Genomic DNA, 144,179 nt, shown 5'->3' with positions numbered 1-144,179 from the left:
AATAATTCAAACCCATTAAGCCGCCTCGTACGATCACGCAGGGCTAATTGGTGGCTGTAATTCTGATGCCTCAACCCGTAAAGGCAAGAAGGGGAAGTTACAAGTTAAAATAAAGTGGAGTATGTTATACTAATTGAGCAATGTGAGGGATATGATAAGTAGGGAATGATAACATCATATTTTGACATTGCAGGTACAGAATTTACTACTGATTCAGATGTATCTTCAATTTCAAGCAAACAATCTTCTGAGGTGCCAAGCAAAGGTAAGTGCACTAGTTCCAAAATGCGACACTTCTCAAAATTCGTGTTTAATTGTATAAAGTCAAGTATATAATTATAAAGTCCAGATGAATTTATAAGACCATATAGTTATAATATACTGACAATGTTTTGTATCAATATCAAAAACAAATTTAAGATGGTATTTTGTTTACCACTTTTTCTCAATTTCTTTAAGTATTCTTATTTTCGTTCTACAACTTTCAACATGTTTTTTTTTAATTCACCTTTCTTAGAAATACAATGAAAATGTGCACATAAGCAATTATAAATGACATTTATTTTTTGATATTGTTGATGGATTATTTTTCTTTAGACAATAAACCAACTGCTATTGAAATGATATTTGAGAGATAAATTAAAGCATGGAAGCAACTGAACAATGGAAACGAAACGCAATCGCATTATTGTCATAATTGAATAACACTATCCTCTTCCTTAAAAAAATATGAGCGTGTTATTTTAAAAAAGTTCAAACAAGATGTCGAAACATAAATATTCACGCCAAATACTTAAGTCAAATAGTTATTTCTTTCTTTTCGTAGGTACAAAACTTACTACTGATTCCAAATTTACATCAACATTTATTTCACCGTCTTCTAAACCACCAAGTACTGGTAAGATTTAGACTCGAACAATAATTGTTTTTCTTCTCGTTTCTATGTAACTCTAACATTTCGACTCACATTTAGAAACAAAATCTAAACAGTTCCTAGTTTATTATGCTAAAAGTTTGTTTTCCTGAATCCAAATGTTCTCTCTTTATCTGTGTTAACAATTCTAACATTTATTAAATGCATGCTGTATTACCTTTAATCTAATACAGTTTATTTAATTTTAACACTTTGCATATGCTAACTGATTTAAATAATTTATTCCAGCTCTTTTGGAATCAAACAATTTCCATTTTCCCGTTAGAAATAAAGTTTCTTCTCAAGTCTTTCAGCTAATACATTTTCTTTGGACACAACGGGTACCAGTTTTTTACTAAGTGTGCCCGTTTGAACTGAAATTCTAACGTCGAGTAACACACATTTATTTTCAGAAAAGTCGACAATGATAATATCAACTTTAAGTACTACTATCAGAAGATTTTCTTCTGAGCTATCTTCTGTAACGAGTATTTCACAAAGTTCAACACTACTTGAATCATCAACACCGTACATTGTTTCAACAGAATTGTCATCAAAAACTAGTAGAGTAGAAACATCAACTTCTACTCCGACAGAATTTTCAAGCTCATTGTTTTCTAGTACACTTGTTTCAACATTGTTTGTGTCGAACATTACTTCTCAAAGTACACACTTTTTATCTGAAACAACAGGTTCATCTATAAGAACTTCGACTTTTGTTTTACCAACAACCGTTTTAGGTTCAACGCAGACAAACATTTCAATTTCATCAACATTAGTGACAGATTTAACTTCAGGAGGAACGAACGTTTCAACTATGACTACAGCAGGTTCGTCTGCTAGAACATCGACCGTTTTTTCACTAACAACTTATCCCAGTTCGTCTTTCTTAAGTACCGACATTTCAACTGTATCCGTGTCGATTGTAACTTCACCAAAAACAAGCATTTTAACTGTGACCACCGACGATTCGACTTCAACATTTAGTTCATCAATATTATATTCAAGTTCACCTGTACCAAGTTCTTTGATTTCAACTATAACATTGTCAAATTCAACTTCACATAGACCAGTTACATCTACTCCTTTCAGTTCGAAACAACCAAGTACTGTGATTTCAACATTATCTTATTCTATTTCTCAAAGTAGTAACGTTCCGTCAGAGTCAACAAACGTTCGATTAAGTACAACATTAATTTCAAGTTCAAGCATGTTAAGTACAGATATTTCGACATTTACTGTTTCGAATTTAACATCAGCCGTAACCAAAACAACTGGGATAAGTTCAATCAGTTCCATTCCTAGTGTTGTAACAAGTAGTAAGTATATTTTAATCTTTATAAAATAATATGTTTAATAATATCTAAGATCGTACCAATCTAGGTATTGTGTAAACGATTAGTATAAAATTTAACCAAGAGGGAAAACACATAAACTGACATCTGTTAGCAAACTGACGTTGTATAGATATCAAATAAAACATTGGGGTTTTTTGTGCATTCATTTTAATTGATAATGCACTGATTACCATTACATGTAATAATTCTATGTATGAAATGATTATGGCATACCTGTAACAATCTATATGGTAACGATAACTGACATACTTGAAATGCTTACGCTCAAACAAAATTTCCACATGTTTTTATTGTCAACATACATGCGTATAGCATCATTATTTATAATACATGTTTGCTCACTATTACACACAGATAGCGCATCATCAATACCAACGAATACTACTTCATCATTACCAATGGACATCACATCATTGTCAACTGATGTACCTTCTTCATTTCCTACAGATGCTTCATCGTCAGAATTAACATCATTACCAACAGGAGTTACATCGTCATTACCAACAGACGTAACATCGTCATTACCAACGGACGTAACATCATCTTTATTTACAAATTTAACATCATTGCCTACCGGAATTTCTTCTTCCCTACCAACTGACGTAGCGTCATCAGTACCAACAGATATAACAACATCTTTACCAACAGATGAAACATCATTACCAACGGGGATGTCTTCGTCCTTACCAACAGACGTAACATCATCATTACCAACAGATGCTTCTTCATTATTACCAACAGATGAAACATCATTGTCATCAGGGTCGACTTCGTCATTGCCAACAGACGTAACATTAACATTACCAACAAAAGCAACATCAATACCAACAGATGAAACATCATTGCCATCAAGGGTTACTTCGTCATTACCGACAGACGTAACATCTTTGCCAACAGGGGTTTCTTCTTCAATACCAACGGATTTAACATCATCATTACAAACAGACGTAACATCATCTTTATTAACAGACTTAACATCATTGCCTACCGGAGTTTCTTCGTCCGTACCAACAAGCGTAACATCAACATTACCAACAGATTCTTCTTCACCATTACCAACAGATGAAACATCATTGCCATCAGGGATTACTTCGTCATTACCAACAGACGTAACATCAACATTACCAACAGATACCTCTTCATCATTTCCAACAGATGAAACATCATTGCCATCAGGGATTACTTCACCATTACCAACAGATGAAACATCATTGTCATCAGGGATTACTTCGTCCGTACCAACTGGCGTAACATCAACATTACCAACAGATTCTTCTTCATCATTTCCAACAGATGAAACATCATTGCCATCAGGGATTACTTCATCATTACCAACTGATGAAACATCCAAAGTTACTTCATTTTTATCAACAAACAAAACACCAATATCAACAATTGTAACATCATCGTTACCCACAGATGTAACATCATTTGAAAGAGTGGTGACTTCGACAATACAAACAGAGGTATCGTCAATATTTCCAACAAATGTTACGTCAACATTACCAACAGAGGTAACCTCATTGTTAACAAGGTTTTCTTCGTCCTTAACAACAAATGTTACATCATCTTTACCAACGGATGTTACATCACCATTACCAACAGAGGTAACATCGTTGCCAACAGGGGTTATATCGTCATTATCAACAAACGTACCATCATCATTACCAACAGACTTAACATCATTATCTGTTATTTCATCGTCATCTTCAACAGATATTACATCATCTTTATCAAGAGATGTAACATCTACATTATCCACAGTTGGTACATCTTTAACAACAAATATAACACTAGCATTTACTACAGTTGCTACATCATTATTACCAACTGATACTACGTCATCGATAGCAACAGATATCTCATCATTATTGACAGAAATAACATCTTTTTTGACAACTAATTTAACATCATCATTATCAACATTGTATACTGGATCAAGTATTCAAGTAGCAAGTTCAACGTCACGGGAAAGCTCATCAACAATAATTCATAACAGTACAATTCAATTAAGTACAGGTGAGAATATATGACTAGTTTTTTTTATCGGCGTCTTTGTCGTTAATAATACATCACCTTTGAGTCAATTTTCAATTCGGTAACAATTCAATAATGAAATTGTATTTGATTCGTTATTGTTAACAATCGAGCAGTTAAAAAATCAAAATACATAATGTATAATCTAATAATTACTAAAATTTGTTTAAGCTTTATAACATTCTAAGAGTTGTTGTTTTAGGCACATTCTTTATGTAATGTAAGTAAATACATCTTCTTCTATATGTCAAAATATTAGCCTTGAACAAAAGATTTCTGATTTTAAATTAAATGATATTTTTGCTTCAGACGTACCAAATACAACTGTTAGAAGTCAAAGTAGTGTAATGTCAACATACACTTCTGGCACAACAACTATCCTTTTTGAAGTGTCGACTACAAACATAATATATTCCACAAGAAGTGACATTGGTATTAAAAGGATTTATTTGCTCGAGACACAAATATTTCGTGCTTAATTTAAACCTATTTCACAGTTTTCTATCTTTTCTTCGGGACCAAGGCTTTTTTTCCTTTTTGGTTAGGAGTTTTTCCATTCTGTTTTATTTTCTACTTACCTGCACGTCTTCATTACTTCCTTTGATAAATTCTACCCCTTCCTTACATATCCCTATTCGGTTTAAGGATTTTTATGTGATTAAATTATTAGGCATACAAATGATAGAATTATGCCCTTTTCCTCGTTTGACGATACTTTTTTATTCGAAAATTACATAATGAGGTTGATTCACGATAAACAGTACTAGCTAATATATACATAAAAATATACAATGATATCACTTTTTGGTAATAATATCACATATACAACACCAGATAAATTCAATATATTGCAAATACTTTTATTCAAGTCAAACTCAAATGAATTGCATAAAAATGTACAATTAAATGTATGCATACTTTAAATATTGTCCATTACAATTTGTAGACGTTTGTGTACGTTTTCAGGTGTCTTGACATTACTAACAAGAAGCATAAATCAAATAATTATATCCTGTAGTTGAAATTTAATTTGAATTAGGTAAAACGTCGACTATTAAAGATGTGTCAAATTTTTATTTTTCAGTGACAAGGACCAGTGGTTTCAGTTCCATATCAAGTTCTTTAAAAGACATATCAACCATTACTTCATTAGAGAACTCGACTACAACAATGCAGCCATTATTGTCATCATCACAATTGTTTAGAAAAGGGTCACCTATATATAAATCTACGTTTGGTCCTGAAGTAACACAATCAATCGCATCCTCTACATACACTAAAATAATAGCCAGTACCTACAGATCGACACAGTTTAGCTCTGAGAAAAGCACAACTTTCAAGTCAACAATTCTTCCAATTTCAACAACAGGATTTGAAATATCATCGACTGGTGTCATATCAACAACTCCTAAAAGTATGCAATCCTCAGCATCCATTCCAAGAAGTTTCAGTTCTCAAGTGACAACTTCCTTCGAATCGACACCATTTGAAACTTCCTCAGTAAATTATACGACACAATCTACAAAATATATTTCTATGACGACACTTTCAGAAACGTCAATACCAACCATTTCCAGTTCACAATTCACTAGCTCTTTGAAATCTACGCAGTTTGAATCTTCTACAATGACCGAATTTGATTCATCATCAAAGAGTAGCTTTATACCGACGCACATGAGTACTTTGAATTCTACTTTATCTAGCTACGGATCAACTGAATTTGAATCTACGATAATGTCTATATCAACAGATGTGACTACAGGCGAAAAAGGAACACCTATTAGCAAGTCAACTCGTCTCCCCATTTCAACCACAGAGATTGAAATGTCATCGACCGATTTAAGATCATCGACTCCGGAAATAACATCATTCACATCTGTACCAACAAGTTACAGTTCTCGAATGATTTCAACCTTTGAGTCGACGCTATTTGAATCTTCAACAACAACTGATATTATACAATCAACTGAATATACTTCGTTGACGACACTTTCAGAATCTTCCATACCAACTATCTCCAGCTCACAATTTACTAGTTCTTTAAAATCTACACAGTTTGAATCTTCTACAATTACTGAATTTGTTCCATCATCAAAAAGCAGTTTTATACCGACCCAAATAAGCACTTTGAAATCTAGTTTATCTAGCTACGGATCCACTGGATTTGAATCTACGATAATGTCTATATCAACAGATGTGACTACAGGCGAAAAAGGAACACCTATTAGCAAGTCAACTCGTCTCCCCATTTCAACCACAGAGATTGAAATGTCATCGACCGATTTAAGATCATCAACTCCGGAAATAACATCATTTACATCTGTACCAACAAGTTACAGTTCTCAAATGATTTCAACCTTTGAGTCGACGCTATTTGAATCTTCAACAACAACTGATATTATGCAATCAACTGAATATACTTCGTTGACGACATTTTCAGAATCTTCAATACCAACTATCTCCAGTTCACAATTAACTAGTTCTTTAAAATCTACGCTGTTTGAATCTTCTACAATAACTGAAATTGTGCCATCAACAGAAAGCAGTTTTATACCGACCCAAATAAGCACTTTAAAATCTAGTTTGTCTAGCTACGGATCCACTGGAATTGAATCTACGATAATATCTATATCAACAGATGTGACTACAGGCGAGAAAGGAACACCTATTAGCAAGTCAACTCGTCTCCCCATTTCAACCACAGAGATTGAAATGTCATCGACCGATTTAAGATCATCGACTCCTGACATAACATCATTCACATCTGTACCAACAAGTTACAGTTCTCGAATGATTTCAACCTATGAGTCGACGCTATTTGAATCTTCAACAACAACTGATATTATACAATCAACTGAATATACTTCGTTGACGACACTTTCAGAATCTTCAATTCCAACTATCTCCAGTTCACAATTTACTAGTACTTTAAAATCTACTCAGTTTGAATCTTCTACAATAACTGAATTTGTTCCATCATCAAAAAGCAGTTTTATACCGACCCAAATCAGCACTTTGAAATCTAGTTTGTCTAGCTACGGATCTACTGAATTTGAATCTACGATAATGTCTATATCAACAGATGTTACTACAGGCGAGAAAGGAACATCTATTAGCGAGTCAACACGTCTTCCCATTTCAACCACAGAGATTGAAAAGTCCTCGACCGATTTAAGATCATCGACTCCGGAAATAACATCATTCACATCTGTTCCAACAAGTTACAGTTCTCGAATGATTTCAACCTTTGTGTCGACGCTATTTGAATCTTCAACAACAACTGATATTATACAATCAACTGAATATACTTCGTTGACGACACTTTCAGAATCTACCATACCAACTATCTCCAGCTCACAATTTACTAGTTCTTTAAAATCTACACAGTTTGAATCTTCTACAATTACTGAATTTGTTCCATCATCAAAAAGCAGTTTTATACCGACCCAAATAAGCACTTTGAAATCTAGTTTATCTAGCTACGGATCCACTGAATTTGAATCTACGATAATGTCTATATCAACAGATGTTACTACAGGCGAAAAAGGAACACCTGTTAGCAAGTCAACTCGCCTCCCCATTTCAACCACAGAGATTGAAATGTCATCGACCGATTTAAGATCATCAACTCCGGAAATAACATCATTCACATCTGTACCAACAAGTTACAGTTCTCAAAGGATTTCAACATTTGAGTCGACGCTATTTGAATCTTCAACAACAACTGATATTATACAATCAACTGAATATACTTCGTTGACGACATTTTCAGAATCTTCAATACCAACTATCTCCAGTTCACAATTAACTAGTTCTTTAAAATCTACGCTGTTTGAATCTTCTACAATAACTGAATTTGTGCCATCGTCAGGAAGCAGTTTTATACCGACCCAAATAAGCACTTTGAAACCTAGTTCGTCTAGCTATGGATCCACTGAATTTGAATCTACGATAATGTCTATATCAACAGATGGTACTACAGGCGAGAAAGGAACAATTATTAGCAAGTCAACTCGTCTCCCCATTTCAACCACAGAGATTAAAAAGTCATCGACCGATTTAAGATCATCGACTCCGGAAATAACATCATTCACATCTGTACCAACAAGTTACAGTTCTCGAATGATTTCAACCTTTGAGTCGACGCTATTTAAATCTTCAACAACAACTGATATTATACAATCAACTGAATATACTTCGTTGACGACATTTTCAGAATCTTCAATACCAACTATCTCCAGTTCACAATTAACTAGTTCTTTAAAATCTACGCTGTTTGAATCTTCTACAATAACTGAATTTGTGCCATCGTCAGGAAGCAGTTTTATACCGACCCAAATAAGCACTTTGAAACCTAGTTCGTCTAGCTACGGATCCACTGGATTTGAATCTACGATAATATCTATATCAACAGGTGTTACTACAGGCGAAAAAGGAACACCTATTAGCAAGTCAACTCGTCTCCCCATTTCAACCACAGAGATTGAAATGTCATCGACCGATTTAAGATCTTCGACTATGGAAATAACATCATTCACATCTTTACCAACAAGTTACAGTTCTCGAATGATTTCAACCTTTGAGACGACGCTATTTGAATCTTCAACAACAACAACTGATATTATACAATCAACTGAATATACTTCGTTGACGACACTTTCAGAATCTTCAATACCAACTATCTCCAGTTCAAAATTTACTAGTTCTTTAAAATCTACACAGTTTGAATCTTCTACAATTACTCCATTTGTTCCATCATCACAAAGCAGTTTAATACCGACCCAAATCAGTACTTTGAAACCTAGTTCGTTTAGCTACGGATCCACTGGATTTGAATCTACGATAATATCTATATCAACAGATGTTACTACAGGCGAAAAAGGAACACCTATTAGCAAGTCAACTCGTCTCCCCGTTTCAACCACAGAGATTGAAATGCCATCGACCGATTTAAGGTCATCGACTCCGGAAATAACATCATTCACATCTGTACCAACAAGTTACAGTTCTCGAATGATTTCAACCTTTGAGTCGACGCTATTTGAATCTTCAACAACAACAGATATTATACAATCAACTGAATATACTTCGTTGACGACACTTTCAGAATCTTCAATACCAACTATCCCCAGTTCACAATTTACTAGTTCTTTAAAATCTACACAGTTTGATTCCTCAACAATTACTGAATCTGTTCCATCATCAAAAAGCAGTTTTATACCAACTCAAATAAGCACTTTGAAATCTAGTTATAGTTCGACAAATATTGAATCTACGATATCATTTATAGAAACACAGTCAACCACAGGCGAAAAAGAAACGTCTGTAATCAGTACGACCATTATTCCCTTTTCAACAACGGAGATTGGAAAATCGTCCACCTTTATTCCAACACGCGTCAGTTCTCAAATAACAACTGTTGAGCAATCCACTACTGGAAGAACTTCTTTGACAACAAAAAGTATAAAATCAACAGTCTTTAGTACAAGAATATCAACTTTAAGGTATAGCTCTACTCATAATGAATCTACGATCACATTTTCAACAACAGATTCAACTATTTCCAGGAAAAGAGAAACACTTATTAGCAAGTCGTCTGTTTTAACAACAGAAATTGGAATATCTTCATCTGATTTCAGTTCAACGACTCCTATGCGTACATCTTTATTCACATTTGTACCATCAGAAAACAATTCCAAAATAACAACTTCCTTTGAGTCAACACATTTTAAGTTTCGACTTTGAAAATATTTTTTATAAAGAAACGCTTCTATTTCGCTAAATTCAAAAAGTGAAAAAATCAATGTTTAAACACCCAATAACAAACCTCTTTATATTTAAATTTTCAACATATTTTTTGGACTTCTACAAAAAAAAATAGTTTTTAATCGACTGGGTTTTAAGCAGCTTTAAAACCAAAAACAAGTACGCCGCCCTTTAATTTTAACTGAATAAAAGTACAAATGGATTTAAAATTAACGAAAATATATAACCAAACTACCGGCAATAAAGGAACACCTATCATCAAGTCAACGTTCTTACCTGCTTCAACAACAAACATTTCAACCAAGATTAAATCAAGTACTTTCAAACCATCAGATTTCAGCACACGTGTTGCCACTTCTGAATATAAATCAAGCACGGTACCACCTACTGAAATAAGCCCACCTAGTGTTAGTAGCACACACATTATAACTTCTACTTTTTCTAAACCTACAACAATTAATCTTAAAACAACAACATCGGATGTTATTAAAACAGAATTAAGTAGTTTAAGCTCACCAGACACAAGCAAAATCATATACTCTTCTACCGAAGCAGGTACATCTACAATAACAACGACAACGTCAACAACAATAGTTGCAACAAAAATTGAATCAAGTACTTTTGTACCATCAATATTTAGTACACCTATAGTAACGTCAATTGTAACCTCTAAAAATATATCCATAAGAACAACCATGGAATCTAAATCAAGTACTATAAGACCAACTGACACTACCTTACATAAAGTAAGTACAAACATATATTCGTCGATTTCTGCTGAACCTTCAACTAATAAATTTGAAACAACCGAATATACTTCTGATATAACTGTAACAATCACAAAAGTTTCTAAAAGGACATTGACGCCAACAGAAGGCATTTCACCAGAAATAAGTTCAATCAGATACAGTTCAACAGAAACTGTTTCTGCAAAGCCGACATCAAATACGACAACTCGTTTTGAAACCAAACCAAGCACTTCGACAGAATCCAGCCCTTTCATGAAAGGTAGTCCTATTAGTAAATTCACAGTCCTTACAGAATTAACATCGACAATAGGAAAAACTACCATTCTGTCTAATATTAGCTCTTTCCCAACGACTGAAACTAGCCCACTTGAAGTTAGCAGAACCATATATTTTTCTACTGAACCTAAAGCTAAAACAACTCTAACAACAACAACAATAACAAATGTGAACATAACGGAAACAAGTAGTTTTGAACCATCGGTATACAGTTCTCCTGCTACTGATATTATTTCCGTGAAAACAACAATTGAATCTAAATCAAGTACTTCACGAACTACGGAGAATTTTACATCTAAATTAATCACAAATTTATATACTTCCTTAATTACCGAACCTCCTACTAATAGTAGTGAAACAAGTACTACGAAGTTTACTAAAACAGAAGCTAGTAGTACAACTTCATCAGTATTTAGTACACCAATCGTAACATCGAGTGTTATTACTAAAACGATTTTGACAACGACATCATTTAAATCTAAATCAAGCAGTTTAAGCCCAACTGAATTTAGCACACCTATCGTAACGACGAATGTAACCTCTGATTACATATCCGTTAAAACAACACTTGAACCTAAATCAAGCACGTTACAACTAACTGACATAAGCTCCCCTAGAACAAGTATAAACGTATATACTTCAACCTTTACTGATTCTACTTCTGTCGTAGCTGAAACAACCACAACAACAGCAGCGACAACTTCAAATATTACAAAAACGAGTAGTGTTAAATCATCTGTGTTCAGTACCCCTGTTGTAACATCGATTTTTACACCTGAGATATCCACAACAACAACCACAGTAATCGAAACTACATCAAGCAGGATACGGTCGACTAAACTTAGTTCTCCTGAAATAAGTACAGCAATTGAAGGATCCACTTTAACAGAGCTTCCTTTCACTGTGACAACAACAATGACAGCTGTTACAAAAACGGTATCTGGCAGTTCAAAACCATCGATATTTACCAGTCCGGAAAGCACTACTATGAAATTTACAAAAAGGAGCACTCCAATAGAGGTATCTACAACGGAAAATGGTACACAAAGTATTCTATCAACAACATTTTCTACTTTTGAAAAAACTTCAGTTAAGTACACATCTTTTATAACCGATAAAAGTAGTACCGAAGATAAAACAACAACCACGTCTGCAACTGTTACAAGTACGTTTAAACCTACTGTCTTTAGTACATCGAAGTTTACTACAATTATTGCATCAACAGAACCTACAAAATTTTTGTCAACTTTATCTTCAACTACTATCTCACAAGCAACTTCAAAAGAGACACCAGAAACATCAAAAAGTAGCTCAACTGTTACTTCATCTCAAACAATAACCGCCATTGAAACAGTAACTGGAGAACCATTCACATCAACAATTGAACCAACGCTAATTTCTACATGTAAGTTATAGTCATTCATAAATGATAATATTTCTTTTAAAATATATCTTGTGAAACGTTCGAGAAAATATTTATAAATGCCTAAATGTATGATAAATAAAATCTCAGTTATTTTATGTTAATGTATAAGCGGTAATTGAATCTAATATATTTTGCAGACGTATTTTGGCTTTCTTTAAAGTCTCTTTATCAAATGCATCAATAATTTTAAATCTTTTTAAGTTTCCACTGCTACATCGATGGCTCCAAGACCGGAAACTGCAAGTCTATCACCAATACGGGTATGTATGTCATTTTATCTCAACCATGAGCAGAAGCAGTGTTATTAAAATTATATTTTTATTATTATTTTTTATGAAAAATAAGTTTGAATGCATATGTTTTAACTATAATTTGAATTTGTTCCCCATTTATCTCCTATTCAAATGTTTTTTAATGTTGTTACATTTATAATAACAGTGACATTAGGACCGCAGAATGAAGTGAAGTAAAATTATGTTATAGAGCATATGCAGACTATTCAAGTGCATCTTCTGAAATTTTCCTAAATGTTAAGCGAATATTAGTTTAACGTTGCTGGTGTATGTAATGCAAGTTTTAACGAAATTTAAAAGAATTGTTTATAATAAATATTAAATTATGATTTTTTTCTTTTAACTAAAACTCTAAATCAGCAGCCATTTTCACAAAATATCTTTAAAAAACGTTATCTTAAGTTTTTGAATTTTGGTAATCGTAGGTCAAACATTCAGTCATTTTCACAAAGCTACTCTACAAAGCTACTGAATAATAAAATCACTTATGACATCAACGTAAAGTTACGACAGAATTTGCATTTGAGATTGGCCTAAAGGCATAGAGGAAGATCTACCTTTTTATCTTACTATTGTTTTTGAAAAGGGTTGTATGATTGTAAACTAAAAAATAAGGAAAACATAGTATTTATAAAGACTTTTTGTCACTATTTAAATTTATTTTACCTTTTAAAAAAAATATATTGGAGAGATTTTAACGCTTTTATTGAATTTTACAATTTATTTTTTCAGACAACCACATCCTTTTATTCAACTTTAACAACTGATATAGTTCCTGTTACATCAAGATTTTATTCAACTGACTTCACAACACCTACATTGCCCGTTATCACGACGAGGCGGAGTTCCCGCATCACATCACCAAGTACGTTTACATCAACCAAACCAACTTCAGGCTCTTCGACATCTAAAAGAACATCTAGCTCAACTACATCAGCTCCCGAGACAACAACAACTACTAAACCGAAACAAAGTACAATGTTTATATCCTCAACAATGTTTCCAGTCACAGGATCATCATTCTTTCCAGCTTCGTTGTCTTCTGCTTCTCTATCTATTATACAGGTAATTTGTTTTTGGTTGATATAATTTCATTAGTGATTTTCTTATTTGTTATGTGGCTGGATTAACTTTATTGAATGTAAACATTTTTAATCAAAGTCCCTGAATATGTTGCGGTTTCATATGAAAACGTTTTCAACGACATAACTTGTCACAACTTATAATTATGATTTGTAAATTAAACTTTTCTACAGATCTATGCATGATTTCGATGGGTTTTAGTGTCCTATGAAATAATACTTCTTAAAGTTAATGTAACCGCAATGTCTGGGGAAAAATGTTTTATTTCCTTTTTATTGTTTTTTAAAAGAATGACATCGCAGACAAATAAAGGATTTAAACTTACAATTGACACTGATATAGGTTATTCTAAAATTATATGAACAGATCTTTATTAGGCTAACTATGCATTTTTAACAGGGTAGAACATTGTATTGTTTATTCCGGCTAGATTCTATTTGCTTTTTGATGCTTCTTAAAATGCACCGTTAGAATATTTTCTGGAAGTGCAATGTATACATACATTGTATGCCTATAAATACTCTTACCTCGAAAAGGTTGAATATACAAAAGATATTTCATAGTCTAACTTTGTAATTCTTGATAATTTATATGCTCTGTACCACCACAATTTTATCATTATCCACTTAAAACGCATGTATCATTGATTAAATATTTAAAACAATATATTTTGAAAAATGAACAATATCTTAATGAAAGTATGCTAATTGCCAAAATAAAATGAAAGATGATTTCTCGGAAATTATAAAAAAAAAGCGCATATAAATGAAAATAGTTTACTCATATTTAAGATTCTGTTAGTAAATATGCCATTTCCGTTTTTACGAACTTAACGGTGTTTTCTTTCAAAGTTTTTTTTAAATATCAAAGGTAGTAATGAATGTTTAGTCTCTATTATTACTTCAATATGCAAACAATATGATACATTTTGATGATAAAAGTTTGAATTAGAGAATGAAAATACGTAAAACTAAATAAACTTTTCAATAGTACTCTAAACATGCAACTAAAATGTATATACCAATTTCTTAAATCTTTATTCCAGATAACTACAACCACAACTATATCAACAAGTTCAACACTTTCTTCATCCTCCACCACATCAACCTCTGCTAAAACATCAACGACTTCATCTTCAACTACATCAACAACATCTTCTACTTCTTCAACAACTTCTTCTACTACGTCAACAACTTTAACGTCAACTACATCTGTGACTACTTCAACAACACCTACTACCACTTCAACAACTTCGACGTCAACTTCATCTTTAACTACTTCAACAACATCACCTAGTACTTCAACAACTTCGACGTCAACTACATCTTCAACTACATCAACATCATCTACTTCCTCAACAACTTCGACATCAACAACATCTTCAACTACATCTTCTACTACTTCAACAACTTCAACGTCAACTACATCTTCAACTGCATCAACAACATCAACCACATCCTCAACAACTTTGACGTCAACTACACCTTCTACTACTTCAACAACTTCAACGTCAACTACATCTTCAACTACATCAACAACATCCTCTACTTCCTCAACAACTTCGACGTCAACAACATCTTCAACTACTTTAACTACATCTTCTTCTACCTCAACAACTTCGACGACAACTACATCTTCAACTACATCAACAACATCCTCTACTTCCTCAACAACTTCGACGTCAACAACATCTTCAACTACTTCAACTACATCTTCTTCTACCTCAACCACTTCAACGTCAACTACATCTTCAACTACATCAACAACATCCTCTACTTCCTCAACAACTTCGACGTCAACAACATCTTCAACTACATCAACAACATCTTCTACTTCCTCAACAACTTCGACGTCAACAACATCTTCAACTACTTCAACTACATCTTCTACCTCAACAACTTCGACGTCAACTACATCTTCAACTACATCAGTAACATCTTCTTCTACCTCATCAACTACAACGTCAACTTCATCTTCAACTACTTCAACAACATCTTCTACTACTTTAACAACAACACCGACAACAACATCATCTACGTCTACAATTACTACTACTTTAACTACAACAACGACATCCTTTACAACAAGCTCTGTTCCAACAACAACCACAGATACATGTTGCTGCGAAAAACGTAGACATGGACATCTTGTTATCTTGGCACAGTACGTAAATGTTTTTATTAAGTTAAAACTGCAAACATTTTATGTTTTCAATATAATTTTAGATTATTGACAATTATTACTAAAACGGGCAAAATATAAGACATGTTTCTTTTTGTTAAAAGAGAGTATGTTTATGTTACTGAAATATTTATTTTTATTATATAATTATAAATGATAAATTGATGTAATAAAATGCGTATTTTCATTTTTCGTATTTTCACTGTCAAAATTTATTTTTCACTGCAGTGAAACACTTTTTCCGTATTTTGCTGGTGTCTTGCTGGTCTACTTTCTTTTAAATTCTGCCAGTACACAGAATTTATGGAAAATCTTTCAAATTGTAATGACAAATAAAAGACTAATTTATATAATAAACAGAATTTTCAAGTTTTTTCTATAAATACATGATTTGTTTTCATCTTGTGGCAGGAAAATTATCATATTTCACTCGTGGCTACCGCAATTCATGAAATATTTATTTTCATACCACTCAATGAAAAAAAAAACATGTATTTAAAGAGAAAAACACGAACATTCTCTACGTAAATTTCGATTTCGTTCCTTTTTTGTCGTGAAAAAAGTATAAAAAAGATTCCGTTCATATGCTTCCGTTTTTATTTTACTTTTTAGAGCAAATACTGAGAAGATTTTTTTTTGTATTTAATTTTTGATATTATCCAATACAATAATAATATCATAACTTAAAAAAACTAACACCAGTTATTCATTTTTCAGGATAATAAACGAAATTCAACTGACAAATGACATTGTTGTACCAATAAGAAAGGTTAGTTTTAATGAGATTACAAATTTTAAGTTTCTTTAACCAAAGGCGACAATTTTGTTGCAAATTGATAAATGATTGTAATTTTAGTAATTATTATCATAATAATGTATCTTTATAATTTTTACTAATGATCTTTGCAGTATTTTCCTTCAATAAGTTGCGTACCCTTGCTATATTTTGATTTCACGATGATATATATTTCATGATGATATATATATATAATTCAAAGGTGATTACAATTCATAATTGCATTCGATATATGTGACAAAAAACAACAACATAGTTAAATTTAGGTACTTAATAAAGAAGTTTAACTTTAACTCTCTACCCTAAGATATGTTAAGTGCTAAATTAAATCCATAATTTTGACATTTTCTTAAAAAAAACAACTAAGTTTGCATATAGCCACTAGGTTAATTTCTACTAGACTTTAAAAAGATAAATTGTTGACACATGAAGAATTTTGCTATGTATGTTTATACATACATGTATTTGTGTTTTTTATCTTTTTATTTTTTGCTTTTTACAGTTGCCTGATGGAAAAGTTGCTGTCGTGGAAGCGACAGTGGTAACTGAGTATGTATATTTATGTGTACATAATGAATCTTGAATTAAATTATTGATACAAATCCCTACTATAATGATATGGTCTTAGTATAGATAAAGTTCTAAAGAAATTGTACAGTCAAACCTTAATTAAAACCCACTTCTGAATAAATATCAACCTGTTAATAAATACCACTCTTCGTCAAACCTTCATTAAATACTTCAAATTTAAAGTATTAGTACAATGTATATGTTTAATAAGTCGACAGCTTTAACAAGTTTATGTTTATAGGAAATATTTTATTGTATTATTAGATATATTTTTCTGAATTATTTTTTTAACTGTTACGCTGTAGTGGATCTTAAGATAAATAAACGTTATTAAAATGAAAATTTGCAGTAAATTTAAAAGCACATGTATATTACATATCAGTTAAAAATTTGAATCGGAATATTGATTTTAAAGTGAATATTGAACAGTTTGTGAATGTATAATAATTTTGCAATATGTTTAAAACGAATTTTAGTTAGCACGTTGGAGCGAAGTTTGGAAATGTCTAAAATTGGTTCAATATTGTTTATTTTTTATTTTTCTTAAAATTGTCTTTTTCCATAGAACTTTTTACAAGCTCAATTTTTTTGGTGTCTTTGGATTTTTTTCCAATATTAATTCAAGTACACACACTATTTCTGAAACCTTGGTTAGAAATTAGTAAAACGTGTAGTAAAAGTTGCTTCGTCGTCTCATATGATTTGTAATAATATAACAAAGAACCATATGTTGTCCTATTCCACATCTTCCACTATGTTATAATCATGCAACTTATGCTTATTCTTTTCTCTTTTTGTTCTGTCTGTTTTCTAGTTCTATCTTTTCATTCAATTGGAGCGTACTGCGACTGTCATACTGAATTATTTCTGATTATGGATCTTTACTTCTTGACGACCGTCTTAAGACATTTATTAGGTGAGCAAGGAATAACATAATGATAGTAAATGAAACAAAGCCCGTCGTCATGAAGGTTTTCAGACTCAGATCTAGATGGCGTTTGACTTTATCGGTGATGGTTTTCGTTTATTTGTTTTTTTTCTATACTCTCTTTGGTTTCATTGCTGAAATTTATCTGGGATTCCATCGATACGGTGCCTTACAGGCATACATACAGCAAGCGTAGATGTCCGTTATCTGATAAACAAATGTCAAATGTGTTGTTTTCCTACTTCGTCATATATACGGTTTTCTTTCCTACAACAAGACTGCTTGTTTTTCTAATTTTATTAGTCAGTTTATCTGGAGATGTTCATCCAAACCCAGGACCAGTGTCAACAAGGTCAAGTTCTACCTCTTCCATATCCTCAACAGACACAATAGATTTATCTATGTACCTGTCATTTATGCATTACAATGTACAAAGTATAAAAAACAAACTTGACAACATATTTGCTGAATTCAAAGACTTTGATATTCTTTCGTTTTCTGAAACCTGGCTGAACGATTCAATTGATTCCTCAACTCTCTCGCTTAATTCCTTTCAAGTTCCAGAAAGAAGAGACAGACCTGGTGACAGCCATGGTGGTGTACTCTTATATGTAAAACATAATATTCACTACAAGCGTCGACATGATCTAGAAATCCCTGGTGTCGAGTCTATCTGGATTGAACTTGTTACTGCTACGAGACACATACTTTTTGGAGTATTCTACAGACATCCGAACACAACAGCTTACACACACAATTGTATTGAGGACTCGATACATCTTGCAGTGGATACAGGCATTAAGGATATCATCATAACTGGTGATTTCAATATAAACATGCTGAATCCAGTCTTAGCAACAAAAATAAAAACCTTGTGTCAACAATTCTCTCTTTCTCAATGCATACAAGACCCAACTCACTTTACAGAACATTCATCTTCTCTCATTGATCTTATACTTACATCAAATCCTTCTCTCATTATTTACTCAGGAGTAAGTGACCCTTGTTTTGATCAAACAATACGTTATCATTGCCCTGTATATGGTTTTCTTACTCTTAAGAAACCTAAGATGGCGTCTTTTAAACGACATATCTGGCTTTTTGACAAAGGTAATTATCAGCTCCTTAGAGAGAAAGTTGCAGCTGTCAACTGGGAAGAACTGAAAGACACAAACATTGATACATATGCCAATAATATTTCTGATGTCATTTTAAAATGTTCGAAATCTTGTATTCCAAATAAACAAATAACAGTTCGTCCAAGTGACCCTCCATGGATAACATCATACTTAAAATTCCAAATACGACGTAGACGCAGAGCATACAGAAAAGCGAAACGAACAAACAATGCAGCTGACTGGACAAAATTTAGATCTCTGCGTAATCAATTAATTTCAGATATAAGAAAGGCTAAAGATGATCACATCCAAAAACTTGCTGCAAACCTTCAAACTACATCTAGGTCAACTATGTCTTGGTGGTCTTGTCTAAAATCTTTTATAAAACCATCAAATGGCTCTTCAACAATACCGCCGTTGCAAGACGGTGACGATCTATTTGAAGATGAACAGTGTAAAGCTGATATTCTTAACAATTATTTCCGTGATCAAACCATTTTAGATGTAAACCCTACACAGATTATTGAAGAAGAAGAGCTTTCCCCTCATAAATTAGATTCAATTGTTACGTCAGCAACCGAAGTAGAGTCAATACTACAAACGCTTACTTTAGGTAAAGCATCGGGCCCTGATGGAATTAACAACAGGGTTCTAAAAGAACTTTCCAAAGAATTGTCTATTCCTTTTTCAGATCTATTCAATCAGTCTCTTCGCACATCTAGATATCCTCAAGCGTGGAAAGAAGCCAATGTCACTCCAATTTTCAAATCCGGAGATCGATCTTTACCTGGGAATTACCGTCCTGTATCTCTTTTATGTACAACAGGGAAGGTCTTTGAAAGAATTGTTTTTAAATACATTTATAACCATATTCTATCACATAACCTTTTAACACCTTTTCAGTCAGGTTTTGTCCCCGGCGATTCAACCGTAAATCAGCTTACTTTCTTGTATAATTTCTTTACTGAGGCAATTGACTCTGGAAAAGAGGTCCGAGCAGTATTTTGCGACATCAGCAAAGCTTTTGATAGGGTTTGGCATAAAGGCCTCTTACATAAATTGAAAAGTTTTGGTATTAAAGGAAATCTTATAGGTTGGTTCTCCTCTTATCTGTCGAACAGAAAACAAAGGGTTGTTGTTCCAGGTGCAACATCAAGGTGGAATTATATCAGAGCAGGTGTACCTCAAGGGTCCATCTTGGGCCCCCTTCTTTTTCTCATTTTTATCAATGATATTGTTGCCGACATAAGAGCTAATATACGCCTGTTCGCTGATGATACCAGTCTTTACATTACAGTCGAAGATCCAGTAAGTGCTGCCGAAACTTTGAACGCTGACTTACAAACAATATCAAGATGGGCCTCAAAGTGGCTAGTGAAATTCAACCCTAAGAAAACAGAATCTCTAATCATTTCTCGTAAACCAAACACCCCAAATCATCCTCACGTATTTATGAACAATGTTGAAATTCAGGAGGTATCTAGCCACAAACATTTAGGTCTTATTTTTGCAAATAATTTGAAATGGAATACTCATATTGATTATGTACTTGGAAAAGCTTATCAGCGCATAAATATAATGCGGAAGCTTAAGTTCACTCTTGACCGACAATCGCTACAAACTATATACATTTCATTTATTCGGCCAATATTAGAATATGGTGATATAGTTTTTGACAATTGTACACTCGAGCAAAAAACCGCACTTGAAAATGTCCAGTATGAGGCTGCCCGTATTGTTACAGGTGCAACTAAACTAGTCTCTTTGCAAAAGCTTCTTGATGAAGTTGGTTGGGACACTTTAGAATCCAGACGTCAGAAACATAAGCTACTCCTTTTCTACAAAATGAAGTCCAACCTAACGCCATCTTATCTTTCAGATTTATGTCCGCCATTAGTTGATAACGAAAATTATCTCCTCCGTAACCGTGAAGATCGTAGAACACCAAGAGCTAGAACATCGCTGTCCTATGACTCATTTCTCCCTGCAACAACTAGAGCCTTTAATGAACTTCCTTTATCTCTTAGAAATGCAGCAACAGTTTCAACTTTTAAGAAAGAATTGTTTAAACAAACAAAAACTGTACCGCAATATTTCTACTTTGGAAAACGTAAAAATCAAATTATTCACGCCCGTATTCGTACAAATTGTAGCTTACTTGCAGATGACCTATTTTCCAAAAATATCATCCCATCACCTCTTTGTACCTGTGGATTACGCGAAACAGCCTCTCACTTCTTCTTGCATTGTAGGCAGTATGATAATATCAGACCTTCCTTGATAAATGTTATCAATACTTATTGTATTGTTTCTCTTAAAACCATTATTTCAGGAAACACATCTTTATCAGTTGGAGAGAATGAAAGTATATTCAAAGCTGTTCACACTTATATTGAAAAGTCTAAACGTTTTGACTGATCTGAAAAGGTCCATCATCTTTATGAATGTGTCATTCTGCAGTTCGCCCAATTCTATAGCTTCACACTTCTTTATATCTTTAAATTTTCTCATATTTTCTTCTTTACTCGAATTTCATTCCTAATTTAAACTTCTTTACACTTCTTTATGTTTTTCTTTCTATTTTTTTTTCGATTGTTTTGTTCTAATTTTGTCTTATTTTCCTAATAATAATAATGTTAATATATTTTATCTTGGATGTAACAATTTATTAAATCATCTTCCAGTTCAATCCAATTTATCATGATTTTGTATAAATTTTGTGTTTGATGTGAATATTGTAACATGATGAAAAAATAAATATGTTTAAACCAAACCTTCATTGATTAAATAGAAGAAAGTTAGATATTCTTCAAAATAAAGACCACCTGTTTTAAATGCCATGTACATAATGCATTTGCGACCAGCATGGATCCAGACCAGCCTGCGTATACGCACAGTCTAATCAGGATCCATGCTGTTCGCTTACAAACCCTATAACAAGTAGAGAAACTGATAGCAAACAGCATGGATCCTGATCAGACTGCGCGGAGGCGCATGCTTGTTTGGATCCATGCTGGTCGCAAACGCACTATGTTGGTTTTGTCGTGCCGCGGCTCAAATGTGTTAAGAGTTTAATTTTAAAATAACATTGTTGCGTTCTTAAATGCATTATTGAATATTTCAGAACCGTATACGAAATACCAATAGACATCAAGGACATTTCTAAGGTGAGTTTATATTAGTCTAGTACAAAAAATACACTGAATTCTGAAAGTCTTTTTGGTAATCAACATGATAGCAAGTGCAGTTTACAATGTCTAAGATACTTTCTTTGTTCATTTCACAATATTTTATTTTTAAATACTTTTAAAATTTTCATGACATTGGTTTGAATCTGGAGGCATGCTGCTTTAAAGTTATCGATGTTTTCTTGAAATAACCAAGCAATATACTATTGACTTCAAAAATTGTTCTTTAAAAATTGAGTATTAAGATTGAGTATATTTTGAAGAAATCACGGTCACTAACGGAAACTAACAAAGTGATTCCGGAAAAATATTATGCCAAACAATATGAACCTTATTAATATATGGAATATAATTTGTTATTCTACAGAACCAAGCTCAAGTTATAGAGGCTTCGTAAGTATTACAATCTAACACAATCAATTATGCTTCTGCTTCAATCATGTAAATACCGAATATGACAAACAAGCAGCCTTACATCTGCTTTCATTGTGTGAATTATCGGGTATAACAAACTTTAAAGAATATCTTTATTTTTTTAGAGTACATTAATGAATCTTAGAACCGAATTTTGTAAATGTAGAGAAATAATAGTTACTAACATACGTACGAATCAAAGAGAAATTAAGATATGCCGATTTATAAAAAACGTTTAATGCAATACGTTTTTGTTTTCCTCTTTGCAGATTAGTACCATGTTCAAGCGAAAGGTATACACTTTTCTCTGTCGTTTGTTTTGATTGTTTTAATCAATAAAAAAAACCACAATATTTTAATTGAAATTCGCTATTTCCGTCTTAATAATGATTATATTCACTTAAATGTCATTCTTCATATAACATTTGCATTGATATATATCAACATTTTGTACTTTACAGAATTCATTTCCATTTATTTTTCAACCTATGTGTATCTATAGTTCAGATTCAGTTAAACTGAATATTAAAGTGAAAAGTGAATAGTAACGAAAAAAAGCAGTTTTTTTATCTTTGAATAAGTATTTCGTTTTTAAAGAAATTGATCTTTATGTTTTGTCATTTAATTGCACGGTTTTATTTAAAGAATATGGAATATTTTAGACGGTTTTCTCGATAATTGTATGTAAATATGATCTCTAACATATCTTGTAATCTTGTAAGAAAACATCGAATCCTTCAAAAACAGGAAAACACAAGTCTAAAACCGCCAGCGTTTTAAACCATTTGAGAATAAAACTTGCGCACTATAAAATAATGAAAAAAAAGAAAAATATTTATTATAAAAAATCAACCCAACAATAATTCGAACCTTGTTTGTGAACGCAAAAAGAAAACACCAAGGCCACTGATTCCTATGGAAATTACGGATGATTGATAACAATACTGTCATTAAAGTAATTATTTAAATCAGAAGAAATCACGGACACTAACGAAAATGATTCCGAAAAAAATCTCAGTCCCAGTTCAATTTTTCCAAACAATATGAAATAAACCAACTACTTGCAACCTTCTTATCATTATATTTGTATTATTTACCGAATTTTAGAAAGAGCTACAAGATACCAACAGACGACGACATAGAACCCGACAAGGTAAGAGTCCCTTTTTATCAATTCTTAATGTTCAATAAACCTTACATTTAATTTTGTTTAATCAATGTACCACTCTAAGCTTTATATTTTGCAAAGTTATTTTTTTAATTTTTTTTCCATCCTTAATCTGTCGGAATTTGAAGTGATTGGCCTTTGCCACTTGTTCAGAGCTAAGTCGGCTGTGCAGTCTAGCCAGGCTTTTTGCTGTTGGTAGCTCATCTGTTTGTATTTTGATACTGAAATCCCATCTCTTAAACTTTGAATGGACTTTCACAGTTTCAAAGCTGGGCAAAACCATTTCGCAATTCAGCAGGTTAAAGGTTAATATCCTCAGTGTTTATTAATGTTGGGAATGCTTAATGATAAATGTCGTGATTTATTTTGATCCAGGTAACCGATGGTGACGATAAGATAGTAAAGATAACAGAAGCTAAGTAAGTATTATATCCCTTGTTTGTTAGTGCTTTCATCTGAAGAACAATTTAATAGATATATGAAAATATATTATATAACAATGATAAAGCCTTATCCTAATTTATTACATAAATATTAACTCATTGATTAAATTCATAATCGAATTCTTAGTTAAAGGTATATCTCACTTGAGAGATTTTTTGTTTACAGAAAATAATTTTTAAAAATTTATAACCCCCCCTTTATAAAAAAACAGAATTTTTTTTGTCCCCAAAATATCAATTTAGTTCCTCTTTTCCATGAAAAAAAAAACATTATTTTCAATGTATGGTATACAAATTTCAACTGAAAAAAAAATCAATTAAATTTGAAAAAAAAAAACAAGGCTCTATCCCCAATTTTTTGTTCACATTTAGCTTTTTTCTGGTCTGCAGTTTTATAAAATTTCTCCGAAACAGATATGTTGTTAAGAAATTTTTTTTAATTTTTAATTCTTTTCAAGAGATAATTTAACATATTTTTATAACGCAACTTATAAGCTAATTTTTAATACTTTTAAAAAATTAATTTATATTTTTTTTAAAAGTTTATTTTAAACTTTTTCAACGTATTAAAAAGGGTTTTTTTAATCTAGCATTTTAAAATAAAAGGTTTTTCTATAACTTTGTTTAAAGACTTTTTTATTTTGTTTGTTTGTTCTTGTTGTTTTTTTTGTGTGTGTGTGTTTTATTTTTTGCGTTTCATTATAGTTTTAAATTTAAAGCTAATATACCTTCACTTATTGTAATTTTCAGGTTAATCCCGTGCCCTGATGATGACAGGTAAAAAGAACAAATTTTATTCGAAATATAAGACACGAATGGTTCTAAATTAACTCAAATAAAGTAATAGTAGTAAAGGATAGTTTATTAGATCTAATCGAAACTCTTTTTAATTATGTTTAATAAATTGATACCATCTTTAAAAAAGCTATAAAACCATGTTTTATAGCAATTTTAGACAGAAAACTAATAAAAATAATAACATAATACCAAATAGCATTTTTGACTGATGTTTCTTGAATATTTACAATTATTTTTAGAAACGCACTAAAGATTCCTATAACTTCTGACAAAATAATCGGACCCGACAAAGTAAGTTTTGTTGTTGTTGTTTTTTTTTGTTTTTTTTTTTGGGGGGGGGGGGGGTTTGGTGATAATACAATCAATATCCGTTTTGAAATAAAACTGTAATATTCAAATCAAGTAATTATTTTCTATGTATTTTGGTAAAATGTTCATCAAGATAATTGATGTAAATACAATGAAACCATCTTGTATTATCAAAAATTAGCTTAGAAATATACTTACTATATTCATTTATCATCTTTTCGTCATCAAGCCAACTATTTGCATTAAAATGGCAAATAAGTACTTTATTTTGAATATATCATTATGAATAACGCCCATAATATAAAAATAAACTACTCAAAAGTATTTTATAATTTCTGATACCGTCTTAAGATAACATTTTTTTTTTAGTTTTTTCCACTATTTATTTTAGGCAACCGATGGCAGTGACAAATCTGTTGTGATTACAGAGGCTGAGTATGAATTTCTTACCTTTTATATACTTTATACATGTACCTACATTATCTGAATAATAGCCACTACTCATACCTTATAACTATATTTTGTATTTTGTGTATACACCTGCGTACAAAAATCTCGTTTAAATGTATCCGTACGGTCCTACGTTACAATGTAAACTGTACTAAACAAAAACCAATGAAAACAATCCGAAACAATCAGTTAATGAGAAACAATATGACGCTCTTATAAATAGAGGATATTAAATGAGTGTAGTTTAATACTGAATTTATTGAACGAGTTGAATAAAATCATATTATGCGAGCCTCTGGCGAGCATAATATTGTTTTATTAAACGAGTTCAATAAATTTAGTATTGAATCTACACGAATATAATATTCTATTTATCACATATATAAAATAAGACCAGTAAACTGTTAAAATGAGTAATTTTTTAATGACGCGCCTACAGTGTAACGCTAACATTAGCGCGCTTTAACGCTATGTTTCTATATAGCGCAAATGACGTCACGTCAAAGTGTTATTACACTAGTGTAATATCGTTTTTATTACATGGCTTTATTACACTCCTGCGCCGCGGTTTATGTGATAAAACGCCTTAATAATCATCAGCAACTAATAAATAATTTAAAGTGAAAAGATTATTTGACAATGTTTTATTAAGTACGGGATTTTTTTTACTTGTACCTAGCTAAAAAGGAAGGTGTGTGTGTCAAGCTAGATGCTCGACCAAATATAAGTATCTCCCTAGTGAGCAGAACAATGTTGATATATTTTGTCATTTAAGCATGTTGTATATTACAGGTTTATTCCATGTCCTGATGATGAACAACAGTAAGCAAGAACTTTGTCATTTTCAAAAACGGAATAAATATATAAATAAATAATGTAAAAAATAATGACACAAAATAAAGGATTAGAAGCATTTTAAATATTCTACAACCTCTTTGTAATCTGATCAATGGCGAATAGATTTTTTAATTATAATAATATTTTCATAGTAATACTAACATGTTCAAGGGAAGTTTACACATCCAGATAATATTATTGAACATTCTATACACTTATCATGAATGGAAAAATAGGAAAAAACTAATCAAATGCCTAGTGTATGCAATATAGTCAATGCTGTAGTTTCTAATCGTATTATTTTGTTATTTTTGTATTATTATCATCATTATAATTATTATTTCGTCTTTGAAATTACTTCATTTCTCTACTTTATATGTTTAATTAAACGAATATTATGTTTCAGAGAAGTTTTAAATATACCACTTGACAGTCCTGACACAGTAAGTGAATATATATTAATAAAATTCAAATCGCATTATTTACGCAGATGAAAATATCAATCGTTCAAAGAGAGAGCATCTAATATACAACATGTACAAACTCAGTCAAATAAAATCAGAAAGTTTTTTTAACTGAGGTATTTTTACTCAAAACGTCAAAATATAATATCAAAGCGTTAAATACAAGTTTATTGATTTGCCTTTTAAATAATCTTCAGCCTTTAATTTTTTCATTTAATAAAAATATGTTTATGAGATTTTTTTAACGATCATTTCTGCAGACATGTTTTTAAAGAACAAACTACATGTGTAGTAATTTTTATTGACATTTTGTAAAGTTACTTAAAATTATGTTTTATATAAACATCGATTAATTGATATTAAAATAAAATATGTATTTAATTTGTGGTGTATAATTTCTAGGTAACCAATGAGAACAATGGCACTGTTGAGATAAATGAAGCTAAGTATGTATTCATTAACTAAAGTTTGAGATACTTTCTTTCACACTTCTTTAGACTGAACAGTTTTTTTTCTTCTCCTGTTCTCCTGTAATAGTCAGTATCTGCCGTAATCATGAATTATGCCATAACAGAACGGCGCGTCTATACCAACACATAAAGTTTAAATTATGTCTACCATTGGGGAATGTATATAAACATATGAGCCGCGTCACGACAAAACCAACGTAATGGATTTGCGACCAGCATGGATCCAGACCAGCCTGCGCAGTCTGATCAGGATCCATGATGTTCGCTTACAAACCCTATAACAAGTAGAGAAACTGATAGCGAACAGCATGGATCCTGATCAGACTGCGCAGATGCGCAGGCTTGTCTGGATCCATGCTGGTCGCAAACCCATTATGTTGGTTTTGTCATGACACGGCTCATATATTATAGACACACATTATCTCAAGTGACATGCATCATTCCAGGTTCGCTGATATAATTGATGTAAAAGCAATGCATGACCATACTGTGAATACTTTATCATGTTCTCTTGACCCAGGAGTCGTTGAGTAACTGAATCACGTATTACATTTGCTGAGAATTTCTGAAAATTTCATTTATCAAGCAGAATCTTTAAGTGTTAAGTCTGCCATTAATAAATTAATATAATAGCTGTTTTGTTCCATTCTTAAAAGCTACTTTACTTTTAAAATGAACTCAGTATTTCAATTTCATTAACAATCTATTTCTGATTGTATCTTAGGCATGGACAGTGTTATATTTACAGGGTTTTAAGTAGTACAAAACAGCAAAAGTAGGGTTGAATTGATGTTTGTTTGATTTATAAATCAAGTTTCAGCCTTATTTAAGTCTTCATTTGGTATTCACCAGAACTGTGCAGAGACTGAGTAAAATCAAAAATGATATTTTACCTCATAGCTTTGTTTTGTTAAATCGCTTTGAATGGCAAAATATTCATGACAAAACACCAGTTACAAAAATGTCTTGTGACATAAATATATAATCACGAGTAAGATGTCTTAAATATGTAACAAAATAAACATACTTCATGTTTTTACTTAATATGGGTTTCTATATAAACATTATTATTATAATTATTATTATTATTATTTCAGATTAGTTCCTTGTTCAGATGATGGGTAAGCATTAGTGATTATTATATCTTGACAACACAAAGAATAGACGTATTCATAGAATCCTCTATTCTCGAACCATATTAGAATATTTCATATAAATAAATCGGAATAAAGTTTACTGTAAATGCATTTTATTTGAAGAATGGTGAACCTTACTACAACGTTTACATTCAGTTTTCTTTTTCATTTTGCAGAGACGTTTACACTATACCAGTTTCAACGGATTCAGATATACTAGGTCCAGATAAGGTAAAGAAAATTCATACCTCTTTATTACTTAGTCAAATTCACATTATAAAAGACTATAAAACTTGTAAAAAACAACCACTTATCTTATCTCAGTGTTGTGTTGGAGTTTTTTTCTTGTCAGTTTTGCATCCTCGCGTACGATTCTAATTTGGTAAGAAATAAGACTCGTATCTATACATATTAACAGAAATATTGAAACTTTATCAACAAAATAATTAAGAAATTATTGTAAATATTCAAATCATGCCAGAACTTTATTTTAATTATTTAACAGGCTACAGATGGTACTGAAGAAGCCAGTAATGACACAGTTAAAGTAACAACAGCAGAGTAAGTCATTGTATAGTTTGTTGATACTTCCAATGTCAGTCCTTAAGAAACGATATTTATCAAAGTTTTTATTCATTGTTTGTGATCGTTGCTACCTTACATTCGTTGAAACGAAACTGTTGAATTCCTAGTTTGTGTTCAAACAGATACAACAGTCCTGATTGCGTTGTAATTTTATAATTTATTTTAATGTCATTAATGCAAAGCAACAATTTTGAGATTGTTGTGATGTCTCACAAGCATTCTTGTTTTATTTTCAAATGCAATATTTTGCACATGAATGTGTAATGCACATTTGATCATTTATTTCTTTTTTCTGAAGTTTAAACTTCATCGTTATTTTTTTACTTGCTGAACTGTTCGATATTTAATTTACTTATGAATGTTGTTTTCTCTTTCAGACTGGTGCCTTGTTCGGATAAAAAGTAAATATCCATACATTTTACATACTTTCATTTGAATGCACATAATGCCTCAGTAACGCATGAATTTGTCCTCCTTCAAAAAATGGCTGTCTTGAGTTTTATGATTTTTACATAATGGTTTTAATATATATCGTTTACAGTGCTTGTTCGACGTGAAACCCAAACCCGTATCCCCTCAAAATTAATTAATTAATTAATAAAAAATAATGAACAATAGATTAACCTTTTTATAATTCCGTTTCTGCCTTTTTAAACTTTAGTTATTTTATGTTATTTTAAGTCAAAAGATGTAAATTAGTTCGGGATAAGTGTAAAATGCTAAATATTTCAGTGATAATGCGGATGATCAAGCACCAACAAACACTGATACGACAAAAGAGGTAAGGCATTTTGATGCTTGTAAATTGTATTTTTGATGTAAAATATATAGATATAAAGAGATGTAAGGTAATTTGCATAATTGAAAGAAAGCTATAATGCTCGACCGTACAAGACATCTGAACCTTTTGTCTTTATATATTTTAGTATGTCTCCGAGGAGCGTCTTGGTTATCTTTTACTCCTTTCAAACTCATTATCGTTTCCTGAAAAGTTAACAATACAGCGCAAAATGATTGTTTTAAGAAATGCAGTTGTTTTTCTTTTGCCCTCCCGTATTGCAAAACCTGGTGCACTATCACATGTTGTTTGCAAATATATAAACTCTCGTTTGAAAATAATATTGCTGCATAAGTTATTTGTTACACAGACAAATATTTTAAAATACTCAATCACCACCAATATACACATTTAATTTTGTAGGGGTCTGACAATGGAGGAGTAACAGTTAATGAAGAAGAGTAAGTACTTTTTCATATATATGTAATTAAATATCATGTAATTTTCTGTGTAAATGCTATATCTATCAATTGTTTAAACTAGTTCAAAATCTCTTACACAGCATAATCAAAGTGATTCATATTTTTTTCTCAAATTTACATTGTATAACAACTCTTTGAATTGTATTTTAAATAAATGTATTTGATTTTACCTAATAAGGTTTAATTTCCTTTCTCTGTATTTCAGAGATATTTACGAGATACCATTAGAAAAAGATCCTGAGGAGGTAACATAGTACCAATTGCGATATGTTTTACTTTGCTATCACTGAGGGTTTATTTTGTTAGAATGATACAAAACTGTAAAAATTGCGATATGATCATGTTGTATGTAGCTTTCTAGAAAAAATAACGGTATCCTTTAATTATCTTATTGACCAATATCAAATATAAAATTTCAAAAACAAAATTTATGATGATTATTATAAGAACGACGATAAATTATTTTTGCCGTCCATGAAAAGGCTCAGTAACACTGAACCTGCAGCAACTTTATTTCTATTTTGTGGTATTGCTTTGGAAGACCTTGACGGTTTCCCATTTTGATATTGTTTATTGAATTCATTATATATTATATATTTATATTACTTTATAGTGTCACGACTCGTGCTATAAAATTTGACATTAAAATTATACATTTCCGCTGACGAAATAAATTGCATTTTTCAAATTGTAAATATACATTAAACATTTAAATTGCATTTAGATACTCAACGAAAACGATGGGAGTGGGGTTAACTCCGAGGCATCATCCATTGTTACTGAGGCTAAGTATGTCATGGTTTTCTAATATACAAATGTATGAAGCATACTCAAACAGATAATTTTCAACTATGCACTTGAATTAGAATATAAAAACTTTATAACTCCAGATTCGATATCACGTTAGCTGAGATTTTATGTTTAAAATGTCTTTTAGTATAGCTAAAACTCGACGAAATCTACATGTACGTCTTTACTTTTCAGGCTAGTTCCATGTTCAGATAAAGGGTATGTAAAAGATTACTCTTGAATTTTGGAATTTCAAAGAAAAAAAAGACAGATTATATTAATTGTGAATATTCTATTTAAGTTAAATAACGAACAAATATATAATTTCTTCCATTATAAAGATATAACTTTTAATATCTCTTTAGTTTATTGATTTTGATGTCATTTTTTATTCTAATGAATGTAATATTTCAGAGAACTCAATACAAAGAAGGCCTCTTCGGCAGACATAAATGATGAAGATATATCAGAGGTTGGTGTTCTTAGGCTTTTTATGTGTACAATATTATCTGGTTAACAAAATGATAACATGATTCAGCTACTAATGGTCTAATATTTCAATTTATAGATTTGATGTAAAACCGAAACTGAAACTTATATAAGTTGTTAATAAAGTGTATCTAGAAAGTAGAGTCTGTGTAACGGAGTGACACATACTCGCACGAACGTACGCCTTGTATTTTGAATTATATGATTGTAATAGACATTAACTCGGACAACTTAAGGAAATAATATGTAAAACTGATGTATTATGTATGTGTTCGACTTCATGCAACAAATATCATTTTAGCTATCGAAATGGTAAAAAGTCAAACAGTAAAATACTCGTAAATGAGTTTATATCGTTAATTGTGTTGTGGAAGTAAACGATAGTTTCATTTTAGATGGCAGAGATACTTGTTTTGACATTATCAAAGGTTCCAGAGCGCCTTTGCTGCATTGTTGTATTTTGCACCCACTTAAATTATCAAGATATTTAAAAATTGTGTTTTAAATTTTCAAGGCGGCAACAGATGACACAATCCAAAAGGACGATGTCGCTGAAGTCGAGGGAGATGAGTATGTAGCCTTTAGTTACATTATTCAATTTAATACATTACATATCTTAAACTATATTTATCACGGCATTATATATGTATAAGATAAGTGCATTATAAACGGACCTGTATTTCTAATGTTAAACGGTTACCCATTTTAATGCTGCTTTTTATTGTTATCTATAAATTATTTCAAATTTATTTAGTCTAGCGATGTACAATAAATTTAAATTGCTTCTTTATACACTGTGATAAAACATTTAATTTGTTATAAAATGATACCAAAACATAATTTTGATCGACTAAAATACAAAATATGTTTCAAAATCGTTTCCACGGTATAAAAATCAATATAGTATGTCTTGTGATTTTATTGGGCGTTTATCATTTGAACAGAAATAAATTCTACAATTTTTGTATACTTAATAATATTGAACTTGATGTTTCATTTGTTTTTCAGGTAAACTCATTGTCCCGACGGCGTACACAACCTATACAAGCTTACAAATTAAGAAAACAAAAATAAACTAGCATATTCTACCATAGAGAAGACATTTTTATTGATGTAAAAATATACCAACATTTTTGTTAGGTAATGTTTCGCCTGAAATTTAAAACGAAAGAACATTATTCTTTACAAGCACGAAACGTCTGACATTAAAAGTTTAAGCTTATTGTGACATTTAACAAAGAAATTTATCAAAATCTACCAACAATTAACAGTGGCATTTTTGATGTGCACGTTTTATTCATTTGAGGCGTTATATCCTTTCAATGACAGTGCATGCACAAATTCGTATGTACAAATAATGTCTAGAGAGATATAAACATGACTGTACAATAAACAAATAATGTTTCGACACAACACACACATTGATAGTAGTGTCTATATTTATTATAATACTACTAGAGATGGAGGGGGAATTTAGAAGGGTATACCTGCTACCCAGTTACACATATCTGAAGGAGACTAAATAATTAGTCAGTGGTTTGCCTTCAGTTTAATTATGTTGAAAAGTGATGAAGTAAAAAAAACTATTCCTTACTAGATGAAGGAATGAATAGTTTACAATAACAAAATTGTTATGTTATTTACTAGTCAGTCAATGACAATGTTGTCTCGAAAGTGGTTATAGGGTACAGTGCTGTTATTTGCGCTCAAGCTGTGCAAATATACAAATTAAGTCGTGCCATATAACTGCTTCCGGAATGATAATGCGATATGCCTGGTATTATGATTTTCAGTAATAAAATAGAGAAAATAAGAATCCATAAAGCAAGTCGTTTTATGGACTTAGTACACTGTTTATTAAGTATTTAGAAATTTCATGTAAAAATGCAAAGAAAAATATGTAAAAATTGTTAATGTTTTACAACAGTAAGAAATTTAGAAAAAAATGCATTACGTACAATGAAAATTAATGTAGAAATATGCAAAGAAAAATATACATTATACAAAATGAGTATGTTTTACAATAAGATATTTAGAAAAAATAGCATATTTTATGTGACAATGTTGATACTTTTCTTTTGAAAATAAAGCGTGGATGTACTGTGATAATGTTTTATATATCTTAATTATTAAATGGTTGAGGGAATATGTTTTATTTATACTTTGTAAAAAATTGTTCCATACAAGTATTTATTATATAGTTATCTAAGTTGTTCATATGTAAATGTTAAGATTGTTTTTTTTTCTTTTCTTGTTTCTTTTTTTTTTATCATACAGAAAGGAAGCGCAAATGCTCATTTGTAAAATATTTCTTGTGAGTAAATGATTTCATTTTCACAACACATTGTTTTCTTCTGAAAAAATTGAGTTCAGTTTAAAGTGTATAAAGCTACATATTTGCTGTCTGTGGATTTGTAAAATTATTTTTGCTGTTGTTTTTTATTGTGATTTAATGATTACAGAATACATAGAATAAAAGAAATTGTCATTATATTTTATTGAAAGAGAGTGGGCATATGTGAAAATCATCGCCAGACTTACTAAAATAGCAGCAGAAATATTTTGTTCCGAAACATTTTATTCTGTTTAATACACTATTCATGTGTATGAAATTACGAAGAATTCTTGTTACAAATCTTTCAAAACCGACAATATGGTTATGAAAACAACTTTATTTTGATGCTGTTTTTTATTAAATATTTCATCAGGTAAAGCTTTATACACTTTAAAGTTGAAATTGATATAACGCGAGCAAAGGAATAAGTAACACGTGATATATTTCATAATATATTTCATAATAATATTTACATATTCATTTAAGAGCCATGCAAATGCTCACCATATCTTTCACTCATGATATATATAGCATTGTTTAACTCAAATGTTTAATTATTCCCAATATCCAATAAATGCATTATTTTTTTGCCTTTGGAAAGAAAACAAAATGCAAATCTAGCGTCCGTTGAAATGATTAACAGTTGCTATAAATTTTGAAAAAAAGAAATAAAATCTACATATTTTATCAAAATTAAACAAAAGAATAAAAGCAATCACAAAATAGTATTATGTTAAGACGTGGCTATCATTCTGTATCCATAAAAGAACTGGAGACAGCGTAAACCAGTAACATATCCAATAAGTTATCAATAAATATTCAACCATAGTACATAATCTGTACCTAAAAATGCAGATGAGGTAGCGTATTCGGAGTATCACGTTACTAAACACGTTTAATCATGTTCTATGCTCAAAAAGCACAAATTCTGTATCTAACAAGTAATTTGAGGTAGCGTATTCGGTAAATCTTGTAATAAGTCACATAAATCTCAGTTATATGCTCAAAAAAAGCAATAATTCAGTTTCTATAAAGTGATTTGAGGTAGCGTATCCGGTAAAACATGAAACATATCAAAAAATTTATAAATCGGCGTTCAAATAATAATAACAAATTAGAAAGCGTATTCGGTATATCACGTAACATATATCATAAACTATGCAAAAATGTTCAAATAAAGAAAATAATCTGTATATAAAAGGCATTTGAGGTAGCGTATTCGGTTAATCAAGTTGCAAAAAAAATCTAAACATTCTATGGTAAAAAACACAAATTATGCATCTAAAAAGACATTTGCGGTAGCGTATTCGGTAAATATCGTAAAAAGTCACATAAATGTTTACTCTATGCTCAAAAAAGCATAAATTCTGTATCTAAAAAGGCATTTTAGGTAGCGTACTCGGTAAATCAAGTTACAAAAACAATAAAATCATAATTATATGCTAAAAGAGAACAAACCCTGTACCTAAAAAGCCATTTGGGGTAGCGTATTCGGTAAATTTTGAAATCTTAATTCTATGCTCAAAAAAGCACAAATTTTGTTTCTAAAAAGACATTTAAGGTAGCGTTTTCAGTAAATTAAGTTAAAAAATACATTTAATTTTAATTATATGCTAAAAAGTACAAAGTCTTTATCTAAAAAGGCATTTGAGGAAGCGTATTCGGTAAATCTTGCCATAAGTCACATAAATCTCAAATCTCAGTTCTATGCTCATAAAAAGCAATAAAAAAGCAATAATTTGTTTCTTTAAAGTGATTTGAGGTAGCGTATTGGGTAAATCTTGAAACATATCAAATAAATCAATGTTCAAATATAACAAATTAAAAAGGTATTTGAGGTATATCACTAAACATGTATCATAAACTATAAAATAATGTTAAAACATAGCAAAAAATTTGTATGTAAAAGGTATTTGAGTTAGCGTATTTGGTAAATCTTGAAATCTTAATACAAGACTAAAAAAACACAAATTCTGTATGTAAAAAGGCATTTGAGGTAGCGGTTTCGGTTATCAAGTTACAAAAACAACAAGCAATTATCATAGTATTGCAAGCAATCCATAAGTCCCCTACCGGTTAGAACCCCAGCAACATTCTGAAGGGCCATTGGCCATTCACTTATGTCTTTATTTTAAGTAAATTTGTCGAAAAAGTTCTTTAAAAGTGATCACAGGAAACAGTTTTTATGTACAGACAGACAGACGGACTAAAGGACACTCTAAAAGTTTTTTTTTAAACATCCCTGTTATCAAAATATAACATTTAAAAAAAAATCTTAAAAAGGAGATAAGTCTTGAAATAAAGATGCAAGACGTCATACACGATAATAGTGTAACAAAGAACAATCAGTAATGAAGGTGTTGATAATTAATGTTTATTTTGAATTTGAAGTAAAAAAGAGTAAAAAAAAAACATTTTTTTTTCATGAAAATTCTAAGTTCAAGAGAGGAAAGTCTGATTATTTTTGTGCTAGAGTTGTGAACCTTGTCACATATGATGTGGTTGATGACTAGAAACTTATATTTAAAGTTTGAAGAAAATACCTTTAGAAATAAAGAACTTACAGTGAAAAATACGTAAAAACTAGAATCAGAAATCTTGAAATTCAGTCTATTTGTTGCCATAGCAACCATAATTTTAGGAAGAAATAATAATAATAACATAGGAAGAAAAGAACAAGATGTGCATAATCTCCAGACTGCCATCTACCCATATTTCAATTTTCATAAAAATATTTTCATTACTTTTTGAGTTATCACTTGATCCAGGTTATGTGTAAAATTTGCCATATTCTCAGTCTATTTGTTGCCATAGCAACCAGAATTTTTTAAGATAGGAAGAAAAGAAAAAGACATGCATTATCTCCATACTGCCATCTATCCATATGCCAAGTTTCATAAAAATATTTTCAGTTCTTTTTGCAGTATCACTGGATCCAGATTATGTCTAAAATTTGCCATATTTTCAGTCTATTTGTTGCCATAGCAACCAGAATTTTCAACGTAGGAAGAAAAAAAAACGTGCATAATCTCCATACTGCCATCTATCTATATGCCAAGTTTCATAAAAATATTTTCAGTACTTTGTGCAGTATCACTGGATCCAGATTATGTCTAAAATTTGCCATATTTTCAGTCTATTTGTTGCCATAGCAACCAGAATTTTCAACATAAGAAGAAAAGAGAAAGACGTGCATAATCTCCAATCTGCCATCTATCCATATTTCAAGTTTCATATAAATATTTTCAGTACTTTTTGCGTTATCGCGGGATCCAGTTTTGTGGACGGACGGACTGACGGACGGACAGACGGACGGACAGACGGACGGAGGGTAAACCTAAAGTCCCCTCCGGTAAACCGGTAGGGGACTAATAAAATCATAATTCTATGCTAAAAAGCACAAATTCTATATCTAAAAAGGCATTTGAGGTAGCATATAAGGTAAATCTTGAAATGTTAATTCTATTCTCAAAAAGCACAAATTCTGTATTTAAAAATGCATTTGTGGTAGCGTACTCGGTAAATCAAGTCACAAAAACAAGAAAAATCATAATTCTATGCTAAAAGAGCACAAATCCTGTACCTAAAAAGGAATTTGAGGTAGCGTATTCGGTAAATCTTGAAATCTTAATTCTATGCTCAAAAAAGCACAAATTTTGTTTCTAAAAGGCATTATTAAATGGTAGCGTACACAGTAAATCAAGTCACAAAAACAAGAAAATCATAATTCTATGCTAAAAGAGCACAAATCCTGTACCTAAATAGGAATTTGAGGTAGCGTATTCGGTAACTCTTGAAATCTTAATTCTATGATCAAAAAAGCACAAATTTTGTTTATAAAAAGACGTTTGAGGTAGCGTATTCAGTAGATTAAGTTTAAAATAAAACCATAAAATTTGAATTGTATGCTAAAAAGCACAAATTATGTATCTAAAAAGGCATTTGAGGTAGCATATTCGGTAAATTTCGCCGTAAGTCACATTAATCTCAAATCTCAGTTCTATGCTCAAAACAAGCAATAAAAAGCAATAATTCAGTTTCTATAAAGTGTTTTGAGCTAGCGTATTGGCTAAATCATGAAACATATCAAGTAAATCAGTGTTCAAATCTAACGAATTAAAAATGCATTTGAGGTAGCGTATTCAGTTAATTAAGTTAAAAAATACATTAAATTTTAGTTGTATGCTAAAAAGAACAAATTCTATATCTAAAACGGCATTTGAGGTAGCATATTCGATAAATCTCGCGATCAGTCGCATAAATCTCAAATCTCAGTTCTTTGCTCAAACACAAGCAATGAAAAGCAATAATTCAGTTTCTATAAAGTGTTTTGAGCTAGCGTATTGGCTAAATCATGAAACATATCAAGTAAATCAGTGTTCAAATCTAACGAATTAAAAATGCATTTGAGGTAGCGTATTCAGTTAATTAAGTTAAAAAATACATTAAATTTTAGTTGTATGCTAAAAACGTACAAATTCAGTTTCGTTTCTATAAAATGATTTGAGGTAGCGTATCCGGTAAAGCATGCATCCTAAATCAATGCTCAAATAAAGCTAGAAAATTATTGGATGAGCGAAAGAGGTAAATTATGTAACATATTTCATTCTCATAAATCAATATCAATTATCACAATGCCCTTCAAAAGTCGCCCCAAAAATATATAAATAGGATAACGGTTAATAATAAGCCTTATATAAATCTATACATTAATAACTAGTATTTCCATAAAACCAACGTAAATTATCACAATCTGATAAAAACGAACGGGAAAAATTATATGTCGCATGACATATGTGTTCACACAAATTTAACATTAAACAAACATAACTCAGCAGTTTGATAGAATAAACAGTCAATTAATACTACACAAAAGTTTTCATATTGTGTTTATATTCTTAAGATTAAATGAACCTGACATTAAAATAACAATTTAAATGCTAAATGATATCCTATCTTATGATGAGGAGTATAAAACTATAGCAAATTCATATATGTATGTTTGAAAACTGGTACACTTTTTTGTAATAATCCGGTTTTGCTGCGATAATTGGACCGCTTTTACATTTTGGTATCAAATTTTGGAGTGTACAAATCGTTGATACGTGATTTTTCTGAATTAATGTCCGAATTTATGGCATAAACCGTGTAGTTATGTGCATCGCTGTGCAACCCATTGCAATCCTGCAAAGAATAATTTAAAAACAAAATATAGCAAAGTGATCAAATAAAAAGCGGCTGTGCTTGAAATCATGGCTTCCAATTGCATTAAGCACTTTTTCGTTTATCAGTAAAGAAATGTTAATGTAAAAAAGAAACTTAATATTATTATTATCATAATAAAACAATAATATAAAACTAATACATGTAGTATTGAATAGTTACAGAAAAAAAACAGATGAAGTAAAATATACGGAAATCGTCTGTGTTTTTATTTTTTTTTATTTTTTTATTTATTTATTTTTAATTAAACCATGTATAAATATTGAAAATGATATGCTTAAGAAAATGCAGTTTAATATACATTTAAGCATCAAAAACGAATATATTTCGACATCAATTTAATCTACGAAAATTTTCATCAAGAATATGCTAGCAAGGATGTTTCAAACAGGGGTGATTTTGTTTTTTAGTTATACCATATCCCTTACTAATTCAACAAAGTTTTAAAGAAACACTGATCAAACAAAATGAACTATATGAAAAGTAAATAATTGAGCCGCGCTATGACAAAACCAACATATTGGGTTTGCGACCAGCATGGATCCAGACCAGCCTGCACATCCGCGCAGTCTGATCAGGATCCATGCTGTTCGCTATCAGTTTCTCTACTTGTTATAGGGTTTGTAAACAAACAGCATGGATCCTGATCAGACTGCGCGGATACGCAGGTTGGTCTGGACCCATGCTAGTCGCAAACCCATTATGTTGGTTTTGTCATGGCGCGGCTCATATATATTTTAACATTTACTACGTTATCATGAAGTGTTTAAGATACAAACCTGTTCCAATGTTAATCGTGCTATTATAAAATGTTATAATTTGTAATATGGATAAAAATAATAATTGAAAATCTATAACTGGTAAAAGAAAGAACAATTTTAGGCAAAATGATTCCGAATCATTCTAAGATTACGGATATTATTCAATCAATCCATCCATCCATCCATCAATTTATCAATCCCATTTTTAGGCTATATTTAAAATCCACGATTAAGAGAGACAACCTTCGTATAACAATGAAAAGAGGATAAAAATAACTAAAATCTAGTGTCTTATAAAGAAAATATTGTACAGCTGTTTATAACAAAGTTTAATGTATGTCAAATTTTAAATAATCAATAATCTAGGCTACAAGAAATAAATGATATAAAACATAAGAACACGGATAAAATGCAAGAAAAATAATGCTAACAACGGATAACGGATAATATCTATGTTATTGGTATAAAAGTTTTTAAACTAAAATATTGAATTTAAAAGATATCTACGGGCATATTGTAAACAAAAATTAAATGTACTGAAATGGTAAAATACCATTTTGAAACAAGTATTGTTTTCCCTACAATACTGTTCTCGGATCTCCATTTGTTTGGGAATTTTCCTGAAATAATGAATTACCTCCTGATTTCAAATACTTGTTTCGAAGAACAGCATGCAATATTATTTCTATCAACAAATACTAGTATAACAGGTTAAATATTTTGAAGCATGCACACAGAAATTCAAATTTTCCATTTCTTGTCACAGACTTAAAAGATACGGTATACTATGGTTTTTTTAAGAAAAGACCAACTTTTATCGACCCGTAATAGAGAACACAGCTTCCCATACATATTTTATATTCATTTTTTAAAATTAAAATTAGACATATTTAGTAAGAAATTCGTAGATTTCAATAAATTTCCGTAAATAGAATATTTTACTCAAGGATGTGAACACAATATCATGTCTTTAATATTATTATAATAATAGACATGTATCATTGTCACGAATGCTGACATCATATTAAAATGATAGAGACATCTCTGAACAATTCGTATAAATTATTTCAATGATAAAAATAATAAAATTTTATTTATTACCTTGTAATCTTCCGATCTGGTCATGATAGAAGAAAAGCTGACCATTTTGTGATAAAAGGGTGACAATAGCTTCGGGTCGACTGGCTTATTGCGTGTCCCACCTGAAAATGAATTGTAACGAAAAAAAACATACGTGTAGTTCTTAATCCTCTTATTGTACTAAAATGTTTAAATTAAGATTGAAAAAAAAGTTAAAAATTTAATCGGTTTTGTTATACAATATTTTTCTGGATAAAAAAGATCCTATGCAATGAACTTATTCATATTTTATAGAGATCTGTATACGTTTTCACAATACAATTCACGAAAACAATCACATAATTTTTATATTTAATTTATAGGCTTTGCATGGTGTCTTATTGGTCAAAGTGTAATATGCTTGAAATCAAGACACATGCTTCATTATATATTCTTGTTGGTTGTAGACGTTTGAAGAATTTGCGTCGTTTTCAGAACATGAAGTAAAACTAATATACATATATAACGTATAGCAATTATATGTATTGTACCTGTAATACAACTGACTGGAACAGCCACTAAAATCACCACACAAACAGCAAAAGCGCTGTACCAGAGATATGATAGACTGTAAAACATCTCTAACCGGCTATAAAAAGAGAAAAAAGCCGGGCTTCAAATAATGTGTTAAGCAAGCAGTTTTAAATTTTTTTTTATCTTATTTTATGTTTTAACATAAAATAAAAAAAGAAATTTAAAAACATATAAAATGAATAAAACGAAATAGTACCGACACAGAAAAGTATGTCGAGCAAAAATCAAAGTAAATATCAGTGAACGTACACTGCATGTATGCGGTCTAGCAACATTTGTTTCCTTGTGGACAAGAAAATGTTAGCTTAAGTTATCATTCATCAGTATTTTAGTTAGAGGATTTACTTTGAAAAATAGATCTATATAGGAATAGCTACAATAATTTTTTTTGTAAAATGATTAGTTTATTTACCTGATGCACATAATTATTATATGTCATACAAAAATGTTTAGCGATAACAATATTTTCATTATTTTAGTGAAATGCCAAACTTTATTGATTAAAGCAGATATACCTTAATGACTCCAGCTCTACTGGGCCTGTAGAATTGTCTATCATTGTTGTCATTGATGTCGTCACTACTGACGTCATTACTGACGTCATGTTTGTCATATTGCCGATGACGTTATCGGGTGCAGAGCATACCGGCGGTGGAGGCCTATTGTCATTTGCCATCATAATTGAACCGACAGACAGCCATGATGACATAGCTAATCCAACAAGAAGCCCACTGACAGCTCCCTTAAAAAAACATGACATTGTCTGTTGTACACTTGACTTTCCAAATAGATCTACTAGTATTTCATAGATAGATTTATTTTGGTATAGAATAGAGAATCTACATGGACATTTAAAACAATAAGTAAAGATAAATAATAAATAAATAAGTCATGACATACACACAACACCAAGAAAAGCACAACAGTGAGACTCTTATTTCTATTGTGGTCCCTTGATTTCCATTGTGGTCCTCTTACAAAACGGTATAAAATTACTATCTGTATGTATTTATACAAATGTTGTTCTAGATCTATATCTAGTTACTGTTATGAATAGATAGATAGATGTACATGTATGTAAACAAACAACAAAAATACTAATGAAGAAATGTGTATTTGTATATTTCAAAGACATAAACAGTTTAAATGGAAGATGAATCAAGACAAAAACCACTGCGGTATACCGTACCCCGGATATTGCTCGATATTATGAGGACTTTCATCCCATTTCGCGACTTTGAACGAGGAAAGAAGGTATGTTTAGTGACGATATTTAGTCATTTTGAATCGGTTTGATATAAATTTTGTAGAAAAACAAATACTACGATAATTTCTCTAGTTACTGAAACCCCAAAAATGTTGAGAAATAGCTTTGAAATGTAATTAGGAGGTAAAATTCGTCTCTTTGCTCACATGATAAATGAGCTCGGATCAATCAAATTTGATGTTTTTGTGCATATACTTCTTTAAAAGAAAAACTTGAATCGAGTGAAATGTGATAATGATGATAATGTTTATGTTGTAAATGTTCAATCAACAATAGAACCTCAGATGACAGTGCATTTTGAGAATAAATACACATGTCAGTGTACCGAGTATTGCGTTGGAGTTGCCCGCCGGTGTCACGAGTATTGCTTTTAGTGTAACGAGTATTGGTTATCAATGAAGAGTAAATGCAAGTAGTAAACACAAAGTATTTACCACATTTAATTTTAAATATTTCTTACTGTGTATACTTATTTACACTATATGTGCAGAATATGCAGAATTCGGAGGTACTTTACTGGAAACATCTGCGAATAATCCATATTTTCATTCCTGCTCGTGAAAAATCTCAGCCGAACGAACTCAGCAATTTTCTGTGTTTAAAATGTTCTCGTTGCTATCGAAGGGTCAACCTTTCCAGAATTTGTTAATAATTATTGCATATCTTACTTTAATTAAATAGTAAAAAATGCATCCAAAGTGCATTAATACTGCCTCAAGATTGCCAATATTAGACGGTATTGAGCAAGTGTGCCAATATCTAATATCAACCGACTTCCTACTATGCCAAAAATCCATATAAAGGTAACTTTCGGGCATTTTGTACCTGCACTCTAGCAACGGCAGACCGTCTGCACGTGAATTTTTGTTACGCCATTAGCAATGAGTTACCGTATGACTGCCGAGCGGGTACAGCTCAAAAAACCGAATAATAGATTTTGATAAGATTATGATAAAGGGCAGCAGATGCAATAAAAAGGTTATGTTCCTTATAACCTTTTACCTCATGAAGGTTTTACTCCCCCACCCCTTTTGAGGCCTCAAATAGTGTAAAACATGCGCTATTTAGGCCCCAAACACGGTTTTTTCGTTTGAGAAATGTTGTTCAAAAGAGTGATCACTTTTTCGGCGCCACCCCCATTAAAAAGGTACATCAAGGGGGTTACGTAGGCGGGGGGGATGTGCCCCCTTATGTTTGGGGGTTTGAAGCGGGGCAGTAGCCCCTCTAATCGCCGAGAAGACTTGGGACTTGTGGGGGCTAAATGGCCTCAGGTCGATTTAAAGGTACCGTGTAATAAACGCCGAAAACCTAAGACTTTAAATCAATCAATTGAGAAGTTGGTGCACCTTGAAATCAGTTTTGATGGGAAAAAACAACGCAAAATAGAGTTTTTTGGCAATTTTGAGACGCCCCCCCCCCCCACCCTGTTGCCATGATAATTGGAAATTTAAAATTGAGCATGCTATTCCACAGGCTATGGTCCAGCTAACATTTGTGCCCCGTTTGATTTTGATCAGTATTGAAACATTTTTATAGTTTCATAGCAGTTTGAACTTGTAACAAGAGGCTTGAAAACAGCCATTTTTCGCATTATGCTCATGCAGTAAAAGGTTAAGACGATACCGGCATGCTTGGACGGCATTAGCCCTGGGGCCAATATTTTATTAATTTCGTCGATATGTTTCTTAAGGCAAACTTGCCCTGTAAAACCTTTTATTAATGTCATCTAAATATGTTTTTTTTATTCTTGTCCATTTCAGAGATGGGTCTCCTTGATCAAAGTGTCTTGAGACATGTATTTAAAGTTTTTTATCGTAAGTTTTGATGGTTCTACCCTGCTTCCGACCCCGCGCACACTTTATTTCATCCATAGTGTGATTTTCAACCAAATTGGAAATTAAATCTCTGTATTTGCCCGTAGGAAAAGAACTGTAATAACACTGAAAATGCACTGTTGAATCTGAAATATTTGAATAAATATCATATTAACAAGTACATTATCAGAAAATGAAATAAAATCGATAAACAGACGTAAAAATTAATCAAAAATATCGAGTTTCCATACTAATGTGTTCATTCTGTTTTTGCAATACTCTGTACACTAAAGTTGGGCTATTTTGCAATACTCTGTACACTTAAAATCAATACTCGGTACACTGTCTTGTATCTTTTTTGGCCTGTATCTTTTTGTACTTTCACACTTTTTGCCTGAAATTTGGACAAGGCATACTTGGATTGTGAATAAAAAAATTGCTCGATTCAATTTTTTTTTATATTGGTAATATAATAATTTCTAACGATTCTACAGTATCGCGGTCAGTATTTCTAGTGAGCAGCGGATCGTTTAGGGGTAGTTTAATCAGTTTTACAAATAGCTGTAATATTTTTACGTCTTTTAGAGCTACAAACATACCTCTAGATATATAAAACTCGTTTAGACAAATGAAATAGCCATTAGTTTGGAAAATATCGTCGCTGAACTTACCTTCGTTCCCCGTTCAATGTCGCGAAATGGGATGAAAGTCCTCATAATATCGAGCAATATCCGGGGTACGGTATACCGCAGTGAAAACGTTTAGTGAAAACAAATATTCTTTCTGCGTTTATCGTCTTGAGGGAATATTTATCATTTAATTAATTAATGTTACTTGCAAAATTAACTTGTTTCATATTCTACAAAGTATCTTTTCAAAGAACATAGAATAATAGGAACAAAGTACGGTTTCGAACATACCCATTCATTGACCATTGGTATAAACATGGCGCACACAAACACACCGAGCAATGGACCTCCAATCATACCATAAATACTAAGAGCAACTTGTAGAATTAAATCCCCAAACAGCTCAGCAATAAAAGCTAGACCTATTGTTACACCGCCACTGATAATTGCTGTGGAATACATTTAAGATATTAATTATTGATAATGAAAACAAAGCATTAATTGTATAATTTGAAAGTCTTGATTTAGACAAACGTTTCCTTCCCAAGAAATAACTCCCTTTTCAAAACGTTCATGGAAGTGCTATAACCTAAGTATTACGATTGTACAATTGGATAAAGCATAATTTGAACGAAACTTATCTTCCCAAGACATAACTCTCCTCAATAAAGTACTATAACCCTTGACATTTTTAATATATGAAGTATTAGAGTTGAAAAAAGCATTAGTTGTATAATTTAAATGTCTTGATTTAGACGAAGATTTCCTTCCAAACAAATGACTTTTTTTTTCGTTTCTTTTTTTTTTAAATCGTTCTTTGAACTCATTGAGTACTATAATCATTATATTGTTAATACTTGAATACCTATCTAATTTTATTCCGAAAAAAGAAGTAAAACAAAATATCATGTTGTCATTAATTTGATAGATAAAGTTCACTAAAGCAATGGTTAAAATAAACGTGCAATATTAATATGCAAAATTGCATCATTATTCAACAGAAATAATTACAACTCTACGGTGTAGTTTATGTCTAAAAGTTTTCGGAAATTCAAGTCGGAATGATTTGGACTTACCTATAAATTTGGAGACTATAGTTGCTTTAGGTTCTTTGAGAGTTTTTCCTTTTATAGCCAGATATGCAGGTTGGACGATATCTGCCATGAATACCAAGGCTATTGCATTTATACCGGACGAAACCGTACTGTAAAACAATGTGCATATAAATACATATGTAACTCTTGTCGTTTAATTTGTACGAAAAAAAAATGAAAATTCGTTTGAATAAAAATGAAATTTCACTGTTACAAGCAATGAAACTGACATATTTGGCATTACGTTTCGACCTAATAGTTTATATTTATTTATTAAAAAGCAAAATGTTGGAATTAGGCGTTGTGCTTAATTGGTAACAATTTGAAAAAAAATACTAGAGCTATTTTAATCAAATAATTTGGAAATATTTTAAACAGTTTAATATCACAGAGCTTGATAGTATTCACATCTTTATTTTGATTGCACGTCGAGTCTTAATATTACAAAAAAGGATAGTGCATACACAAAACTAGTAGGTTTTTCATATTTTTTTTTCAACTTGTTCCGACTTTGTCGTGTGTTCCTCTGGTATTAGTTATCTAATATTATAAATACAATGGAAATGTTATAGTAACTTAAATTTTAGTTTACACGATATTTAGTGTGTTCAGTTCATATGAAGTAATTTTCTTTATTCTCAAAAAGACTTTATCAAAAGATCATACCTCAGAGATGCGCTGAATATACAGGCCAGAAGAACTCCAGGTAAGCCTGGGAAGTCCCCTAATACATCTATTACCAGCCATGGTATTAACTGAAATCAGAAATACATTCAAAACTAACTTTAACTCTTAGCTTGCTGAAACCAAAAGCAATAAGCCTTTGTCGCCAGTATAGAGCCAGGGCTGCCTGCACGTCCCAGACGTCTGACTAGACTCTATAGTACTGGCTGACTAACTTTAGATGTTCCTGATAAATCTAAATTGATAATAGACAGTTCCAGTGGAAGCTGGACAAGTCCATTAAAAAAAAATTCAGCAGGTTAAGGGTTAACAATTTAAAATTTAATTTTAATGAGAACGAAATTCTTTTACATATCATTAAATATATGTGTCAATGTATTACATTCTTTTTCGACTCAATAAAAGCTATATAGGACGGTCCAGCACCTAATTATTCTGAATCGACGTTACATGCGTTATACACTTTATTGCGTTAATATATTACGCTATTTGTTACCGTTACAATGTTAGCGCACCAATTAAAAAAAATTACTGTCCTTATTTTGAGTATGTTATAAAAATTAATTATATATTCGTATAGGTCCATCGAAAGAAAATTGAACTCGTACTATGCTCGCCTTAGGGAGCTCAAATAATACAATTTTATCGAATTCGTTATTGAACCTACACACATTCTAAATCAGTAATATTCTTAAACTTAACAACTACTTGGAGTTCTAAATCTTTATGTGTCCATACCTGGTCGGGAAGCGATATAGTGCAGTCTGAGATAGGATCAACTGGATATTTGGCAAATAAAAGTAGTCCGGCATACACAAACAGCGTTGTCACTATAACTCCGGCGGGCAACTGTAGATACAGGGCGCTACAAAAGAGGTATCGGCCGTGAAAGAACCCCCCAAACAATCTAATCATGTGCTGGCATGACAAAAATGTAACACATAAACAAATGAAACAATGTCAACTAACTGAAAGAGGGAAAATCCCCAAAAGTAGGAACGAAAAAATATATTTCACACCCCTATCGCCGGTTCACACATATTTAAATATTCAGAGAGGAACAAGAATGTCATTATAGCTACACTGAAGTAAAGTACGTCGCAACTTTAAAAAGAAAAGCAATGGAACAGATAACGTGAAAACCAATAACTACATGAAGCAGATTAACTATATTTTATTGCAATATTTATTTAAAAAAAAAACACTTTATTTTGACCTACATTTGAGCTTTCTTGATTGACTCCATACTGAGGTATCTTTGTACCATGGCCTGGTTCCCGGCATAGACAGTTAATGTAGTTATTCCTCCGCCTATCACTAACGTCCAAAACGTATGCCTCTCTAAAGGGCTGGGATCAAAACTGTAATAAAAATGATGTATACTACAATATCGCTTTACTATTTTATAAGAAAACTGGACGTCCATTTGATATTATAATGAATTCGAAATTATATGGAATGTATTACACATTTTAGGCAAGAAAAACATAAGATATGAAAAGTGAACGATTCCATTCAATTTAGAACTAATGAATACTTAGTAATAAAAAAATACTTTTTACCATAATTTTATTACCAGTGAACAAACATAAAAATTATATTTAATTAGAAAAAATAAACCACTGAACTTCCAGTATTTCACAGATTTCTTTGTCTCAAACATAGTTTCATTGTCTTATAGATATACATAGCTAGTTTTCATGAGAAGATGAGCATATTGGTAGAGCCCGTTGTCCATACATCATATGACATCTTCCGAAATTGTATAGGCAAACTTAAGTTTAAAGTACAAACGTACATGTTAATGTAAGTATGTTTTAAAAATTGTATCCCTTACTTAACTAAGTTGAAAGTAAACGTTGGCATCTTTTGAAATCGTATCTCTTACTAGACTCTAAGTTGAAAGTAAATGTTGATATAGTTTGCAAAATTGTATTTCTTACTTAACTATATCCAGTCTACCCCCGTCTTTAGCTGTTTCCCATATTTTATTGAATCCGCCGACCTCCTCTGATCCTTGCACTAGAACGGCAATTATTCCACCCATAATAATCACCATTTGGAACGTATCGGTCCACATCACTGCTTTAAGACCGCCCTAAAATAAGATAAATACAAGTGTACATTTTGCTGGTAATACGCATGTGGGGATTCTGTAAAACTTTACGTTGATGGCAAAGAATGCATAGATCCCTACATGACCCTAATCTCTTTTTTATTTGAATTATCAGATTTTGGGGTTATAATAAGAATTTCACTACATAATTCTTAACAAAAAAGAACACATGTATATGTTTGCGGTTAAATCTATAGTTATACAAATAAAAGGTCGGAGTAAGGATCTATCAATTTATCTAACAAACAGATATGAGATGAACAATCTTGAAACTGTACTAGCATAAGTTATGATTGTAAGATAAGCACTATCTTGATATGAATATTGCCATGGAGATTGCGGTTCCCTCTCTATGAACGTCATTAGCAAGTCCGTACTTTAGAGAATGGTAAGGAACAGGGCAATCAAATGACAAAATACTGCTGTTGGGATTTTGGTGGAAAAAATGCATTGTTTATGGTGTAAACTCTTAATATGTCATCAAATGCAAATTATTCATCTTTTATGAATCTATTTTACTAGAAGTGTGTATTATGTATAATGCACTGCAGACACTGCCTATATCGTTGTATTAGACGAATAAGTATAAAGATATAGCATTTTTGATTGATTGGATTTAACGTCACACCGACACAGTATATGTCATATGACGACGTTCCAGCTTTACTGGTAGAGGAAGACCTTAGGTGCCTTTCCATGCATTTTTTAAGGCACAAACGGGCACCTGAGTAGAACCATCAACGTTCCATAAGCTAGCTGGATAGCTTCCTCATATGAAAGTCTCCAAAGTCCCTGTCGGGATTTGGACCCACAGCGGTGAGGGGTAAGTAATTTGAAGACATCGACCTTAACCACTCGAGCACGGACGCCCCATTTAGCTTTGGAATAACAGCAACAAAGCTATTTTAGGAATTTTAAACAACTTTTGTATGTAAAGCATCATTATCATAATTATCGTATTAAAGTAATTTATTTAAAAATATTATTCTTACGATAGCCGTGTAGAATGTACAGATGGCACCGATCACAAGGATGGAAATCAGCATGTCGATGTTCATTACTGGAAACAATCACATTAAGATAAAAGATAAAGCAAACTTGCACGAACGATAGTGGCAATTATAGAACTGTGGAAAAATAAATCGTATCTTATTAACCCTTGAACTTCTGTACATGAAAAAAATGGAAAAAAAAAAAACATGCCTAGAGATTTGACGTCAGGTTTAACATGACATTTATTTTAAATTTTTAATGATTTTCCTATTTTATTTAATAAAAATGAAATATTCAAATTTGGTGGGTTAGACTATAGCTGCAATAATGACTTTGCTAAACTACCAAGTATTATGAGCAGGCACGTTTATTGATCTCATTTTGAAAACGTAAACCCATGGAATTAATTATATTACATTACATTTATCAATAAAATGCATTGACTTATCATTTTACTAATCACATTACACTACTATGGTATGGCTGGTGAGCAAGTTTGTACAATATGTGTAGATATTTATCATTGAAAAGGATTTTTCATTACATTACAACATTACATTAATCAATAAGTTACATTTATAAATCATTCAATTAATCACATTACACTACTATGGTATAGCTAATGAGCGAATTTGTATACAAAAATGTTAAGATCTTTATCATTTGAAAGCAATTTTTACTGCGCAAAATTAGATATTAAAATTAAAATGAAATTATCTTCAAGGATAATGGAATGATAATTAAATGAGTGCGTGTGTCAAAGGTATAATCTCACCTTGATTCAGAGCAATTGCAGGTGCAAAGAGTCCCATTGACATACTTAGTGTCTGCAAGAAAATTATGACAATTAATCTATGATAAGAATAGGACCTGTCATATCAAATTTAAAAATCACCCATCTAGTTCCTTCCTTTGATAAAAAAAATCATATAATAAGATAAAATACGTATGTACCATATTTTATGCTAAAAGTAAGACAATAAATGAATGTTTCCATATTAAGTTTACATAAGATAATTATAACACAAATTGAGAAAAATTCATTAATTTTGTTTTTCTTTGAAATAATTATTCTTATCATAAACAGTATCTTCATCATCGTCGTCGTCGTCATGTTCATCATCATGACCATAAACATTATTCTTATCATTATCGCCATCGTCGCTTTTGCTTTCGTATTAATTGTGAAAGATAAAACATATATACTTGTATTTTATGTATATAATGAAGAACAAAATAAGATCAAAATATTTACCATTTGGATCTGGAAGACAATGCAGCCTAGAATACGCACTAGGGGGTTGAATCGCATCTCTAAATACTGGAAATATCATTAAGTGAGCAATTAAAATCGTTCAGTATTACGTTATTACAACATATTAAATAGTACCAAAAACATTTTAATGTTAAATAAAAACATAATTATACACGTGTAATATAATCATGGAGTAATTATAATCATATATAATTTATATATTAAATTGATGGGTACGAGTAAGCATATATATTTTGTATAAAAATTAAGATATTAAACAAGACAAAGTGTATTTGATGGAGAGCATCTCTAAGCGGTAATAAACGAAATTGGCGAGGAAGTGCTTTTAAGAGTTATTTTAAGGTAGTAATAGCTTTAATAATTTATACGGCAATCGATCCTAAAAACCCTCATTTAGCATGACCTTTAACACCTATAAATCCATTAACCATTATTGAACTCCTTTACAAGTGTTCTTTTAACATATAGAAAGTGCACTTTACGCAAAAGAGATTAATTACTAATACGTAAATAAACAGTTTTATAGTCCCTGTCAATACATAAACTGTAAAGGTAAGGAGGCTTAAGAACCAGTGTCAAGTTGTAGTTTACGGTTCTTAAGTTAAATGATGAATTTACAGCTGCGATTTTTAATCTATGGCATTTTTATTCTCTAAAGTTCACCATTTATTATCAATATTATTTAGAACGTTACGAAAAATAGAATCATACTTAGCTTTTTACTACATGTATTAAATACAAATCATTCGTTGAAGGTTATAATTTACCCCCGTTCAATAACCAAAATTGACAGAACATTTTCAATTCAAAGTAATCAATTTCTTATTTAGACATATTATACAGAACCATCCACTACGGTGTCCCGTTAGAGCAATCGCGACACACGCACCGTAAATCACACATCATATTAACCCTATGTAAATGTTTGCAAGCTTAATTTTCAAGTCAATCTTATACATGTATATATAAAAAGTACAAAGTTTTCAAAGAACAGTATCGGAATGTTTGATAGTAATTTCAACATCAATAGTGTCCGATTCGTGTTTTTGTCTATTAAAAGATTGTATTTTAAATGCACTAAAGCAGCAACTTTATTTAAATTTGACAAACTACTTGCATAGTTCATCCAAACATTTGACAATACGTTTAGAACTTCAAGACACATATAATAGAAAATGTATTTACTTGTTACGATCTGTACGATTGAGTGAGAAATGTTATAAATAAGTATAGAATATTTGAGCATCTTAATATATATTAGTAAACATAATGCATGACCCCTTAGTAAAAGTCGTAGCTAAAGAAATTGAGCAAAGAAAACATGATACGCCGTTAGTAAATTCGGACTATGTTCTTGTGAAAATGTTTTACATTAACATACTGGTGTACAGGTGTACGGTTTCTCAGTTGGCCATCATAAGCGTTAAAAGGCCAACTAAGCATGGACAGAAAGCTAGAATAATTGCTCATAAAATAAATAATACTGTTAAAGGGTGTCGCTTGGACACCTTATGCTTTTAAATCTACATAGTCCTTAAATCAATAAACTAAGACAATGGCAGGTAGCTTAAAACGACTCTAAAAATATGATTTTACACACAGTAGCAGCATTATTTCATATTCTGTACTGGATCGTCAAAGTTTTTGTAATAATATTTGCATTGCAAATTGAGTGCAGCAATTCCGAAACGCTTGAATTTGTTTTCCAAATGTCAGTTTGGCCACCAGAATACCTCAAAGTGGAAAATATTTGAAAATTGTCTTACCTTGCAAGGTAAATGCCCATTAAAGTAACGGAAAATCAATTTTGTGTAACATTTCTTTATTACTTGTTAAGATATTATCACGATAGTATAATATGTAATGTTTAAATGAATAACCAAAAACGCTATGTAGCTAGATGAAATGTTCCTTAACCATTATTATATTTAATGTTCATCTATGGATAAGTTTATATTTGGATTTGTTTGTATTGCGTTACTTGGAATTGGGCATAACTTTTAAAATCGTTACATTATTCCTCATGTTCGTGTTGAAGGCAAATATGCCAACTCTTGGTCAGTCGTTACAAAAACAAAATACATTATATGTTGAGACATCTTCTTTAGAAAAGCTAACATGAATTTTACAATGTTTAAATAATGATTGTGGAGAATGTTAAATGCTTTTTACCTGGAGAAAGTAGCGATAAATTTGGAATCATATGTCATAAAAGTAGCAAAATGTAAACAAAGTAGTATTTTGACTTCCATACAAAATACACATTCACTATAACTGTACTACTTGCCAAAAAAGCAGCAGATGAAAAAAGATGTTTTAGTAATTTGCCCAACTAGCAACTTTTTTGATATTATAAAAGTACACCAATATTAAAAGCCTTTTGAAAAATAAATTTAAAAGCATTTCTGAGGCATATTCGGCCTTTAAACAAAACTCACTGTGATTTATCAGTATGTGTATCATTTTTCTTGGTTTTCGAACTTACCTCATATGCACTTGTGATACCTAGGTTGTGATAAACGGGCAAAAACATATGTGCAGCAACCGGATACACAAGTAGGTTGGAAAACAATATCAGCCAGTAGATGGCGCCATTGTAGTAAACTTCCGCCGGAACTCCCAAAACCATAACAGCCGACAACAACGTGGCCATGAGAGACAGTGAAACCGGAAGTATTCCCATTTTTCTCCCTCCAAGAAGGAAATCGGATGCATTCTGCTTCTTTCGATCCCGCCAAGCAAAGAATATTCCGATGGCAGTAGATATAACAAGCACAAGAACAAATATGAGGTAGTCCGCCCAGTGGAAGATTGCTCCAGTCGCCATTTTGAATCTGGTGAAATAATTTTGATCAACTTTTAAAATCATTAAAACTTTATGCAGGGGCAATCCAGTTCGTGCACTTGAATAAATAATCAAGCAACAGCATAAAGAGTGACCGACTGCCATAAGTGATAAATCAATTGCACTATAATTATCGTATTGATTAACGAAATCAGTAAATAATAGAGAAAAAGTATGTAAATTTCGAAAACAAATAAGTCTTGTTCTATTTTGCAAAGTTACTAATGCAACACCTATTGCGATGTTCACAATGCTGATGTATTTGAAATTACATCTTTAACTATAATATTTATGTACGAGTACATTATATATTTTCCCTTTAAAGTGGTATTTTTTAAATAAATAAAATGACAAGTTATTCATTTACGCTTAATCTTAAATCCTTCTAATTTGAAAAAAAAAGTCTCGCCTTTCTTGGTTTACTGATAAAAAACTTTTTTTTCCAAAAGTGTTCATTTTTATATGTAAATACATCTCTGTTACATAATTTTCTGATGCAAAATATAAATAAATGTACAAATAAAAATACAACATATAGCGCTATCAATTATTCGTAGTATTACGTATTAATTATTTATAAGTAAAAAAACTTGTTTCTATTTATTTAATGATAACCATTAAAATTCTGGCTTTTATTCGTTAATCAAAATCCATAACAACTCGTACAAAAAAAAATATAATAATATGGCAATTCCTCACTTTTCCGAGTGATATATAGCATATTCATCCAAAACAAACCAATACCTTATTTATATAGGAATGATGTAAACTGATCCGATACCTCGTGTATTCATATAATTATAATAAAATTATAAAGTCAAATAATTCAACAATTTTGAAATAAGAAAATGCTTCTTTTTTTAACATACCCTTTCAGTCCCTGATCCAGTAGCCTAACTTTGTACGGAGTGTTCGTTAATTTCACTCAGCCAGACCATAAATGTTTTATTCCACTTGATTTTCATCTGTGATGAATTTACAACGAAGTTTAACTGTCTGAAATTATGTTTTATGTCTATAGGCCCCCTATAATAAATCTACCCTAGAGTATAAATCAAATTTACACTATGTATTTACTAAGCTCTAAATGTTTGCATTTCTTACTTTGTTCGTATATTTTCAATGTATTTGTTTACACATAGTTGAATAAAAATTAACTCTTACAAATATTGTCATAGACTTAATAAACGTCAGTTTTAACTAAGATTTTATTACGAGAAAGTTTAATGATGTTGGCATAAAACAAACACGATTGTTTTATAGTTAAGATTACTAAAAACTGTAAAAAGCGTAAATACTAAAATACGGAAATGATTCAAACATGAAGTAAGGTTGCAAAACGTGCAAAGTTTTCAAAACAATTCAACAAAGTTACGATTTAAAATCACCGAGTTGAATGACAACAGTTTATTATCTTAGTAACATTTTTAATAATCATGTTTTGTGCAATAAAATATGAATTAGTTTATCTGAACCCCTCTGAACCCCTACTGAGTGCGTCTTTTGTTAGTTTCCATGATCTTTAATTCAACGTTTATGCTTAAATTTCAAGAGGCACCGGTCATAAATGCTTATAACAGTTATTTCAATTTTTACTACAGAATATCTGCATAGTAAATTTTTTAATCGTTAAATTCAGTGCACAATTTTACTCCTATTGGGCGTCTCAGCAGGTACGGATATTATATATGTTAATATACGTACCTGGTCTCGGATATAAACAACCAAAATGCCGAAATAAAGCCGAAATAAGCCGAAAGAAAGAAAAAGAGACAACCATATCCTTCGCAATAATGTTCGAAATAACAAGAAATCTGAGTCAACATAGTCATGATTTTCACATGTTTTGTTTTCTTTTGGGTTTGGTTTCGGGTTACTGCAGGTTTCATAGTCTTTCAGGCATATACCGGTAGGTAGTTATCTTTTACTGCTATTTTTTACTTTTAGTGTTATTAATACAATGGAGTTTATGCTGGTGCACAGAGAGGCCTGGAATGTGTTGCATTTCCTATGCTCTCCAACTCTTTGCTGATTCTACCCATGCAACAAGAGCAAAGTTACAGCCACAAAAGAAAACTACATGCATTTATTATTATTGAAAATGGAGACGCTTAAAGAGCGATTGAACAAATGAGCCGCGTCATGACAAAACCTTCGTAATGCGTTTGCGACCAGCATGGATCCAGACCAGCCTGCGCTTCCGTGCAGTCTGACCAGGATCCATGCTGTTCGCTATCAGTTTCTCTACTTGTAATAGTATTTGTAAGGGAACAGCATGGATCCTGGTCAGAATGTGCGGATGCACTGTTGCTATGTTGGTTTTGTCGTAACGTGGCTCAAATATGAATACTATAAGAAGGATATTGTCGACAATGTTTGATCGAGTCAGTAAATTACAGATAATGGAATGTGCGGTTCCTCTACCACACCCGCGAGCACCGCCTGAAGCATTCCTCAACACTTTGCTTACAAGTTGTGATTCTATGATCATGAAATCCTTTCTACGGTCATTCGCACTTTATCTATGCTCTTGCATGTACAGAAGTTATCAGTTCCTTGCGAAAGTGAAGGCAACTAGTATTGGTAAATTTTTTGACAGCCTTCCCAGGGACAATGCAGTGACTGAACTGTGCTATGGTGAATTGAAAGTGGCTTACTGCCATGATCCGGAGAGAAAACTACCAACACCACCACAAATTTCGCTTACAAGTCTGATATCACCTTCTTCAATCTTAATAGGCAAAAATGAATAACAAACAAGAAAATGTACTTCTAGCACATCTTTAAACAATTTTATTATCTTTTTATTTCACTATTTCTAAAACATAAAAATTAGAAAAAAAATAAATACAAAAATAACTCATCCAGAATTGTTGCATAACATTTTCAACTTAAAATCAACAACATGTAAAACAAATAAAAAATAAATTATTTTACAATAAACAAAAATCATATTACATAAGAAGACCAAAATCTACAGATATCATACAAAAAGACCAAAAATCTACAAATATTACAAAAAAAACAACAAAATTACATCTGATTTTATGTACATCAACACTCTAAATAAGTAACATATTCAAATCTAAAACATTAAAACATGGCTTTAATTATACATAATTGTCCAAATTAAAGCTTAAATAATCATCTAGTTTGAAGAAGCTACACTACGATTTAAATGCATAAAAAATTTTGAAAATCTTACATATAACAGCTGGGGTATATTAACTTGAAAGCTAGATATGTATCAAATCATTTCCTTGTTTTAAGTTATTCACTTTTGTTTTTTTTGCAAATACATACAGTCATACAAAATGATACAAACAACAAAAAGTAACATAAGTGAAAATGTGATGAAGTCTGTATATTAAAGTACAATTACTCTATTCAATTTTAAAGCAAACAAGTCTTCTACAATAATGAAATTCTATTTAACTTTCAATGACTGATTTTGTTTCATAGAAACAGTAATAAAATACCGCTAAGATTTTTTTTCACTTCACAAATACTGTGAAAAATGGAATGAAAATGATTTGAATTTTTAGAAAAATAAAATGAAAAACATCAATATTCTAAAAATTCTATAAATTAAAGTGAAATTCCACTAAACTTTCAAAGTTCATAGACACATTGATGAAATACCATTAAGATTTTTTTTCTGGTTTAAAAATACTATGAAAAATGGAATGGAAATGATCTGATTTTTTAGACAAGGAAATTAGAGAAAAAAAACATCAATATTCTAAAAATCTCTTACAGCAGCTGTAGAAAATTGCAAAAATCAAAGCAGTGCTATTTCAGTACTTAAATTGAGTTTAAGATATCAATTAGATATATACTTTACCTTTTTTATTTATAAAAAATACTTAATGGACCCGATAGAAGCATGCACATTGTAGAAACAAATAAAAAGTTTTTGATATGCAATTCTTGTTAAGTCTATACTACTGTTATTTGATAAAGAAAATGATAATTTATGTGATAATTTATGCAGAATTTATACACTATCTTAAAGCTGTGATTTAAATACTGTTAGGAACTGTTTACAATACACTTACAATCACCCAGTATACATTTACATTAGTGTATTCTGCAAATCAAGTTGTTCATAAAATTACAGATTCATTTTATTTCCTATACCTATCCAGTCAAAACTAACATCAACAAAATTTACAAATTAAGACTTTATTATTAACAATAAAGACTTTATTCAAAGAAGCAACACAGTAACTGTTAGGCAAGCCTTAAGTCTTCCCTATAAGCCTATGATAAATGTTTAAATTGATAATCTTTGGTCAAAGTTATAAGACTGTGGTGGTATTCATCAATGTTTCAAGTTTAAGATACAAGCGTTGAAACCATGGAAAATAATATTTAATCCCATAAACTGAGGGTTAAATAAGTTTCTGGTATATTACAGAAACCAAACAAGACTGAAAAGATTTAAAGTGGCTTGGTCTACAATGGGCACAGTTTCCATAAGTATTTCAATTGTTGAGAAAATAAAACAATAATGAACTGAAGTTAGACCGTCCCCCACCAAACAATAAGGAGAATAGCCTCACTATTCTTTGAATAAGGATATTAAAAATTGTCATACAAAGCATGTCTGTACTATAAAAATTAGTTCCTTAAATTGTTTGGCATTGAAATACAAAATGTCATTACAAATTTTATACTTAAACAGTGATGAATAAAAAGCCTTCATTCCATTATCAATGGTATCTTGGATTTCAAATTTAAATACTTATATACATATAATCAGTAATACTATAATTATTAAAGCTACATTTCTTGTTTTCTTTGATATGACATTAATAAATACAACAAAAATCTATCTAATAAACTATTATGAATATTGAAAGAAATGAACACTCTATAAAGGTATAAACCATTTTGTTACCAATAAACACTCAAGGTACAAATACCAAATCCTTTCCTTTAAGCCCCCCTCCCCCTCTAACATCAGTGCCATCAGTGCCCCTCCCCTCCCCAAACCATTATAAATCTTATAAAAGAAAATTGAACATGAAAACATTTTTATTTAGTCAAATTTAAAACAAAATCAAATAAGTAACTCCATATTTTGAAAAAATTCTTTAAACATAATAAGACTATAAACCTTAAAGCAAAGTAGCATATCACATAAATTTTAGTGCTCTGCATTCACCCTCTATTCAAAGCCCTTGGGATGTTAATTGGAAACAATATGGTAATAACCTTATTTCATAATAATGAGTATAAAATAAGCTTTTGTTTCCCATCAAACAATATTTTTGGTTCTATATCTCATGAAGTGATTTGAAAACATTTTTAATTTCTACAAAAATATTTCAATTAAAAAAAATTACGATAATGAATATATGAAGAGAAAAGAGGATTGGCTTGGACTAAGTATCCACTTTCATATAGAACTACCGTATAAGGTCTGGATTATTACTCATTTGATAGTCATCCGTTGCCATGGAAATTCTGTAGCTTAAAAGTCAATTCAACTCAATGACTAACAAATCAGACTACTGAATAATTGGAAAATTTTATATGATCTATATACAGGATATAGTATGATTATGACAATCTGATATCTAATATTTGAATACCCTGTGTATATGATTTCTGAGTATTTAAAATATTGAAGCTTAATGCCTTTTTGTACCAGTGGATAATAGTATTAGGCCAATACACTGGCAGGCAGAGTGCAAGCACAGCTTGTACATTCCCAGTATAAGAAGTTGGTAGTGACAGACTAACCTGATTTTATAGTGTTGACCTCGTTTTTAAATTTTGTCACTGAAATCTGTACATAGCCATTATAGAAAATTCTGAATATAAAGCAAGATAAATCTGTCACACAAATCAACTCTTAGACTGCTGATGGCAATAGATTCTAGCTACCATAGCAAAGGATGTTAAAAGTTTTGCATTTAGGAAATAATGATGAAAGAATTTTTCAAAAATCACATAATCATAATTATATCAAAGGTTGACAGACAATTTGAACACTTATATAGACATCAAGATATCTCTTGAAATTAACTCTTCACAAGAAAGAATGTATTAAAAAAAAATCACACAAAATTAAAACTTATGTAGTTTCAATCAACAAAGGTCCCATTTTCTAAACTTGTTTTTACACAATAAATTCTATTGTAAAAATGTTCAAATTTTTTCTCACTCAACAAAAATAGCTTCCCACTTTCAACAATAAATGATTAACATTAATTTTATAGTTATACCAAATAAAAAAAATAATGGAAAAACACTTATTGACAATACACACAATTATCAATGGATAAACTGGGATAAAACTAATTTTCAACAATTTCCTCACAAATAATACTTAAGACTTGAAGTTCAAATCTCATTTTAACAAAAAAATTGAGCATGCATAATTTGGATAAATAAACATCTCTACTTAAAAAACAAGATATACCCTATATAGAGGAAAGCTTTGAGGTAACAAATACATTTAACACATAAACTGCTGTGCGGGAGTGTAATAAAGCCATTTAATAAAAACTATATTACGCTAGTGTAATAACATAAGATAAGATGTCAATTGCGTTATAAACAAACATAACGTAAAAGCGCGCTGTTAGCTCACACATATAGGCGAGTCAATGAAAAATTACTCTTTTTAACACTTTTCAGTTCTTATTTTAGATACATGTATGTGATAAATAGAATATTGTATTCGTGTAGATTCAATACTAAATTCATTGAACTTGTTTGCATGTTATGATTTTATTCAACTCGTTCAATAAATTTAGTATTAAGACAATAAGACAAACTTTATCTATAGTCAGTTATGGTTAACAGTGCAAACATAAGCTTTAAGCTTGTATCTGACATATAAAACCTATTTAAACCTACACTCATTCAATATCCTATATATTAGATATTTGTTACAAAGGTTATCATATCTGACTCTCCATCCAATTATATAGGTCTGAGTTATACCCAGAACTCTACCAATTGCTTACTCATAGGACATTTTGTTGGTTCCACATAGCAAGCTCAAATAGGATTATTTTAAGTCCAGAAAGCTTCTCTTATGTTTAAGCATCATAAAAATACATAAAACATAGTGCATGTTAACAATGAAGTGACTAACAGAACTTTGCAATGGAATAATATCTGTCAAAAGAAGTAACATCTGTCAAATAGAGTACTTTCTGTCAAAAGGAGTAATTTCTGTTAATGCAGCAATATTTGTCAAAAGGAGTAATTTCTGTCAAAAGGAGGAAATTCTGTCAAAAGGAGTTATACCTGTCAAAAGGAGTAATTTCTGTCAAAAGGAGTAATACCTGTCAAAAGGAGTATTTTCTGTCAAATGGAGTAATTACTGTCAAAAGGAGTGATTTCTGTTAAAAGGAGTAATTTCTGTCAAAAGGAGTAATACCTGTCAAAAGGAGTATTTTCTGTCAAAAGGAGTAATACCTGTCAAAAGGAGTAATTTCTGTCAAAAGGAGTAATACCTGTCAAAAGGAGTAATTTCTGTCAAAAGGAGTAATACCTGTCAAAAGGAGTAATACCTGTCAAAAGGAGTAATACCTGTCAAATGGAGTAATTACTGTCAAAAGGAGTAATACCTGTCAAAAGGAGTAATTTCTGTCAAAAGGAGTAATACCTGTCAAAAGGAGTATTTTCTGTCAAATGGAGTAATTACTGTCAAAAGGAGTAATTTCTGTCAAAAGGAGTAATTTCTGTCAAAAGGAGTAATTTCTGTCAAAAGGAGTATTTTCTTTGAAAATATGTCATTTCTGCCAATCTTGACATAAAGTGTAATTAAATTGTTCTGTTATCATAATGCACTCGGTAATTAAACCACATTCAAGCACTATGATATTAGTATAATATTGACATACTGATTTGACTGTACCTCAGTAACAAGCTCTTTAAAATTAATAACACTAAGTAAAGGGCACACAACAATCCTAAACATTACACTGTACAACATTCAGGACTAGATAATACATTTCTAAAAATTTCATTTTTTTCATTTAAGTTTAAATCAAATTAGAATGATTCTTAATTTTCTAGAGATCAAATTTTCAATTATAATTTAATAACTGTGGCCATGCACAGTTGTAGAGCACCGTAAAATTCCTAATAAACGCCCCTCCCCTAATAAAGGCCCCCCCCAAGGCCTTTTGATAAGGAAAACAATCTACTCATTAGTGCTGAACTCATGATTAAAGCCATCCATTTTATTTTATAGTAAACACAAATATGTATAATATGAACTTTAAAACCTTAACACTTTTTAATGTTATTACCAACACTTGCTAACACTAAATGTATTTACAGTGATTTTTGGATTTAGGAAAAACTGTGTTGTAATAATAGCCCCCTTTTTGGAAAATGTTTAGCCCCCGGGGGTGTTAATTAGGAATTTTACAGTATTTGGAATTAGATAAAAGAGTAAGTAAAAATACAATGTAATAGAAATGAAAATATCATCACTGTTATTATGTACATATAAATTTTAACCCTAAAATACACGCAAATCATGAGGTTCTTATCAGCTAATGGATAGAAAAACCTGTATTATGTTAGTGACAATGGGAACCATATAAGGAAAGGCTAGACTATTTTTCCCATTGCTTCCCATCTTAGGCATAAGCATTACTTTCCATTTGGAAACAGGAACCTAATCTACTTTAGGGAATGGTCAATTTACAAAAAAAAACAAGAGCTGTCAGTAGGACAGCAACGCTCAACTATTCTTAGTGCTTGATAGTAAAAAAAAATGCTTGATACAGTTACCTCCTCCTGTTAACAGGTTGGGGTAATGATGGTGAACAAGTGTGCAAAGTTTCAAAGCCATATGTCAATGGACTTTGAAAATATTTGAACTATTACAAAAACTTTAACATAAGTGGTTACGCCGACGCCGACACGGACGCCGACGCTCGGGTGACTACAATAGCTCTACCTATTCTTATCGAATAGTCGAGCTAAAAATTATATATATTATCTGTCATTCATGAAGTTTATTTCTTCTTTTTGTCTTAAATATTCAGGTATATAATAAAAGACTAATTATTTTGTAGTAGCTTTCTGAGGCCATGTACATGTATTTTAATAAGAGCAGTGTAAGAAAATTAATATCTCGCGAGACCGACATTTGTAACAAAATACAGCTCTGTATATGTATAGGGAATGTACCACTGGGATTTATATACTTATATCACACTTAATTTCCGGAATTCTTACATAACAAATGCTTAAATGTACATGTATGTAATCATATAATCAATTGAAAATTCAATTTTAATTTTAAGATATCTAACAAAGTTTGCTTGTTTACTATAAAACTAAAATCAAAGGGTATAAAGCTATATATCTGTTGCCTACAAAATTTACGAAATCATTGTTTGAATTTTGAAAAAAAATAATTCTAAAATACATTTAAAAGAAATTAATTATATGTTCATTTGTTTTTTTTTTTGTCTTTTTCGTTCAGATTGAATAAAGTGGATAAGAAATCATTTCTAAACCATAAAAATTCTACTTAAGATAGCAGCATAATATTTTGTTCCAAAACATTTTATTCTGTTAACCCTTTCACTGCCATAGGGACAGCTTATGTATATAACTTTATACCCTTTAATTTTGTAATATAATAAACAAGATAGATCTTATAATTTGAGCCGTGTCATGACAAAACCAACATAATGGGTTTGCGACCAGCATGGATCCAGACCAGCCTGCGCATTCGGGCAGTCTGATCAGGATCCATGCTGTTCGCTATCAGTTTCTCTACTTGTAATAGAGTTGGTAAGCGAACAGCATGGATCCTGATTAGACTGCGTGGATGTGCAGGTTGGTCTGGATCCATGCTGGTCGCAAACCCATTATTTTGGTTTTGCCGTGACGCGGCTCATTTTATAAAAGCACCAGTCTTTCTAACATATTTGAGATCCAATAGAGATATTATATTATTACAAATCATTATCCTGTAATCTGATCAAAACAATTTAGATATTATTTTCTATAATCCTTGCTTTTATATATGCCCCACAACTTGGGGATTAAGGGTGGGGTGTCAAGGCATATGGATTTGCCCTAATTACTGCACTAAAGTGATATGGTGATTAAATATGTTATCAATGAATAGACATATTATATTATAAAATAAGAAGCCAGGTATTACATAAACATACCCTTATAAATATTCAGAAAATTTCAAAATTCTCCACGTCTTCATATAGATTTCAATACGACCTTACAAGCCGATCTAGAGATCATGAACAAAGTGAGGACTATTCTGTAAGAAGGGATATAACATCCCATCTATCTGGAAATCATGAACAAGGGGAGGGCTGTTCTGTGAGAAGTGACATAATACAATCTATCTGGAAATCATGAACAAGGGGAGGGTTGTTCTGTTAGAATGGATATAACATCCCATCTATCTGGAAATCATGAACAAGGGGAGGGTTGTTCTGTTAGAATGGCTATCACACTACTTGAGGCTTCTTCTATGTTCTCAAACAAGGGAACACCCTCCCTATTAGCAAGATCAGACAAGTATTCCCGTCCGCGGTTGTAGTCCTTAATTGACTGCTCTGACAACTGAAATCATACAAAAATTACATATGGTCACCTTGATGCAGTAACAGGTTATATATTCAATTGTCATAGACAAATTTCATCTTGCCCAAGGATTGAACCAGCAACCACTTGATGACTTCAATCCAATTGCCTTCCTACTGAACTAAATACATGGACATCAAAAAATATCCAAACATTTAAAACGAAAGTTAAACTTTTCTTAAATAATGAAAATGATAAACAAGTGAATAATATGTTTATTAATTATTAAATTGATGTGTAACTTATGATAAGGTTTTGTAACATGTTTATGTTGTATTTGATATAGTATTAGTTTATACGTTTGTTTGTGTACAATGTACTTGTCTTATTATATCTAAAATGTGTCTTGACTGTTGAACAATTATGCAAAAAATGTCAATTATTTTAGCTTCTTAATAATCCATTTATTATTATGTAAGTTAGTGTGATAATTTTACAGTAAATGGACCCCATTGGAAATAAGCTTTTAGCTTAATGGGCAATCCTAGGGTAACATAAAACATACTAATTAATTAATCTTATAATTATTTTTGTTGCATTTATGTGTGTATTTTCATATATATGCAAGTTGATATATGTGATACTATTCTATGTGTTTATGAATATTCACTGAATAAATTGATACGATACGATCAAAGCATACATTCTTAGCCCAGGCACAATTAGACATCTGGGTAGGTAGAAACACCAAACTTTTGTGCACTAGCTGATTAGTTTCCTTACATGACACCAGTCAACATCCTATAGTATTGAGTAGTAAAAAGAAAATTATAAGAACCATTCCCTTCTTCAAAATGGTGAAAAAACCACTTATTTTAATTTGCTTCGATAAATTTTCAACTTCTTATTATATTTTATGTACTGACCTTATCTGAATCTATCACAGCTTCTTTTGGAATATTTTGAATACACAACACCATCCTGCATCCTTTACCAATATAATAACCTGCCTACAAATAATAGAAATAAATTAATGCATTTATAATAATATACCGGACTGAATGAAAATCTTATTTGTATACAAGCTTGATTCGGAAATACATAACTGACCTGACTGAATTTTGTTTGTTTGTTTGATTTGGTTTTACATCACATAGACACAGTATAGGTCATATTGGGACGTTTCCAGCTTTACTGGTGGAGGAAGACCTCGGGTGCCCTTCCATACATTATTTCAGGCATGAAGGGTTACCCGAGTAGAACCACCGACGCTGCATAAGCTAGCTGGATAGATTCCTCACATGAAAGAATCCAAAGTCCCTGTCAGGATTCGAACCCACAGTGGTGAGGGGCAAGTGGTTTGAAGTCAACGACCTAAACCACTCCGCCATGGACGCCCTTCCTGACTGAATGCAAATCTTATTTGCATACAAGCTTTATCCAGAATTACCTGACTGACATAAACTATGCATTAATAAATATGGCACTTTTAACTATATCAATGACTGGTAAGGCATAAATAAAGATTGTTTAATTTTTACTTAAGATTACTGCATGGTTAACTAGACATCATTTACATCGAGCAAAAAGGTCAACCTCATAAAAGATAAAATTAATATAAGACTTACTTCACACATTGAGCCTAGAGATCTTCTATCACTTGATATCACATAAAACAAAAGACGACAATTTTCTCTCAAAGCAACATGAATTGGAATAAGTTTTTGGTCCCAGTCGTGTACAGCAGGGTCCACAAATGATAAACCATGTTTCCTACAATATAAAAATAATTCAATTTCATTAAATATTATTAGCATGATCAGTCAGTATTTGTTACAGCATATTTTAAAAACATCTAAATACAATAAAATTTTCAGTTGTTTTTCATTACACAAAGTCTATAGATATATGTAAAGGAGAAGTAAATACTAGATTTAGTATTTTAAAAGTTTGTGGTTTAGCAGGGAGAATGTGATAGTTTTTAAGAAAATTGTTAAATTACTCAACATTACACAGGTCAAATAAGTCAATGTCATATTTGACACTGATACCATTATGAGGTTGTTAAACCATTAATTTAGACAGCTCACTTGTGACAAAAATTTATTGGTTATTTGAATGTCTGCCCTCCGAAATCTTCAAAGGGGGGAAAATAATCCTGACTGAAACCAATACCAATGTCACATTGTCTTTACACAAGCAGGACTTGAACTCTTAATCCCTTGGTAGAGAGACAGACACCATATACAATAGGTTGGGGGTCAGGTTTTACGTCACACCATCACAGTATAGGACATACAGTGACTTTCCAGCTTTGCTGGTGGGGGAAGACATCAGTTGCCCTTTTATGCATTATTTCAGGCAAGGAAACAAATCATATTCTAGTTCTGTTTAAAATATGAAAGTTAATACATGCTACAGTTTACCTGAGAGACGGTATAACAATATTGTTCCTCCATTGAATTTCTCCTGAACTGCCACCTAGGTAAACATCCCGGATTTCTTCATCTTCGTATTCCTCGACTTGTGCCTCTGGTGGGCTAAACTCTGCAACAGATAAAATAGAATCACAGTCATCTTGCAATGTTTCACGTAAAACTTTTTTTTTTTGGTTAGGTTAAATGTCACACCAAGACAGTTAATTACATTTGGCAACTTTTCAGCATTATTGGTGGAGGAAAACCTCAGGTGCCCCTCCATGCATTATTTTAGACACGACAGGCTCCCAAGTAGAACAATGTTCCGTAAGCTTACTGGATAGCTACCTCACAAGAAACAATTAAAAAATCCTGGAAAGATTCAAACCCACAGCGGTGAGGGACAAGTGGTTTGAAATCAAAGACCTTTACCACTCAACCATGGATGCATCTTATGCTAAATTCATCAAACTGACTACTGCAAAGTCATGGATTTTTTTCAAGCGATAAAACTAAGTTTACTTAGAGATTTAAAGGTTTTTACAAAAATAAATGTTTGCCAAATACCTACAACTATAAATTTTAAATTAACAAAACTGAAAATAGTTATTCCCAAATATCTAACCTTGCTCATTATACTACTCTATTTTCCGAAATTTGGCCTCGCAAAAATATCTGATTTTACAGTACTGGTTGGAGACCACCAAAACCGGACAACCACCAAACCTGGATGGCCCCGAAAATGCCTTTTTTATTTGTTCAGTGGTTTTCAGATCTCTAGCTTTAAATTTATAAAATCTGTATGGAAAAATGTTCAAAAAGTGTCTGGTTGGTGGTCCCAGACCAGTACATGAAATTCTGCTTTGAATTGGGAAATGTGCTTTTTTAAATAGGTTTATGTATTAAAGTGCAAGATTCAGGCAGGAACAAGTAAAAACACCTTAATTAGACTGTGCTTTAGTTTACTAAAGTACAGACAGGTCCGAATTTATACTGCTTGCTTTCTCAGGTCACTACAAGTTGAAGTTCACAAGTAACTCTTATCATATTCACCACATACTTGTGCCAATGTTGCTGTTGAGCATATATTTTGACGAGACGTCAATAACATTATACAAACATTATGTATTTTAGACATGCTAAATATCAGCATTACACTTGAGGCACACCAAAGAAAAATTATTCTTTTGCGCTTTAAACAGTCTTTATTTTGGATAAATAGATATATATATAATGTGATAAATAGAATATTATATTTGTGTAGGTTTAATACTGAATTTATTGAACTCATTGAATAGTAATATTTTGCTCGCCAGGGGTTTGCAGAATATAATTTTATTAAACTTGTTAAATAAATTTAGTTTTGAACCTACACGTATTCATTATCCTCTATATATATAATTCATTGTTACAAATGAGTATGTAGAAATAAAAATCAGGCCAGTGTTTCACTATTAATCCGTAAATTTAGCGTATCTTTATACGCAAATTTGGACATACGCAAACAGTAAATTTACATTAGTTGCGTTTCACTAAACAGAACATGACATTTATACCAGCAATAAGTGAGCGTAACTTTATGTTTAAACCTACCCAAATGCATAGCTAAGAAAGTTTAGTGAAACACAAATAAATACACAAGATCTGCTTACGCAAAAAGTTACATTTGAACTCAAGTTACGATAATGTAGGTACGTTAGTAAAACACACCCCAGGTTTGAATTTATGTGTGAAAAAAAAATGAATGTAAAAAAACTATTATGAAATAAATAAATTAAAATCATGTTTTCAAGTGTTCCGTATCACTAAATATTCTGAAATTTCTAAATTTCCATGATGAAGTACTTACTGGATACAAGCCATCTAAATGGTTGTAGGATATGTGTAAAAAATCTTTGAAAATAGCCTGGAGTTTCTGCCTGAAATGGTACACAAAAAATATTATAAACTTTGTGTTGAATATAATCTTGTAAAATTGGAATTCTGAATCCTAAAATTAAGACAGTTTATGTTTAGTTTTACAGCACACACAAAAATTAAGGTCTTATGGCACCAAAACAGGAAAGATGATTTGGCTAACCTCATATGTTTCAAATTTAAAGCAACAACAGGGGTCAAAACTACCTCACCTTCTGGAGCTAAGAGATGCATAGACTCCAATAATTCAAACCCACTTAGTCACCTCTTACGATCACTCAAGGATACACAATGGCTGCAATTCTGATGCCTCAATCCTTAAAGGCAACCCCTCAGCCATAAGGTGAAAAGAGCCTTAAGCAAAGTCCAATATTCTCAAATAAATCAACTCAAGCTGGTACCAGTGATAGATTTTTAGATCTTTAGACTTGTTTAATAATGGCTTTTGCACATTATACGACATATATAAGCACACTGAGAAATAACAGGGGCAAATGTGTCTGCTCCACAACACAAGGATCATGGGATCTTGCTCAAATTTCTCATAACTGTTTCCTGGTACCATATCAAAACTGGTAACTTGCAAGAAAGTCACTTGAGAGTGAGAGTGATTCAAACAAGCAATGTCGGAGGACAGTAACGCTCGACTATTCGAAAAGTTGTCACAAGTGTGTTTCATTGAGTATAATAATGCTTACCTATATGAATACATAAAATTGTCCGAAAAGGTACAAAGGCTTGTTATTAAGATGTTTTATCGAGTTAATCACTGCTTTATTATTATGAATGCATAAAATTGTTCCAAAAAAGGCACAAACCCTTCAGTAGTTATGGAGATATTTGCTTAACCAAGAATTTCTAAGTAGAAAAAGGGGCATAATTATGCAAAAAAGCAAATCAGAGTTATTGGACTTGTGCCAATCATGTAAGATAATCACAGAGAACAAGTGTGTGAAGTTTCAATCCATTCCCTTCAGTAGTTATGGAGATACCAGCTTGCACGCAAAAACTTAACCAAGAATTTCTAAGTCGAAAAAGGGGCATAATTATGCAAAAAAGCAAATCAGAGTTATGGGACTTGTGCCAATCATGTTAGATAATCACAGAGAACAAGTGTGTGAAGTTTCAATCCATTCCCTTCAGTAGTTATGGAGATACCAGCTTGCACGCAAAAACTTAACCACAGGGACGCCGACAAATGGGTGACTGCATTAGCTCGATTATTCTGCGAATAGTCGAGCTAAAAAGCATGAAAGTTTAATCACAATCCAACTATAATAGATATGCTAAAACCTTACCATAGTAATTATTATAAATGGACTCATTCATTCTGGACAAAAACCAGTCATTATTTTCATGGTAAAAAATTATAAAATAAAATACCAACTGAACAGCGGACAGTGCAGACTGTGATCAGACAGCAGAGGTTTGCCAGCTGATCTTGGTCTGCTTTGGTGGTTTGGTTCAATTAAGGTGTTGCCAGCAGGCAAAGGACTAAACTTAGGTTTTAACTCATTACCTCATGGAGCAGTACCTCTAGACGCAAAATTCATGATCACAAAATAGACAAATATCGTTTTTTCATGCATTTACATTTACAAGTGGGGCCAGTTTAAACCCCAGGGCTTTTATTTGAACAAACTTAAAAGACACCCATAAGAAGATGTTTCATGATGTTAAGTTTTTACTACACACATATAATGAAAACAATGATCTGCTTCCCCCCCCCCCCCCGGCAGGGCCAATTTTAACCAAAGGGCTTTTATTTGAACAAACTTGGTAGACACCCATAAAAGGATGTTTCATGCTAAACATCTAAGCTGTAGCTCATTGGGTTTCTTAAAAGAAGATTTTTTAAGTTTTTCCTATACACAAATAGTTAAAATCAATGACCCCCTGGGGCGGGGCCAGTTTTGACCCCAGGGCTTTTGTTTGAACAAACTTTGTAGACACTTACTAGAACATGTTTCATGCTTAATATCTAAACTCTAGCTATTTGGGTTTTTTCAAAGAAGATTTTTAGGTTTTTGCAATACACATATAAGGAAAATCAATGACCCCAGGGGCAGGGCCAATTCTGACCCAAGGGCTTTTATCTGAACAAACTTTGAAGACACTCACTAGAAGATGTTTCATGCTTAATATCTAAACTCTAGCTATTTACATTTTTTCAAAGAAGATTTTTTAAGTTTTTGCTATACACATATATAAGGAAAATCAATGACCCCTGGGGCGGGGCCAATTTTGACCCCAGGGCTTATATTTGAACAAACTTGGTAGAAACCCATTAGAACATGTTTTATGCTAAATATCTTAGCTCTAGCTTTTTGAATTCTTTAAAAGAAGATTTTTTAAGTTTTTACTATATGCATATAGGGAAAATCAATGACCCCCCGGGGAGGGGCCAATTTTGACCCCAGGGCTTTTATTTGCGCAAACTTGGTAGACACTCATTAGAAGATGTTTCATGCTAAATATCTTAGCTCTAGCTCTTTTGGTTCTTTAAAAGAAGATTTTTTAAGTTTTTACTATATGCATATACGGAAAATCAATGACCCCCTGGGGCGGGGCCAATTTTGACCCCAGGGTTTTTATTTGAACAAACTTTGTAGACACTCACTAGAAGATATCACAAGAAGCAAACTATCTGGGAGTATTTTCAAAAAATGCCTGGGGTTCAATAAATTTTAAATTCAAGAAAATTAATGATTTATTCACCTGCTGTCTATGTTCAGTTACTATTGCACAAAATTCCTCATACACAAATTCATCCTGCACTTTTCTTCGTTGTTTCAACCATTTAGTATCAAGATCTTCACCGGTGCAACTTTTATAAGCTAAACACACCTGTTAAGATTATATAAAATTTTAATTTACAATGTAGCAACTTCAAAATGAGTAATTACATTGTATATTTTGGAGTGAACACAGAAAAATGGTTGTTATACTATTTCAAAATATTTTTTCAAATGATTTACATAATATTTGCACAACATCTTATAAAATAGCATGAATCATATTCAGGGGCTAATTTATGGCCATTGACCCCTAAATATCTGAAATAGACTTGTCCATATTTCAATCTGGACAAGACCATTCATTATTTATAAGGAAAATTTCTCAATATTTACTGACTGCATAGAGAACAGTCTACAGACCATGATCAGACAACAGGGATGTGCCAGTTCAACAGGGATTTGCCAACATGATTAGACAACAGGGATGTGCCAACATGATCAGACAACAGGGATGTGCCAGTTCAACAGGGATGTGCCAACATGATCAGACAACAGGTATGTGCCAGTTCAACAGGTTTTTGCCAACATGATCAGACATCAGGGATGTGCCAGTTCAACAGGGATTTGCCAACATGATCAGACAACAGGGATGTGCCAGTTCAACAGGGATTTGCCAACATGATCAGACAACAGGGATGTGCCAGTTCAACAGGGATTTGCCAACATGATCAGACAACAGGGATGTGCCAGTTCAACAGGGATGTGCCAACATGATCAGACAACAGGGATGTGCCAGTTCAACAGGGATTTGCCAACATGATCAGACAACAGGGATGTGTCAGTTCAACAGGGATTTGCCAACATGATCAGACAACAGGTATGTGCCAGTTTAACAGGGATTTGCCAACATGATCAGACAACAGGTATGTGCCAGTTTAACAGGGATTTGCCAACATGATCAGACAACAGGTATGTGCCAGTTTAACAGGGATTTGCCAACATGATCAGAAAACAGGGATGTGCCAGTTGATCATGGTCTGATTTTATTCTAAGTACATGAGTATATTAAGTTGCTGCTAGCAGGCTAAAACTCAACTTACATCTTTACTAGTGAGGTACCCGAGATCACTGCTATCAACTGAATTAAATGCTTCCCTCAACTCCCTGAAAATATATAAATACATGTTATTTTATACCAAATTAAAACATCTCTAGTAATGTCTACATTTGTTGAGATTCCTAAAAATTCTATAACAATTCAATCACATAACAATATGAAACTGAAAATGATTCAGCTTAGGTTGTGTATCAGACAGCACAACATGTATCAATTTGCCAGAATTGCTTACTTTACTTTTACTTACTTTGACTTACCTTACATGTACCAATGGTAGAGGGAAGAATCTTTCATTAGTAGTGTGATATATCATAACTTGTGCAATTTTCTTGCATCTAGTTTATGGATGGCACCGAGTAATCGGTTAACCGAGTATTCCATCGAACGTTCGAACTTTGGTTAACAAAATTGATATTCATTTACTCGGAAAAAATATATAATTTCTATGTTTTTGTGATTTAAAAAGATTGGTGTATCCAATTAGTTCAGAAATTCAGAGTTGTACACGTATCTTCACAAATGCCTGTTAAATGCAATCAAAACATCCTTGCAGAGTTGTGAAAATGATATCATAAATTTAACAAGGCAATCAACAGTTTGACACGCGCATGGGATTGAACTCAGTCCTGTGTTGCTTACATCATTCTGCCTCTTATGATATTTAAACTAAACGTTAATTGTAAAACAGAAATTGTGTAACAGATTTTAGACAAAAATTGTTAATTATAAAAACATTAATATATGCTGTCATGATATTCTCTTATATTTTTTTGTGTATTTGCTATCTTATATCCTTTGCCACCAATAGGTCTATATTATTTCAAGAAAAAAAGGTATATAAACTGTAATACATGTTTTAAACTTTACATTGCAAAAATTATTATGTTGTAAAATATAATGCTGTTGATTTGATTTTAATTAATTATTTTATTGGTTATTCTAAGTTACCTCCCTTGCAGTCATATTTATAGTTACAAATTCATGAATTCAAATAGAAAACGAAAGTAGCATGCAGACGGTGTTGATATTGTGTGATAAAGCTTTAAAGACCATTGGAAATAATCCAAGTAACCCAGTACTCTATCGGAAAAATGACCAAGTACTCAAGTATTTTTTTGTTATTCATTGCCACCCCTAATCTAATTATATTAATATATTAATATTATTTTGTAATATACATGATATAAAACTCCTCCTACTTACAACAAAGCCCTGCCCAGTTTTAGATGACCGTGTCTAACAGGCTGAGCTCCATCTGTCAGCTTGAGATTTTGAACTTGCATTCTCTGAAACAAGATTCAAACAAAAACTTTGTATAAATTATGTACAAATTAATTCTATTTTTAGCTATGTTATAAGGTATACACCACATAAATAAATTTTTATGACATTATGGCAATTAGCTAGCTTTACTGGTCAAACATCACCAAATGTGCTTTTCAATGTATTAATCTGTATTAATCCTGGCACAGATAAATATCCTTGTATAGTTACCGAGCTGTAAGCAAGCTCGATAGCAGGGAATCCATGCAAGCAAACATACATAAATGTCTTAGCCTCATTCAACATATAACATTTTCTACAGCAATGGTTACCATTTTGACTGGGTTAGGTTTTAAGCCACATTGTTTCATAACATCTGTCATGTGTTGCAATTCTGATCAGAATTTATCACATACCTGTGCCGATTTTGCCACTTTAAAAAATGGTATTGCTTGGCCGTGCATGTATTTTTACCTGACATTATTTAAGTTATACAAACATAGTGTAAAGACCTGCTAAATATTAGCAGTGCACTATAGGCGGGTCAATGAAAAATGATTCTTTTGCGCTTTTAAAGCAGTTTTTAAGTTTATTTTGAATATGTGATAAATAGAATATTATATTTGTGTAGGTTCAATACTGAATTTATGGAACTTGTTGAATAAAATAATATTTTGCTTGCCAGAGACTTGCATAATATAATTATAATTTTATTCAACGAGTTCAATAAATTTGGTATAAAACTTACACTCATTCAATATCCTCTATATATGTCAGTGATAGGGAGGAATATCTGTCCAAAGGCATAATCTGACCCTTGACATGTCAGATATTTTTTCTTGCATATTCTAAACATTTTACCACAACTAACTAATCTTTCATGAAAATTTATGTCATTTTATCTGTAACTGTTTTCTTACAAAAGTGTATGAATTTAAATCAAAGAGTTTAACTTACATTAGACAGTATTTTCTGTGTGCATTTCAATGCTTTATGAATATCGGCAAATATTGGTACGGAGTTTCTCTCCACCAGATCTGTAAGGATTAATCTGCCCTTGACCAAGTCTAACATTTCACTGAAACGAAAATATGACTTTATAAACAAAAACCTACAAATTGATTGCTTACTGCAAAAAGGCTGAAACTTATATGACTTAAAAAAAGGAGTTACAGCTGTTTTACACGATCCCTTCTCATCTAAATCAAGTACATGTATAAAGTACTGTATCTATATTGCACCATCTTGAGTCAAAACATCACTCATCTTCATAAATCAACTTATTGTATTGTAGTAAAGTAAAATCTGTTCTTAACTAAAATGTGTCTATGCCCCAATATTCCACTATTTTTTCAGTCTATAGATATACAGAGTGACAGCAGGCCAGCATGATGAACAGACAAGGGAAAATCTATGTGCCCCCTCCCCCACCACCATTGCCCTCAGTGGGGGACATAAAACATATCTAATAAGGTATATGTAAACAAAACTTATATTCATAATTCGTTAGGTATAAATAAACAGCAAGATTTCTGTTGTTTTTGTTCTTATTTATAAAAGATGAAACATATCTATTTAAATTCTCTTATAACCATATAACCTGTCAATAAAATTTCAACTAATAACATCACACATTACAAATGAAGAGCAAATTAAACTTTAACATATAAATCTACCTGTCAGACAATTTTTCACCATCTATCACAATATTAGTGTCTTTGTATTCACACATGATGACAACTACCTGCCTCTGTGTAGCTGAAATAAATCAAATACATTTAACCACCAACAAAATAGTATTGTTTCCTAAACCCAAAACTTAAAAAATCCTGCTGAATTTTGTAAAAAAAAAACATGCCCAGTTTCTATTTTTGGGGGTTGTCCATTATCAATTTTGGGGATATCCAGTTACAAATTTAAATTTAGTCAACAACATACAGTATACAGTGTTAGTGTAGTTACAGAATGAAAGGATAAGCAGGATGGACTGATTCTTTACTGGTGGCAAAGGCTTATTACTTCCAGGAGGTTAAGGGTTCCTGTTAAATTTGTCAAAAGGTAGATTTAGAAGAAAGCTTTGATTGTAAGTGGCAGTTATCGCCAATCAGATGGCCATAATAAAATCAGGCCATGCCATTGACCCTGTCCATCTGTGTATTTCCAACAGACTTTATTGTTCAATTTTAGATTTTTGGATGAAAACCCTTCAAATAACAATACACAATCCCAGATACAGAGGAGAGCAAGTACATTATACAAAAATAGCAGTGTTTCTATTTAAGTCCACTAGAGATCTTATTTCCCAGTCTCTTTTGCATGTAAAGTAATTTAACTTTGTAGACAGTGCAACTTAAACAAAAATTTCTTCTTGCAGCAGGAACAGATCAATGTAAAGAACCATCACACTGGACCTTTGTTGTTTATTTATGACTCAATCCATAAGGCTATATTTGACTTATGTAGGAAAAGCAAAATTAAAATGGTGACAACAAGATTAAAAATCAACAGCTTTACCACTGGTCCACTGTGTTCCTTTGTATATAAATAACCCTTACCATGCTAAATATCGAAAGTTGGCTTTTCCATTTTTTAATCTGGACATAACCATTCATCATTTTGGTAGGAAAAATTTCAAACTATATGCTGACTAAATAGCAAACTGTGCAGACCATGTTCAGTATTGGCACAAATAAGCTGGCTTTTAATGCATTTATTTCAGGTCGCCCCCAGAAAGCCCATATGGGCGACCGTACACTCAAGTCGGGCAATCCTAGAGCGTCCCACGGAGATTTTTCCGTCGATTTTTTTTCCAGCTTTATTGGTGGAGGAAGAACCCAGGTGCCCCTTCGGGCATTATTTCAGGCACCTGGGTAGAACCACCGACCTTCCGTAAGCCAGCTGGATGGCTTCCTCACATGAAAGATTTCAACCCGAGTGAGGATCGAACCTACAGCGGTGAGGGACCTGTGATCTCAAGTCAGCGACCTTAACCACTCGGCCACGGAGGCCCCTAGGGTTAGAACTGTACAATAAGGGTAATAAATACCTACCAACTAGATAGGCCACCTCTATCATGGAAGATATAGCTCTTGTTTTACTGTCTATCACAAAGAAAAGAACATCTGCTGTCTGTAAAACATGTAAATATTAATCAATCATTATAGAAAAATATTTAGGCCACAAATAACAAATTTATCAATAAATTTCTGAAATGTTTTAACATCTGAAATTCTTCTCTTATTTCATGGAAAATGCAAATGTATAAAGTTTACTTAAGGAAAGAAAGGATTGCATTAAAATTCATAAAAGTAATAAGTAAAATATTATTATTGAACTTCCCATTAAAACACATAATTACATTACTCACCTGTTTAGCTTGAGCCTCTAACTCCATGAGTTCTGGTTTCCAGTGCTGCACCTGCTGCAAATTCAAAACAAAAATTCACAGTACTTGACAGTAAGAAAAGAAAACTCTGTAAATAGGTAACCAAAAGTTATGGGACATGTGTCCATCATGTAAGATAATCACAGAGGATAAGTGTGTAAAGTTTCAGCCCATTCCCTGCAGTAGCTTTGTATATTCAAATTTGCAAGCAAAAACTTAACCAAAATGTAACAGCCACGCAGACACTTAATTGTGCAGTAGCATGAATCCCTATTCTATAAATAGCCACACTAAAACCAAACACTTTGTCCACTACTACTATTACTTTTGTAACTTTGTCAAGATTGAGAAATCAATTTTTGATATAAGTTATTTGTTTTGTTCTTTTTTTTCTTCTTAAATTTTGAATATTTTTTTTCTTCTTAATTTAAAAATAAAAATTAATTACAGGATTGTAAAAGGTAATTCCATGATCCTTGAAATATGGTATAGCAATTTCAGATCTCCATCTTGTAGGGTTGCAGGAGCCGCCCAGAAAAACTGGAAAAAAAAAATTAAATTAACAGATAAAATTCGATGAACTTTCATCTTACATATTTTAAGATCATATGTTTTCATTCTTCAAGAAAAAAGAAGAAGAAAGAAAAGAAATAGGATAAGATCTGGTCATTTGTTTATTGAAGAAAAGAAACAACGTTAACAAGGATCAATTGTTTAATCATTAAAGGGTATAAAGCTATATGTTATGTAATATCTTTATAAAATATATCAACAGTGAAATTATATTGCTTCCATAATCTTATGGTCGGTTCTCAAAAGAGTTGTAACATAAAATGCCTCTGTTATAATTTGTGACATAATAAAATGTTCTAAAACAAAATATTATTCTGTTATTTTAAGCTTAGTTTTATCCGTTTAACAATAATTTCATCCATGCGCCATTTGCTTTTATGGCAATTTACTACAATTATTCATTTCATGAAAGCATTTTGCAAGTATTCTTTTTTTTTTTTATAAAAATTTAAACAATAATTTTTGCAGCAGATATATAGCTTTATGCACTTTTAACAATATTGAGAAAATAATTTCAGACAATATAATACATCTATGAAATATCAGGATCTTTACTCATAAATGCATTCATGTTAATTTAATAAAACATATTGTATATTAAAACAAAGAAGATAAACCTTAGTATAACTGTAACTTAAGCAAAATATATACAAAATTGGATCTATCTGAATCATGCACAAACTTTCACTAATGCTATCAACAATATCAAATATAACTTAAAACTTAAAACAAGTTTTAAGGTGTCCTTTCAAAGTAAATATTATTTACTGATTAAAGTAGTTTCTGAATCAGGAAGAACTGATAACTTAAAAATTAAAATTTTCAAATGTTTTAATATGCAATCACTTTGATAAAGGTCTGCAGCAAATATTCTGCCCCTCACCCAAAAAAAAGCACATTTAAGCATCAAATTCCTTTTCCCTTTTGAATGCCTAGATTTTAAGTCTTTCAGACACTGTAAAGGTCATTGAAAAGCTTTCTAGATTGGTACCCAAATGCCTCGTCATCTAATTAGTGACGCGCATGAATGGATTTACGTGTTTCCCACTGTCCAGGATGTAAGAGGTAAGTCTTTTGATGTAATTTACCCCTTCAAGCATGTCACTACACTTAGCAAACTATTACATGCTCTGTTGCTTTTTTTATATCCAAAATTATTTCAGAAACACTTTCAACCATTTTATTTTTTGTTAAGCTTTATTACAATTACAAAAAAAGACAAAAACCAAACAACTTTCCTTCCTTTTTCAATCTAATACTGATCAAATGTAAGCTACAACCAAACATGAGTGGCGGCATGGTCGAGTGGTTAACACGTCGGACTAGTAATCTAAGCATTGCTAACCGCATGGGTTCAAACCCTGTCAGGGAGCAAGCCGTTGTTTCCTTGAGCAAGAAACTTTACATTCATTGCTTAGTATTGGTTGGTTCCAGGAACGGGTTCGAGAGTGTTTCAATATGCTAATAGCTTCCAACACAATCAAACTAATATAAATTTGTATAAACTAAACTAAATAATATGGGTAAACGTCCTTTACAAGGTGGCATCAGGGTTAAAGCACCACCAACCTTACATAAGCCATCTGGATATAGAATCCTATGTACAAAGCAAAATTTGAACTTTAAGAAAGACCAGATTGACGTATATGACATTTTCATGACTGCATATGACTTCAGGCAAATAAAAGTACATGTACACCTAGAGTTTTTTTTAAGTTTACTAAAAACATTTTTAAAAGGTAAAAAGCCATTTATATTCTTATGTGTACAATTATTTTATTATTTTTATTTCCTAGTTATAATCCACATTAGTACTCAAAAGAAGACAGAAAGAAAAAAAACAACATGTTTTTGTCATAAAATTATAAAGATAATAATCATAAAACCTCCTGTTTTAATATACAAGTTACATGTATTTCCCATGTTATAAAATAGTGAAAATGTAATGATTATTAATTGTAATAATTACAAGATAAAATCTTTTTGAATAAAAAAGGGTGTGGCATTACAGGATAGCAATGTGGTGTTGGGGAGGCATAAAAGTGCATAAAGCAAAAATACAAAATAAGCTCCCTTCTAATCAACAGCATCCTTTTTTCCAGTAAAGCACAATATTTAAACTAATCTTTCCAGTTAAATACTGTAGTAGGCAAAATGAGGGCTAATATGTGTAATATCAAAATTCCAAACCTTAAAAGTTTTGATCATAAAAGAGATTATGTAATTAAATTGAGCAAATCAAAGTTATAAATAAATAAGAATATTCTTGACTAATTGACCTGGAACTTTTGAAACACAGCAATATCAAATTCCAATAAACTTTAGAAAAAATATATATTAACTATAACCTTGAACTTTGACCTTGAACTTTTTCAGGTAAAGGTTTACATAGTAAAATGGTCATCTACTATCTATAGGAAATAAAATTGCATGCTCTTGGGTAACAGAGAATAGGGGTCTGATTACTAAAAAACGGATTTCTGGCTAATTTCACTTTTGTTTAAGCTGGAAAATGTGTCTATGAGCCTCAGGTCAGACTGTACAGATATGCAAGTATCTATCTGGGTGCAAGACCTGGTATAATCTTTATTGCAGCCAGCTTTTAAAGTTTCAACAGTAACGATACTAATCTAGAACTGATAAGCTTTAACATTTTAACTTTTACCAACAGCTGATGCAATGCTACTGATGTGCCTTTTTTTCGTATCCAGAAAACGAGAAAAATCCTTATTATCAACAAAAGCATAAAGCAAGCTTAGAAAACACAACACCTACAACAAGAAAAAAAAATAAAAGTGAAAAATATCTACGTATTGCAGATTGACTGTGATACACAAAAAACTACAATACATTTGAGCTGCGTCACGACAAAACCAACGTAATGCGTTTGCGACCAACATGGATCAAGACCAGCCTTCGCATCCGTGCAGTCTGATCAGGATCCATGCTGTTTGCTTACAAACCCTATTACAAGTAGAGAAACTGATAACGAACAGCATGGATCCTGATCAGACTGCGCGGATGCGCAGGCTGGTCTGGATCCATGCTGGTCGCAAATGCATTATGTTGGTTTTGTCATGACGCGGCTCATTTATTGTGACGATACCTTGAAAGTGTGCAAGACTCTCTGAAAGGTAAATAAAGGAGAGAAATACACAATATACATGTAGATAGCCCAATTAATGGTTCACAACTATATAAATAATATAAAAATGTTTGCTTCTTGCATTCACTCGCTGATATCTTTCTTGTCTTACTTTAAGTCGAATGATTTTGAATGTAATGGTAGCTTTATGTAACAGTCTCTTGAACAAAAAAAATCCTTGAAATTTCTGACCAGTTAAAACTGTTCATTGAGTTGTTTTTTTTCCCACTAAAAACATGTATGCAAATATGTAATAATATGATTACATGTAAAGAATTCAGTTATTCTGCAGCTGAAAGAGAGAAACAAACATTTTTTTCTTCTTCAGGGTTAATAGAACAAAAAAAACAAAAATACCCGTATACCTGATTCAGTCATGTTACAAAAATACAGTAAAAATTTGTGACGGAACTGTACCACACTTAAAATCTAAAGATCCATCCAAAAAACCACACCACACCTATATACCATGTAAAACTCTGGTAGGAAATCAATGCATGTGCACAGATGATGCTCAAAGTTGTTATAATTTAATATTCTGCAGAGATGTTGAAATAATAATTATCTGTCTTTCAAGATTTTTTTTCCTCTCAAAAATCAATGACAGAAACACAGAAATTTTTAACTTTCACAGGTTTTTTGCAGTTTGGTGTACCAATTCCCTTATTTTCAGATCTCAAAGTCAAATGTTAAGGTTATTGTAAGTCCCTTATTATATAGAGTTTTTCTGATCTAATGTTTACGTTTTTTGCCCTCCAATTAATATGCAAGTATAAAACTGCCGTAAAAATTTAATCAGCTTTAAATACATGTGAAAGCTTTTATCAAAATTTGGAGATGTGTGAATTTAAAGCAGATAAAATCCAAAAGTAATGATTACACAAAATTTGTCCTGAAAGGAAATTTATGATTTCACAGCATGTATCATATACAGAACTAGTCACAATTTGAGTTTCAAGTGAATACCTTAATAAGTTATATAGTAAATACTTAATAAGTTGCTGTCTGGACAAAAAATTAAGCATGAAAAATTATGAAGGGTAGAGTTATCATTCTTGTGCACTGCACACCTCCTGAGTGAGATCTATCCACCTATGAACTTTTAAGTTGAGATAAGCTCCGGACAAAAAGTATGAAAAATAACAAAGGGCAATAACTCAAAAATTATAAAAGGTAGAAATATCATTCTTGTGCACAGCATTCCTTCTCAATAAGATCTATCTACCTATGAAGTTCAATGTTGACATCTCAAAGAATTTTTGAGATATGCTCCACTCAGGTGAAAGATTAAGTATGAAAAATAACAAAGTATCATCACTCAAAAATTACGAAGGGAAGAGTTATCACCCTTGTGCACTGCACACCTCCTGAGTAAGATCTATCCACCTATGAAGTTTCATGTTGATATCTCAAAGGCTTTTTGAGTTTGCTCTGGACAAAAATTAAGTTTGAAAAATATCAAAGGGCAATAACTGAAAAATTATGAGTTATCATTTTATACACTGCACTCCACCTCAATAAGATCTATCCACCTATGAAGTTTCAAGTTGATACCTCAAATACTTTTTGAGATATGCTCCGGACAAAACTGTGGGATGGAAGGACAGATGGCAGAGACTATTTCTACATCCCCCACCGCCTTTCGGCAGAGGATAATAAAACCAGGAAATTATTAGAATTAACTACTGCAATTATGGGAATTAACTAAGGAAATTAAGGGAATTAACCAGGAAATTATGGGAAACAACTAGGAAATTATAGGAATTAACTAGGATATTTAAATTCTATTTAACTATGAAATTATGGGAATTACCTATTAAATTATAGGAATCAACCAGGAAATACTGAAATTAATGAGAAAAGAATGGGAATTAACTAGAAAAATATAGAAATTAACTGTAAAATTATGGGAATTTACTTGGAAATTATCAGAATAATTTAGGAAATTATGGGAATTGACTGGAAAAGTAAACTAGAAAATTATGGGAATTAACTAAAAAAAAAATATGGGAATTACATGTAACTAGAAAAATTATCTGAATTAACTAAGGGAAATTATTGGAAACAACAAGGGAATTTACCAGGAAATAAACAGAATTAACGACAGAGTTAAAAGAATTAAAAAGAAAATGACTGGAATAAACAACAAAAATATGTAAACTAATATTAGGAAATTATGGATATAAACAACAAAACAAAAACTAACATTGGTATTAATCACAGAACTGTGGGAGTAAACAAAGAGTCATAATAACACCATATTAATAAGAACTAAAGGGTAATACAAATGCCCTATAAACACTTGATTTACCAATTCTGATTGACATTTCATGAATCTTGGGCAAAAGTTTAAACAGATGTATCTTATCTGAAACATTTAAGTCCTTCATTTATTCATAATGATCATACATTAGAACTATTTTTGATGATCAAGTAGGAGATTTTGCTTAAAAAAAAAGAGTAGATTTTAGAATTTGCTATAAACAAAGAAGAAAGTTCTGACATGCAAAAGAGGTAGATTTCTTAAATTTGTGAAAATACCCTTTATTTTAGGATAAATCTTTGAAAATACAGCTGCAGAAAGTGGGAGTCCACTGCTTAAAATGGGAGAGTTCACAGTCATGTATGAATGATATGAGTCCTGTCACGACAAAACCAACGCAAAGCTTTTGCGACCAGCATGGATCCAGTCTGATCAGGATCCATGCTGTTCGCTTACAAATCCTATTACAAGTAGAGAAACTGATAGCGAACAGCATGGATCCTGATCAGACTGTGCAGACTGGTCTGGATCCATGCTGGTCGCAAACGCATTATGTTGGTTTTGTCATGACGCAGCTCATATGTAAAATAGACCTTAACAACATCCAATCAATTTGGGTCTTCTGATGAAATTACATGGGAGTTAATAATGATAAGAGAACTCCTAAAACATTATTAATCAGAAAGCTTTCTGGCAGGGTATAGTGTGGCACAGTATGAATGGAATTAATAGCAAGCAAATAATTATACATGGCCACTTAACCTGTCAAATGTCTTTCTAACTTCACAAATGTTTTGGGTTTTTTTCTTATGAAATTCAAAATAAATTAATGAAATATAAAGCACTAGTGAATAAAGATTATTTGAACTAATTGGTCAATGAAAATTGAAGATTTTACAATTCAAACATTCTAATTGGCTAATGAAAATTGAAGTTTTGATATAATTTAAACATTCTAATTAGCCAATGAAAATTGAAGTTTTGATAATTCAAATATTCAAATTGACCAATGAAAAATGAAGTTTTAAACTTGCAGTATTCTTAAAGCAAATGATGAATGTAATGAATCAAACCAAGACAATATGCCATGTAAGTTGTCAAAAACATTTCACTCCTCCTATACAAAAGATATTTTTCTTAAACAAAATTAATGTCTTGAAAGTTCTTTCAAACGTAACGTCAATGTGCATATCTCTAAGCTTGATCATGCCTCAGAAATTTAAATAACAGAGGCATAAAAACTCAATTATACTTGTAATAGTAACAAACGAGTAAAAAATAGTGAAAATGTAAACAAATATGAGGCAATTATTTTAAAAGCATGCTTAACAAAAGAAAATATAGTGATAATTTTTACTGTGTGAAACATTTAAAGCTCACTATTTGCAAAAAGCTTTGTGAGGTGAAATTATTAAATATGAATAAACACAATATACACATCTAGGCACTACTTATTTATGAAAAAGTAAAAAAAAATAAAAATTCATTTACCACAAACAGTGTAATGGAAACAGTATTTGTTATATTTAATACACATTGATTGTTTTTTTTTAACTTAATTGGGAAGAGTTGTTTTTTAAGACTCTTTTTTTGGGGAAAAACTATCGCTGAAATTGCTTATTTGGGAAGTAAAAAAGCTGGTGTAAGATCAGATTTTTGGTAGAACTGCATGACTTTAAAAAGAATTCAGTTGGGAAGAGGCCTTTAATAGGGTCAAGGTTATATTTTTTGCAAAATCACTGATAACATGAGGATCTTCTCAGTATGTAGTCCTTTTATTACATGGGAGAGGAGGGAAAGTGGCCAAAATTTCTGCATTTTGACTAGAGATCATTGGTTTGAGCCCCACTTGAGTCATCAGAGCTACAGATAAGCTTTTGAGTTAATTGGGTATTTACCCCTGGATTTGACACACAATTGGGTAACACAGAAACATAATTGAGTATCATTGAAAAATTTATTTATTTGTGTAGATTAACCTTAACAAGATAATGATGTATGCTTGTTTTAGCTAAAAAGAATGCTAAAAAGAATTTAAAGTATACTCAGTGGCTCCCAGTAAACAAATGGAAAATGAAAGTACAGAAAGGGCCACAGGCTATTTCAAATTTGTTTCACTGTTTTCGCCAGGTGAACAAGGGTCCGACATATTGGAAATACTCTACAGAATCGAAACAAATTGGGTACAAATTTGATTTGCTTTTTTATTACTCAAAGATTTTATTTTAATTGGGTATATTGGTTAAAATTATTGGGTAATTACTCAGATACCCTGCTTATCTGTAGCTCTGAGTCATGTTTCCTACTTATTGCATTAATACCTAGTTACAACCAGGAAGCAGAATACCAGAGCAGATCAACAATGTTTTCAGCTAACTTAACAATATGGAATATTTTCCTAGGACCATCATGGTCTACCCACTTGGCAGTTTTGAATATTATAGGAAATACATTCTTGAGTCATATCCACTCAAAGAAATTAGACAAGTTTTCAGATTTGGATCCAAATTGCATTTGTCAATATTCTGAGGCTCTATGAAAACTTTCAATGCAAACTAGAACTGCCACTATCATGGCGTGAATACCCCCGCATACCACTTTGTCAGAATCAACAGTGGCCATTTATAGCTCAAGGACAACCTCCCTGCCAAATCTGAGGTTACTAAGCCAGTGCATTGCTAAGTTATGTATTCTACATGCTTCAAATGTGAAAATGTCAAAATCAATACATTGCGGACAGGACATTCTTAAACAATTAAGAAGAAAAGCTTTTTTTTGTCAAGGTCCCTGTGACCTTGACCTTTGACCCAGTGACCTCAAAATCAATAGGGGTCACCTTATAGTCATGATCAACATCCATGCCAAATATGAAGACTGTGGGTCAAAGGAATCTTAAGTTAATGGGTGGACAAACTTTTTGAAGTCAAAGTCCCTATGACCTTGACCTTTGACCCAGTGACCTCAAAATCAAAAGGGGTCATCTAATCATGATCAACATCCATGCCAAATATGAAGACTGTGGGTCAAAGGAATCTTAAGTTATTGGGCGGACAAGCTTTTTGAAGTCAAGGCTCCTGTGACCTTGACCTTTGACCTGGTGACCTCAAAATCAATAGGACTCATCTACTAATCATGACTAACCTCCATGCCAAATATGAAGACTGTGGGTCAAAGGAATCTTAAGTTATTGGACGGACAAGCTTTTTGGAGTCAAGGCCCCTGTGACCTTGACCTTTGACCTCAAAATCAATAGGGGTCATCTACTAATCATGACTATCCTCCATGCCAAATATGAAGAACGTAGGTCAAAGGAATCTTAAGTTATTGGGCAGACAAGCTTTTTGAAGTCAAGGCCCCTGTGACCTTGACCTTTGACCTGGTGAGCTCAAAATCAATAGGGGTCATCTACTAATCATGACTAACCTCCATGCCAAATATGAATACTGTGGGTCAAAGGAATCTTAAGTTATTGGGCGGACAAGCTTTTTGAAGTCAAGGCCCCTGTGACCTTGACCTTTGACCTGGTGACCTCAAAATCAATAGGGGTCATCTACTAATCATGACTAACCTCCATGCCAAATATGAAGACTGTAGGTCAAAGGAATCTTAAGTTATTGGGCGGACAAGCTTTTTGAAGTCAAGGCCCCTGTGACCTTGACCTTTGACCTAGTGACCTCAAAATCAATAGGGGTCATCTACTAATCATGACTAACCTCCATGCCAAATATGAAGACTAAGTGTCAAAGGAATCTTAAGTTATTGGGCGGACAAGAAAAAACCGACAGACAGCCGGACGGACGTTCCTACTGGACGGCCGGACGGACAACCTGATTTGTTGTGCGGGGGTATAATTATGTGATTAAAAATGCAAATGACAAAAAAAGTACAATGCCAAAAATTTATGAGTTTGTGATGCTTTACTACAAATATACATATTAAATAAATATGGAGAAGAAAAGCTTTTGCATGAGACTGTGAAATACTGGCACATTTATACAACAGAGATCGAAAATTCCACTCGTCTGCTTGTAATTATAAGTATGATTTAAGAGAATATGATGCAAAATGAGTAAAAAAAAATGTTGCCTGCACATTGGATTTAGAAGCTGCTCCTCCGGCATGAAAAGCAGCTCTGAACATATTTTACAATGCCTGAACAAATACTATTTTCATTGCACTGTATTTCTAAGAATCAGGAAATTTATACATTATAAAATGTACTCACCTCTTCTCTTCTTTTTATGAAGACTTAACTCACTTCTAACTTTTATCAAACTGTGAGGTACTGGTGCTTTTGGACTGAATATAATAAATTGTAAATCCACATAAACTTAATGTAACAAGATATAATTGTCTAGATGTATCATGTTTAAATTGGTTTGGTCGGTTTTAAGCCAAAATCAAGTTAGCAAAATATATTACCTGGAATTGGCAGTTAGTATAAGACCAACAGCCGAAGAAATTTTAGATTGGGTTTTAACATTTGAGCCACGTCACGACAAAACCAACGTTATGCATTTGCGATCAGCATGAATCCAGACCAGCCTTCACATCCGCGCAGTCTGATCAGGATCTTTGCTGTTTGCTTACAAACCCTATTACAGGTAGAGAAACTGATAGCGAACAGCATGGATCCTGATCAGACTGCACAGATACGCAGGCTGGTCTGGACCCAAGCTGGTCGCAAACACATTATGTTCATTTTGTAAGTGACGCGGCTTATTTTATCACTTTAACATTGTTTTATTATGACAAGATATGACACTTTTTTTTTTATTTCAATTTATTTTTTTCCAATGGCATGCTACCTAATTGTGTATTGTATGGTAAGATCCTAACAGAAAATAGTTTCTCCATAATCAGATATATTTTGTAATAATTGTTGTCAAGTACGAACAGAATATGCTGTTTCATCATAAAAAACAACAAAGTTAATAATTTAAATTCTAAGAATTATTTTAGTACAGTTGTTTACATGTTTAACACAGTCATAAAGTTGCTGTTTAAACAGTTATCTTTTTTCCAAACCTTGATACCCGTAATATTGTCTCAATATAAACTAAAAATCTTAAAGGTCCTCTTTTTCATTGAGCAAAATGATCCAAAATCTAAAGGTGTTTTAATTTTAATGCTTTTAATTCAAACCAGACTAAAAATCATACAAAAAATTATTTTTAGATTTAAATGTGAGTGTATATGTATTTTTTGTTATCTTTTACATATTTTCTTCTGCTGTAAGTCCCTCAGTTGAGAATACATGTATGTAAGAATCTAATGTAAATTTCTTTAGGCTTTTGGATTCCAAAGGAGTCCCTTTAAAGTACCATGACACCAGATTCATGCTAACTTTCATGACATTTTTGAAAATGACTTTTTAATAATTTGAAATGAACAAAGAAAATAATATACACTGCAAACGGCTCTTACAAGGAAATTACAAAAAGAGGTCAAAGTATGCAAAATTAGCCCATATTAGCCAAATTAGTCACATTGTAGAAATATGGTGATAAGTACTGCAAATCAGTCAATAATAAATCGCACATTACATGTAAATAATTACTTGAAATTTGAACCTTTTTACTTTTCTTCAAATCTTAAAACACTTTTCTCAAGTTTGATTTTCTTGAAATATTTCGGCTCATCTGGAGGCATGCAGCTTTAAAGATATTGTAGGTACATTGATGTCATACGATTCAATTCAATTTTGTTTGAAAGTTGCCTGTTGGGAGTTATAAAAATGATATTGCAAACCTTGAGAAAATATTAAATCTAACAATAAAAGGTCATAATGAAACAGAGAGAGGAGCGGGGGGGGAGATAAAATCGTACTAACTTAATATTGTAGTAACTCCGCAATTCCGAAACAAGTACGCAGAATTCCCCAAATGTAATATGGTCAGGTTTGCATGGACTTCCATATTCTATGGCACACATCAACATCTCATGAACTGAAAAATGTCATACAAGTATTAATGGTCAATGAACAGGTAACAATCAAAATAGCTTTACATTTTGCCATAAATGTGTTTAATTCTTGATTTTACCATGAAAAGATAATCAAGAATTAAAGTGACAAATGGAAATTTCTAAAATATCAAAATATCATTCAAAGTATATCAGTGATGTTCAATTCATAAAAAGAGTGGGGCAATCATTTTATAATTAAGGTCGTTTAAATATTCTATCTAAACATTTATCATTATCAATTACTAGTCAATCACCTTTATAATAGTTAATCTTTTAGAATTTAACTCTTATTCAACTCAGCATGGCTGAAAAAATGGGCCTAATGTCATATTGATATTTCCTGTGAGTATCGCATATTTGGTGCCAATACACCAAATGGTCAAATAGGTCTCCCAAATCCTAAATCGTCAGAGAAGTCAGTACATCGCATGACAAATTGACATCACTATTTTTCATTTTCTAATCTTCATTTTCTATTTCAATTGAGTCAATAATTAATAAACATGATTTTACCTTGAGAAGTAGATGGAAAGAGATCTAAAGCATTGCATGCTGCCCTGAGTTTACTGAAGTGAAGATGATGCTCATCATCACTGTTTTGTCTAAACACACTCCATAGAACGCTGTAATGTAATTTGTTAGCAATAAAAAAACAAAAAAAATCAAAAAAAAATTAAAATATAAGAGAAGGAAAATTTTTTATTGATAAATTGAATACACAAACAAAATACTAGTATTCTATCTTTTTTTGGTATTTTTCCCGGGGAAAAAGGGGCAATCTTTTACGATAAGGAATTCACAATTTAGAAGGGACAGACAATAAATTTTCAAAAAGAAATATTTTCCCTCAACAACCCAATTTCCCCTTATACAGTAAAAAAGGGGGGAATTTAAACAAATTTTACATAAATTAAAATTAACCCCTTTTTAAAAATTTATATTTAAGGAGTGAAACGATTTCTGCCGGAAACCCAAATTTAGGGTCTGATTACTGAAAAACAAAGATTTAAAGGGGCCCAAAAGATTACAGCCCAAACCCAAAATTTTTGGGGGTCATGATTTCTGCGGGAAAACCAAACTTTAGGGGTTTTACGATTTTAATTTCTATTTGTCATCTTAACACTAATAAACATGTTGTTTAAAAATGACAAACTACAAATTGTTACTCTTGGGTGATTTAAGGAACAGGGACCAAGCACAGTGTTGGAATAGTGTAAAAAAGTAATTCCAGAAAAAATATTTACTGTATATAATATCTATATATTCTGGGACATAAGTTATTTACTTTACTTTATTTATTTTTTTTTTTTGTCTTGAATTACTTTTGTAGTACGGTACGGTACAGCACCGGAAATAAGACAGGAATTAGCGGCAACGCATGCGCGCGTCTTCACACGTTTCTGTCGGCTAAACAAAACGACAAGATCCGACAGACTCTTCTTGGCCAATATAAGTTAGCTAAGGAAAAGAAGAAGATCGGGTGGATGAAGGAGTTCAGGGCGTGTGTTTCTCTTCATCAGAGCGACAAGTGGATGAAGGAGAATATTGATTACCGCCCACCAACTCGCCGACAGCAAACAAGTGCCATCCCCTCTTGCACAATGACTAAAGATGTACGCTTGGGTACAGATCCGTCATTACAAGTCGTGCATGAGGAGGTGGTCACTGTCAAACAGGAGCCCACAACGGAACCCGGTTTGACAGTGACAGTCAAGCAGGAAGAGCCATATGCACTGTTAACAGTGCCTGAGCCGATAATAATATCGGACGAGGAGCCTGAGGACAGGAATGCTGATGCCCGGTCCACTGCTCACACAGAGGAAGTTATTGACAACCTCAGGGAGGTCATTGACGAGTCCAACTTCCAGGCTCCTGGGGACAGGGATTTACGGTCTCCTAGGGGTCTACCTGTAGAAATGCCACCACTGGTTGACAGAGAACTATCTCGGTCTCTAGTGGCACAATCAGATCTGAGGGCTACTTTGGACAGGAAAAGACAAAAAAGAGGATCTAGTCCCCCACAAGAGGCAAGTCGCGGAAAAGTGCGCTTGAAGAGTTGTGTAATTGCAAGCTGCAAGAGTATGTTTTGCAACATAAGACGCCACGCTATGGAGAAGCATCTTCCAAAGCCTTTCCAGGAGAATGCATTAGCTGATAGCTCTCTTCACAACAAGAGGATAGAGTTGCTGATGTTTCTGAAATGCAAGGTTCTGGGAGAGAAGGCTACCTTTAGTGATTTGTTAAGGTGGGTGGATAGTCAAAGAGCCATGTCAGTGGACACATTTGTGCCGGATACAGATTTTAAATGGCTAGAGAAAGCCTGCAGTAGGCAACGGTGGAGACAGCCTAGGAGGTTTTCGTTAGTGCCAATCAACTGTGAAGCATTGTTGTTTCACTGGAGAGTCTTGTTAGTGCTGTTAAACCACGTCACCGAAGAGGAACGCTTGTTATTCAAGCAGGGTAACACAAGTAACCCCATCACTGTGGAGTGCAGCGAGGAAGATTTCCAGGTTGTGGACAGTGTGGGCTTTGAAGACAATTTTTCAATGGCCAGCCCGTCTAATGACCTGGAAGCATTCGACTCTCATTTCCATGCAGATAGGCTGAGTAAGGTCCTATATGGAAATCCAAGGGAGGCGGTAGCCGACCTTATCAAGGCGTCAGTTGGAGTTCTTCCAACAACATCCGTGAAAGTAATTGGTGGAGTTATGGTCTTCTGTGACCCGGAGACATTTCCAGAAACGCTGCCAAGTGAAAGAGGGTTTGGTTCTGCCGTGGGAGTTCATCCAAAGAAATGCCACCTCCTCTCTGATTCTGCCTATCAGAAACTATTAAGCTTCCTTATGTCCTGCAATGTTGTTGCACTTGGAGAGATAGGGCTTGACAGGACGGAGCCAGAAATGTCTTGGGATCTGCAGGAGAAGACCATGGTGCGTTTACTTCAATTTAGCATGCCGGTTCGCCCAGTTATTCTACATATGCGGGATGGAACAGACCAACATGCTGGGGAGGTAAGCGCCAAATGTCTTCAAATTATGAAGGCTAATACAGCCCCTACGCAGAAGATCCACCTACACTCTTTTGGGGGAACTGTGGAACAGGTCGTTGGCTGGTTAGAGGCATTTCCTAACTGTTACTTTGGATTTAGCGACAGAGTAACATATTTCGACAAGTATCAGGTTGCTGCCCTCCAAAGGGTCCCTGACAACAGACTTCTGCTGGAAACAGATGCCCCTTACTTCAAAAAGAATGCAGCCAAAGCAAGCACACCAGCTTTTCTGGGAGACATTGGTGATGTGGTCAGCAAACACAGAGGTACTTCATTACCGGAAACAATGAGGCTGACTACTCGCAATGGTCAGGATTTGTACTCTCTATAGAATAAGGTTGCAGAAAAGTTCAGCGTTAGCGGAGCTTTGTTTGTCCATGCTTATCGACGACATGTAAATTTAAGGAAGTTGCTCAGCGTAAGCGGAGCATTTATTGTCATAATTATAGACTTAAAGGAAAAATTGTACCTCAACTTGATGACTTTGAGCGGCGTTAGTCTGCCCTAAAAACTGGAAGTATTCAAACCTAGACCTTGTTCTATAGAATGGGGAAGAGTGTAGTACGGTACGGCACCGGAAATAAGACAGGAATTAGCGGCAACGCATGCGCGCAGTTCAGTTCCATGCTCGTTTCTTCTTGTATCTAGATCGTACGTTGATTAGACTCAAGGCATTTACACCTACAACAACGACTCACGAGTTCACTGGCCGGTTGCCATTGTACGAAGATTCACACAGCTTGTGGGTAAGGGAAAAGAGTCAACTCGGCCCTATACCAACTCGGCACGGGTCAACTCGGCACGGGTCAACTCGGCCCACTTTACAAAAATATACATAACTTATTAACTTTGCTTTGCATGTTGTTAAGGTAAATGAATAATGAGAAATATCTTATTATTATATAATTTTACATTGTAGATCTACTTCTACGGAAATAAAGTATATTTAGAAAAAAAGTTATTCATTTGTCTTGCAGATTCGATAAAATTAATATAGATCTAGATTCTAATGAAAATGTGTTTCCTTAGATGCATTTTGTTTGTATTAAAAGTACTATTCAAAAAATAAGAAACAAAAACGTGTTTACTTAATATCATAAGCTTCTAATTAATTGCAGGTGCATGGTCACTAATCAAATTTGAATGAATGAGTTAGTTGGACACTGAAGGTATTTAAATTTACGGTTAAACCTACCACGAGTCAGAAATACAGTGAGATACGCAATCAGTTATCTTTACTCGCAATTCTACTGATAAGTAAAGCCTGTCTGCTGCTAGTTCTGAAACTGTCAATCCATGTATTATAAATAATTACAATAATTACACTAAATAGTGATAACATAAACCTTAAATATTATTAATTGAAAAGTGGGCCGAGTTGACCCGTGCCGAGTTGGTATAGGGCCGAGCTGACTCGGGGGCCGAGTACGTTTTAGGGCCGAGCTGACCCGGATTCGTGGGTAAGTGCTTTACTTTTTACACTATCCTAACACTGTTGATCTACTTGATCCCTGTGGATTAAATGACTGGTCAGTCCGAGTTAAGGACCTACGCAAAAAAAAAATCGTCAAACGATTACTATGGATTGCAATTTACTCTTAATGCAGTGTAATGGACATTTTGAGATAAAAAAATAGACGAATACTATACCACTTAAAATGTCAAAAGTTTTTAACGGTTCATTACCTTGTTAAAGATCCCCACACTATTGTTTTTGATTTATCTGATGAAGAAGCATTTCTTCTTCTAGTTGCCATAACTTAAACGTAATGTCACATCGTTGATTTGTTAATTTCGAGGAAATAAGGAAGAAAAATCGATTCCTTGACGGTGATCATGTAAATATAAGTATCCGTAAATATCGGATATCGGTTGATCACTACTAAATTAAAACCTAAGAACAGAATAGAATAGAATAGAATAGAAAAAGAATTTGGATTAGAATAGAATTTAGAATAGAATTTAGAATAGAATTTAGAATAGCATAGGCAATATAATAGAATATAACAGAGCAGAGCAGAGCAGAACCGAACAGAACAGTATATAGAGCAGAACATAACAGAACAGAATAGTATATATAGAATTGAAATAAAGGGTCATGTTAATCAAGTGACATATAAATCACAATAATTATGAATAATTATAATGATATTTAAATATACAAATACTGTATTGTTGTATCTTAAATTATAATCAGTTTCCTTTTAAATTACGTATACGCTCTTTAAAAGTTTTTGCAGATTATACATGTACGTGTACGTAGCTCTAGTGTAGAGATACATTCTCAAAACACTCAAAACTGGTGGTAATACTTAAAATTCTAGAAGACCTGCGGTGTACAATATACATGTGCGTCTCTCAAAACACGAGAAAAACGTGAAGAACACCGTACCGATGTTCATTAATTTAAATTTTCTCAGAATCATATTACTATTATAATATATCTAGAACGTATGTACACATGTCTTGTTAGACAATTTTACTTCCACTTACTCTAAGTCCGAGATGATTACGAATACATTTGTACTAGTAATCGTTAAGGTGTTCTGAATGAAACAAATGTCGGTTAAGATTTTGCATGCCAGTAGGTCTTCAATAGTCTTCAAAACAAACGAAGGTAATTCGCATAAATCTGTAAAATCACGAAAAATATCAGAACAAATATCAGAAGAATGTAAAAATGTGTGCGAAATCTGTGACAGACCGTTAACTCAAACAGCTATGTTTTGCACGTAGGAGAGAAGGAATACAAATGTCAAACTATGTGATAAGCTTTTTGCTCGACACAATTATCTTTAAGATCATATGCTGATACATTCAGAAGAGAAGAAACATCCATGCGAAATCTGTGATATACAATTTACTCAAAAAGGTAAACTTACAAATGTTCATAAGGAAATACACACAAAAGAGAAGAAATAATGATGGGATATCACAGTTTTTTACTATTTAAAAATGTTAATATCTACTATACAATGTCATGTTTTTGTAAGATAATTTTCTCAATACCGATATCTTCATGATAACATTACACATTCGGTAACTATAAAAGCTCCAATTTAAGAGCTTATGTTGTACTGTTTTAAACTTGCCGACTTGAAATAAAACTTATCTTATCTTATCTTATAAAATGTGAATAAAATTTTTGAAACAATCATGCCTTTGTTAGTCTCTTTTAACTCCAATATGGAGTGGCTTATAAAAATAGACTGCTAAAATAATGTCTAGTGTTTATTACGAAACGACAAAGAAGCTTGGTGGACATATTGTGTACTAATTTGATTAAGTAAACTGATAAAAGTTAAATAAAAATTATTATGTTTATCAACTCCGACGATGATGATTATGATGATGATTATGCTGATTTATGTAAAAAGACCTGTATAAGAATTTGTAACATTTATATTGCAATGTAAAATTAGAAAACCAGCATAAACTACATATTGACATGAAATTAGTTTTAAGTCATATTAAGCAAAAAATAGAATATACAATTTTTTATAAAAAAAAATTATTAAAATGAAGAATTATTATCTACAAAATTAATGAAGTATTTTGGAATTCATGCCATCAGGAATAATTGTACCTAGCTTATACATCCATGAAGTTTCTTTTAATAATCTTTGCCAATTATTCTTTACTTTATCAATTGGCATAAATGAAAAATCTTTGATAGATTGCCTTCAGAATTAAAATGTTCAGATACATTGGTAATAATGTCAGGAAAGTGCTTAATATCAAATTTGTGGCTATTCATTCTTTGACTACATTTTTGCTGAGTTTGACCAACATACTGTTTTTTACATTTTTTACAAGTTATAAGATAAATGACATCTGAAGATATACATGAAAAATCGCGTTTTATAGCAAATTCTTTAGGTATAGTAGTACTTGAAAAAATATTAGATTCAAAAATTTTACTACAATGAGTACAGCATTTACAGCATTTAGATTCTGTATCAATCATAAAGTGGCATTTAAATGAGTATGAACTAGACTGTATTGTAATTTACTCGGTCTCTTATAATCAACAATTGGTTTGTATTTGTATAATATACATACAATTTCATTTTGAGAACATTTCAAAAGGCTCCGATATTGGTTAATTATTTTACCTTTATTAGGTAAAGATGGATTATATGTTCACACAAATGTTCTTCTGATCTGACTTTTAATTTTAATGTATCCTCCCGCGATAAAGTTGGTGCTCTGGTAATTGTGTCTGTAATGATATTTTCTGGATAGTTTCTGGCACGGAAATAACCTCGTAGTTTGTCACAGTCTTTTTCATATATGTTGTTTTTTGATGTAATTCGTCTGTATCGTTTAGCCTGGCTAAATGGAATACCTTTTTTACATGACCAAGGATGGCATGAAGAAAATTCAATATATTGATGGGCATTTGTTATTTTTTCATGGACACTATAGTTTCAATTTCACAGTTATCTTTCTTTTCCAAATTTACGTCTAGAAATGTTGCATTTGTTTTTGAGTAGTTATAAGTAAATTTAATAGTGTTGTGATAGTTGTTAATTTCATTAAAAAATTTAATAAGCTCCTCTTCACTGTGGTCCCAAATGAAAAAAATATCATCAAGAAATCGCAGCCATATTGAGGGTTTTCTTTCACATGTATTTAAAAAGTCCATTTCAAATTTTCCCATAAATAATGAAGCATAAGATGGTGTCATTTTAGTTCCCATAGCTGTTCCTAAATTTTGTATAGTTATCATCACCAAACTGGAAGTTGTTTTTTGTAAGCACTATTTCAATAAGATGTAAAATGTCTTTAACTGAATGTTGTTGTCCTGTTCTCTGTTTAAGGTAGTACTGACATGCTTTGATTCCATCATTATGAGGTATATTACCGTATAAAGATGATACATCCATTGTTACTAAGAATGATTCTGTTGAAATATTTGTTAAGTTTTGTATTTTTCTGATAAAATCTGTAGTATCCTTGGCATATGAGGGTAATGATTCCATGTGTGATTTGAGTATATTATCGATATACGATGATATCTTTTCAGTTAATGAACCGCATCCAGATACTATTGGTCTTCCAGGGTAACCGAGTGGTAGATCAGAATTGAATTGTTTATGGATTTTAGGTAGAATATAAAAAGCTGGAACTCTATTGTCACTATCAGGAACCAAAGATTCTTTAATAGAGTAACTTATATTATCCATTTGATAACATATAATATATATATAACATTTATATTGCGAAGGCCGCGTTTTTTTTTTATTAATCCAATACGTTCAAATTTGATTCTTAAACTTCTTAAGGTTAACCAAACATGACAATGTTTATATATATAATCAGATGATTATGGTGATGGTGGTGATGGTGATGCTTGGTCAAGTCTTTTTCCTTGACATGGTATATAATAAAAATGGTTATAACATTAAAAAGTTAAAATCAAGTTAATGTTTCATGGTCTAAACGTAAATCTAATTGTCGAATGGACATTATCCGCTTTATCTAACACCTCCATAAATAATTTGATAGAGAGATAATTGTGTTCAATTAACGAAACTTTATATTGATACCTATATTATAACAGAGTTATTTCCCCTTGTTTTACAAACTCCATTACAGCTGGTAGAGATACATGTATTGTGTCAGATTTGTTTAAGTTTTTTGTATTTAAAAGACAAAACTTAAGTGAGTAAGTATAGATATTATCATAGTTTATCTAGGTAAAATACATTTTAGACGCTTGTTAAGCAGTAATAATTGTTATAATTGTTATAATGATTTGGAAATTTTACTTTTAAACATTGACCTTTTCGAAAACCTAGCTAAACACCGTTTCACTAACAAAGTTCTATGCTCCTGCGTTTATGAATAAATTATGCAAATGAGCCGCCATGTTGGAGGGGCCTGTCTAAAACGCGGACGCCTTAAGCGGACAATATAAACATATAGGGAAAACGCTGACAATATAGACAAAGAGGAAAAAAGCGGACGATATAGATATATAGTGTAGACTAATTGGTGATGATTTTGGGCATTGATGAAGTTTATAAAAATGACGTGTAATTGGATTTATACTTTAATATATAAAAAAATATAATAAATTAGCAAATTGGGAGAAATATTAAAGTAATTTATGATTGAATGTCAATGAATTTTATTTTATATTTATATGACACATTTTCGGAATTTCTTAATATTGAAAACTAATATATGAAACAAATGGATCAAATGAATGTCCTTAGAATTACAATGAAGGTACTAAATTGGCAACAGCTGATATGTAATTAAGGATATGTATTTCATTTTGGCATTTTTTGTATGCCTTTATGTGCAGTAGGTGGACAAAATTTTTGTTCGCAAAATAAAAAAAGCCTTGATTTTTCAAAATCAAAAGTTTGTAAGAGTAAATTTTAATCATAAATTATTGATATAAATAAGTAATGACGGGCTGTTGTTTTTTATTGATACAATAATATGAGCAGAAGCGTGCTGCAAATTAACGGTAATTATATAAGTGTGAACAACACGCTACTGATTAATCGTGTCGGCACTTAGCTAGAGATAACATGATACGCATTTTGCGGACAATATAGATATATAGGGAAAACGCTGACGATATAGATATAGAGGAAAAAAGCGGACGATATAGAAATTTAGAGTAGACGTATACTCTTGTGACGGACACGTGTTGCAAATTAACGACAATTAAGTGTCAACAACATGCTACCTGATTGAACATGTCCGCTCTTTGCCCTATTTTTGCGGACAATATAAATAAATAGAGAAAAAGCGGACGATATAGATATAGAGGAAAAAAGCGGGCGCTATAGATAGAGTGTAGAATGATGTGTGAGATGTGAGATAAAATTATAATAAAATAGATAATGATAATGATAATGTATAGTAATATTGTGAAGTAATAAAAACGAAGATAAAGAATGAACATCATTGCAATTTTATTTAAGCAATATAACACATTCGGTACATGAATTTATTTTACACATACAAATAATAATATCAATGTAACAACTCAATATATGTATATAGCTATAAAGAATATAACAATCACATATTTTAACAAAATCACTTACTTAAGACAACAATATTAAATAGACAATGTATTAAACGTTTATAGGAAAAACGATGGCAATATATACAAAGCGGAGAGATATTTTTTTAGTTGATTGGTATTTATATCAGAAAGTTTCTTTTATTTACTCAATGGATAAAATATAAATAGAACTAAAAATATTATGAATTAAAGAAAGTTAATTGAAAAAAAATAATTATATACATGGTAGAAGCCAGATGTTTCTTTTTATTCATAACAGTTTTCTATTCTCCCGTTCTATACATTTATTTCGTCAGCGTTTTCCCTCTATATCTATATCGTCCGCTTTTTCACTATATGTCTATATTGTCCGCGTTTTCTATTTCGACTTGATGAAATATGGTATAAAGTATCATGTGTATGATTAAATTAAACACGTGCAGGATTATACAAGTGACACGTGGACACTTTATTTAAATAAAAAAAAATGGAATCAGTATATACATAAATACAGGGATCATTCTAGGGGGCGATTTCCGCGATTTCTCGCAAAAAAATCACCAAAATCTCTGAGAAATTTGTGAAATGAGAGAAAATCTCGCACGGCAATTTGAGCCGGAAAATGTCTAATCACAATCTAATGAATACTAAAATCACACAAAAATATGATGAAAAACTTACGATTCCCATCAAGAATTTAATTTCAAATTGTTTATTAATGAAATCGGTGTAAAAAAACTCCAAAAAGTAGTCCAACACTTTGAATTATTTAGCCTAAACTAATTGCCGATCGGAGACCGCAAATTCACCACGGTGAAATACAGAAAAACGGTATGATGGCTATAATGTAACCTTTATCTATCTGTAAGTCGAGAATTTACACAAAACACTTTTAATTGATTTTAATAAAAAATTGTTAGACACAGACTAGCATAAAAATGGACATGTCAAAACCAAAATAAAACCAAATATCGGTAAAAATTTGTCTTCTAAATGTCACATCAACCACGGTAAATTTTGCCGTAAAGAACAAATTAAAAAATTTTGTTTTAGGATTCCTGATGAAATAGCCGATAATAAATATTTTTTAATTGAACAAAAGTATTTAATTTTATATAATTGCATTCAGCAACAGCTAGAATTGTGAATGTTTCAGCGGAAAACAGACAAATATTCATTTGTCACATATTTTCGCGATGTCGTGATTAAAAAAAAAATACTAAGAGGGAGCTGAGTGTAACATGTATTTAAAGTGTTTTATAACACTAAAAATGATGTTTATGAATAAAATTACTTTAGGTATTGTTTATATTTGTTGATATATTTGTCATTATGTGTTCAGGTCACATATTCAATGAATATTTTTTAATGGAGGGTCGTCAGGTGTGTGAAGAGAATCATAAAGAAAACAAAATGTAAGGCTATAAAAAAATATTCTACAAATCTCAACAATCACTTCTGTACAGTACAGTGTTGTCCATTAGGAATATTGGCTGAAATAATAGTTTTAGTAGATATCCATGTATAATTCTTTTATTATTTCAGAATGAAAGTGTTATATTTATTTTTCACAATTAGAATTTTATTATGTTTAAAAATTCACAAAAGAAAAGGCATAGGATGAATCAAAAAAGTGAAAACAAAAAATCACTGTAATAAACAGAGCTACATCTATATCCTCATTAGATAAACAATGTTTATATGTACAGTGATTTTAAAAAGTTAGAATTTCCATATTTTTAACCTCGCCCATCATGAAAAATTAAATCTCTCAAGAAATCTAATTTCTCTCATTAAAATTTCTCAAATGAGAGAAAATCTCTCACTAAAACTCCTGACCAGAAATGATCCCTGAAATATATAATTTATACATTTCTTACTGTTTTATTGTCTGGTAGAACATAACATGATTGTTCATATATTATTCAGGTTGATAAAGATTACAAAGGGGAATATCATTGATATGAACTTACCGAAAAAATATGGAGCAACTTCAAAAATGTCCTCTTCGAAACAAAACTGGCGTGTTTTATATCCAGGATAGGAAAACACACACTGTACGAATGTTGACACAAATAATCACTCATATATTTTACTTGACTGTGTCCTACAACGAATGCATTTTTAACAATGCCTTAGTGAAAACACTTTATACAATATTTTACACAATTACACTTTAAAAGTTAAAGAACACAATAATTTAATAATCCAATTCAAATTAACACTTTGTAAGCAATGGAATGAATTCAAAGCATGTAACTTTTTGGAAATGAGGGATGTGCACAAAAATTGACTGTATATATACCTTACCATTAACAGTTTTACCCATTAAATAAGTTGCAATTGCAAAGTTGTGAAAAAAAATACAAAAGATCAAAAACATAACGACTGAAATTAATTTCATGATTGGTCCCAATGTTGTTTTTTTCTATATTGTTCTTTGAAATTTATGTCTTAATTGCTCAATATCTAAAGAGCCGACAATTTTAATAATGTGACAAAGTCATTCACACTTAATTGTAATGCTTTAAGTTAATTTGCAACACGTGTTATTTTCACCGGTAAACGATAATTTTAAAAAAAAAAATACTCATTCGCCCACTATTTCATAATTATATATGTACACAAAAGAAGATTCGGCTAATATGTCAATTAATGTGCAATATAGAAACAAAAGTAAATTACAAATCATAGTAAATTGTATATTTTGAAAAGAATGTCAATCTACACTATATATCTATATCGTCCGCTTTTTTCCTCTATGTCTATATTGTCAGCGTTTTCCCTATATGTTTATCATGTCCGCGAATTGCGTATGCAAACTGTTCAAATATATTCAAACTAATTCTTTGTGCCCTTATTCAGTTTTCCGCACGTGACTGTTGCATGTTTGTACTGTTAATTAAAAAGTTATTAAGTCAATTAACATGAACAAATAAAAAACATAAATTTAAGAACTTGAACAAATAAATAAACTAAAGTCTTTTTTAATTATTATAAGAATTTGAACAAATAAATAAAATAAAGTCTTTTTTAATTATTATAATTAATACATCTTTCAGATATTACTTTATAAAAGCCAATTATTAGCCTTTAATATGAATTTAACTATGCTCAGTCATTTTACACTATATAATCTATATCGTCCGCTTTTTTCCTCTTTGTCTATATCGTCAGCGTTTTCCCTATATGTTTATATTGTCCGCTTAAGGCGTCCGCGTTTTAGACTGCGCCCATGTTGGAGTTTCGGTAAGCGTGTTGGAAATTGCTACCTGTTCGTTTTGAAAGCTCCGTCCTAACTTACAATTTCCTTGAATGTATGAAAACTTGGTTCCGTTTGATTGCATATTGAATGATAGGTATTGCAAAATAAATATAATGAAAATCGATCAATAAATAATTGTATACGAGCGTTATAAAGTCAATTTAATTCGTCAGAATAATAAGGTTCTGTTGCAGGGTATCGGTAAAAGACTGCTTTTTTTCCCGTTTTTGAAATTTATTTGAACACGGAGACAATTTTTCTCAAACAGATTTATGAAATTCTGGAAACAAAGTGATCGCTCGGAATATATATTATGAATATACTTTACGTTGCAACAGAGTTTACCGTGTGTCCATTCCTTATTTAAATTGTCTGAGAAGTTAAATCTGTTTGTTTACATGTAAATGTGTACCGTCATTTTGACCCAGTGGAATAAAAACTACCATGACGGTGATAATACCGGATATATAATGAAAATTACGCCGTGTAGTGCAAAGTTTTGGACATTGCAATTAAAATTAACACTAACGTTGACTCAAACTGTTCCTTGTCAGCAAAATTGAAACCGAAAGTAGAATTTAATCGAATAAAATGGGTGGGATTTAACCACCGCGCATGCCCTGTGCGAACGTATTGTTTACATCCGGTCGTAGCATAGGGTAAGAGTGCAAACTTTGTTAGTGCGTTTTCGGGTACGTTACGGATTAAGCTCTGGGGAATTACACCAAATGAAGAACATAACACAGTTACATGATATTTCTATTTTTCTATCATTATTTTACCTTTAAGGTAATGTTTTTGAAAATTATCAATATTCCTTTAATAACTTTTGCAAATTTTTCATAAAAATAAATTGTTTATTATAATGAAAATCAATAAAATTTAAACAGACATAGTGGAATCTTCCATTATAAATTAAGTAATTTTCTGCGTAAACTTGTGTATTTATCCTGGTGTACGTAGTTCCGACGCACCTAACAAACAATCACTATTTACCGTAACAAAATAAGGTGACAACTAACAAATTACCTAAGCAGTGAAAAATTTATTCATTTCTTCATCTTTTACAACTTTTTTCATTAACTAAAAACTATTGTTAACACAAAAAAAATAAAAATATGACAAGCTTAGATTTCCAATATGGCGGATATGAGAGTACAGAGAAAAGACGCATTTGATTGGTTTCTATATTTAATCTTACTAAAACGAAAGTACACTTCCTTTTCACTGCGAGAAAGATGTACAGCAATTTTGTAAACAGCACAAAACATTTCAAGCACAAAAGTAAATAAATAAAAGATGACAAGGATTTCAGTTTTTTGAGAAGACTAAATTCAAACATGCTTTACAATGATTATAGGTAGACCAAAACAACAAAGATAACATCCGTTTTATTGCCCTACGACTCACAATTGTGCTTAAATATTTTCTTTCATTAGTAGGTGGCTTTTTACATGTCAGTGAGATTTCTTTGTACAAGAATAAAAGAAGCAGGAGAGACAGTTTCAGATATAACAGGAAAAGTGTCAGACTCATTGAGTGGCTCATTTTCAGGCAGGAAAGAAGGTTTAAATCCTGGTCCTGGCTGGCTGCATGGCTTGGTCTTCTGACTGAGATTTCAGTGAAAGGGAGAAGAAAGACTGGTTTGCAAAGGCTTCATGAAAACAGACTGCAAAATCTTGGATAACAGTGCTTTATATTTAAATAGGCACTGAATTCAAGCTTACATATGTCATTTTGTAATTTAGTGATTGACCTTCCACAGGACCAGGGTCTTTCAAATATAATTTCTATTTGAAAGACCCTGACAAGACAGGTCTCTCAAAATTTATGTCCGCACCTATTGAAATGTTTTTCAAAGGCCTGAAACAACCTATAGATATCCATGGGCTGTAGAACATTGCATGTATGAGCAAGTGAATAATTAAAATAATCATTTCTTGTCTTGCCCATTGAACAATATTGAAATTGATGTGATATCTATGCTTATGATCATAAAATATAACAACTGGGCAAGATTCAGACCTTTCTGGAAGAAATCAGATGTGATTGGAGATAGAGCTTAAATCATATGCTTCAATCACTCTCTGAAACAGTACCATCTGTCACAGGAGTACTACCATTCAGCAATACTGAATTTATACCAGTAGCAGATATACCATACAGCATATTGACAAGCAGTAATCATGTCTCCCTGCATTTTAGAAAAATAAATAGCTGTTGTCATTGAAGTTGGTGAATAATTCCTGATCTTGACTTCAGGGATCTGTAAAAAAATAACATAGATAATATTAATAATAAAGCAACATAACAAAAAAAGAACTTAATAGAATACAAACTTTAATATAAATGCATCAATAAAGTCACACAATAATGTGCTAACGAGTACACCTTCCTACACAGTGAATTATATATTTGGTGGTCACATACCATGTCATAATACTATCTCATGGCTTTCTAAAAATAGTGGCGAGCTAGGGTGTCGGCTGGTCCGACTGTCATTTTATCAATTTTGAGAAAACTATAATTTCAAAATTATACAAAATTAGTATTAATAAGAAAAAACATCATTTTTAAGTGTTTTTATTTAAAAGTACGAAAAGATAACGTTAAAATCGCCAACTTTCCACATTTTCGCTGATAGAAATCACCTAAATGTTAACTTTCAACGCGGTAATGACGTCACACAGAAACCCCAAAACGAAATCGTGGTCAAAACAAAAATGGCGTCGTAATTAAGATGCGTCGAAATAAAGTACTGGAGGATACATTATTATTTGTATGGAATTATTCATACAATGATATTTAATTATTTTCTTATATTAATAAAATACACAAGTTTACGCAGAAAATAACCTTATTTATTATGGGAGATTCCACTACGTCTGTTTGAATTTTATTGATTTTCATTATTAATTATTTATTTTTTTGAATAATTTGCAATAGATATTAAAGGAATATTGATAATTTTCAAAAACTACATTCTTTTACCTTAAACAGTTAAATAATGATAGAAAAATAAAAATATCACGTAACTGGGTTATTTACTTCATTTGGTGTACAATTCCCCAGAGCTTATACGGTAACGTACCAGAAAACGGTGTTTAGCTAGGTTTTCGAAAAGGTCAATAAATCAGTTTTTGACACATAATACAAGATGTTAGGTAAGTTTAATATGAAATTTAAGACAAAGCCTGAAAGCGAGCTCGATGTACTTTTAACTTGAAATAGTATTTTTATTTCAAATGTAGTGACGAGTGCGTGTGACGTTACTTGTAAGTGTGTTAAATATCCTGTACGAAAAAGTAAGACGGAATCCGCCTTATATAAGGCGGATTCCATCTAAAATATTCAGAAAATCCACATTTTCCTGCTAGGTTAAGGCGGACATGGAATTTCTAGCAAAGTCCGCCTAAGTTTCTGAAATTTCCGCCTAAATTCTCAAACAGATTCCGCCTAGAGCTTAGGCAGAAAAGGATAAATGTAAAGTCTTAGGCGAAAAATTCAACTTAGTCTTATTTCTTAGGCGTAACTTCCGACTTAGTCATTCAAGGAAACCTTGTGTGTTATGCGGACAACTCAATTTAAGCGGAATTTCTGACTTCATCATATTTTGAATATTAGTACACACTGTAAAACAAAAATAACATAATTATGTATGTTTACGTATTCTGATGGTTTAATCATTATTTTTACATAAGTATTTCCATTATTGTTTAATGGTAGGCCTGATCTTTTACAGTAACTGTTAGTATTAGCTTTTGAGTATTAAAATGTGTGTCAGTTGAATAACAGTATTTAATTCTTATCACTGAAACTTGTCTTATTTGACATCATTTTGTGTCGATTGTGACCACCCTCCCCAAACCAAAAGGAAAGCTTGCGGTAAGCTTGATGCAAGCTTACATTGGCTATTTATGCTTGCTGTAAGCTTGCCAGTTAAATTTCATACAGAATTCTTTCACTTGCGCACTATTAGCTTACAAGAACAATTTTTGTCACATTAGCTTGCGCAAGCTTCTTTGAAAATTTGGACTTAGAAAATTCTGTGATTATAAGTCTGGGAAATAAAAAGTAGTGAAAATTTTCTAAGCACAAAAACTTTAAAATGTTTATAAAAATCATTTCACTCAAACTTATTAGCATTTATATAATTATAATAGGATTCAAATGATAACATTTCTTTCAATTAGTTTCTATCTGCCTGTCTAATACATTCTATGTTTTTAAGATTCATATAACTTTATCAAATTTTTTAATTACTGTTATTAAAATCTTGTTACTTTCTCAAAATTATTAATTAATGCCATGTCAAAAATTAGAGAACACCACAATGTGGCATCTGCATGATGTGACAGTAAAAAAAAGAAAATCACCCAAAATCAAAATGAAAGAGGAAATCATACAAATTTTTAATAAAAGTTTTCAACACAATTAAACTAAGATAAAGTCAGTATTTTAAATTAATTATTATGAAAGTTAACAAAATTCACATTTCTTAACAACTGTGAACAATTACAATCAAATATAATGTCAACATTATATATTGTCTAATGACTAATTTTTTTTCTTTCAATCACTTGTTCATTTACTTTATTTATGTCTAATTTTTAATTCATTTGCACATTCAGTATATCCCTCCTTTTAATTAAACATTAACTATCTTGTGCAGAAGTTATTGATAGCATAAGATGGTCTCCCATGAGTATTAATTGTAGACTGTTGGTAACATACTGTACATGCCATAAACATTTGTAACTGGTCAGAGTGAGTGGTTGGTCAAGTGCAACTAATTACTTTCTCCCTGCTGTTTACATAATAACCAGTGTCAAACTCACCTATCTAATATAAAGGAAAGTGTGAGATAAGTGGGGTTTACAACATGTAATCTAATATCCTGAACCAATCTGGTATCAGGATCTGATCTCAGAAAATTCAAATATTACTCAGGAAGTTCATTTGGACCTTAGTGCTTATAACATTAGGGGTAGAGTTAAACATGTGACTTAAGTGCCATTTAGATGAAAGAACTTAATAAATGTGAACTTTAATAAAATTATAATGGGACATTAAATGAGTTATTTATTCAGATGGAAATGGAAATTTACTAATGTTCAATGGAATAATGGTAAGTTATTTACACTATTTTCATACAACAGTCTTTTCAAATTTACCTTGTAAATGATTTACACTTTTTAATTTTAGTTTTTCTTCATAAATCTTACATATGTGCTGGTGTAAATCTTTTTCACTTAGTGTTATTGAGTGGGAATTTTCAAACCTGCCCTTTTTACCAGTAAATTTCATTCCTGGTCATGATTTTTCATTAATAAACATTTATATTCTTGGGATATTTCAGTAAATTATGGGTTTATATTATCTGAGTACTTGAAACTTTTTAAACTATCAGAAAGGCATTTTGAATTTACTCAATTTATAATAAATAAATGTATTTAGTAGTGATTTTTTTTAAATTACAGGAAGACTTACAATGCCCACAGGTACCATAGAAAGTTTCAAATTATAATGATGATGAAGAAGAAGAAGAAAATTGAGTTGATAACAGAAATAATTGATGGTTAGTTTTGTTATTCAATAAGGTTAGATAACTGATAAAAATAATGAAATAAATAATAATCATTGATTTGAAAAATTTTCAATCTTAGTTAAACAACTTTAAATGTAGTTATATTATTTCCATTTAAACAAAATGATTGTATAGATTTAATTTTTGTATATTAAAGATTTACTTAAATTACAATATTATTTATCTTAAAGGTTTGTAAAATACTTAAATGCATGTATTACTTTCACTAGTTAAAATTGTTGTCAATTAAAGCAAAAGTTCTAATAAAGATTCATGATCAATTCTGATGTAGCAGTCATTTAACCAGTAGGAATGCAAATAATTTTCAAATGTATTGTTTATAACAATTATAAACAATTGCATTGCTAGATAAAGATCTACATGTTTTTGACATTATTTATAGCAATATTTAACAAAATTGAAAACTATTGCAGAGCTCTTGAAGAACAATTTTAAATTTATAAATAATTATTAAACTGGCAAGATTGCCAAAAAATAAAATTTTACTATTGCCTAAAAAATAATATTCTACTATGCCTGTGCTTTCAAATATTGATCTTTTTAATTACATGATAATAATACCAATCATATGCATACAAAACATAAATAATTAATTATTATACAAATATTTTTCAGTATGTACAACAGGCTTTAAATGATATGGATAGTTGTGTGCCACAGTGAAGCCATTCTGAAAGACTGCATCTGTAAAGGACATGATTTATCATATTACAACATGGATACTTATTTGGAAAAAAAAAACAAACAGTTATCTTAATTAAATATTTTGTTTTATATTTTCTCAGCTTGGTAGACATTTATTATTTTTTGTATTTGTGCAATAGAATAATGTTTGTTAAAATCTCTAATGTAAATCTAGAAATATAAGTTGAAATGAATAAATTAATTCTATTATATATTAGTTTATTAAAATATTAACCTTATTACATGACAATTAAAAATTTTTATTTGTTACAAGACGGAAATTTTTCCGCCTAGGATTTTTCCAGGGGAATCCGCTTAAGGTAGGCGGAATCCGCCTAAGGTAGGCGGAATCCACCCAAGGTAGACGGAATCCGCCTAAGATAGGCGGAATTTGCCTAAGGTAGGCGGAATCCGCTGACATAACCATGCAGACTTTAAGCGGAATATTTAAATGAGCTAAGGCGGATTCCGTCTACATAGGCGGATTCCACCTTAGCTCATTTAAATATTTCGCACCATATTCCGCTTAAGGTCCGCCTAAGAAGCAATATTCATCTCTATTCAGTTTAAGGCGGAATCCGCTTTACTACATAGGCGGATTCCACCTACAGTCAGGGCGGAAGTTTTCGTACGGGATGGTCTGCCCCTGTCGTTAAATGAATAACAGTTTTGAAAACGTTGATATAATTGATAAAATTTTGTTTATTTTATTTCACTCTATATTTTTTCAAGCGAAATAAAGATTATAAATAGTGAAATAAATGTAAAACTTAAAACGTTTGCGACATTGAAATAGTGTACTTGATTTGTTTGTTTTGCATGTGCTGTTTGGCGCTACATTGTAACGTCATGTAAACAATACTTTAAACGTCTGTACCAAGTTAATGACTGAATAAAAGATATTGGTGTTCGGATTCATTTTCTTAGTTACACCATTTTCTTTCATTCTAGATAGTTTTCACAACAAAATTCGACAAAAAATTGTTTTTATTTATCAGATTTTTCAAACAAAATGGCGCCTTCAATTTTCATTTTACATTTTCCGTTTTAAAACTGTCATTTGATATTTTATACACAGCTTCCGTTATTCTGGTTCCCAGTCCAATTAAGGTTCCCATAGACTTGCGGGGTTGACCAGTCTACACATCCATTTTCAGTCAGAATTCCTCAGTTTTTATCGTTATCTTTAAATTCGAAAGGTTGCGATGTGTCCAATTTGGTACTTCGGACTAAAGTTTTCAAAACCATCACTTAGCAGGTACTGGCGTTACCGTAAAGCTCGCTTTGTGAGCAGGCCCTTGGGGGCCAGCTCTTAGAGCTCGCTAATAATTGAACTTTAATTAAGAACCTAAATCTAAAGATATTATAAGAACTCCATCCCTTGTGTAACAGTTCCTCCCCCGTGGTTTTTTATGCCCCCGCCATATAATGGCAGGGGCATATAGTGTTACCCTGTTCCGTCATTCCGTCCTTCCGTCATCATCAGTTTCCGTTCATTATCTTAATAACCCTTTTACATATTGAACTCAAATTTGACATATGGATATGTCATGAGAAAATACAGGTCAAGTTCGAAATTGGTCATGGTTCGATGATTTTTGGCAGAGTTATGCCCCTTTTACATTGAAAATAATATGAAATTTTCAGTTTCCGTTCATTATCTCCCAAACGGTTCAAAACATTCAATTCAAAATTGACATATGGATATGTCATGAGAAAATACAGGTCAAGTTCGAAATTGGTCATGGTTCGATGATTTTTGGCAGAGTTATGTCCCTTTTACTTTGAAAATAATATGAAATTTTCAGTTTCCGTTCATTATCTCCCCAACAGTACAACACATTCAACTCAAACTTGACATATTGATATGTCATGAGAAAATACAGGCCAAGTTCAAATTTGGCCATGGTTCGATGATTTTTGGCAGAGTTATGCCCCTTTTACTTTGAAAATAATATAAATTTTCAGTTTCCATTCATTAACTCCCCAATGGTACAACACATTCAACTCAAACTTGACATATGGATACGTCAAAGGAATGCGCAGGTCAAGTTCAAATTTGGTCATGGTTCAATAATTTTTGGCAGAGTTATGCCCCTTTCACTTTGAAAATAATATGAAATTTTCAGTTTCCGTTCATTATCTCCCCAATCGTACAACACATTTAGCTCAAACTTGACATAATGATATGTCAAAGGAATGGGCAGGTCAAGTTCAAATTTGGTCATGGTTCGATGATTTTTGGCAGAGTTATGCCCCTTTTACTTTGAAAATAATATGAAATTTTCAGTTTCTGTTTATTATCTCCCCAACAATATTAAACATTCAACTCAAATTTGACATATTGATACGTCAAAGGAATCCGCAGGTCACTTTTAAATTTGGTCATGGTTCGATGATTTTTGGCAGAGTTGTGCCCCTTTCACTTTAAAAATAATATGAAATTTTCAGTTTCCGTTTATTATCTCCCCAACAATATTACACATTCAACTCAAATTTGACATATGGATATGTTTTTGGAATGCGCAGACCAAGTTCGAATCTGGTCATGGTTCAATGATTTTTGGCAGAGTAATGCCCCTTTCACTTTGAAAATGATATGAAATTTACAGTTTCTGTTCATTATCAACCCAACAGTGTTACATATTCAACTCAAAATTGACACATGGATATGTCAAAGGAATGCGCAGGTCAAGTTGGAATTTGGTCATGGTTCGATGATTTTTTGGCAGAGTTATGTCCCTTTCACTTTGAAAATAATATAGATACATCTTAGGAATAAGCAGTTTAAGTTTGAATTTGGTCATGGTTCAATGATTTTAGACAAACTTATCTTTCCTGAATGTTGGAAAAATTTTGAACTTTCAGTTTCAGCACTCATACTTTTGTGGAAATGTATATAGCCATTATGTTGGCTACAAATATGCAATATGCTATTTTTAAAAGGTTAAGACTGAATAATTTCAGTGCCTTGAACATTGTATAAAAATGGTTAAGACTGAATAATTTCAGTGCCTTGAACATTGTATAAAAATGGTTTGTGTTAACATTGAAAAGTTTTAAGGGCTTTGAACTTAGAATGAAAAAAATAATTTGTGCAAACAAATTTGGAACTAAATATTATAACATTTGAAATTTTGGCTGCATGCGGGGGCATCCGTGGCATGATGACACATTTCTAGTGGTATTCTTATTTTTGTGCATCGTGTTCTTATCCAAAGGACCGAGAAGATGCAATTGTGTGCATTGTCGTGTGTCGACCCAAACACATGACATTTTTTAATAGTTCTATAAAATCATCGTAAACATATAATATATTTATTCATACTATGCATGCAAAAATATTCGTTAACAAAAATAACCAAAAAAACATTTCATAATTTGTGCACTCAGTATATAAAATATATAGTCTGTTATAGATAATAAATTTACAAGTTCAACTTTCAATACGTAATATATAAAATAATTTTACTCAACATCACTAATTCCGCTTCATCAGTTTTTCACGGTAATGGCATATTTTTCAGTGTTTTTTCGCCTACTTTAGGAATGGTGCCGTACCGGACAGATTGGGGAAAAAAATCCATTGGTTTGACTGTCAAATTGGGAATTTTACATAAGATGCAAAATATTCTTTGGGAATTTTTTTATCCAGGAAGACATGAAAATTATGCATAATAAACACTTAAAAACCATGTATTATTAACTTTATGCTTCTTGAGATTGAAAAAAAAAGATAATCATATATAATAATTGTACATAAATAATGTTAAGGTGTGAAACACTTAAAGTACGAAATTAACTGGGTACGAATATCACTCATGTGGTTATACTTGGTTTTTATCGCAGATCACAAATAAATGTCTTATGAATGGCATTTCTGTTTTTGTTTACTTTTAAAAATGATTTTTGTGTAAATTTTCAGTGTTATTTTGGGATTTATCAGTCATGTCAGAATTGGGAAATTTGTTGTCTATTTTCTATTGGGAACGGTGCCGTTTTCCTGGTTTCACTTATTTAACAAAAAAAAAAAAAAACACACACAAAAAAACACTGTTTTTATGCAACCAGTGTTAAAATTGATTAGAATTGACATATTTTATTCAAATACCTAAAAAAACAAAGTTTTTGTGGAAAATATTTTAAATCAACAGTTTTTTACGTGAAACAGAACAACATTTTACAAATTCTGCTAAAAGCAACACTAGTCCGTTAAATTTGTGCATATGTCTGAAACAATCATTATTTTTTAAATGTTCCTGTTTGTTGAAAATATAAATTTCGAGTAACAATGTAACGATACTTTTAATATTTAAAATAATGCTGAATAACATGTAGAAATTTTAACTGAAACGTGAAAAAACTGAAATATAACACCATTACCATGATTTAAATGATGATATATTGTTTTCAAAATGGCCGACAAATGGTTTACGTTTGGCTCATTTAAACTGATTTTGACTAAATATATATATATTTGTTTAAAATTGATATAGCAAAGCTATACAGGTTGAAAAAATATGTCTTTACCTGTTTGTTCTTATTTTTTAGGCATCAAGAATTCCAGTTCGCACAAATATAGAGCAGGTGCAAGTTTAGATTTTCATATCATTCTGTAAATACAATACTACTAACAGAAGTAATTGAAAAGAAAACTGAGTTACTACTAGCGAAAAAGCTGGAGAGGTCATATTTGTGACCCAATAAGTATACTGGTTAACATTTGACAATGCACACTGGAGAAGAATATAGATGCGGAGTCTGTGAAAGATCATTTGCTAATGAACAAACTCTTAAAAAACACATGATGATACACACCAGTAATACAAGTTTTCAATGCGAAATCTGTGAAAAATCATTTTCTCATCAACATTATTTGAAAGAGCATCTTACAATACACACAGGAGAAAAATATTATGAATGCAAAATATGTGACAAATCATTTTCTCGAAATCAATCTCTTAAACGACATATGACAATACATACAGGAGAGAAGAATTATCAATGCAAAATCTGTGATCGATCATTTTCTTATAAAAACTCTCTGGAAAGACATATGAGAGCACACACGGGAGAGAAAAAGTACCAATGTGAAATATGTGACAAATCATTTGCTGATAACTATACTTTTCAAGGACATATGACGATACACACAGGCTTAGAGAAATATAAATGTGAAATATGTGAAAAATCCTATCCACATTATACTTCTCTTAAACTACATATGTTGATTCACACTGGAGAGAAATATCAATGTGAAATATGTGGCAAAACATTTACTCAAAACAGTAGTCTTAAAACACATATGATTACACACACCGGAGAAAAGAAACATAAATGTGATATTTGTGACCAATCGTTTTGTTATAAATCTGCCCTTCAATCACATATGATAATACATACTGGAGAAAAGGCATATAAATGTGAATTCTGTGATAGAGCATTTTCTAATAAAAGTTCTGTTAAAAAACACTTGAGGACACATACTGGAGAAAATAAATATCAATGCAGTATGTGTGAAAGGTCATTTAATGCAAGTTATCTTAAAAAACATATGCTACTGCACACAGGAGAGAAGAAATACAAATGTGAAATTTGTGACAAAGCATTCACTCAAAAACGTTATCTTAGTAGACATATGAACATGCATTCAGAAGAATGTAAAAATGTGTGCGAAATCTGACTCAAAAAAGCTATCTTGTCACACATATGTCAATACACAGGTGAAAAGGAATAAATATGCCAAATTTGTGATAACCTTTTCGCTCGACACAATTATCTTAAAGAACATATGCTGATACATTCAGAAGAGAAGAAACATCCATGCGAAATCTGTGACGTTAACCTATATGAACTGTGAATAAAGATTTTTGAAACAATGCCTTTGTCAGTCACTGTTTACTACAAAAATGTATCTTAACCCTTTACCTCAAATATACTCGAAGCAACGCACTTTCGACCCCCCCCCCTTTAAATTAGGCCTCAAACAGTGAAAAAATGTCCTATTTGGGCCCCAAACATGTTGTCGTTTGAGAAATGTTGTAAAAAAAGTGAACACTTTTTCGGCGCCGCCCCATCGAAAAGATACATCAGGGGGTTGCCAGAATAGGGATTTGCCCCCTTCTATTTGGGGGGGGGGCGGAAGACCCCCTAATCGCCAAAAAAATTTGGACTTGTGAGAAGCGTAAAATGACCCCAGTTCGATCATAAGGTAACGTGTTACCAACACTGAAAAGCCTTTGACTCTATCTCATCCATTGATAAGTTGCAACACTTTGAAATAAATTTTGATGGAAAAAATCAAGGCAAAATAGTGATTTTTGGCAATTTTGAGACGTCCCCTCGTTGCCATGGTAACAGGAAATTTAAGACTGATCGAGCATGTCGTTACAAAGGCAATGGTCCAGTCAACATTTGTGCCAAGTTTAATTAGTATAAAGCATTTTACATAGTTTCAAAGCAGTTTGAACTTGTAACAGGAGGCTTTTCAATGAAAACGGCCATTTTTCGCAATATGCTCATGAAAAATAGAAATGTTACAAAACAACAATTTTTCACCAAAATTAGGTAAAATACCACATATGTTCACATGGAAAAACTAGATTTTAGGTATTTCCAAAGTTTTTCATCATTTTTTTTGTTAAGACTTATGAACGAAGACTGCTAGCTGAAATAATTTGTAGCGTTTCTTACGAAACGACAAAGATGCTTGGTGGCCATGAACAAATTGTGTACAAATTTGAGTAAGTAAACTCCTATATAAAGTTTATATTAAAAATGTTATAATGTTTATCAACTCCCACGACGTCGATTATGATGATTATTATGGTGATTTATGAAAAAAGACTTGTATAAGAATTTGTAGTATTTATTCCTAAACGACAAAGGAGTTTGCATCATGGTGGTAAATGCCGCGTTATGTTAAAAATCCAATACGTACAAGTTTGATTATTAAGCTTCTTAAGTTTTAGTAAAAATGAAAATGTTTTTGTTTATAACATGATGATTATTATGATGGTGGTGGTGGTGATGATGATGATTATGATGATCAAGTCATTTTCCTACTCTCCTGCGCATCGGTCGAATGTTCCACTATCGCACACTTGTCTGAAGTACTCTCCTGCGCATCGGTCGAATGTTCCACTATCGCTCACTTCTTACTGAAGTAACGTCTGAAGTAACGGGAGTGTATTCAGTAAGCTGCGAAGGGAGCGTATGTTCTGCTCAATGATAGATTGTACCACTGCCTTTTGAAGCGGTTTAATGGATCCATAATTGAAACGTTTTGCAAGCTTATCGAAAGTTGAATTGTTAACAGTCGCCATTTTGTTTACAAAATTTTGAGGAATTACCCGTCTATTTATAATTTTGTACACACGTCAAATGTTTCAACCAATGAAAATGCGTATAAAGATTTTCGGGCGATTTGGATTTTGGAAAACTTTCATTGGTCGTTCAAAGTTCACTGTAAAGGTCAATATCATGAATCGACGCGTTTTAAAGCAGCGGTCTGAAGTAACGGGAGTGTATTCAGTAAGCTGCGAAGGGAGCGTAGTCATTTTCCATGATATGGTATATTCCATCATTATATATATAATAAAAATGGTTACAACATTAAAAAGTAAAAATCAAGTTGATGTTTCATGGTTTAAACATAGATTTAATTGTTGAATGGACAATTTATAATATAGTGACTGTTAATGAGACATGGATCTGCATATAGATTCGAACCTGAAATGAAATAACAGTCATCTATGTGAAAAACCAGTGATCGCCTTCGCCTAAGAAGTTTAAAGTCAGCCCATCTGCAAAGAAAAAAGATGTTCATCGTCTTCTTTTGCGTCGACGGCGTAATACTGAGCCATGCGGTGCCCCTGGTTCAGACGGTAACGGCGAAGGTTTATTCTAAGGTGAATAAATTCATCAGATTTCTTATGCAATATTCATTCTAAAGTCAATACAATACCTAACAATTATCAATATTTGTGTAAGTTATTATGAAAAGAATCATTACAACAGTTTATTATGATTATGATATTATTATTCTAGAATATATAATGTCTTACAAGCCGTATGCGCTGATTTATTACTTTTAATTCGAAGAAGATGTATTTTATAACATATGTCTGGCCTTTTGCTGTGCGAAGTGGTCATCCCCCTACCATGTTGGACAATTCAGAATTATTTTTGGATAATTTCAATATCTGCGTTATCTACAGAATGTACAGTACGGTAATTATTACAGCCTGATACCTATATTAATTAACAGAGTTATTTCCCTTTGTTTTACAAACTCTTTACAGCAGCCTTATTATAGAGGTGGAGAAACATGTATTGCGATTTGTTTAAGTTTAATGTATTTAAAAGACAACACTTAAGTTAGTAAGTATAGATTTGATCATAGTTTATCTAGGTAAAAGACATTTAAATAGACGCTTGTTAAGCAGTAACAATTGTTATAATCATTATAATAATTTGGGAATTATAGGCCTACTCAAAACCACAGACACTTGGGGTTTGGAGCTCAAAACGCCTTTAAAATCCAAATAAAATGCATATTTGTCAATCCCAGCACATGTACTGATCATTTATATCAAAAAAACTTAATATAAGCCGATTTGAAAAAAATTCATATTTCAACATCTATAATAATACACAAGATAAAAAATGTTCGTCGGAAAAAATCCGCACCCCTACCGTCATAATCACCATGTATTTTATTCCATTTCCAATATTTTCACATAATCCTTTGGTCCATCGACACAGAAGATATAACTCTTCACGATGATGGTCAATTTTTAACTTCAACGGTAATATAAACAACGCAACAGCCGAAATAAACATCAATATTATCCCTGTTTTCCTTCGATGACATTATCTTTCGATAAATTCAAACGTGCCAGGCGGCTATGACCGAAGCCATCCGATTATGTGGTTCCCACACTTAAACGCGCTGCACATTTTACACACGGATGTCGACTTTAAAGCTTTATTGGTGGATGAAGGTATCGGTGCTTCTTTGTGCATTACTTTTTTTTTTAAACTGCTTTATAACTTAAACAAATTTAGATAATAATCAGGTCAAAGACAGATTAAGTAGTCATGAATAAATTAAAAAGGTGATCTGCCCTACGCATGTCGCAGGGTCATATTGATGTATTAATGTTAGATGTTATTTGTAAATGTATGTCCCGTATTGTACACCGTAGATTATGTGAAGTCCTATATTTGTGTCCTTTTCCTATATTCCATACATTCATCCTTTTATTCATTTACTCATTCATTCATTTCTTCATTCATTCATTTTATTAACAAGTATGTACTAACCATTGGTACGGGCATCAATCTTAAATATTCTATTTCCGCACAAAGTACCTTCACGCATGCGCACTCCTACTGAAGATTTTCATGGCGCGAGCCAGACTTCGTATTCATCGATAATAAATATTTTCTGAGAGCGTATTTCTGTATTTTTACAGCAACCCTCAAGCCCAGAACCTCTTAGCAGCACCTTTCCCATATCGTAAGAGTGGACTGCGACACGCAGATTGCGTGAAAAAATACTATTTACGATCGACTTTTTCGTTTTTCGTAGCAACGGATGGCGTTCGAAAAAAAATGGTCCATACTGCAGTGCAGTTGGTAATGCACATGTTATTTTAAATTCAAGACGAATTACACTACAGTATACGTACATGTATGTCTCTCAATTCAATACAAAAATATGAAAACCACCAAGTTACATTAATTTAAATTTTCTTATTATATTTGATAGTATTATATATCTAGAACCTACACGTGTCTTTTTACGTCAACTCGATCCATGATAAGTCCAAGAGGATTATGAATAGTCGCATAGATTATTAGTTATAAATATTGTTAACGGGTTATATGGCCCTATATAAACGGTTATAATGCAAACAGCCTTTTATATACAGCCATATAATCTGTCTTTTACCACTAAGTCACTCGACTTTTACCACTAAGTCACAAATGTCTATTTAAAAGGCTGAATGGAACTTCATGTATTCGATTCTAAATGGTTATATACATGACCGCTGATTATAACAGTTTATAGTTTAATTAAAATTGAACATTTCCTGTAATTCTTCAACATTTTGAGCAATGACATAAGTGGGCTAAAATAACCAAATCGTATTGCGATTTAATAATTACGTTGAAATATATTCGCTCAAAACAATTGCTTAACTTTGAAGTAAAGTTTTGAAAGTCAAGAGAAATTTGCCGATTATAAATATAGAAAATGCAAGAGTCTGGCGCACCATGTGTGCGCACTCAAACATCACTGCGGTATACCGTACCCCGGATATTGCTCGATATTATGAGGACTTTCATCCCATTTCGCGACTTTGAACGGGGAACGAAGGTAAGTTCAGCGACGATATTTTTCAAACTAATGGCTATTTTATTTATCTCAACGGGTTTTATATATCTAGTGGTATTTTTGTAGCTCTAAAAGACATAAAAGTATTACAGGTGTTTGTAAAAATTGATTAAACTACCCCTAAACGATCCGCTGCTCACTAGAAAATACTGACCGCGATACTTCAGAATCGTTAGAAATTATTATATTACAAATATAAAAAAAATTGAATCGAGCAATTTTTTTATTCACAATCCAAGTATACTTTGTTCAAATTTCAGGCAAAATGTGTGAAAGTACAAAAAGATACAGGCCAAAAAAGATACAAGAAAGTGTACCGAGTATTGATTTTAAGTGTACAGAGTATTGCAAAATAGCCCAACTTTAGTGTACAGTGTATTGCAAAACAGAATGAGCACATTAGTATGGAAAATCGATATTTTTGTCCAAATTTTACGTCTGTTTATCGATTCCATTTTATTTTGCTGATAATGTATTGTTTATATGATATGAATTCAAATATTATAAATTCAACAATGCATTCAGTGTTATTACTGTACTTTTTCTACGAGCAAATACAGATATTTAATTTTCCATTTAATTGAAAATCACACTATGGATGAAATAAAGAGTGTGCAGGATCGGAAGCAGGGTCGGGAGCAGGGTAGAATCATTAAAATTGACGATAAAAATCTTTAAATACATGTCTCAAGAAGCACAAACCATAGCTGGACCATAGCCTGTGGAATAGCATGCTCAATTTTAAATTTCCAGTTACCATGGCAACGAGGGAACGTCTCAAAATTGCCAAAAATCTCTAGTTTGAGTTGTTTTTTCCCGTCAAAACTGATTTCAAAGTGCAGCAACTTCTCAATTAATTGAGATAAAGTCTTAGGCTTTTCGGCGTTGATTTTAAGGTACCTTTAAATCGACCTGAGGCCATTTTAGCTCCCCCTCACCCCAACAAGTCTCAAGTCTTCTCGGCGATTAGAGGGATTATTGCCCCACTTCAAACCCCCAAACAGAAGGGGGCACATCCCCCTGTGGCACCCACTTGATGTACCTTTTAAATGGGGGTGGCGCCGAAAAAGTGATCACTCTTTTGAACAACATTTCTCAAACGAAAACACAGTGTTTGGGCCTAAATAGCGCATGTTTTACACTATTTGAGGCCTCAAAAGGGGTGGGGTGTAAAGCCTTCAAAACACGCCTTTATGAGGTAAAAGGTTATAAGGAACATAACCTTTTTATTACATCTGCTGCCCTTTATCATAATCTTATCAAAATCCATTACTCGATTTTTTTAGCTGTACCAGTTCGGCAGTCATAGCTAGGGTAACTCATTGCTAATGACGTAACAAATTTCAAGTGCAGACGTCACAGTGTGCCGTTGCTAGAGTGCAGGTGCAAAATGTCGAAAGTTACCATTATATGGATTTTTGGCATAGTAGGAAGTCGGTTGATATTAGATATTGGCATACTTGCTCAATACCGTCTAATATTGACAATCTTTTGAGGCAGCATTAATGCACTTTGGATGCATTTTTTACTATTTAAAGTAAGATTAACAAATTCTGGAAAGGTTGATCCTTCGATAGCAACGAGAACTTTGTAAACACAGAAAATTGCTGAGTTCGTTCGACTGAGATTTTTCATGAGCAGGAATGAAAATCTGGATTATTCGCAGATGTTTCCAGTAAAGTACCTCCGAACTCTGCATATTCTGCACATATAGTGTAAATAAGTATACACAATAAGAAATATTTAAGATTAAATGTGGTAAATACTCAGTGTTTACTATTTGCATTTACTCTATATTGATAACCAATACTCCTTACACTAAAAGCAATACTCGTGACACCGGCGGGCAACTCCAGCGCAATACTCGGTACACTGAGATGTGTATTTATTCTCAAATTGCACTGCCATCTGAGGTTCTATTGTTGATTGAGCATTGACAACATAAACATTATCATCATTATCACATTTCACTCGATTCAAGTTTTTCTTTTAAGGGAGTATATGCACGAAAACATCAAATTTGACTGATCCGAGCTCATTTGTCTCGTGAGCAAAGAGACGAATTTTACCTCCTAATTATATTTCAAAGCTATTTCTCAACATTTCTGGGTTTTCAGTAACTAGAGAAATTATCGAAGTATTTGTTTTTCTATAACATTTATATCAAACCAATTCAAAATGACTAAATATCGTCACTGAACTAACCTTCTTTCCTCGTTCAAAGTCGCGAAATGGGATGAAAGTCCTCATAATATAGAGCAATATCCGGGGTACGGTATACCGCAGTGAACATACTCTCACACACTTAGTAAAGTTATACATATACCCAAGTTATTCTCCGTCTAAATCGATGACATTATTTTAAGTCACATTATGCAAATTGACTAATAGCTAGACTGTTATAACAGTGACTGACAAAATCATCTGAAAAAAATTCTAGGATAAAATATAAATCTGTTTTAATTAAAAAGACTGTCTTACCATTATATAAATTGTACATAACAAGTAAAAATCAATGAATATATATAGAAATTTTATTGGGTCACATGAGTTATTACGTTCAGTCGAAGTAAATTTTAAAACTGAAAGGAATTATGGCAAAATGTAAACTGACTTTTCACTCACTATATATACTTAACTAGTAGACAGTTATAACAGTGACTGACAAAATCATCTGAAAAAAATTCTAGTATAAAAATTATGAATCTGTTTTAATATAAAAAAGACTGTCTAACTCTTCTTTATAAATTGAACATCACAAGTGAATTTCAATGAATATGTATAGAAATTAGCAATTTATCGTTCAGTCGAAGTAAATTTTAAAACTGAAAGTTATTATGGCAAAATGTAAACCTTTTCACTCACTATATATATTCTTGGATGGGCATAATGTCTAACATAACAACTACATGTATCAATTACTTGATGTGAATATACGAATTTTTCACGATAAGTTATTTCTGAAAAGCATGTTTTGTAAAATTTATTTCTCTAAATATACCACAATATAATATATATGCGTCTATAACTTTTAAATCCAGGTGTTATTCATACAAAATACATTTCTTTATATACATCATTAAATATTTTTACATCTGACTTATGTATGTTAATTCCATAACATTTTACTGTTATCAAAAATGTTCCAATAAATAACTCCGCATACATTCATGAAATACAAGAATGAATATTCACAATTCATTATTTATTATGCCCACACAATGTGGGAGCATATAGCGTTGCACTTGTCCGTCCGTCCGTTATTCCGTCCGTCCGTCCGTCAGTCCGTCCCGAAATCTTGTGAACGCAACTCCTCTTAAACCGGATGGCAGATTTTGCTTAAACTTACAGGGATGAACAACCTTAATGTGTACATGGTAGTAAAGGAAGGAATTTTTGCTGCGACCAAATTTAACAGAATTATGGCCCTTTGTTGATTTTTCACTATATACTATGTAGAAATTTTGTTTGTGAACGCAACTCCTCTTAAACCGGATGGCAGATTTTGCTTAAACTTACAGGGATGAATAACATTAAGGTGTAGATGGCAGTTAAGGAAGGAATTTTTGCTGCGACCAAATTTTACAGAATTATGGCCCTTTGTTGATTTTTTCACTATATACTATGCAGAAATTTTGTGAATGCAACTCCTCTTAAACCGGATGTCAGATTTTGCTTAAACTTTCAGGGATTAACAACCTTGATGTGTAGATGGTAGTAAAGGAAGGAATTTTGCTGCGACCAAATTTAACAGAATTATGGTCCTTTGTTGATTTTTAGTTTTCAACTTTTGTCACATGTAGTCGAAAAATATTTGACCTAGAGTAATAAGATTGACAGAACAGTAGCGTGTGGGGGCATCCGTGTCCTATGGACACATTTCTAGTTGTTATTTATCAATGCTTATAAAGTGTCAATAAACTAAACGATCAGATCAGCTTCATATGTCACAAATATATTGTAACTGTGTGTGTGTGTGTGTGTTTTTCGGTTTATTTTAGCTCGGCGCCGGAAATTCCATATGTCCGAGATCTCAGCGTCCATGCCGGTCCACTCTAGTAGTCTCATCGGGGACGTCTTTTTCATGCCGATCTTCCTAAGTCCTGTTCTTCGTTCGGTGGAGGAAAGACAATACCGGAAAAGCATCAAGTTCCGTGACGGCTGCAAACAGGCGGTTGACATAAAACGGCTCTTGTTAGCGCCACCCTCCAGAGTTAGTCACGACAGGTCAACCAATCACCTCTGGTACTTGAGATGACTTGACCTTGACCTGCCGTGTGCCTTCTCCGCGACGTGCACGCCTCTGGAGGGATTTGGAGAAGGTGTAACTGTCTCCCTAATTAAACATTACCTAATTGATTTTTGTCTGGAAGTTCTCTTTAATTGCTTGAACGAATACTGGAAAATAGTTAACTATGTGCTAATTACAGTGACAATGAGGGTCTATTTAATTTGATTGACTAATTATCGATACAAGATTTTGAAGTGAAAGTAAAATAATAAATAGAGTACTTCCGAGTGTCTATATAAATTTAATTAGATCTTTCAAGCAATTAAATAGTACCGGAAATAATTTTCAATGTTTTAGTAAATTTAATATCAATCTTGCACTTATAAGAGCGTCAATTCATTTGTGCTTGGACATCATTACATTGTATCTTGACTTTAATTATTACTTAAAAAGTTCAGACATATTTCACCACGATTTATATCCAGTTGAAAGAATAATATCACCAGGAAAACTCTCTTATTTTGGGGTTAAGAACTCGAGGTAAAAGCGACTGCTGAATTAATTTCTATATTACATCCTTTCTTATTATCTGTTTTCATATATTTATCTGTACATACAAGAAAAGGAAGGAAAATTGTAACTGAAAGATACATGTTTGAACAGATAGAATATTCATTATATCAATTATTTACGATATTATGAAGTAAGATTTATGCATATATAAAACTATAAGGTTTATTCATGAGTTTGAATAGATGAAATTATGTTGTATTTGTCTTTTTTATAATTTTAGACATCAAGAAACCCAGATGCAAAATTCGCGCGAATACAGAACACGTACAAGTTTTAGATTGTCATATATGTGTAAACAATACTACGAATAGAAGTTATTTGAAAGGAATCTTATTGAGAGGTCATATTTGTGACCAAAATAAGTAAATACTGGTTAACATTTGACAATGCACACTGGAGAAGAATATAGATGTGGAGTCTGTGAAGGATCATTTGCTAATGAACAAACTTTTAAAAAACATATGATAATACACACCAGTGATACAAGTTTTCAATGCGAAATCTGTGAAAAATCATTTTCTCATCAACATTATTTGAATGAGCATTTAACAATACACACAGGAGAAAAACAATATGAATGCAAAATATGTGACAAATCATTCCCTCGAAATAAATATCTTAAACGACATATGAGAATTCATACAGGAGAGAAAAATCATCAATGCAAAATCTGCGATAAGTCATTTTCTATAAAAAGTACTTTTGACAGACATATGAGAGCACATACGGGCGAGAAGAAATACCGATGTAAAATATGTGACAAATCATTTGCTGATAACCATACTTTCCAAGGACATATGACGATACATACAGGCTTAGGGAAATATAAATGTGAAATATGTGAAAAATCCTATCCACATTCTAATTCTCTAAAATTACATATGGCGAGACACACTGGAGTGAAATTTCAATGTGAAATATGTATTAAAACATTTACTCAAAACAGTAGTCTTAAAACACATATGATTACACACACTGGAGAAAAGAAATATAAATGTGATATTTGTGACCGTTCGTTTTCTCATAAAACTATCCTTAAATCACATTTGATTACACATACAGGGGAAAGAGCATATAAATGTGAAATCTGCGACAGAGCATTTTCTAGAAAAGGTTCTCTTGAAATACACGTGGGGACACATACTGGAGAGAAGAAATATCAATGCAGTATGTGTGAAAGGTCATTTAATGCAAGTAATAATCTTAAAACACATATGTTACTACACACAGGAGAGAAGAAATACAAATGTGAAATATGTGACAAAGCATTCGCTCAAAAACGTTATCTTAGTAGACATATGAAAATACATTCAGAAGAATGTAAAAATGTGTGCGAAATCTGTGACAGACGGTTTACTCAAAAAAGCGATCTTGTCGCACATATGACAATACATACAGGAGAGAAGGAATACAAATGTAAAATTTGTGAAAAGTTTTTTGCCCGACACAGTTATCTTAAAGAACATATGCTGATACATTCGGAAGAGAAGAAATATCCATGCGAATTATGTGATAGACAATTTGCAACAAAAAGTAGACTTACAAAACATATGAAAATACACACAAAAGAGAAGAAATGATGATTGGATATCAAAGTTTCTTGACTATTTAAAAATGTAAATATCTACTACATGTTTTTGTAAGATCATTTTCTCAATAACGATATCTTCATGATATAATTTTGACAACATTACACTGTACAAACTGTGAATAAAAAGTTTTGAAACAATCAGCATGCTTTTGTCAGTCTCTTTTAACTCCAATAGGGAGTGGCTTATGAAAGCAGACTGCTGAAATAATGTGTAGTGTTTATTACAAAATGACAAAGATGCTTGGTGGCGATTGAACAAATTGTGTACTAATTTGATTAAGTAAACTCATAAAAAGTTATATTAGAAATAAAAAATTATTATGTTTGTAAACTCATACGATGATGATTGATGATATGATTACAATGATATATGAAAAATGACACGTATTATTACGAAAAACGACAAAGTGGTTTGGTGGTAAATGCCCAAGTTTTCTTAAATTATCCAATATGTACAATTTGATTATTAAACTTCTTAAGTTCATGTAACATGAACATGTTTATGTTTATAATCAGATTGATTATGATGAATGGTGATGATGGGTGATATGATGATGATGAATTATGATGATCAAGACATATGATATATAATATAAATGGTTATAACTTTAAAAAGTAAAAATCAAGTTAATGTTTCATGGTTTAAACATAAATTTAATTGTTGAATGGACAATTTATCTGACACTTCCAGATTAATTTAATAGAGAGATGATCGTGTTGAATTTATAAAACAAATTACGACGCACAAACATAGCTGAATGAAGCAAATGCAGAAATGAAAATTTAATTATTCTTGCGACGGATATAGTGACTGTTGATGAGATATGGATCAGCCTATACGAACCTGAATTGAAATCACAGTCATCTATGTAGAAAAACCGTGATCCCCCTTACCTATGAAGTTCAAAGTCGTCCCATCTGCAAAGAAAAAAAGATGTTCATCGTCTTCTTTGGCATCGACGGCGTGATACTGAGCCATGCAGTACCCCTGGGTCAGACGGTAACTCTAAGGTGAATAAATTTATAAGATTTCTTATGCAATATTCATTCTTAAGTCAATATATTACCCAACAACTATTAATAGCGAGCTCGACGAGCTGGCCCGAAGGGCCTGCTCGCAAAGCGAGCTTTACGGTAACGCGAGTACCTGCTAAGTGATGGTTTTGAAAACTTTCGTCCAAAGTACCGAATTGGACACATCGCAACCTTTCGAATTTAAAGATAACGATAAAAACTGAGGAATTCTGACTGAAAACGGATGTGTAGACTGGTCACCTGCGCACGTCTATGGGAACCATAATTGGGCAGGGAACCAGAATAACGGAAGCTGTGTATAAAAAATGAAAATCGAAGGCGCCATTTTGTTTGAAAAATCTGATAAATAAAAACAATTTTTTTGTCGAATTTTGTTGTGAAAACTATCTAGAATGTAAGAAATGGTCTAACTAAGAAAATTAATCCGAACACCAATATCTTTTATTCAGTCGTTAACGCTGTACAGACGTTTAAAGTATTGTTTACGTGACGTCACAATGTAGCGCCAAACAGCACGTGCAAAACAAACAAATCAAGTACGCTATTTTAATGTCGCAAACGTTTTCAGTTTTACATTTATTTCACTTTAAATAATCTTTATTTCGCTTGAAAAATTATAGAGTGAAATAAAATAAACAAAGTTTTATCAACGTTTTCAAAACTCGTTATTCATTTCACGACAGGGGCGGGGCCATATTTAACACAGTACGTGTGACGTCACACGCACTCGTTACTGCATTTGAAATAAAAAATAAGCGATTTTTCATACTATTTCACGTAAAAAGTACATCGAGCTCGCTTTTAGGCTTTGCCTTTTTCATAATATGAAAAAGGCAAAGCCTCAAAGCGAGCTCGATGTACTTTTAACGTTAAATAGTATGAAATAATCGCTCATTTTTATTTTAAATGCAGTGACGAGTGCGTGTGACGTCACACGTACTGTGTTAAATATGGCTCCGCCCCTGTCGTTAAATGAATCACGAGTTTTGAAAACGTTAATGTCGCAAACGTTTTAAGTTTTACATTTATTTCACTTTAAATAATCTTTATTTCGCTTGAAAAATTATAGAGTGAAATAAAATAGACAAAGTTTTATCAACGTTTTCAAAACTCGTTATCCATTTCACGACAGGGGCGGAGCAAAATTTAACACAGTACGTGTGACGTCACACGCACTCGTTACTGCATTTGAAATAAAAATGAGCAATTATTTCATACTATTTCACGTAAAAAGTACATCGAGCTCGCTTTGAGGCTTTGCCTTTTTCATATTATTTGTGTAATTAATTATGAAATAAATCATTTCAACAGTTCATATTATGAGTTCTAGAATATATAATGTGCTATACTAGCCGTATGCGTTGATTTATTTCTTTTAATTCGAAGAACATGTACTTTAAAACATTTGATGGTCCTTTGATCATCCCCCATCCATGTTGTACAATTCAGCATTATTTTTGGATTATTTCAACATCTGCGTTATGTACAGAATGGACAGTACGGTAATTATTATAGCCTGATACCTATATTAATTCACGAGTTATTTCCCTTTGGTTTGCAGCCTTATGGAGGAGATACATGTTTTGCGATTTAATGTATTTAAATATAAATTTGATCATAGTTTTTTTAGGTAAAAGACGTTTTAGACGCTTGTTAAACAGTAAAATTTTATTCTTATAATTATTATAACATTTTGGGAATTATACTCAAAATTACCATATTTTAAACATGAAGATGACTTTGAGGTGATAAAAATGGATTATAAATTAGTTTTTGACACATGATACAAGATGTAAGGCAAATTTAATTATTAAACCTTAATTTAGAACGTAAATCTCACTTTTTAAAGGTGAAAATTACCACTTTTGATGATTGTTTCTGAACTTAAGTTACTACACTGTGGTTCTGTGCATTCTGACTTTTGTGTTCGGTGTTCTTATAACCGAAGATTTGAAGTAAAGGACCGAGATTAGAAGATCACAATGGTGTCGAGATTACCATGAAATATCCTATTCATTCACCTGTCCTTCTAACCTTTATAAAAAGAGCATTTACTTGTTACTGTGCTTACAGGCTAATACTCATTTTCTTAAAACATTAATACCATTTTTGGGGGCGCAAGCCCCCAGTGTAATTACGATAAATTCAGCTTACTATGGTTTGAACGCATTTAGGCTATCTGCGCGGAGCAAAAATAGTTCCAATATTTTGCTATAATATTCATATAATCATAATACCTTATCTACTTCAAAATTTACTGGTCATTTAATTACTAAATTTTAATTCCTTTTATCACAAAATTACATATATCATTGCTTTACGCGATTTGAATATTACTACGCCAGCAGTCGATAAAAATTTAAAGAGAACCAGTTAATTTTTTCTACCTTCTGGTTCCCGATGCATGAAAGCCAAAATACGTACATAAATTTAGTGCCAATTTTTTTAAGTCATAAGTTAAACTACCAGGGAACACAATAATTTTGGATAAAATGGAGTACGATTTTCAAATTAGATAACTTTAAGCTTAAAATGCTTAAAAAGTGTGAATGTCAGAGAAAAAAAATGTATGCGTATGAATACGGACTATTTTCTCTCTGACGTCATTTTCCCGCAATCGCCATCTTGGCCAGTTATTCCGAGAAAGATTGAGAAGATTTGTTATCGATTAGGAAGTCCCAGGTGTTTAAAACAGTTGTAAGTTTTATTATACGAACACTTAATCTCCTGTATGCATAACTGTTTAGTAACTTCGTTGGTTTTTCTTGCATTTATCAGTAGATCTAGCAAAATCGTCAGGTAAACGACCTATATTTGGCTGTTATGTGTTTACACTTACAGAAAATACAGCAGGTCAATATGTTTGTTTATATTTTATAACGTTGATATTTTAGGTGCAATGTATTCCGTATGTAGAATCAAGTTTTCTTCCAAATCTGGTAAAGCTTTTGATATATTTTGCTTGATATTATGATTATTATTGATGCAAATTTAAGTGCATAATTTACATCGATTCAGTGTCAGCTCGGCCCAAAAACGTACTCGTCCCCGAGTCAGCTCGGCCCTTTTCTAACTCGGTCCACTTTTCAATTTATTGATATATTGGTTTGTTTAATCACTCTTTATTGTTGAAACAACATAATTAAGTGAACTGATTAATATCTGGATTATTCATAAATGTGGAAAGATATTTTCTCAAATTATTACTACATTTTTTGGGGATGCTTAACTACCTTTTGACGCATCTCTATTAGCTATCTAAGCTGGACAAAATAGGTCCAAAACTTTTTCATGGTATACAGGAAAAATATAATAATCGGCGAAAAATGATAGTTTTCTATTTTGTGATCATGATTTTTGCAAGTAACTGGAGGTACTGCCCAAGTCCTGTAATGAGTTAAATCCTATCAATTAGAGTCAAAGAACATGCATAAATATAGTACCAACATTATTTAGTCATGTCAGTGAACTTACTATCATAAGACGCAACAACTAACAAAATATTGCAATATGTTTGGTTTTTTTTTTCGAATCGATAAGCTTTGAAATGCTTCAAAAGTGCAAATATATTGTAAGAACTTTGTATAATGCGTATGAAATATGAATACATACTATTTTCTCATGTACGTAATTTTCCCGTATTTGTGTAATCACCATGTCGACAAGGTTAGCAGGTAAACATTGCAAAATTTTGTTCACTGTTGAATACGACTGTATAATATTCATTGTTTATATTTCACTTTACCTTGAAAAAAAATGCAATCTGGTATAACAACTACTTTATCTCTTTGTATTTCCCTTTAGTGATTAATAATGGGGCATAACTTAAGTTCCATTTGGACCACAATATTCAAACTTCATAGGAGGATTGTTATTTGAAGGAGGTAATATTTTATTTTATTCCATTGTCTTACAAATGCTTCATCTTTACTTAAAAAATCACTTTCTTGTACCCAATATGGACAATTATTCTATGAAGTTTGAACACTGTGCGGTTGGTAATAATTTAAATTGATGATTGTCTATATTGAGTAGAAGGCCCCTATTGATTTTGGGGTTCCAAAGTCAAAGGGCAAGGTCACTATTACCTTAAAACTGAAACAGTCCCATTTACCCCACAGTGTTCAAACTTCATAGGAGGATTGTTATTTGAAGGAGGTAATACTTTATTTAATTCCAATGTCTTACAAATGCTTCATCTTTACCTAAAAAAAAACACTTTCGGGCATATAACGGTCCGCTTACGTTATTCAGGAATAAATTGAAAAGGTGATCTGCCCAACGCAGATTGCGCGAAAAAAATACTACTTCCGATCGATTTTTTCATAGCGACATAAAATGGTCCATACTGGAGTGCAGTTGGTGAAGACGAATTACGTACACTAAAGTATACGAACATGTATGTCTCCCAAGTCAATACAAAAATATAAAGACCACCGAGTTACATTGATTTAAATTTTCTTATTATATTTTATAGTATTATATATCTAGAACCTACACGTGTCTTTTTACGTCCACTCGATCAATCATAAGTCCAAGATGATTATGAGTAGTCGCATAGATTATTAGTTATAAAGGGATTGGTTATATTTTTATATGACACGTATATAACGGCCTCGTTTGTTAAATATACTTGCATAATAAGCATATCAAATTTTTTTGAGAAAGTAAGGATTTTGTTCAATGAATTCGACAATAGCCATGTATATAAAACTATATAAACGTCACGATTATCCAATGAAAAAACGACGTTACAAACGTGCAGTATTAAAATTGTAAATATATTTTGGATATCATAATTGAAAGTCTTTGTCTAAGGTCCATAACTCTAGCATGACATTTGACTCATTTATGGCCTTTTTTGAACTAAGAAAATTCCTGGTTTTAGTGATGCGTGCAACATTTATCTGTGAGGCGTAAGGGGTACGAAATCAGCGCCTTTTACCACTAAGCCAAAAATGTCTTTTTAAAAGGCTGAATGGAAGTATGCGATTCTTATGCAGTGTAAAATAATGGTAATATACATGATTGCTGATTATAACAGTTTATAGTTTAATTAAAATTGAACATTTCCTGTATTTCTTCAGCATTTTGAGAAATGACATCATTGGGCTAAACACACCAAGTCGTATTGTGATTTCATGATAACGTTGAAATATATTCAAACACTCAAACAAACTCTCACACACTTAATAAAGTTATACATATACCCAAGTTATTCTCCGTCTAAACCAATGACATTATTTAAAGTCACATTATGCAAATTGACTAGTAGACAGTTATAACAGTGACTGACAAAATCATCTGAAAAAAATCATGGATAAAATATGAATCTGTTTTAATTAAAAAGACTGCATTACCATTATATAAATTGAACATAACAAGTAAAATCAATGAATATATATAGAAATTTCATTGGGTCACATGAGTTATTACGTTCAGTCGAAGTAAATTTTAAAACTGATAGGAATTATGGCAAAATGCTATATATACTTGGATGGGCATAATGTCACTTTAACAGAACAACTACCAATTACTTGATGTGAATATTCGAATTTTTCACGATAAGTTATTTCTGAAAAGCATGTTTTGTAAAATTTATTTCTCTTAATATACCACAATATAATATATATGCGTCTATAAATTTTAAATCCAGGCGTTATTCATACAGAATACATTTCTTTATATATTAAATATTTTTTACATCTAAATTATGTATGTTAATTCCATAACATGTTACTGTTATCAAACTTTTTCAAATAAATTACTCTGCAAACATTCATGAAATACATGAATGAACATTCACAAATCATTATCTATTGTTATTCATCAATGCTTATAAAGTGTCAATAAACTAAACGATCAGATGAGATTTATATGTCACAAATATATTGTAACTGTCTACCTAATTAAACATTACCTAATTGATTTTTGTCCGGAAGTTCTCTTTAATTGCTTGAACGAATACTGGAAAAATAGTTAGCTATGTGCTAATTACATTGACAATGTCGGTCTATTTTATTTTATTGACTTATTATCGATATAAGACTTTCAAGTGAAAATCAAATAATAAATAGAGTACTTCCGGGTGTCTATATAAATTTGATTAGATCTTTCAAGCAATTAAATAGTACCGGAAATAATTTTCAATGTTTTAGTAAATTTAATATCAATCTTGCACTTATAAAAGAGTCAATTCGTTTGTGCTTGGACATCATTACATTGTATCTTGACTTTAATTATTACTTAAAAATTTCAGACATATTTCACCACGATTTTTGTCCAGTTGAAAGAATAATATCACCAGGAAAACTCTCTTATTTTGGGGTAAAGAACTCGAGGTAAAAGCAACTGCTGAATTAATTTCTATATTACATCCTTTCTTATGATCTATTTTCATAAACATGTATTTATCTGTACCAACAAGAAATGGAAGATAAAAATGGAACTGAAAGATACATGTTTGAACAGATAGGATATTCATCATATCAATTATTTACGATATTATGAAGTATGATTTATGCATATATAAAACTATAAGGTTTGAATAGATGAAAACTGTTCAGTAAAGACTATACGTATTTAAAATTAATATTGCAAAGCTTCGATGCAAGATGAAATTATGTCTTTAATTTTTGTTTGTTTTACTTTTTAGACATCAAGAAACCCAGTGGCAAAATTCGCACGAATACATAACACGTACAAGTTTTAGATTGTCATATCTGTATAAACAATACTACGAATAGAAGTTAAATAAAAGGAACCTTATTGAGAGGACATATTTGTGACCAAAATTAGTATACTGGTTAACAATTGACAATGCACACTGGAGAAGAATATAGATGTGGAGTCTGTGAAGGATCATTTGCTAATGAACAAACTCTTAAAAAACATATGATATTACACACCAGAGATACAAGTTTTCAATGCGAAATCTGTGAAAAATCATTTTCTCATCAACGTTATTTGAAAGAGCATTTAACAATACACACAGGAGAAAAACAATATGAATGCAAAATATGTGACAAATCATTTCCTCGAAATAAATATCTTAAACGACATATGAGAATTCATACAGGAGAGAAAAATCATCAATGCAAAATCTGCGATAAGTCATTTTCTATAAAAAGTACTTTTGACAGACATATGAGAGCACATACGGGCGAGAAGAAATACCGATGTAAAATATGTGACAAATCATTTGCTGATAACCATACTTTCCAAGGACATATGACGATACACACAGGCTTAGGGAAATATAAATGTGAAATATGTGAAAAATCCTATCCACATTCTACTTCTCTTAAATTACATATGGCGATACACACTGGACAGAAATTTCAATGTGAAATATGTGACAAAACATTTAATCAAAACAGTAATCTTAAAACGCATATGATTACACATACCGGAGAAAAGAAATATAAATGTGATACTTGTGAAAAATCGTTTTCTCATAAAACTATCCTTAAATCACATATGATTACACATACTGGAGAAAAGGCACAGAGCATTTGCTTATAAAGGTTCTCTTGAAATACACGTGAGGACACATACTGGAGAGAAGAGATATCAATGCAACATGTGTGAAAAGTCATTTAATATAAGTTGTAATCTTAAAAGGCATATGCTACTACACACAGGAGCGAAGAAATACAAATGCGAAATATGTGACAAAGCATTTGCTGAAAAACGATATCTTAGTAGACATATGAACATGCATTCAGAAGAATGTAAAAATGTGTGTGAAATCTGTGACAGACGGTTTACTCAAAAAAGCTATCTTGTTGCACATATGTCAATACATACAGGAGAGAAGGAATACAAATGCCAAATATGTGATAAGCTTTTTGCTCGTCACAATTATCTTAAAGTTCATATGCTGATACATTCAGAAGAGAAGAAACATCTATGCGAAATCTGTGACAGACAATTTACTCGAAAAAGTAAACTTACAAAACATATAAAAATACACACAAAAGAGAAGAAATAATTAATGATGGGATATCATAGTTTCTTGACTATTTAAAAATGTTACTACCTACAATGTACTACATGTATTTGTTAGATCATTTTCTCAATAACGATATCTTCATGATATAATTTTGACAACATTACACTGTATAAACTGTGAATAAATAATTTTGAAACTATCATGCCTGTGTCAGTCTCTTTTAACTCCAATATGGAGTGGCTTATGAAAGAAGACTGCTGAAATAATGTGTAGCGTTTATTACAAAATGACAAAGAAGCTTGATGGCAAAGAACAAATTGTATACTAATTTGATTAAGTAAACTAATAAAAGTTATATTAGAAATAAAAATTATGTTTATAAAACTCAGACGATGATGATTATAATGATATATGAAAAATGACATGTATTATTACGAAACGAAAAAGGGGTTTGGTGGTAAAGGCCAAGTTTTCTTAATTATCCAATTTGTACAAATTTGATTTTTAAACTTCTTAAGTTCATGTATTAAGTTCATGTAAAACATGAACATGTTTATGTTTATAATCAGATGATGATGATGATGATGATCAAGACATATGGTATATAATAAAAATGGTTATAACATTAAAAAGTAAAAATCAAGTTAATGTTTTATGGTTTAAACATAAATTTAATTGTTGAATGGACAATTTATCTGACACTTCCAGATTAATTTAATAGAGAGATGATCGTGTTGACTTTACAAAAATAATTACGACGCACAAACATAGCTGAATGCAGCAAATGCAGAAATGTAAATTTAATTATTCTTGCGACGGATATAGTGACTGTTGATGAGATATGGACCAGCCTATACTTACCTGAAATGAAATCACAGTCATGTATGTGGAAAACCAGTGATCACCTTCACCTAAGAAGTTTAAAGTCAGCCCATCTGCAAAGAAAAAAAGATGTTCATCGTCTTCTTTTGCGTCGACGGCGTGATACTGAGCCATGCGGTGCCCCTGGGTCAGACGGTAACGGCGAAGTTTTATTTTAAGTTTAATAAAAATTATAAGATTTCTTATGCAATATTCATTCTAAAGTCAATACATTACCTAAAAGTTATTTATATTTGTGTAAGTAGTTATGAAATAAATCATTATAACAGTTTATCATGATTATGATATTATTATTCAAGAGTATAATTATAAAGTCCTACCAGCCGTATGCGCTGATTTATTTCTTTTAATTCGAAGAAGATGTACTTTAAAACATTTGTCGGGTCTTTTCCTGTGCGAAGTGGTCATCCCCCTCCCATGATGCATAATTCAGCATTTTTTTTGCATTATTTCAACATGAACTGCGTTACAGAATGAACAGTACTGTAATTATTATAGCCTGATACCTATACTAATTAACAGAGTTATTTCCCTTTATTTTACAAACTCTTTTACAGCAGCCTGATTATAGAGGTAGAGATACATGTATTGCGATTTGTTTAAGTTTTATGTATTTAAAAGACAAAACTTAAGTGAATAAGTATAGATATGATCATAGTTTATCTAGGTAAAGTACTATTTAGACGTTTGTTAAGTAATAATGATTCTTATAATTATTATAATTATTTTGGAATAATAGATCTACTCAAAACTACCAGATTTTAAACATGAAGAGGTTATAAAAAATGGACTGTAAATTAGTTTTTGACACATAATACAAGATGTAAGGCAAGTTTAATAATTACACTTTAATTAAAACCTAAATCTCACTTTATAAAGATGAAAATTACCACTTTTGATGATTGTTTCTGATTGTATATAGTATATATAATATACAAAAGTTTTCCGACGAACTCCGTGATTGTTATCACAAGAACTCCCGACAAGTTATCATAAGAATTCAAGTTCCTACAGTGTGGTTCTGTGCATTCTGACTTTTGTGTTCGGTGTTCTTATCCGAAGTTTTTGACGTAAAGGACCGAAAAGATGCGATTGTTTGAATCGTCGTGTGTTGACCCACACACACGACGTTTTGTATAGCCCGATTAAATCATCGTACACTTATAATATATTCTAATATATATTCATATTATGCATGCCAAAATATTTGTAAACAAAACAAACACATTTCATTATAATGTGTGCACTAATTATATAAGATATATAGATAATAAATGTACAGGTTCAACTTTCAATTGATACGTTATTAATATATATTAAATAATCACCTGTTTTGATGGGTGTTATTTCTTTATGTTTTCATTTATTTTTATGAAGTGTAATACTTACAAATGTATACGTTAAATTATATTGGTGATAATGCTTATTTTCTGTAAACACATAGTTGAAAGTACATTTATATACATCTTTGTTGCACTTACAAGGATGGAGATTACCATATTTTATATCCTTTTATACACCTGTCCTTCTAACCTTTATAAAAAGACTTTTTCAGCCTTTACTTGTCACTCACGCTGCTTACAGGCTGACACTCATTTTTCTTAAAACATTAATACCATTTTTTTCACTGAAGTATAAATTTAACCTAATTCAGATGTTAATCACCACCTCCGTGTTCGAGGGTGAGAGTCGATGACTTCTTTATCCAGTTACTTCTCTGGCGTGGGTTCCATCCCAGGGGAGAATGAAGGTGGTCTAATTCTGGTGTAACTCTCCAGGAACGATGGTAAGGAAAACTACCTGCCTATATGACTGAAATACTGTTGGAAAAAGGCGTAAAATGAAACACACAAACAAACAAACAAACAAACAAACAGATGTTAATCAGGGGAAATGCATATTAATTAGTCATGTCGGGTTATTCATAAATAAATTTAAATAAAAGTGATTTGCCGTACGCAGATTGCACATGCGCTAAAAATACTACTTCCATTCGATTTTTACATAGCAACGGACCGCATTCGTTCAAATGGACCATACTGCAGTTGGCATTAATTAAAATTCAAGCAGAATTACACTACAGTATATGTACATGTATGTTTCTTCAGATCACTACAAAAATATGAATAACACTGAGTTACATTAACTTAAATAGAAATATTCACCACTATAAGAAGCCGTGTCGTGCGCATGAACTAGGCATCAATATCAAAGGTCAAGGTCACACTTAGAAGTCATTAGAAAATTATTGTCCGGATCAAAACTTCTACATGTATAAAGAGATTTCAATATAACTTGCCACAAATATTCACTATTGTGAGGCGGAGTGTTGCGTGCAAAATTTATGTCCCTGCGACCAAGGTCAAGGTCACACATAGAGGTCAAAGTTCAGATAAAAATATGAAAATGTGTATTGGGACCATTTAGTCATCATTTATTGAGAAACACAAATGGCCATTATCATGGATACTGGTATCAAACATGTAATTAAGATTAACATATGTAGGTCAAGGTTACTGAAGATGATTTTGAAGGTCACTTAAGATGATAAAATATAGAAATTTTGTCCAGAACATACCGCTTCACATACAAAGGGATTCTAATGAAACATCATAGAAATGTTCACCTTTATGAGAAGCCGTAACTGTGCATGAACCAGGTCTCTAGGTCAAAGGTCAAGGTGACACTTAGAGGTAATTGAAAAACGTTTGTCTGTAGCAAAACTTTTACATGCATTGAGGGATTTCAATATAACTTGGCACAAATGTTCACTATAGAGAGGCGGAGTGTCTCGCACTAAATTTAGGTGCCTGCGGCTTAGGTCAAGGTCATACATAAGGGTCAAAGTTCAGATAGAAAGTCACTAGAGATGATAATATATCAAGATATTTCCAGATATTGCCCAGAGCATATCGCCTAAATGCATATCTGTAATGCCCACATCTCTCTCAAAATCTTCTGTGACGGGCGAATATTGCAACAATGTTGCCATTGTTTATAAATTGAACATCACAAGTAAGGCCACGTGAGTTATTAATCGTTCAGTCGAAGAAAATTTAAAACTGAAACGAATTAAGGTAAAATGTAAAGTTACTTTGACTATATATACTTGGATGGGCATAATGTCACATAACATAACAGCTACCAAGTACTTGATGTGAATATACGAATTTTTCACGATAAGTTATTTCTGAAAAGCATGTTTTGTAAAATTTATTTCTCTTAATATACCACATGTTGGTATATTTAATTTGAATAATTAATTATCGACACAATACTTTCAAGTGAAAATCAAATAATAAATATAGTACTTCCGGGTGTCTATATGAATTTAATTAAATCTATTAATCAATTACAAAGAACCGCAGATGATTTTCAAGGTTTTAGTTTTGAACTTATAAAAGCGCCAATTCGTTTGTGCTTGGCCATCATTACATTGTATCTTGACTTAATTATTTGAACAATTCAGACATATTTCACCACGATTTATCTCCAGTTGAAAGAATTATATCTCCGGTACAACCATGTTATTTAGGGGTAAAGAAGTTGAGGTAAAAGCGACTGTTGAATTAAATGCTATATATCATCCTTTCTCATTATATTTATCTGTACATAAAAGAAAAAAGAAGGAAAATGGAACTGAAAGATACATGTTTGAACAGATAGGATCTTCATAATATAAATTATTTACAATATTATGAAGTAAGATTGATGCATATATTAAACTATGAGGTTTATTGAGTTTAAATAGTGAATACTGTTCCGTAGAGACTATATTTATTTATGTCTTATTTTTTTGTTTTACTATTTTTAGACATCAAGAAACACAGTGACAAAATTCGCGCGAATACAGAACATGTACAAGTTTTAGATTGTCATATCTGTATAAACAATACTACGAATAGAAGTTATTTGAAAGGAATCTTATTGAAAGGTCATTTTTGTGACCAAAATATGTATACTGGTTAAAATTTGACAATGCACAATGGAGAAGAATATAGATGTGGACCTTGTGAAAGATCATTTGCTAATGAACAAACTCTAAAAAAACACATGATAATACACACCAGAGATACAAGTTTTCAATGCGAAATCTGTGAAAAATCATTTTCTCATCAACATTATTTGAAAGAGCATTTAACAATACACACAGGAGAAAAAAATTATGAATGCAAAATATGTAGCAAATTATTTCCTCGAAATAAATATCTTAAACGACATATGAGAATTCATACAGGAGAGAAAAATCATCAATGCAAAATCTGCGATAAGTCATTTTCTCTAAAAAGTACTTTTGACAGACATATGAGAGCTCACACGGGAGAGAAAAAGTACCGATGTAAAATATGTGACAAATCATTTGCTGATAACCATACTTTTCAAGGACATATGACGATACACACAGGCTTAGAGAAATATAAATGTGAAATATGTGAAAAATCCTATCCACATTCTACTTCTCTTAAATTACATATGGCGATACACACTGGAGAGAAATTTCAATGTGAAATATGTGACAAAACATTTACTCAAAACAGTAATCTTAAAAGGCATTTGATTACACACACAGGAGAAAAGAAATTTAAATGTGATACTTGTGACCGTTCGTTTTCTCATAAATCTTTACTTATATCACATATGATTATTCATACTGGAGAAAAGGAATATAAATGTGGAATCTGTGACAAATTATTTCTTCTAAAACGTTCTCTTGAAATTCACGTGAGGACACATACTGGGGAGAAGAAATATCAATGCAGCATGTGTGAAAGGTCATTTAATGCAAACAGTAATCTTAAAACACATATGTCATTACACACAGGAGAGAAGAAATACAAATGTGAAATATGTGACAAAGCATTCGCTCAAAAACGTTATCTTAGTAGACATATGAACATGCATTCAGAAGAATGTAAAAATGTGTGCGAAATCTGTGATAGACCGTTTACTCAAAAAAGTTATCTTGTCGCACATATGGCAATACATACAGGAGAGAAGGAATACAAATGCCAAAAATGTGATAAGCTTTTTGCTCGACATAATTATCTTAAAGATCATATGCTGATACATTCGAAAGAGAAGAAATATCAATGCGAATTATGTGACAGCCAATTTGCAACAAAAAGTAGACTTACAAAACATATTAAAATACACACAAGTGAGAAGAATTAATGATGGGATATCAGTGTTTCATGTCTATTAAAATGTAAATACGTTCTCTTTGTAAGACCTTTTTCTCAATAACGATATTTTCATGATATATGACAACTTTAAATTGTAACATTACATTGTATAAACTGAGAAAAAAGTTTTCAAACAGTATCTTTGTAAGTCTCTTTTAACTCCAGTAGGACGTGGCTAGTGTCTTTATTTATGACTCATGAAAGAAGACTAGTGAAATAAATTGTTACGAAACCTCGAAGGAGTTAGGTGGTCAAGGCCACGCGTTGTTAATATGAAATATATACAAATTTTATTATGTAAACTTCTAAAGTTATAGTAAAAATGAAAATGGTTTTGTTTATGATACTATGATGGTGATGATGACGATGATATTGATAATGATGATGATGATGTATGAAAGAAGACTTGTAAAATTAATTATGTTTATTACGGTAGGACACATGTATGGTGGTCAGAACCAGGTTCTGTTAGTAATGCATTATGTACAAATTTGATAAATAAATTCCTCAAGTAAGAGTAAAATGAAAATTATTATGGTTATTCAATAATAACTTTATAGCACGATGATGATGATGATGATGATGATGTATGAAAGAAGACTGGTATAATTATGTGTAGCATGTATTGCGAAAGGACAACAGAGATTGGATGTCAAGGTCACGTTCCTTTTAGTAATCCAGTATGTAAAAATTTGATTAATAAATTACTAAAGTTATAGTAAAAATGAAAATTATTATGTTATTAACTTAACATATGATGATGACGAAATCAGTTTCCTTGATATAAATGTACATGTATAATTATCATTGTTACAAATAAACATTTGTTATGAAAAGTAAAAATCAAGCTTTTTTTTCATGGTTTAAACATAAATTCGAAATTAATGTTGAATCATCAAGATTATTATTTCTCTATGTGACATTACCTGCTTTAGCCAATAAAGGGATAATTGTGCTGCATGCACATTACAAAAAACGACACACAGTCATAAGCAAACATAATGTCAGTGGTTTTATCCATGTGCTCGCTAACGCACGAAGGGGCACAGAGATCTTCCTCCACCAGTAAAGCTGTAAAGTCGCCATACATATGACCTATACTGTGTTGGTGCGACGTAAAGGCTTTATGAACTGAATTATTTTATCAGCTTATTTGAGGAGTCGTATATTCCAGACTGTAAAGATCTCACAGGCACTGGTTATTCAGAGAAATATAGATAAAATGATATATATTTAAATCATTATAAACTTAAACTTAATAGAACATCAATATTTTTTCTGACGACATGGCATCTGAGACCATAAATCTGTTAAATTTATAGCTCCAAATGATGAACATATTTTGATTGTTGATGTCATTCTAAAGAAGTTGCTGAATGGCTTTTCTGGTACAGAATGCTGAATTCATACATGCTTTACGTGAGGAACTGATAATTTTTTTTTTCATTAAAATTATGTACATAATATGGCCGAACATGGCCTGGATGAGATCAGTGTCGAATCTCAGGTCAATATAAATTTTATGTTGAGTTTTGACCAATCAAATGTCTGAGATTACAGGAAAATTCTTGATACCATTTATCCCTGTTCTGGTGATTTTGAGAATGATATGCACTATAATTATGTATAATGACTTTGGAAAGTGTAGGTGGTTAAGTGCTATACAGTTTATCTAGCTACTTTAGTTTTGTAAATATGTACAGAATGTGTTTATAACCTTTTTTGGTAGGTAAAATACCAGGCTGTACTCTGACGAGCCAAATAGTCCTTATCCTTCAAAGAGGTTTCATGCCTTTCCGCATTATCGGATGTAATGTCATGCTATTTGCGAAAGAATAAAGCTTCTTCTTCTTCTTCTTTTGTCTTCTCCTTCTTCTCCTTCTTTTTCTATAACTTTGTCACTTTGAATTGCAATTAGAGCATCTCTGCTATTATCATTAAGTTTCGTAAAGGTCATCGGATAAACGATGGTTCCTAACGAATATATCGATATTTTTGTTAACTTCACACGACAGTTAGTTGTGATGTATAGGTAAAGATACCACCACATTATGAAGATACACATTTATTTAATTGAATTTACTTGCCAGAATTAATTTGATATCGTTTTACTACATCTGGTTTTAGGATACCTTTTAACTAGTTTTTTTATACATTTTTTTTTATCTCATTTCATTATTTGGCAATTTTGAAATTAAAAAAAAACAATGGCTGAAGAAGAATTCGAACCTACAAAGTTTACTTCTTTATTCTTCAAATGAAAGACGAAAGACCTTTACTGACTTCGCTGACTTAAAGGATTCTTAATAAACTGGCTATATACATGTACATTCATTACGATTTACAAGTAGATTGTAACATTTACGGAATATACC

At 31.8% G+C, this 144,179-nt stretch overlaps 9 protein-coding genes and 1 long non-coding RNA gene across 11 annotated transcripts in view; 7 read left to right on the top strand and 3 right to left on the bottom strand.

Moving 5' to 3' along the window:
- The window catches only part of LOC132716079 (mucin-5AC-like), a 10,977-nt gene extending 6,673 nt beyond the window's left edge, over nucleotides 1-4,304 (top strand). Inside the window, exons 7-9 of the mRNA XM_060699236.1 lie at nucleotides 194-265; nucleotides 827-898; nucleotides 2,626-4,304. Coding sequence (XP_060555219.1) covers nucleotides 194-265; nucleotides 827-898; nucleotides 2,626-4,304 — 1,823 coding nt within the window. The remainder of the gene's footprint in view (nucleotides 1-193; nucleotides 266-826; nucleotides 899-2,625) is intronic.
- A 1,093-nt stretch (nucleotides 4,305-5,397) lies between these two features.
- LOC132716078 (serine-rich adhesin for platelets-like) lies at nucleotides 5,398-31,283 on the top strand. The gene is made up of 25 exons (XM_060699235.1): nucleotides 5,398-10,025; nucleotides 10,289-12,504; nucleotides 12,727-12,785; nucleotides 13,551-13,883; nucleotides 14,947-16,064; nucleotides 16,800-16,851; nucleotides 17,381-17,427; nucleotides 22,619-22,661; nucleotides 23,050-23,075; nucleotides 23,366-23,389; nucleotides 24,204-24,249; nucleotides 24,640-24,683; nucleotides 25,458-25,484; nucleotides 25,745-25,796; nucleotides 26,206-26,249; nucleotides 27,057-27,086; nucleotides 27,508-27,544; nucleotides 27,968-28,011; nucleotides 29,133-29,156; nucleotides 29,348-29,402; nucleotides 29,677-29,732; nucleotides 30,134-30,157; nucleotides 30,489-30,537; nucleotides 30,958-30,995; nucleotides 31,222-31,283. The coding sequence occupies exons 1-25, from the start codon at nucleotides 5,479-5,481 to the stop codon at nucleotides 31,268-31,270; spliced, it is 9,084 nt and encodes a 3,027-aa protein (XP_060555218.1). The 5' UTR covers nucleotides 5,398-5,478; the 3' UTR covers nucleotides 31,271-31,283.
- A 455-nt stretch (nucleotides 31,284-31,738) lies between these two features.
- Nucleotides 31,739-33,459, top strand: LOC132716071 (uncharacterized). The gene is made up of 5 exons (XR_009623766.1): nucleotides 31,739-31,805; nucleotides 32,001-32,024; nucleotides 32,220-32,277; nucleotides 32,809-32,864; nucleotides 33,303-33,459. It is a non-coding gene; the product is annotated as an uncharacterized LOC132716071 (long non-coding RNA).
- An 8,406-nt stretch (nucleotides 33,460-41,865) lies between these two features.
- Nucleotides 41,866-51,685, bottom strand: LOC132716077 (sodium-coupled monocarboxylate transporter 1-like). The gene is made up of 11 exons (XM_060699234.1): nucleotides 51,639-51,685; nucleotides 50,863-50,930; nucleotides 49,698-49,852; nucleotides 48,975-49,115; nucleotides 48,493-48,619; nucleotides 47,737-47,825; nucleotides 47,053-47,180; nucleotides 46,268-46,425; nucleotides 42,782-43,008; nucleotides 42,224-42,321; nucleotides 41,866-41,873 (listed from the first exon to the last, which is right to left on the bottom strand). The coding sequence occupies exons 1-11, from the start codon at nucleotides 51,679-51,681 to the stop codon at nucleotides 41,866-41,868; spliced, it is 1,242 nt and encodes a 413-aa protein (XP_060555217.1). The 5' UTR covers nucleotides 51,682-51,685.
- Nucleotides 51,686-51,710: 25 nt separating this feature from the next.
- On the bottom strand, nucleotides 51,711-55,966 carry LOC132716076 (sodium-coupled monocarboxylate transporter 1-like). The gene is made up of 4 exons (XM_060699233.1): nucleotides 55,854-55,966; nucleotides 54,625-54,973; nucleotides 52,119-52,184; nucleotides 51,711-51,773 (listed from the first exon to the last, which is right to left on the bottom strand). The coding sequence occupies exons 2-4, from the start codon at nucleotides 54,964-54,966 to the stop codon at nucleotides 51,711-51,713; spliced, it is 471 nt and encodes a 156-aa protein (XP_060555216.1). The 5' UTR covers nucleotides 54,967-54,973; nucleotides 55,854-55,966.
- A 9,054-nt stretch (nucleotides 55,967-65,020) lies between these two features.
- LOC132716070 (uncharacterized) lies at nucleotides 65,021-95,214 on the bottom strand. 2 transcript variants are annotated; one of them, XM_060699225.1, is made up of 18 exons: nucleotides 95,047-95,214; nucleotides 90,825-90,934; nucleotides 90,178-90,292; nucleotides 88,570-88,643; nucleotides 84,393-84,449; nucleotides 78,812-78,903; nucleotides 78,346-78,399; nucleotides 78,029-78,107; nucleotides 76,655-76,736; nucleotides 75,936-76,056; nucleotides 74,919-75,001; nucleotides 73,699-73,762; nucleotides 72,579-72,707; nucleotides 69,793-69,862; nucleotides 67,953-68,073; nucleotides 67,155-67,299; nucleotides 66,453-66,536; nucleotides 65,021-65,565 (listed from the first exon to the last, which is right to left on the bottom strand). In XM_060699225.1, the coding sequence occupies exons 1-18, from the start codon at nucleotides 95,115-95,117 to the stop codon at nucleotides 65,413-65,415; spliced, it is 1,704 nt and encodes a 567-aa protein (XP_060555208.1). In that variant the 5' UTR covers nucleotides 95,118-95,214; the 3' UTR covers nucleotides 65,021-65,412. The 2 variants fall into 2 exon arrangements, with proteins under 2 accessions (XP_060555208.1, XP_060555209.1); XM_060699226.1 differs by lacking the exon at nucleotides 84,393-84,449 and having other exon boundaries at nucleotides 65,022-65,565.
- LOC132716073 (uncharacterized) lies at nucleotides 91,456-93,907 on the top strand. The gene is made up of 2 exons (XM_060699229.1): nucleotides 91,456-91,532; nucleotides 91,642-93,907. Exons 1-2 carry the CDS (start codon nucleotides 91,456-91,458, stop codon nucleotides 93,689-93,691), a joined length of 2,127 nt encoding a protein of 708 aa, XP_060555212.1. The 3' UTR covers nucleotides 93,692-93,907.
- Nucleotides 95,215-98,939: 3,725 nt separating the features above from the next.
- On the top strand, nucleotides 98,940-126,888 carry LOC132716075 (zinc finger protein 845-like). The gene is made up of 3 exons (XM_060699232.1): nucleotides 98,940-99,031; nucleotides 114,502-115,630; nucleotides 125,540-126,888. The coding sequence occupies exons 2-3, from the start codon at nucleotides 114,680-114,682 to the stop codon at nucleotides 126,737-126,739; spliced, it is 2,151 nt and encodes a 716-aa protein (XP_060555215.1). The 5' UTR covers nucleotides 98,940-99,031; nucleotides 114,502-114,679; the 3' UTR covers nucleotides 126,740-126,888.
- Nucleotides 126,889-132,506: 5,618 nt separating this feature from the next.
- LOC132716074 (zinc finger protein 431-like) lies at nucleotides 132,507-135,309 on the top strand. Its single transcript, XM_060699231.1, has 2 exons — nucleotides 132,507-134,126; nucleotides 134,441-135,309. Exon 2 carries the CDS (start codon nucleotides 134,605-134,607, stop codon nucleotides 135,307-135,309), a length of 705 nt encoding a protein of 234 aa, XP_060555214.1. The 5' UTR covers nucleotides 132,507-134,126; nucleotides 134,441-134,604.
- A 1,861-nt stretch (nucleotides 135,310-137,170) lies between these two features.
- On the top strand, nucleotides 137,171-142,046 carry LOC132716069 (zinc finger protein 600-like). The gene is made up of 2 exons (XM_060699224.1): nucleotides 137,171-137,288; nucleotides 140,436-142,046. Exon 2 carries the CDS (start codon nucleotides 140,600-140,602, stop codon nucleotides 141,791-141,793), a length of 1,194 nt encoding a protein of 397 aa, XP_060555207.1. The 5' UTR covers nucleotides 137,171-137,288; nucleotides 140,436-140,599; the 3' UTR covers nucleotides 141,794-142,046.
- The last annotated feature ends 2,133 nt before the right edge of the window (nucleotides 142,047-144,179 follow it).

Source organism: Ruditapes philippinarum, unplaced genomic scaffold (genome assembly GCF_026571515.1).
Source record: "Ruditapes philippinarum isolate M1 unplaced genomic scaffold, ASM2657151v2 ctg597_1_1_1_1, whole genome shotgun sequence".
NCBI classification, from domain to species: Eukaryota; Metazoa; Mollusca; class Bivalvia; order Venerida; family Veneridae; genus Ruditapes; species Ruditapes philippinarum.
This window is presented reverse-complemented; position numbering and strand designations above follow the sequence as displayed.

Excerpts from the sequence above, each read along its gene's own strand:
- LOC132716078 (XM_060699235.1), top strand. The coding sequence starts at position 5,479 with ATGCAGCCATTATTGTCATCATCACAATTGTTTAGAAAAGGGTCACCT. Across the intron at positions 17,428-22,618 it reads GAAGCGACAGTGGTAACTGA|AACCGTATACGAAATACCAA; the intron begins GTATGTATATTT and ends TGAATATTTCAG. Across the intron at positions 28,012-29,132 it reads GTTGAGATAAATGAAGCTAA|ATTAGTTCCTTGTTCAGATG; the intron begins GTATGTATTCAT and ends TTATTATTTCAG.
- LOC132716077 (XM_060699234.1), bottom strand. The coding sequence starts at position 51,681 with ATGTCAATGGGACTCTTTGCACCTGCAATTGCTCTGAATCAAG. Across the intron at positions 49,853-50,862 it reads GTACATTCTACACGGCTATC|GGCGGTCTTAAAGCAGTGAT; the intron begins GTAAGAATAATA and ends ATCTTATTTTAG. Across the intron at positions 46,426-47,052 it reads TATAGTCTCCAAATTTATAG|CAATTATCAGTGGCGGTGTA; the intron begins GTAAGTCCAAAT and ends TGTATTCCACAG.
- LOC132716076 (XM_060699233.1), bottom strand. The coding sequence starts at position 54,966 with ATGGCGACTGGAGCAATCTTCCACTGGGCGGACTACCTCATATTTGTT. Across the intron at positions 52,185-54,624 it reads GTATCACAAGTGCATATGAG|TATTTAGAGATGCGATTCAA; the intron begins GTAAGTTCGAAA and ends TGATATTTCCAG. Across the intron at positions 51,774-52,118 it reads TTGTCTTCCAGATCCAAATG|GAAGGAACTAGATGGGTGAT; the intron begins GTAAATATTTTG and ends TTTTTATCAAAG.
- LOC132716073 (XM_060699229.1), top strand. The coding sequence starts at position 91,456 with ATGACAAACTACAAATTGTTACTCTTGGGTGATTTAAGGAACAGGGAC. Across the intron at positions 91,533-91,641 it reads TGTTGGAATAGTGTAAAAAA|TACGGTACGGTACAGCACCG; the intron begins GTAATTCCAGAA and ends TTACTTTTGTAG.
- LOC132716070 (XM_060699225.1), bottom strand. The coding sequence starts at position 95,117 with ATGGCAACTAGAAGAAGAAATGCTTCTTCATCAGATAAATCAAAAACA. Across the intron at positions 78,400-78,811 it reads GAATTACCTTTTACAATCCT|CAGGTGCAGCACTGGAAACC; the intron begins GTAATTAATTTT and ends TTGAATTTGCAG. Across the intron at positions 69,863-72,578 it reads TAACTGAACATAGACAGCAG|GCAGAAACTCCAGGCTATTT; the intron begins GTGAATAAATCA and ends GTACCATTTCAG.
- LOC132716075 (XM_060699232.1), top strand. The coding sequence starts at position 114,680 with ATGCACACTGGAGAAGAATATAGATGCGGAGTCTGTGAAAGATCATTT. Across the intron at positions 115,631-125,539 it reads GTAAAAATGTGTGCGAAATC|TTGACAATGCACACTGGAGA; the intron begins TGACTCAAAAAA and ends ACTGGTTAACAT.
- LOC132716074 (XM_060699231.1), top strand. The coding sequence starts at position 134,605 with ATGCACACTGGAGAAGAATATAGATGTGGAGTCTGTGAAGGATCATTT.
- LOC132716069 (XM_060699224.1), top strand. The coding sequence starts at position 140,600 with ATGCACAATGGAGAAGAATATAGATGTGGACCTTGTGAAAGATCATTT.